The sequence below is a fragment of the Vigna unguiculata genome, chromosome 9, assembly GCF_037176805.1.
Source record: "Vigna unguiculata cultivar grain cowpea cultivar isolate G323 ecotype 2 chromosome 9, ASM3717680v1, whole genome shotgun sequence".
Lineage (NCBI taxonomy): Eukaryota > Viridiplantae > Streptophyta > Magnoliopsida > Fabales > Fabaceae > Vigna > Vigna unguiculata.
Genome location: NC_140800.1, coordinates 5,679,351 through 5,823,529, shown reverse-complemented (window position 1 = coordinate 5,823,529; position 144,179 = coordinate 5,679,351). Strand labels below are relative to the sequence as shown.

General features: G+C 31.1%; 11 protein-coding genes across 20 annotated transcripts in view; 4 read left to right on the top strand and 7 right to left on the bottom strand.

The window, feature by feature from the left end:
• The window catches only part of LOC114196057 (protein PHLOEM PROTEIN 2-LIKE A9-like), a 2,852-nt gene extending 1,841 nt beyond the window's left edge, over positions 1 to 1,011 (bottom strand). For both annotated transcript variants that reach the window (XM_028086556.2, XM_028086557.2), the window contains exon 1: positions 874 to 1,011. In XM_028086556.2, coding sequence (XP_027942357.1) covers positions 874 to 927 — 54 coding nt within the window. In that variant the 5' untranslated portion in view covers positions 928 to 1,011. The remainder of the gene's footprint in view (positions 1 to 873) is intronic.
• Positions 1,012 to 11,065: 10,054 nt separating this feature from the next.
• On the bottom strand, positions 11,066 to 29,193 carry IMPL1 (myo-inositol monophosphatase like 1). Of its 2 annotated transcripts, XM_028047356.2 has the most exons (10): positions 28,814 to 29,191; positions 27,325 to 27,392; positions 22,373 to 22,506; positions 21,864 to 21,952; positions 20,933 to 20,990; positions 20,574 to 20,626; positions 20,326 to 20,424; positions 20,134 to 20,247; positions 14,178 to 14,279; positions 11,066 to 11,376 (listed from the first exon to the last, which is right to left on the bottom strand). In XM_028047356.2, the coding sequence occupies exons 1-10, from the start codon at positions 29,045 to 29,047 to the stop codon at positions 11,278 to 11,280; spliced, it is 1,050 nt and encodes a 349-aa protein (XP_027903157.1). In that variant the 5' UTR covers positions 29,048 to 29,191; the 3' UTR covers positions 11,066 to 11,277. The 2 variants fall into 2 exon arrangements, with proteins under 2 accessions (XP_027903157.1, XP_027903158.1); XM_028047357.2 differs by lacking the exons at positions 11,066 to 11,376; positions 14,178 to 14,279 and adding an exon at positions 14,293 to 15,600 and having other exon boundaries at positions 28,814 to 29,193.
• A 1,659-nt stretch (positions 29,194 to 30,852) lies between these two features.
• LOC114162449 (UDP-N-acetylglucosamine transporter UGNT1-like) lies at positions 30,853 to 38,115 on the bottom strand. The gene is made up of 10 exons (XM_028046349.2): positions 37,893 to 38,115; positions 34,257 to 34,333; positions 33,989 to 34,150; positions 33,780 to 33,913; positions 32,947 to 33,077; positions 32,809 to 32,853; positions 32,619 to 32,716; positions 32,307 to 32,414; positions 31,851 to 31,907; positions 30,853 to 31,761 (listed from the first exon to the last, which is right to left on the bottom strand). The coding sequence occupies exons 1-10, from the start codon at positions 38,023 to 38,025 to the stop codon at positions 31,687 to 31,689; spliced, it is 1,020 nt and encodes a 339-aa protein (XP_027902150.1). The 5' UTR covers positions 38,026 to 38,115; the 3' UTR covers positions 30,853 to 31,686.
• Positions 38,116 to 52,523: 14,408 nt separating this feature from the next.
• LOC114162507 (zinc finger BED domain-containing protein DAYSLEEPER-like) lies at positions 52,524 to 56,729 on the top strand. 3 transcript variants are annotated; one of them, XM_028046424.2, is made up of 2 exons: positions 52,524 to 52,780; positions 53,241 to 56,729. In XM_028046424.2, exon 2 carries the CDS (start codon positions 53,250 to 53,252, stop codon positions 56,379 to 56,381), a length of 3,132 nt encoding a protein of 1,043 aa, XP_027902225.2. In that variant the 5' UTR covers positions 52,524 to 52,780; positions 53,241 to 53,249; the 3' UTR covers positions 56,382 to 56,729. The 3 variants fall into 3 exon arrangements, with proteins under 3 accessions (XP_027902225.2, XP_085522990.1, XP_027902226.1); XM_085666864.1 differs by having other exon boundaries at positions 52,544 to 52,780; positions 53,225 to 56,729; XM_028046425.2 differs by lacking the exon at positions 52,524 to 52,780 and having other exon boundaries at positions 53,451 to 53,708; positions 53,800 to 56,729.
• A 9,199-nt stretch (positions 56,730 to 65,928) lies between these two features.
• LOC114164785 (alpha/beta-Hydrolases superfamily protein) lies at positions 65,929 to 73,876 on the top strand. The gene is made up of 10 exons (XM_028049547.2): positions 65,929 to 66,408; positions 67,411 to 67,478; positions 67,858 to 67,928; positions 68,079 to 68,357; positions 69,615 to 69,778; positions 69,866 to 69,921; positions 70,172 to 70,224; positions 70,309 to 70,429; positions 72,648 to 72,745; positions 73,585 to 73,876. Exons 1-10 carry the CDS (start codon positions 66,098 to 66,100, stop codon positions 73,654 to 73,656), a joined length of 1,293 nt encoding a protein of 430 aa, XP_027905348.1. The 5' UTR covers positions 65,929 to 66,097; the 3' UTR covers positions 73,657 to 73,876.
• A 1,069-nt stretch (positions 73,877 to 74,945) lies between these two features.
• Positions 74,946 to 86,681, bottom strand: LOC114164617 (diacylglycerol kinase 4-like). 2 transcript variants are annotated; one of them, XM_028049347.2, is made up of 12 exons: positions 86,101 to 86,681; positions 84,573 to 84,695; positions 84,235 to 84,372; positions 84,058 to 84,143; positions 83,470 to 83,557; positions 83,273 to 83,348; positions 80,944 to 81,026; positions 77,764 to 77,834; positions 76,568 to 76,645; positions 76,150 to 76,237; positions 75,397 to 75,513; positions 74,946 to 75,318 (listed from the first exon to the last, which is right to left on the bottom strand). In XM_028049347.2, exons 1-12 carry the CDS (start codon positions 86,413 to 86,415, stop codon positions 75,160 to 75,162), a joined length of 1,422 nt encoding a protein of 473 aa, XP_027905148.1. In that variant the 5' UTR covers positions 86,416 to 86,681; the 3' UTR covers positions 74,946 to 75,159. The 2 variants fall into 2 exon arrangements, with proteins under 2 accessions (XP_027905148.1, XP_085522556.1); XM_085666430.1 differs by having other exon boundaries at positions 74,946 to 75,311.
• Positions 86,682 to 87,985: 1,304 nt separating this feature from the next.
• Positions 87,986 to 91,756, top strand: LOC114164538 (Tetratricopeptide repeat (TPR)-like superfamily protein). The gene is made up of 2 exons (XM_028049249.2): positions 87,986 to 88,294; positions 88,383 to 91,756. Exons 1-2 carry the CDS (start codon positions 88,212 to 88,214, stop codon positions 90,484 to 90,486), a joined length of 2,187 nt encoding a protein of 728 aa, XP_027905050.2. The 5' UTR covers positions 87,986 to 88,211; the 3' UTR covers positions 90,487 to 91,756.
• Positions 91,757 to 92,270: 514 nt separating this feature from the next.
• Positions 92,271 to 95,390, bottom strand: LOC114162831 (uncharacterized). Of its 3 annotated transcripts, none has more exons than XM_085666992.1 (2): positions 95,143 to 95,390; positions 92,271 to 94,689 (listed from the first exon to the last, which is right to left on the bottom strand). In XM_085666992.1, the coding sequence occupies exon 2, from the start codon at positions 94,652 to 94,654 to the stop codon at positions 92,750 to 92,752; it is 1,905 nt and encodes a 634-aa protein (XP_085523118.1). In that variant the 5' UTR covers positions 94,655 to 94,689; positions 95,143 to 95,390; the 3' UTR covers positions 92,271 to 92,749. The 3 variants fall into 3 exon arrangements, with proteins under 3 accessions (XP_085523118.1, XP_085523119.1, XP_027902610.2); XM_085666993.1 differs by lacking the exon at positions 95,143 to 95,390 and adding an exon at positions 94,799 to 94,936; XM_028046809.2 differs by having other exon boundaries at positions 92,272 to 94,689; positions 95,163 to 95,390.
• A 16,593-nt stretch (positions 95,391 to 111,983) lies between these two features.
• LOC114164405 (AP2-like ethylene-responsive transcription factor At1g16060) lies at positions 111,984 to 117,372 on the bottom strand. Its single transcript, XM_028049073.2, has 8 exons — positions 117,200 to 117,372; positions 116,688 to 116,770; positions 116,564 to 116,572; positions 116,376 to 116,464; positions 115,035 to 115,108; positions 114,708 to 114,758; positions 112,976 to 113,052; positions 111,984 to 112,771 (listed from the first exon to the last, which is right to left on the bottom strand). Exons 1-8 carry the CDS (start codon positions 117,355 to 117,357, stop codon positions 112,272 to 112,274), a joined length of 1,041 nt encoding a protein of 346 aa, XP_027904874.2. The 5' UTR covers positions 117,358 to 117,372; the 3' UTR covers positions 111,984 to 112,271.
• A 3,661-nt stretch (positions 117,373 to 121,033) lies between these two features.
• Positions 121,034 to 127,949, top strand: LOC114164763 (cyclic nucleotide-gated ion channel 17). 2 transcript variants are annotated; one of them, XM_028049521.2, is made up of 7 exons: positions 121,034 to 121,316; positions 121,565 to 122,090; positions 122,673 to 122,885; positions 123,085 to 123,386; positions 125,943 to 126,054; positions 126,342 to 126,578; positions 126,955 to 127,949. In XM_028049521.2, exons 1-7 carry the CDS (start codon positions 121,288 to 121,290, stop codon positions 127,669 to 127,671), a joined length of 2,136 nt encoding a protein of 711 aa, XP_027905322.2. In that variant the 5' UTR covers positions 121,034 to 121,287; the 3' UTR covers positions 127,672 to 127,949. The 2 variants fall into 2 exon arrangements, with proteins under 2 accessions (XP_027905322.2, XP_027905323.2); XM_028049522.2 differs by having other exon boundaries at positions 121,039 to 121,316; positions 121,527 to 122,090.
• Positions 127,950 to 128,067: 118 nt separating this feature from the next.
• SCY1 (SECY homolog 1) lies at positions 128,068 to 131,722 on the bottom strand. Of its 2 annotated transcripts, none has more exons than XM_028049523.2 (8): positions 131,487 to 131,722; positions 130,836 to 130,993; positions 130,351 to 130,736; positions 129,880 to 130,179; positions 129,711 to 129,800; positions 129,445 to 129,568; positions 128,806 to 128,969; positions 128,068 to 128,556 (listed from the first exon to the last, which is right to left on the bottom strand). In XM_028049523.2, the coding sequence occupies exons 1-8, from the start codon at positions 131,651 to 131,653 to the stop codon at positions 128,332 to 128,334; spliced, it is 1,614 nt and encodes a 537-aa protein (XP_027905324.2). In that variant the 5' UTR covers positions 131,654 to 131,722; the 3' UTR covers positions 128,068 to 128,331. The 2 variants fall into 2 exon arrangements, with proteins under 2 accessions (XP_027905324.2, XP_027905325.2); XM_028049524.2 differs by having other exon boundaries at positions 130,836 to 130,990; positions 131,487 to 131,707.
• Positions 131,723 to 144,179: the final 12,457 nt, after the last annotated feature.

The following is a 144,179-nucleotide window of genomic DNA, read 5'->3' as shown; positions in this document are numbered from 1 at the left end:
TAGGAGGAAAAAAAATAATTTTAATTTTGTATACATAAATTCATTTCAGTTTTAGTACTTGTATTAATTAAAATAAAAAAATGTTCCTTGTGTTTTAACAAAATTTTAAAAATAGAAAATAGCAATAAAATGGTTACCTTTATAACTCAAGGAAAAAACCCGGTCTGAGTAAATTGATCGCTAAACACTTTTAGGACAAAAATAAAAAAATAAAAGGAAAAAATATACTAAACAAAGTTTTATACAATAAAAAAATAATGGTTTTGTAAATAAAAAAAAAGTTGTCAGAAAGAAATTATACTAAAGAGAATTAGAGAGATTTCTGAAGGAAGATTAATTATTGATATAGTTGATAGATATCCCGTGATAATAATATAATTATAAAAAATAATTAAACTAGTCTATTTACAAATAAAGGAATTGATTTTGGAAAAAAATGCTATAAAAAAGTTTCTATAAATAAATTTAGACATAAACTAATTTTAATTTATAAAAAGACTATTCTTTCTTATTATCGTCTTGAGAATTGCACATATATAAAAGTTTATTTTCCTGAAGCAAATTGTTTTTTTTTTTTGAAATAAAAGTTATAAGAACCTATTTTAAAATGGAAAAATGTTTAATTAAACTAAGAAACAATGAATAAAAATAATAGTCCCTAGAAAGAAAAACTAACTTCTTAAGAAACTTTTTTACTATTGTACATATAAACTCTCGTTTGAAAAAAAAAACATCTTGTGTTGTTGATCCTAAATTCTTAGTTGGTAAACAAAAAAACAATACACACATATACACACACACATATATATATATATATATATATATATATATATATATATATATGAGTATGGAAAAGAAAAGATATATACTTGCCTTTATCATTATGTAGCTCTTGTCAGAGGTGTGATGAGGCTTCTTGAAAGGCATTGTAGAAAAACTGCAAAAAAAATTGAAAAAGTTGTATCTTTCTTCTCTTTTCTTTGTTGTGTACTTTCTGTGAGCGAAGAAGAAGTGAGGGAGTTTATATAGATAAGAAGGAAGAGAAAGAGAATAAATTAATATTATTGAAATTGAGGAGAAGAAGAATAAAGTTGAATTCTATGGAGAAAAAAAAGGGAAGGAATAATAGAACAAGTTGAACACAAGAAAGAAAATGGCATCAACTTTTTAAAAGAGGATCACCAAGCCTATCAATAACACCTTTTTTTTAGAATAAAAGAATAATAAATTGTACGTACGATGCATGATAATAAGTTTTTATTTATTTATATTTTGACAAAGCTCCTAAATAACTTTCAATTAAGTTCTTAAAGTTTTTATAAATTTAAAGAAACATCACGGAATCTGAATAACCTTAGTTTATAGTTTTCATTGAATAGTACAGGAGAGTGTGAAAACAGCTGAAGAATAGAGACTAACATTATGTATTAAAATGATTTGACAGTTTTCACAAAGTTTCGTTTAATGATGTGTAGGAAAGCATTTTGAAAAATTATCATTCATGTACTTTCTATCAAATGATGCAAACGAAAAATTGAAAATTTTTTAAAACATAATTTAATCATCTATTTTTTATTAATTATTTTGTTTTTCATAAGTTTTCATCTTTAAGCTTGTGTATGTTGACTTGGAGAAGTAAAGATGCTTTAAGTATGTTTAATGCAATATTAAATGTTTTATAATTTGTTACCAAAAACACTTAATTTGTAAAGATACATGATTTGTTGTGTATATAAATCATTGTCATCATATAAAACATATTTGTTATGAATTAATGATTGTGTATTGATTTGATACATCTAGTCATATGATTGATATTTATATGATTCAATACTCTTTATGTAAATATTTGTATCAACTAAATTTGTTTCCTTCATGGATTACATATTGCATATATAAATAGGATTCTTCATATCAATAATAACAAACAAATGAGTTGCTCATTCTTCTCTCATTCTCTATTATCCTCTATTGTTTATTCTTCCTCTCCTCCTTCTCTCTCTTATTAGTTTTGTTTTATAACACGTTATCACAATGCTCTAATCAATTGAGGACTAGTGGAAGTTTTTTCTCTCTAACGACAGTGTTCTGCGTGTCTCAATCCAAGTTCTTTCTAATTCTTTCTCATTTTATAATTTTACCTTATATTCTTTCTCTTGATAAGAATTGTTTGACTTTATCAATTTTCATCTTCGTCTTATTATTTTTATTTTTATTATTTTGATGATTCTTATTATTATTTTGATGATGATGATGATGATAATTATTATTATTATTATTATTATTATTATTATTATTATTATTATTTTATGTGCTAGTTCTAAACACGTGAAAACATTGTAAAATTTGGATTTGTGACCCTTGATATTACAAGGAATAATTCTTTATATTGGATTTTAAATATTGAAATACATTTAGATGCAATGGATATTGGAATACCATTAAATAAAGAAATAAAGCATCTAAGCAACTAATTTGCTCATGCGACAAAAATATTGTGAAAAGAAATTTCACAAATATTATGAATTTATTTCATACCTATGTATGACTGACTCGACAAAGCCATAAAGCTTTTGATGAAAAATTATGAGATCCACCTAATCTGCTTCATTCCCATAAGTGAATGTCGTAATCAATATTATTAATTTATTTCATGCCTTTGTATGGTTGAACAAAACAATGAGCTTTTGATAGAAAATCATGAAACCTGTCCAAATTGGTTCTGCTCCATTCCTAGAAGTGAATGTAGCAACATTTGATTTATATTTTCATGATCGTGATATTGATTATGAGCATGGTTATAAAAAAAATTTCAAAGACACATTTTGTCACCAGAAGTGGCACAATAATGTGAAAAAGGAAAAAAAATGTGAAAATATTGACAAAAAGATGAAAGTATATATTATCATTACGGTGGTAAAGTTCATTTGAGTTGTACTTATTGTACACCAAAGCATCTTAAAAATAATGAGAAGAACATAGAAACACACTTTGCTTATGAAGATGGTGATTATGATTATGGCCATATGGGTGCTACTCATCTTGATATTATTATTTTCTTTGCTAAAGAAAATGGAAGCATTGATCACCTCATTGATTATGAAAGTGTTAAAAAAAATCTCATATTAATATTTATGTCTATATGAAAAACGAATGTTTGCACTAGTACCAAAGGATATGTGTCTTATTGATAGTGCAACAACTTATACAATTCTCAAGAGTATTATTTATAATACTACAAATATATTTGAAGACTCTATAAGAGCTATTATATTTCTACCAAGAAGTTGAATAGAAACTTATTAAGTTTCAAGGATAAATAATTTGAGATGAATGCTCTTTGAAGGGCAAAGTCTTATTTGAAATTAGAAATTGAGTATTTAAATAAAGGTATTTTTATACGTCAAGAGACTTATATAATTAAGGTGCTTAAAATATTCTAAATGGACAAGTCATTTCCATTATGCACTCCAATAGTTGTGAGGTCTTTAGATGTTGATAAAGACTCTTCTTAGACTTCAAGAAAATGATAAAGACCTTTTTGGTCCAGAAACACCATATCTTAGTGTCATAGAAACACTAATGTATCTTGCTAATTATACTCGATCTAATATTGTATTTGTTGTAAATTTGTTAAGCAAGATATAGTTCTTCAACTACAAGAAGAAAATGGTTTGGAGTAAAACATAAGGGTACTGCAAATATGAGCTTATTCCATCCAAATGATTCAGATTCAGACCAATGGATTATGTATATGCATGTTATTTTACATATTCTCACAATGTCACAATGGTTGATCATAAACAAGATGTTTGTTCACATGTGGTAGCACAATGGTTTCATGAAGGTATATGAAACAAATCATAGAAGCAACATCGTCTAATCGTACAGAATTACGAGGAAAGTTGTGAATATGTTTGGTTAAGGTCTATAATTCAACATGTGCAAGAAACTTGTGACTATCCCCGACAAAGATGGAATCAACAACCATATATGAAGACAATAGTGTATTGTTCAATTGAAAGGATGATATAGATATCCAAAAATTCATTCATGTGAAAATATGGCAAGTCTATTTATGAAGTTTTTGCCAAGAAGAACTTTTGTGCAAATGATTCACAAGTTCGGACTCTGTCACCTTAATGATGTAAGTTTACATAACGGGGAGAAATAGAATATGTGATGAACAATATTGTATTAAAGAATACAGAACGTTGTACTCTTTTTCCTTCACTAGGTTTTTTTTATCCCAAAGAATTTTTTCTAGTAAGGTTTTAACGAGACACATTCTTTTATCAATGGACATTCAAGGGGGAGTGTTATGAATTAATGATTGTCCATTGATTTGATACATTTACTCATATGATTGATACTCATATGATTCATAACTCTTTATGTAAATATTTGTATTAACTAAGTTGATTTGTTTCCTTTATGGATTACGTACATATTGTATCTATAAATAGGACTCTTCATATCAATAATAACAGACAAATGAGTTGCTCTCTATTCTCTCATTCTCTATTCTCTATTGTTTATTCTCTTTTCCATTATCTATTATTCTTACTGTTATTCGCTTTATTTCATAACAATATTCATATTTTATAGGTTGTTGTCAAATACTTAATTAATACTAGAGTTGTTGGACTTTTTCTAACAAAACTTCTCTAAGAGAAGACACAAGGCTCAACTCAAGATGAAGCTTATAACAAGACATAAATTCAAAAAATTAATTTTCTAGACTATCATAAATAAAGTCATCAACAATTGATATGCAAATTTCAATAAAGATTCTAATACAACAAACCAATTTTTCTACTATTTTTTGTTAACATTAGTGTTTTAAATACCATAGATATTCGATATAAAAGGTATTTCGTGCGTACACACACACACACACATTCGATATAAAAGGTATTTCGCGCGCGTGCACATACACACGCACACGCACACACACACGCACACACGCACGCACACACACACACGCGCACACACACACACACACACACACACACACACACACACACACACACACACACACACACACACACACACACACACACATATATATATATATATATATATATATATATATATATATATATATATCACCTAAAAAGCTACAACACCTATTATAACTCTAACACAATAATGAAAGATCAACATGCAAGTCTCAATGGTCCTACTCACGACACTTGTAAATAAAAGTCTTGGTATGCTAAACTATAACTAAGGATCCTACTTATAACTTATATTCAAAATAAAATTTTCTACTTAAGAAGTATGTAATGTGTAATAAGTTGATTTGTGACTTGACCTACCTAATCTTTGTCATGGAATAATTCATGCGACTCGCAACACGTCTTATAAATAAGAGAGAGATATATATGTAAATCCTCCACTTCGTGAACATAGTCTGAACAAGGAGTATTCATTTGATATCTCTCCTTGGAGTTTTCTTTCTAACCTTTCAACAAATGAGTGGTGGTAACATAATATTTGTGGAATCCCATAAATGAATTCATATTAAATAATACATATGCTTTACATATCAGGGAGATCAATGTGATAATCAAGGATAACTTTGTATACTCATTGCAAATCACAAGTGACAAAAACAAGACTTATACTTAGTTTGATTAGTGAAACTTTTTATGAGTTCTTAAAGTGAACAAATATAAAAAACCAGTTGTCTCTTTTCTTTAACTATTACACCTGTATAAATTTATCCTATCTTTCAATTGTTATTTGCATAAACTTTCTTAAAAGTTATTTTAAACTAGTAGACTATGGACTCTCTACCCATCAACATCTTGCTAAGATCTTTAAAGTGATCTAAAGTTATTTCATCCTCTATAATTCTTTTAGGGGTTGAATAGGTGTTTGGTTTGAGTATTTTTTTTTTAATTTCCTTTGCATAATGTTTTTTTAGTCTTGTACAATATGTACCTGAGATCATCTCGGATTATATACCTAAAGTTATCTCAAGTGGATGTGATCACCTACTTGACATCATTTTGGTTTGTAATAACCAAGATCATCTATTTTCATATGTAACTGAGATAGTTTCAGTCCAAACCTACCTGAGATCACCTCAAACAACCATGAACACATGCTTGATATCATCTCTTGACCGATATTACATTAGTCTAATCACATTGTAACCGTAAGGATCAATTGTGATTAAGTAAAGATTAAGAGTTAAAACGAATTAGCAAGATCATTAAACAAATTAACCATGTTGATTATATGTGTGGTCTAGCCCAACCAGGTAAGGGTCCATAAACATAATATAAATAGCCTGGTTCATGAGGTAATTAATCATGTGTTCATTTTATTACAACATTCATTATCTAACGCACACCCCTATCTTGAGCGTCGAAGTGTATTTTTGCAGGCACACCTCCTCTTAGCTTGTAACAAACCTAGAAGCATATCGGATTGAAGTAGTGCCATGGCTCCCCAACTTTTTTTTAAAAAAAATTAAATTTATATATTAGAAATTTTTTAAGCCCAACTTTTTTAAAAAAATTTAAATTTATATATTAGAAATTTTTTAAGTTTTTGAAAATTTTAAATTATATGTAATGTATATTTGGAATTGATGAAAATTAATTAGGTATCTTCTTATTTCTTTTATAAAGCACAACATTTAATGTTAATAAATAATAAAATATAAAATCAAATATAATAAAGAATAAAACATTTATTAAGATATTTTTTTATTTTTTTCCATTATCTTTTGAGTTTCTCATATATCCTATTCATCTTCCACTTTCACTTGTTTTCCTTTTGTTTTTTAACGAAAAATGAAGTTAGAATCTTTATTAGTTTAATAGTTAACATTTTTTTTTATCTCGTGAACATTTGTATATTCATTTTTTCATGAATATAAAAGAAAACTTAATGTCTTATGTTTTTTTTCATAACCAGTTTTTTAATTGTGGCCATATTTATTATACATTTTTCTTTTAATAATTACGTCTCTGAAGTTTTTATTATGTTATGATAAATTATTTTTTAATCTTAAACATAAAAAAGGAAGATGAGTTTCTTGCCAACAATATGATTATTTACATTGAAAAATAAATAAATAAAAATTTTAATTCTGATTCACTTATTGATAGGTTTGAGATTCTAAAAGAACAAATGACAATTTTATAGATATGTGTAATTTTTTTTTTAATTTTAATTATATTAAATTATATATTAATGTTTATTATATTGGTGACCATAATTAAATATATAAGTTTTGAATGTATTATTTTGACTTTTCCAAAATTGTTGATCAAGATAAATCACTAGATAAAAGGTTGAAGAACGAAAAGAATAATTTATTATAGAATATTTGAAGTATATTTTTGGTCTTGCAAGAACTAAGTCTACTATACTTTTTACAGGAATTTGAAATTTTGTTTGGAAACTAACGTGAATATTGAGTTGAACTTGAGCATACGATAATTTGTTATTCAGGAATGAAATTAATATTATTCTTTTCCCTTATAGAGACTGAAAATTTTATAGTTTAGGTCTTTGTCTTTGACGAATAGGAACTTAAACGTTTTAAGGGTTCATTCTTTACTTTGAGATGTATATTTTGATAAAGGTGATATGCGGAATATATGATTTACTTTGATACATCAAAACATATTTTTCCTACCACCCGTTTGAGACAATTTTATTTTCTTAATTTTTTAATTTTAAAATTTATTTTTCTATCTTTTTTAGTCAAAGAAATTTATTCACACAATTATTAAAATTTTTAAATTAGTAAGGAATTAAACCGATGCTATTTTTAAGATCTTAAATCTATATCTTCTACAACTACATAGAAAGAAATTGCTTTTGATAACATTTTTTTTGGACACATTTTACTAATAATTTTACCTATATTAATATAAATTATATTATTAATCATTTTATCTTTAAATTTTGTATCTATATTTTTATAATAATTTTTTAAGAATATATATTTTTATAAATATAATAACATTTTTATTTTAATAATAATTAGAATAGTTAGTTTTTAATTTTTTTAAGATATTTATTTTTCAATTTTATCTTTAATAAATATTTTTTTAAAATATAAAAGGAATATATCTTTCTAGTGTACATATTTTTGTTTTTCAATTTTATCTTTAATATATCTTTTTTTTTCAAATTAAAATAATTATCTTACCAAATTTATTTTTAAGTGACCGTTTTTAAAATTGACTATTTTTTTATTTGACGATTTTTTAAATTTTTACCATTTTTAAACTAAAATAACTATATATGATAAAAAAAAATTGCAACAAAATAAGTAGAAACTATATTTTATTATAAAATGTATTTATACATACTTATAATTATAATTTTATTACTTTTGTTATCATATAAAAAAGTGAATAGACATACAAATATATTTCCACTGGTACTTGATAAAGGCACAAAACTTTACGCTGTAATCAATTATAAGTAAATTTTAAACTTTTGAAAAAAAAAAAATACTCTTACGTAGTTCATTACAATATTATGATAATCTATTGCTTAACGTAATTTTCTATTTCGTAGATAAATTACACAAAATCAAATCCAATTACAAAAATGAAAATAAATTTGAATGAGTGATAATAAATATTAATATATTATTTCTTTTGTTTAGCCACATATTAATTTTTTTTTACTTGAATAAGTTAGAAATAAATTTTGTTATCTTGTTCAGTTTTCTGTTTTCACAGAGTTTTATATACTATTTGTATTCTTTTGATTATTAAGTTCACTATAATTGTAGCCCAAACATCATGTAAAATTAAGCTACTCTTTGTTGCATTACATTTGCGATTAGTGATTCGTTGAAAAACACAATCATTATACATTATACAATTGATGGAAATCTAAGTACGAGTTAAATTTCACATTGAGAAAAAAAAATTGAGCATCACATAAAAATGAAGACCGATAATTATATTGCTTAATATCTTTGTGTTGGGAATCCAAGTGTGAGTTTAAGTCTTACATTTAGTAAAGATGAGAAAGTTGAACACTATATAAGGATGAAAACTCATAAAACAATCGTCTTTTTGAGTTAAAAGTGATATCAATCTCTTATATGCAAGTTGAACTTATGTTTTTGTTGTATTTTCCGGTGATTATGTATCGGAAAATTCAATACTTTGAATCCCTTATATATATAAATTGGACATATATTTTATTATATTTCATTGATGTTGTGTTTCACGGATAATCTTTCCTTGAAGGATACTGATAATTTGAAATATTTCCGCTCATATTTTGTTGGATTTATGATTCTCTCGTGGTCATTATTTAAAAGACCAATATTTTCTTAGATATAAATGTTTTTCTATATACACAAGTCCATTATTAGAAAGTGAGAGAAAAATTTCATATTCAAACAAATATTATGAAATGTGTTTTACATGTAAAAATGACGAAAACAATTTCAAAACAAAGTTCATTTTTTTAATCAAGAAAGTGTCTATGTTGATTTCTGCAGATTTAATAATTCATATTTTTACTTATAAATTCATGCTAAGAATCAATTGTTAATTGTTGGGTGTTGCAACTAAGAGGATTATATTCTTAAGATATGGTGTCTTAAAGAGTACACCATTTAGATAAGGTGTCCAAATAATTTCTTGCAGTTAGGTATCTCTTGTGAAGTCTTACTTGTTTGGTGTAAATCAAGTTGTTGTGGAATTCTACAAAGGTAAAAAGTGAACTAATAAAAAAGGGTTGTACAATTTTCTTTCTTTAATATTTTACATATTTTTAATCTTTAGTTAATAAATTGTATATTTGTTTAAATCCTTAAGGATTTCTTGGCTACTAAGTTGAAAATTTAGATAAATCCATCTCAGAAATAAAGGAGGTTTTGCAAAGTTTTTTCTCTCTCCAAAGGATCTTTGGGGAAATAGTTTTAAATTCCACCAATTAAACAATCCTTTTTAAGTAAGCATATAGTTTTAGAATAACTTCCTAATTGATAAGTATATAATTTTAGTTGATAAGTTGTATTAAATGACATTAAATATAAAGGGTCTCACTTGTTATTTTTTATCCTAATCCTACATTTATAGTATATTTGGATGAGATAATTTAAGAAAATGATTCATTTATTTATTAATGAATTTAATTATTTTTAAATAAAATTAACTGTTTGACTGAAAAAGAATTAAAATTTAAGAATTTTTAAAATTATTTTAAATAATTAAAACAGTAAAATTTGACTTTCATAGAGAAAATTGAAATTTCACTTTTAGTCATTTTTTCTTTACACACACATATATATATATATATATATATAAATTATTAAATATTAAAGGTTCAATATTTTTTTGCAGTTTAATTTTAAAATAAATATTTTTAAAGTGAAATTTTATCTTAAAAGAACAATTTAATTACTGTATCCAAACAAGAAAAGTTGAAATATAAAATATATTAATTACTATCTCCAAATAAAATATTTAAAAAAAAATCAATTAAGACCATCTTAAATATATCGTATTTCAATTTTTTTTTGAATTATAAGAATGAGTTATCCAAACTCAAAAGTTAAGGAATATGCAAGCATCATGGGTGGATTTGAGCGTATAAGTGTTCGGGAATGTAATTCAAAGTTGTTAGTGTCCAAGTTTTGGACCAATTCATTATCTTTTTTGAAATTAGATATTGAATAAGGCACTTTTCAGACGCTATCCAAAAGTTTTGAGTAGTGGAAGCATTTCAAGGATACATATGTATCACAATTGTTATATCATAGTTTTCATACATATTTCATACATATTTCAAGGACCCAATTTTAAACGACTCAATGTTGATTAATGTTTGAAAATTCATGTTCAACTCAAATCACTCTCACACTGTTCTTCCCTTTTATTTAATTACCACAAACGTCAGCTTTTCTTTTTCAATTTTTACAATGGGTAGGGTTTTATTTTGAAAGTGCACTTCTTTTTTTCTCCTTTCCATTTCCATTATGTTTTGTAGGGTTCAACAAATTAACAGTGAACAGTGTTTTTTTTCCTCACCTTTAAATATTACATTTTTCGCAAGTAGTAAACTGTTTGATAAAAAGAACAATATTTAAAGATTTATAATATAATGGAATACTAAACTTGTGTATAATAGCGAAATGACTTTGTGTACAAGTAGTAATGAAAACCTAAAGTAGTAATGGATGTTATCATACACATTTACTGTATTTTGGATTTGACGCAAAATACAAAGAACAAAAGTCTGTGGCGGTTCCAGTGAACAAAAGCAATCATTGGTACCTTAAACGTCTGCCCTGTAGTTCTCTGGTTTATACCACATTGAAAAATCAATTCCCTTGTTTTTTAATTTCTCTGTTGCAGGTCCAATTCTGTTCAAAAGCTGTGGAGCAGGCACAAAAAAATTGTATTTTCATTTGCGTTAGCAACAGTATATAAAATTCGTTCACTTCATTCCAGTTATTTATATTCTGTGCAAACTAATCCAAAAATAAGTGTGAAGAAAACTAATAATTGTCAAACTAGAAGGGATCTAGATATTATGGGATGTCTTAATCTTAGATCAATTTGTATGAGATGTTAAATGTACCTGTCTATTATATCAATCTTTGGCTTTTGCCTTAAGGGATATGGTTATATTGATCATCTTACCTAGACAGCAGCCTCAATTAATGAAAAAGATTGTCTTTGATGATGATGTTTAAGTCTGTATATTCTTAAGTCAACTATTTATCATTTTCTGAAGCAGATTTTTCGGACCCATGACACCTTTGTTGGGATTTGGGAGCAAGTCTGGTTACTATATACCAATAACATTGAACGCCTCAATGGTGTTTGCCAAAATCTTCTTGAGTATCACTGTTCCTCAACGCCTTGATAGTCCCATGGTTGAAAACATGCGCAAGGTTCATGCTATTCTCTTCAATGAACTATTCACTCATGTCGCCACTCCTGCCTAGAAACTTGAGCAATGTCAGACCTTTACGTTGATGGCATTGTATGGATTTTTCAATGGCTAATTAATCAATTTGTGATCAGATTTTGCGGTCTCCAACTGTGCCTACATTGAACTCAACTTGGTCCACTGTACTGCATGTGCAGTGCAAGTTATCACTTTTTATACCTACTTCTGTCCCTCCTAGTTATTCCTCTGTCATGGTATCTTAGCATGATGACTGCATCTGCTTGTGCAAACCCGATAGAGATCATCCCAGTGCAATCATTGTCACAAACTTTATTCCACTATTGACCAATGTTATGCCTTAGATGGTTGTCCTTCTAGGTAGGCTATTCTCGTTAGTGCTCAGGCCGCCCTCCCTGTTCCACCTGATTTTGGTGCCCATTGGTTCGGGACCGTCACTCTCTTCCATGACTCGCTAAAATGGTATGTGGAACGTCAAGCCTCCAATGTCACTGTTTCCATTGTACACAGGCATCTCATCTGCTGGTCTCCCTCACCCTGCTTCTCTTGGCTCCCGAGTCCTTGACTCTTTGCCACTAATCATATATCTGGTAATAAGTTTCTTTTCTCATCTCTTTCCACTTCTAGTATTTTATCATCTATCACTATGATTAATGGCTCCCTCACCCCTTCTTCTGGTGTTAGTGTTGTCCATCTTCTTCCTTCTCTCTCCCTTTACTATGTCCTCTATGTCCCAAGACTCCATTTGTAATTTATTACCCTTTAATCATCTTACTTGTTCTCTTGATGGTCTTATTTGCTTTACGAAAGATTTTGTTTTTCTTTTCAATATCTAAATTCAATACTAATGATTGATATCAGATGTTAGTCCCATGGCCTTTACCAGCTATGAGCACCTTGCTCAAGTCTTGGTGGTACATTCCCTTCTATCATCCATGAACAATTAGGTCATCCTAGTACTTTCAAGCTTCAACGCCTTGTACAAATCTTTGTCTAAGTTATCTACTGTGTAATGTAAGTCATGTTAATTAGGCAAACATAGTCATAGATTGTTTGCTAAGAGTATTGTTGAACGATATTTGTCTCATGTTGCTTTAATTCACTCATATTTGGAGACTGAGTCATGTTAGGACTACTTTAGTGTTTCAGTATTTTGTAACTTTACTTGATGATTAGTTCACTATTTTCCTCCAACCCCACCACCTATGTCTACTCTATGAGCTTATCATCGTTAATAGCATTTTACACCTTTCTGATAGGCCAACTTCTAACTCTACTTTGATGCCACCTCCTTTGTCCCCTCTTCTCGTCTTTGATCTCCCTTTTACATTTTCTAAAACTACATGCTCCACTTGTAATCTTCCACTCATTATGTCACTCTGATTTATCTTAGGTTGTCTCCATCTCATTATATTTGTTTTTCTTCCCTTTCCTCTGACAATTCATAAAACTACAAGTGATGCCTTATCCCACCTTGAGTGGAAACAAGTCATGCTTAATGAACTATGTGCTCTTCAAAACAGTAATAATTGGAATCTTGTTCTTTTGCCTTCTGAGAAATTTGTAGTTGGTTGTCGATGGATCTTCATAATCCAAAGTTGGCTATAGGCTAAAAACATGTTTGGAGGCCAAAGGTTATGTTCCTTCACTATATATATGACATACATGAAATCTCATATTCTGAAGCTTACAACATATTCTGACACCAATTTTGAAGATGCTAAGGAACAATGTGATGATTGTAGACAGCTTGAACCACCAACATAGAATCAAATTCAATCCATGGACTATGCCATCCCATCTCAACCATAATTTGAAGAGCTCGGATGGCATCAACAAGTTTAGCATAAATAGTTTTGTACAATGTTGGAGATTGTTGTAAATAGCACACGATTGGGATAAAAATATTATAAATATCTCCTTATTGATTAGGAAATATATTTACAACCTTCCTATTCATTTCAAGATATTTGTATTTCCTTATTTTAAAGAACTTGATTATTAACAATAGAAATGATCATAATGTTATATAAGGAACCTTTAGCAGCATTAAGCTCCGTCACTTTATGTCAACATCTGATATACCATGCATAGGCATGTGAAACTAACATGAAAATAAAAATAGATTGCTTGTTATAAACATTTGTCTTTAAATGGGATGAAACTTGTTAGGGATATTAATGTGTAAGGACAACCAGTTCATCCTATTCAAAAGGTGCAACATAATTGTCTGCCGTAAAGTAGAATCAGAAAAGACTAACCTCTGTATGGAGAAGGCCATTTGAAACCAAAACAGATCTATCAAAAACACAAAATTTTCCTCCATCCATCCTAGAAACTGTGCCACCAGCTTCCTCAACCATCTGAGTACACAATATTCTCATAATTAAACGATTCTGTTAAGGAAGTGGAGTGATAAAACTGAATTCATTAAAGGGATTACTAGTAAATAAAAAATTATATACTGAAATAGGGAGATAAAGGAAACAGCATTCAATTAATCCTATAAATTTAATACAACTGTTAATTCCTTTCATTTTGTGTGATTGTTATGCTCGAAGAGAGTAGTTAGCACACAAGCTGCCATCAAGACCATGTTTAAGAAAGGTGTGAGAAAGGAAGCACGGCAATTGCTAAGGTTTTTTACAACAGTATTATACCTTTCAATGTGACAGTGAGGAATTCAATGTAAAAGTATGGAGGAAGTAAAACATACATCACTTGCTTTACAAGCACATAAGGATGAATGGAAGAAAACAAGTGCACAATTATGACTGATGGTTAGACTGATCAGAAAAGTAGGACAACAATAAACTTTTTAGTGAATAACCCAAAAATGAATCACGTTTTTCAAGTCCATTGGTGAATTTGTAATTTCAAAAACAGCTTATAGAATTTTTGAAATGATGAATAGAATTGTAGAATAGCTTGGGGATAATGCAGCAAACAATAAAGTTGCTAGTCAATGTTCATGGCAAAGTGGAAAAAGCTATTTTGGACACCTTGTGTTGAACAATGTTGACTTAGTCTTGGAGGATTATGAGAAGGAGATCCCAATTCATGAGAAGACAATTTGAATAGATAAAAGAATTACAACCTTTATCTATTCAAGAACTTCTCTAATTTCTCTATTACAACATTTCACAAAAGGAGGAGATTCGGTGAGGCTGAGTATTACTCACTTTGCAACATCTTACTTGACATTAGAGTGTCATCATGAGAACAAGAGAATTTTAATTAAAAGATTAACTAGTAATGAATGGAAGTCTAGTAGGTTTACCAAAACAAAGGATGGAAAAAGAATTGAGGATGTGGTTTTGGATAAGAATTTTTGGAGGAATATCATAATTTATATAAAGGGTGCAATAAGTTCTTTGAGTGGTTGATTTGGATAAAAAACTAGCCATGAGATTCATTTATGAAGCAATGGACAAAGCTAAGGAGAAGATACAAAAGGCTTTTAGTGCTGTCAAAAAAAGAACATGAATACATGGATAGGACATGATAAAAGACCAAGAATGAGGCTTGATGCTAGGATAGAAATCTTGTATGTTTTTTAATTTTTTGTAAAACGGTCCAGCAATAATTCTTTTCCTTTCTTTCAAGTGTTTGCACTCTTTGCGGTGTCTTCTCTCACTGAAGGAGTTGTTCCAACTAGGCTTCCACAACACCTAAGATGCTACCCTGGAAAGAGGTGAGTTCCAAAAGAAACATTGGTTAACCAAATCACTTCCAATCAAGAATTTGAGGAATGAAAATAAAGAAAAACTCAATTAGAATTGATCAACTCAAAAGACAAGATGATGAAAATACTTCAAAGAATTCCAAGAAAAAGACAAACTAGAATTAAAGGCAAATTTTAGAAACTAGCACACGAAATGAAGTCCAAAGGGATGTTTCCAAATTTGATTAACAAAAGAAAATGCAAGTTGAATCAAAGAACAAAACGAAACACAAATTGCAAATTCAACTTGAAAGTAAACAAATTTTAAACTTTAAAATGCTTGCCACTAGACAGGAAGTCAAGCCAAAGGATTAAGCGTGAAGGTTTGTATCAAACAGTATTGTTTTGCTTTCAGTTGCTTGTTTTTCTTTTCTTTGCATCTTATATGTCTCGGTTCTTTCTATTTATTTCCTTCTTTGATTTGTTTTTCTTTCTTTTGTTTGTGAGACCATGTTTGTTTTTCTCCATTGTAACTCAAGAAGCAACTCATTGTTTTACTAATTCAATTCCAAAATTAACAAAGTAATAGTGATTTTTCATGTTCTAAGCAAAACGATCGAACAATGTTTACCAAAATTGAATGAGATTGTTTCCGACAGTTTCAACCAAAGTATAAAAAAATAGAAAATATAGAAGAGATCAGAGATGAAGAAAGCACAATATAACTTAATTGATAAGTTTGAGACGCCACAATCAAGACAAATTGATGAGTCAAAGAAGATTAGCCACTTTGAACTCAAAATTCAAAGATAAGAATCAAAATTTCATTTTAAGAACCTAGAGCGAATTTCTGTGATAATTACCTATTATTTACACTTCTTAGAACCTCTTAATTGTCTTTTATTCATGTATTTTTTGTGTTAATTCCATGAAAGAATTTAGGATTTTGTTATTTTATTTAAAAACAGGTGTACTTTGATATTTGTGGACTTTTGTAGAAAAAAAATGGAAGATTGAAGAAAAATCACTAGTAGCTGCCTGGAGTCACTCGTCCAGCTACCTAGACGTGCTCGCCCAGCAACCAAGACTTACTAGCCCAACGAGTTTCACTTTTTGCTTAAACATTAAAACTGTTAAGACTCAAACAGAAACGCAATTTTGGTTGGAGGAACACGACTGGAACTCAAGAAGAAGGTAGAGACACTTTTGGAGCTTAAAGGATTCATCTTTCTTCATTCATTCTACCATTCCAACTCCATTTGTGCTCTAGATGTATAGGAGTAGCTAAACTCCATTTCATTGAGGTTGGATGTAATGTACGTAAACTCATTGTAGTTTCATCTATGCAATAGAATCTCTTTTCACTGCTTTAGTGTTCTATCTACATTATTTTCGTGCATGATGAAATATCTATGCGTTTTTGTGGTATCTAATCATTGGAAAGTGTTTTGGAACCTTAGACATGGATAGAACAACCTAGAGGTTTGGTTCTAGACATAGACCAAAGCTTTTGGTCATTCTAGACATCGTTTTTAATGTGTCTTTTGTGTTTAAACATCTAAGGGATTAGTATTTTTACATAAAAGTTCAAAACATGCCCCTAAGGGATTAGGGCTTGAATACATTTTATGTCAATGCTTGAGTAGATGAGAGATATATATTGAGATGATTGCTTAGAATTTTGGTCATGAATTCCAACCCCAATGAGTCTTTGCCTTGGTTATTTTATCACTTTAAAGTTTGAATATATTTATGTTTTCACTTGTTTCGAATTAATCTATGGTTACATTCAATGCTTAAATTAATAAGTACGCCTAGTTAACTAAACAAACACAATTCCTCGTTGGAAAACGATACTTGGACTTACCATTTTTATTACTTGCACAACTTGGTACACTTGCCAAATTCTTAACAAGTTTTTGGCGCCGTTGTCGGGGAATTGTTTTTTGTTTAGGCAAATTGTGTGTTATTTAACGATTTAGGCTTATTCATTTCATTCATTAATTTATTAATTTTTCACTTTTGATATTATATATTCCAACTGTACATACTTACACTTTTGATGAAGTGTTGGTTAAGGAGTTCTATGCAAATGCCTACCAGCAGGTGAGGGATGGCCCACGTCAATGTAGGGTGCGGGGGAAGCTGATCAAATATGATAGGAAGACGATTAATACCTTTGTGAGGACGGCTTCAACTCCTGCAGGCCAAGTAACTCCATTAAGTGAATTCTCAAGTGCTCACAAGGACCATGATGAAATTGCCTCAGTATTGTGCACCCCGGGCCATACTTATGTGTTGGGAGTCAATGGCAACCCCATCCGCATACTCCGGAAGCATCTGACCTCATTGGCCCAAATGTGGAGTGCTTTCTCTTACACCAACCTTAGCCCAAACACTCATACTTCCGATCTTAACCTAATAAGGTCCTAGCGTCAATGGCAACCCCATCCGCATACTCCAGAAGCATCTGAACTCGTTGGCCCAAATGTGGAGTGCTTTCTCTTACACCAACCTGAGCCCAAACACTCATACTTCCGATCTTAACCTAATGAGGTCCTATCACATTTATGGGCTCGTGACAGGTATGGACATGGACGTGGGGGCCCACATTTCTCAGGATATCGCCTACACTGCTGACATGAAAAATGTCAAGTTGGGTTTTCCTGCACTGATCACAGCTCTATGCAGGGAAAAGGGAATCATTTCTGACACTCCTGTACTCCTCTTCCTTCAGCCACCCATAGATAAACAGTTCATCAAGAAGAATTGCATTAACATGGTGGAACTCAATGAACCTGCTCCAGCACCCCGTCCACCCCGAGCTGCCTCTTCCTCTCATTCCACACACGATCCTTCCTCCACTTTCGAGGCATCCTTCCAGGTAGCCATGACCAAAATTTTTGCAAGGCAGGAGGACATGTGGCTGGGTCATCAACCAATTAGGCAAGGCCAAGTCAGCATCATGGATAGCATGCACCATTTGTCTTTAGGTGTTTCGGATTTTCCAGATGATGTCATCATGACAGGAGCACAGTTTGAGGCACGCTTTCCTTGGCCTGTGGGCAGGCCCGAGTCTCAATGGGGGGAGGTATTGTTGCTGTTGATGGTGACCCTGATGCAAAAGGAGTGTAGGGAGATCAGGAGGTCAGGAGGACCCTGATGCAGGCGAGAGTACTTGACCTTGTTGATTGGTGTTTCTGTTGCTTTTCAGTGTTTTAGTTTGTGTTATTAGCTTGTTGTTGATTTAGTTTTTACTTTCAGTACTTTATTTTATGTCGGAACTCTTGCTTGATATTTGAACTAATTCTCTTTTCCTCAAATATTGTTGGCTAGCCTTGTTTTGGATGCCTAATTTTGTTGTTGGCATTGGGAGCTTTGATGTCTTTTCATGTTATCCTTGCATGATCTTGAGGAATTTGCTTGCAAATCTAAGAGTGAGAATGTGGATGCGGTTGCAATTTGATTAATTCCTTAGCCTGTGTTTGATTAAGACCAGGGGATTGAATGCTGAGAATTGTGAGAATGTGTTTGGAGTGTATGTGATAAAGTTGTTGTTGCTATGGATTTGAGTTTTGCATGATTCTTGTAAATGCATGTACACACTTGATTAGAAATGAAAAAGGCACTTCTTTGTTTTGATGTTACATAGCTACTTGGCCAAATAGCCACCCCTAATGCATGACTTTGTTCTTTTGTGAACCTTTTGAGCTTTGTTATAATTTTTGTAACCCCTGAGCCTATAAAGAGAAATACATCTTTTCCCACACCCTAGAAGAAGAGAACAAATAGTATGTGATGAGGGTATAAGTTGGAATTAAGTTTCGGGGAAAATTGTGTGCGAAAGTAAGGGGTGAATTGGTTGAGAATTTCGTGTAGTAATGTTTGAATATCCCTTTCAAAAAAAAAATGAATGAAGAAAAGAAAAAGGCAAGCAAAGAGGTTGCTACAGATAAAAATGAGATTAGAAGTATATGGGGGCCTATTTTGTATATGAAGGTAGAGGATGTTGATGAATGATTTATGCATATTTTTGTTCTCTTCTTCTCATGTGGTGTCTTTGAATCCAAGAAAAACCATGTTTCTTCTAACCAAGCCAAGCTACAACCCTTAAAGACCTTTTGATCTAAATCAAGTTGTGTGAAATGTTTTTGAGATGAAGTGCAAATTGATGAAGTAGTTTTCTGACATGCTGAATTTGAGTTGTTTAAACACTTGTCAGCCAAGTGAAACACTACCATGGTGAAAGCTGTGATGAAGTAGTCCTTGGTTGCCATCTTTGGGATATAATGTGGATATGTCCATGGGCACTCAAAAGTTTGAAAACCTGACACATTACCTTATATATACATGTTGACCTTGTTCTTACCAAAGTTTTTGTTAAAAAGATTTCCTAAACCACTATTTGATTGCTTGTTATAATAGCTACAGAAATAGTTCAAAAGAAAAATTACTCTTTCCATGCAAAACCGAGACCTGATTTAATCTCAAAGATGCAAGGCTTACTAACTTGTCAGAATAACTTTCTATTATATAAAACTTATAAAGCATACCAAAACACCAGCAGCCATATCCCATGGCTTTAGACGATATTCCCAATAAGCTTCTACAATTCCTAATGCTACATGACACATGTCCACAGCAGCTGCACCAAGCCGTCTTACACCCTGAATATCAAAGTCAAGAAATTGAAGTGGAAGGCAGAGAAATGAGGTGCAATTTAATAATAGATTTCAGATGGATACCCTGCTGACATCTGTAAATTCTTTGAATAAGTCGATGTTAGTAGCCCATGCATCGTCATGATCATACCCAAAGCCTGTCACTAGAAGAGATTTTTCCACCTAAGACAAAGGGAGAAGATTAGTTATACAACAATCATGAAGCACCATACAAACAGTATTTCAGATTGTTTCATAAAGGGTTGATATCATGTTGACCCGTGATCGTTGTTCACTTCCCGTATTCAATGTATCATTTTGTCATTAATCACCTGATTAGTTGCGCTCACTTGAATCCTTTGGCCATTACAAAATGCTCCACCACCTAGAAGAAAACTATATCAGCAGAAAAAATTAAAATCATCGAACAAAATTAGCATAACCCTTTCCATCGAAAATATGTTGGAAATTAGTAAATAAACTATATTATAATAAATATAGAATATAGGCACATTATCTCTAATTTAGAGGAAGCAGTATATCCTCCATTTATGTATTTATTTCTATATATCTACCCTGCAGTATTCAGACGTAAGGTTTCAGTCTGTGTCTCTTTTCTTTACTCTTAATAAATATAAACTATTAAACTTAATTTTATTAAAGACTGATGGAAGTTAGGAAAATTCTTCACCTGCCGTTGCAGAGAAGAGGCGAGTATTCCAACACATTGGGCCTCCAACAAACTCGACCTGAGAGCAAAAACCATCACGAGTTGGCATATCTTCTCTTGTCCAAAATTGTTAAACTCGAGTTTAGCTACTTGCTGAGTTTTCATGAACTCGGCTTATAAGCTTCACTCAAACACATAAGAGTTACTTTATAAAAAGTGATAATAATGTTAAGGTATAGACGTATATGAATGATAGGACACAAGTCTTAATCCTAATATCAAGCCTAGAACATTCATGTTTTGATAATAACAAATAATGTGTTTTGGTGTGTATGTCGACACTAAATGAACCTCCTTTTCGTGGTAACTACCTCTGCAACCATTACCCATTGTCATGTCTAAAAATAGAAATTGTGGGAATTCTGCAATCAAGAATTTAATTGAATCTGCCAATGCAATAGCCTTTTATGCAACAAACCGGCTCTATTTGTGAACTTGTGTGGCACAAATGAGTTTGTAATATGTGGGTTGAACCAATTGATAGAGTAAGAGAATTACTAAAACCAAAAATGAAAAATACTAAATTAAGATAGCAGCAGTGTCAATATCTCACAAATGGAGACCCAGAACAGTAGCTTTTCAAAGAATAGTCTCTATCTGAAAACTTGGGCGTTGCTTGAGCAGACTAACTAGTTGGTCTTTTCCAAGTTTCCCATCAACCCGGTATTAAGTGGTCTATCAGTTATTGCTTTGCCAAATACACATTTTAGCTATATCTTAATCTGCATTATATTATATACTAGTAATATGTTTACGTTAGGTATGGGCACATATCACCAATACAGAGATACAGAGACAAATTATATGAAGCCGTTATTGTTTATTTTACGCATGATCACATAAACACCTACGCATATAACATAAAGAAAAAGTAAATGTATGGTTAAATTACCACTGCGGCAGCAGCAGGATTCCCTCGATATAAAACTCCAATAGAGACAGCAAAGCTCGGATAACCATGTGCAAAGTTTGTTGTTCCGTCTGCAAATTCATCCAATTTTTGTAATTAAACTATACAAATAAAGTGCAGAAAAAGAAATGGATGAGGAACATGCAGTCTGAGAAAATCATTGAAGGAGGAAAAAAAATATTCAAGGCTTAAATTTATTTTTGGTGCCCAAAAGTATCACACTAGATAAAAAATTTATTCATTTCTTGTTCCTAAAAAGTACAAAAAAAGTACAAAAAGGAATACTTTTTGAATACCTAGTAGGGAACTTAATCCACATTATTTTGTTAAACGTAATTACTAGATAATTAGAGGTGCTATAGCATTTTTTCCTTTGATTTAAAAACAAGAAAATCTTTATAAAGACTTAAACCATAAATACTTGTGTGCTTTAAATCATAGGCATCCCTTCGAAAATTGGTTTGAAGGAAGTGTAAACTGAAATCCCAGACCTAAAGGATCAATGCACCAGAGATAATCAGATGCTGCATCTCCTATAACTCCTCCTTCTTCCCCGAGAATAAGATGATCATCAAAATTCTTTTTCACCACTTCTAATATGGCAGCTTCACTCATTTTATCAGTCCTGCAAATTATTCAAAAGCTAGTGAAAATAGGGTTAAGAAAATGGCTCGTATTTGCTTAGAGAAAGAAACAAACAAAACATTCAAACAAGTTGTTAAGAGCTATTGTCTGTTATCTCGTTAGTTCCATTATCATTCTGTAGAAGTCAAGATTATGTAATTTCCATTTGTGCAGTTCTGTAAAGAAAAAATAGTTCAATACAATACAATGAAGATCAACAACAAAAGAAACCAGGAACGTGTTTGGATCAGCCTATTGCTATAAATTTTAGTTTTGATTTACGTTTTTTTAATTTTAAGTTTTAAATTTTAAATTTTAGTTTTACTCTGAAGTTATTTTATTTTCAATTTTTTAAATTCTTTTTTCTAAAGTTTAAATTACTCGTAATTTTTAGTTCAATTAAAATAAATATTCATATAATATATACTGCTTTAGTGTGTTTGCGTGAATCAATTATTATGAAAAAATTTAATAGCAGTAAGCAATATTTATAAATATTATAACAATAAAAATCTTCTATATGAATAATACTAGCATTGATACTATACTAATCATAATTATTTTATATGTTACATTAAACATCTTATTATTAATTATGTGATACTAATTTAATTATTTGAGAATTTATATATATTACTCACAAAAACTTAATACATTTCAAACATTTATATAAGAATTGGATTGTTTAAATCAATTCAAACTACTTTTTAAATAGATTGAGTTAAATTTTAGATTTAATATTTAATATTTCATTTAAGTCATTCTTAAAGATGTTTTATTTAAATAATATAAATATATATATATATATATATATATACTGGAAATACTAATTAAATAATTAAATTTATACAGATGTGGATGTGGAGAATGGTGTGTAATATAATACGTACACCAGAACCGAACCCCCACAAATTTTATGGGTAAATCTACATCTCAATTGAGGCGGTATTTACACAACGCATTTCACTTATTTAATGTAAGGTTCCTTAAGGTCTGTAAAATTGTCATCTCTTGCTAAATGCAATACCATCATGCCATTTTTTTGTGTTAGTTTCTACGAACCATGGATAAAGAAAATTATGACAATAAAATGATAAACCAAAAACAAATCGGGACGATACAGGCGGATGCGAACACTATTAAGACTTGTGAGTGGTCAGGAACTAGGGAGGACATCTTAACTCAATGGTCCTCAGCTCTTAGGGGACGGGTAGATCAGCCGACAGCAGATTTGATTCTAATGGTAGTGGCTTTGCTAGAAAAGTTGCCAAAAGAATTTCCAGCATCAGCAGCATCAATGGCTAGAAAATTTAGTTGATGAGTGGATTTTCGTGAATGCTTGAGATAAAAAGCACTCAGTAGCTCTTATATACACACACATATATATATATATATATATATATATATATATATATATATACTTGAACTATGCAAGAAAATAAATACATCAATTACATTCTCATCATCTATATTTGTAGTAATCAAAACTTTTAAAAAAGGAAATAATAATATGCTGAAATGAATAGGAAGATTCTAAAGATATTTAACCTAATTACTAAGGAGATATTGACAATACTTCTTATCCTAATATATATTATTTACATCACTCTCCCTTAAGTTGGTAAAATCATTCCCAACTTGCCTACAAGATCCAAGAATCTACCCTAAAAAAGCCCTTTTAGTGAAAATGTACACAATCCTGTAGAGACATGAGTTGTAACAACTAACCCTTTGTCAAGATTATCTTTGATAAAGTGTCTGTCAATTTCAATATGTTTGGTCCAATCATGTTGGATTGGATTTTGGGCAATGTTCATGACTGACTTGTAATCACAATACAATTGCATAGGAATATACACCTTTATTTTAAGGTCATCAAGTATGAACTTCATCTAGAGCACTTCACACACACTTTGAGCAAGGGCTCGAAATTCAGTTTATGCTCTAGAATGAGACTCTTTCCAGTTTCCTACTTTTCCAGATCACTAGACTTTCTTCAACAAACGAACCGTACCCATATGTACATTTTCTGTCAATTACAAAACCTGCACAATTTGCATTAGTATATATCTTCAGGGTCAAAGTGCTTCTTTCTTGAACAATAATCCCTTTCTTGGACTTCACTTCAAGTGCTAAAGAATTGTGTCAACTGTTTGCATGTGTCTTTCTCTCATATCATACATAAATTGACTTATCACACTAACTGCAGAAGAAATGTTTGGTCTTTTGTATGATAACTAAATAACTTTTCCTAACAATCTCTAATATTGGGTTTTTTTTCTAGAGGAGAGCTCTCTTCAGTGCCACTTCTATGATTCTGATCAATAAGAACTCTTGAGGTTCTGCATCCCAGCTTACCTATTTCTTTAAGGAGATCAAGTACATATTTCCTTTGGAAGATGAAAATCATTTTTTTTTAATAACCAACCACTATTCGAAGATAACACTTAAGTTTTTCCAAGTCTTTCATTTCAAATTGGGCGGCCAACTTTTCCTTTAAAGTCAATTTCTCTATTTCATCATCTCCTTCAATAATCATGTCATCCACATAAACTAACAATAGTGTAAGTTTACTTGTAACAAAGTGTTTCATTAATAAAGTATGACCTCCTTGGCTTTGCTTAGATCCTAAGGAAACCATTGCTTTTGTAAATCTCCCAAATCATGTTCTTGGAGATTGTTTAAGACCATATAAGGCCTTTTTTAAAAGACATACTTTATTCCTTCTATCGTGGCTTTCAACCGAGAAAAATCTTCATGTACACTTCTTCTAAATTCCCATGAAGAAAGGCATTATTCACAGAAACAGGCAATTAAACAGCTTTCTTTCCCACCACTAACCTCAACAACGATGGTGAATAATGGCGGTGAAGATGATTAAACAAACAACAGAAACAGAGCTCCCGAGTTTGGGAGCTATGATACCAACTTCAAAAATAAAAAAACATTTCATTGATATCAATCACACATTACTTTCTCATCATCAATATTTGTAATAACCATAACCTTAAAAAAATATGTTGAAATAAATAAGATTCTGAATTCACTAATTACTATGCAGATATTCTAATGTTGACTAGGCAAGATCACCAAGCAATAGATGCTCCATTTCAAGGTATTGTGTTATTGTTAGAGGTAATTGAAAGAATAAAATGTAGTAGCAAGATCAAGTGCAAAAGCAAAATGTACGGCGATGGTACTAGTCACTTCCAAGCTCACAGGCTAAAGCAACTCCTCAAAGAGCTTAAATTTTAAAGAAAATTCTCAAAGGCACTCATATGGGACAACCAAGCAACATTACGTTGTCTTTAATCTTGTCTATTATGAAAGGACCAAACATTGAGATAGATTGTAGAAAATCTGGATTTAGGAGACATCACCACTACATTTGTCAACTCTGGTGAATAGTTGGTAGGCATATTCACCAAATCTCAAAAATGAATGAATTATCAATCATATTTGCAACAAGTTGAGCACATATGACTTATATGTTCCAGCTTGAGAAAGAATGTTATAATAATAAAAATAAAACACAAATTTTTTATAATATTTTACAATCAAGAATATCTAGGTTATATATTTATTATTACGAATTTTTTTATTTAATCCCATATCATTTCTTTATTATTAGAGGATACCATTCTATTTATTATAGTGATTCTATTTTCTTAAAACAGATAAAGCACATGTGTAGTCAGTGGAATACACGGTTTCAATGTAATAATGTCTTTCTATTTATGATACTTTAACAACTATAGACAATCAAACATATGCATTTATCGTAGAAGTGCGACAGTAGAAGATTGAATAATCTAATTAATCAAAATTTTGCAAACAAAATTGAACTTTTCAAACCAAACTTGTGGAAATTGCTTGATGCCATAAAGAGATCAATTAACTTTTCAAATCAATTTGGACTCATCAAACATAGGAGATTGCTCCAGATTTCTTCTGACAAACGAAATGGCCAATTATGGATAGCAATCGTTGCAAGAAAATGATGAATGAACTCACCTTGATTGCGGGGGAGAAAGGTGTTGTCATAACTAAGAGCATAGATTTGCATGTAGCCTTTGGCCACCAATCTAGCGTTTAAACCATGTGTGAGAGAGGAGACTATCAAAAGGGGTCACAGATGCGTAAAGGGAAGGTTTGAGGAGAGGAGAGCAAGGCAAGTTCTTTAGTGCTAACAATAGCCAGAGACAAAAACCAATCAGAAGAACTATGAACTAAAATAGAAATCTGAATTAGGGAACTAGGTAGTTGACTATGGAATATTGACAAGGCGGGTAAAGAAGGAGGGTACTACAATATCATGTTTAAATAATGGTCTTTTAGCTATTGATGGAGATAAGAGAGTAAAGACATTTTGAACAATAGAATCTTGAATATTGTAATATATATATATATATATACTATGTTCTTAAAACCTAGAGCACTAACCTTTATTAACTAAATATGAAGACAAATCATGATCCAAGGAAATATTCTAAACAGTCTCAAAGGGATAATGGAAAAAGGGAAACTAGTCATAAAGGATAATCTAAGATTTATTTTATATATCCTAATAGTTACTAAAATAGGCCTAGAATTTCAAAGATTAGAATTTAATGCACATCAAGGCCATGAAATACGCATCATATAACAAAGCTTGAAAAGAAAAGTATTGGGCAACTCAAAGGATTGCCCAAATTCTGTGTTATCCAACTATATGAGAACAACAAGAGAGATACTAGAGGGGAGAGCACATTGTTTGTTTCAATAAATTGATTTGAACATAGTAAGATAAACATCAATTATAGTTACAATGAGACCTTACTCGGTCACCAAGTCAGTTGATCCTTTATATGTAATATTTCGAGGCTTATTGACTGCTTCCATCACAACCTGTAAATAAGGTGTAATATCCATATTAAGAAGGTGGTATGCCAAAACCATATTTAACTATAAAAACAATCTAAAAGCTCTGTAATTAACTGAAACACTTCAAATTTTTAGAAAAAAAACTGGTGTATCTAGATACACTATCTACACATTTCTAGATATAGTACCTATTATATTTCAAGAGTGTTTAAAAAGGACTTGTATCCCAAAACTAAGATATGAAAGAAATGCTCACTAACCAATCATTTGACTTTGCTTACAAAAGAAACTCGCTACCTAGTAAATACAAAAGATATAGAATAAATAAGAACCATAACAAAATTATCTTATCAGAATTTTATTAAGGATTAGGTTAATGAACTAAGCAATAATGATAAACTAATAAAGTGGCAAAGACTTACCTTCAGAGGAATAAAGTAGCATGCGGACGGACAGTGATGTTTTATTAGTAAATTTTTATCTTTAAAACAAGTTTACTAATCATTTTAAGTTATCTAGTCCAAGTTATAGCAATGAAAATGCATCTCTAATAGTTCAACATTTTCTACAATGTGTGCTTACTTTCTCATTTTGTGTTCAAACATGAGTCTCCTATGCATGCAAAGATTTTATGGAAACATGTCAAATATGTTGCAACCTAGCCCATGTGTTTCATCAAATATCTTATTTTAGTCATGGGAGTATCGCCTACTACTATGATAGCAAAGTACTTTGAAAATTGTGAGGACCTAAGTAAACATAGTTTTAACCAATCATCCTTTTGACCATAATGGAAAAATCAGCCGTATTTCTCCATCTGTGCCTTTACTAAATGCCCTAATCACGCCCTGGCTTTTATGGAATGTGTGTGAATTATTAAAATTTAATCCTAGTGGGAAAAGGCTTTTGCTGTTCAGCTGTTGTAACATTGTCGTTGTCATAAATCCCCAATATCTCATTGCAATTTATAGATTTCTGACCAACAATACGTCAAAGTCAAGCAAATGCATAAACATTTACCATGTTCATGTCACTTGAATAATCCACAACCACCGTTTACATTTTTCCGGTTAGCTACTACTAATAAATAAAGGTGATTATGTGACGTCTAAATTAAGCCTTCAACTTAAAGCAAAGCTTCCATACAAAACAATCTAAATAACAAAATAGATGTTCAGCATCACATTTTTACAAGTTACAAACAACACAGTGACAGCACAGAGGCAAATCAAAATGAGAGAGTCTCATCCAATCCAAGTTGCACAGAAATATATTAGCATTTCGAAAATCGAGTCCGAAAAGAAATATTGACCCCTTTTTAAAAAAGGGAAATAAATTAAACACGCAGAGAGTTACCGTGAAATCCTAAACTCGATGCACAACCAAACCGCAGAGAATAACAAATGTGAGTGAAAACAACAATGCAAAAGTGGAAATCGGAAAACCTGAGCGCCAGTATTTGCTGCAGTTTTAACCACTTCGATGAGATGAGACGGAGGAATAGGTCCCGTTGATGGGGCAGCCACCGTTGGAAACTTATCAGAAAGCAAAGAGTTGGCAATAAGGGAGTGTGACCTGGATTTGGAGAGAATTGGAAGGAACCCATTTGGATGAAAATTGAGTGTAGAGGATAACGAGCGTAGAGGGGAAAGGGTTCCAGCTGAGAAGAGAGTTGACATGATTAGTTGTCAATTGTAGAATGTATTGTTGTTCTCTTTTGATTATACGTTTTCTCTGCAAGCGTTTATGACTGGAAGGCCAAACCGATGTATCGAACTCCACTAATTTCAGCAGAGCTATGGATAGTTGGATACCGGAAGGAAGGGAAGGAAAAAAAACAATTTTATAGCGAAAATACCTGAAAGGAAAATAATATTATATATATATATATATATATATATATATATATATATATATATAAAATTGTGTAATTTACTAGTTTTATGAATAAATTATTAAAAAATATAAAAACATATAATAAGAAAATTGTGTATATAAATATATATAATTTTGTGAAAATAGAATTAAAAAACAATATAATCTTGAATTTTAGAAAGAAAATCATTTAATTATATACATAACTGTAAAATTTTTGTAATTTTATTATTTATATAATTTTACTGTTTTATGATTAATTAATTAAAAAATATAAAATTGATATAATTATATATATATATATATATGTGTGTGTGTGTGTGTGTGTTAGTTATTAGTTTTTTAAGAATAATATTAATAAAATTATGTGACGTTATTATAAAAACAAATTACTTAATTATTTTGAATTAAAAAAGTTACTCAATTATTTGTTTTATTAAATAAAAAATATATTAATTATATATTGAAGGGTGAAATTATCCAATAAAAAATACCTCTAGAAAAAAGCTACCAAGTGGTGTATTTTCATTAACAAAGGAATATAACTTCCGCATGAGAAACCATGCTTAAATAGATCAATATTTTTTTATGGTTAATATTTTTCTTCTTCTAGGTGTCTTTATTTTTGTATGCAACTTATAATACTTTTTTTAATATCGTTTGTTTTCTTTTTAGCTAATTTCTGTCAACAAAAGTAAATGTTGTTCACGATAGTAAATTTTACATGTGATATAAATGTAAATTCTTTTAATAAATTAAATATTTACAAACATCTTCATAAATTACATTATTATTTTCTGAAACCAAGTCATACAAGAGTAAAAATCAGTGTTATTTAACAAAACGATCACTCTTGATTTTTTGACCACACATATACTTTTGATTAAAACTACCAATTATTCTTTTGCATGTAATCACCTATTGCTAAAATTCAATATTCTTTGCAATGCAAACATTTTAATAGATCTTTGATGTAAACAATGTTGAGAATCTACATTATCTAATCTCTATATAATTCGTCTAGACTGTCTAATCCAAGTGGACTATTTATGAGAGTTTTAATTATAACAAAAATACTATGACTAAAATTATCATTATGTGAGTATTTCAATGTGTGTTTTGTGTTGGTCGAAGGACTAGTGTTATTGGATTTCAGTTAAGAAAAGTATATTTCTTTCAATTAAATGAAAAATATGGTTGAATAGAAAAATATCTTGAAGTTACTTTGAAATTAACCAATATTTTAGACTAAATGAAACATAAAAAAATATATCAAACGTTTGGTACCATGCATAATAAACAGGGATTTGAGCTCCCAAACGGGGAAATAAACACACCCGTCATTCTTATATTTGCTATGCATATTCAAAACTTTATCTTGCGTAAACAAGACGTAACCACAAATGTTTCTATAAGGTCTATATTACATGAAAGTTTTTTCAAATATCAAATTCAACAATAAAATCAAGTATAGAAAGTTTTTATATCCTTATCCTACGGTCATAAGATAAATTTTATATGAAAATAATATATTACGTATGTTTAACAACATTTAATATTATATATTCAATATGTTTATAAACTGATTTCATATTATTAAGATCGAACATTTACTATTAAACCAAAAGCTATTTTTTATTTAAAAGTGTAACAGCTTCAAATGTTACAATTTGATTATATCTCGACCCACTTGACCTCCGTCACAAGACAATTGATGTCACATGCAACGATCTCTCCCTCACCAATTGTCTTACTAGAAATCCATTTGGATTGTGACTTGACCTATCTGACCTCCGCCATGGAACAATTGTACAACCCTCAACAATTGTTGAAAATCCAAATGTGAGTCTAAGTCCCACATTGAGTAAAAATGAGACAATTAAACACCATATAAGACGGAATACATAAACCTATCACCTTAAGATTTTTCCCAACACTTATCAAGAAAAGTCAGAAGCACAAAATCGATACAAGATCAAGACTTTCAATATCAAACTCTTAATTAAAAATACATCGAGTAATGCATAGAAGACTCCATTCTAACGAGAAATATCAAGCAAAGATCAGTTATTAGCTAAAGAGTTCTTGCAAATGTCAAGGTGAAAAACACACACATCAATTACATACAACTCTTTCTATCTATAATGCTCAAATAGTGTTAATAGTTCTTTGTGGGTGAGTAAATCTATTGTAATTATAAATAAGTGTTGATTCTAATTTCTAATGTACATTTAGTTCATTTTCGATTTTCATTCCCTAAGGTATACTATTGCAGACAAGAACACTTTATACTGTAAATCGTTATCAAGATGGTTTGATAGACTTTTCTTCCTTTCCACTATGTAAAATCTACAAAACTTGTGGGGTCACAATACGATGCTTTCTGGTTTTCTGATCTTTCTATCCATTTAGCCAACCCCTGTTAAACTATGAAAGTTCGTCCTTATTTCCCTTGCAGTTTACAATAGGCATACAAACAAGACCCCAAGAAGCCAAGAACTTGTCCAAGAATATTGAACTGTGAACAAATAAAGCATAAGAAGAAAAAGTTTAGTGAAATGGGACACCGATAAAGAAATTCAAGAATCCAAAGGAATTTGTTCTTACCAAATCATATGGAAGTCCTCCGAATAGTAACCAACCAAGGCCACTTGTGAAAACATCCTGGACCAGAGGTACAGATCAGGAAACAACACCAAACTTAGGAATCATGAGAAGCACCGATATGGATTTTTCAAAACTAAATTGGTATATATATACATAGCATCTACAATGCATGCATTACATCAAACATTTTGTGTACCTTGTTATGAACTAATGCTGCTTGTGTAAGCAGAAAAACAAACAGCTCATATGCTTAAACAGTGAATATTTTTAAAAGCAAATTTTCTTATTAATCAACCTCCCATCAGAGATAGAACAAGAGTCCCTGGCTATGAAAAGAAAGAAAAATGATTTTCATGTTTAAACTAACGATTTGTGCTGACAGAAAAATCTTAAGGTAATTTTGATACATAATTTAAGCATGGAAAATGGGTAACGACAAAACTACACATAACTGACCTTTAAATTACCACAAATTGCCTGTGTAAGTGCCGAGTTGATAGTTGTATTCAACACTACGATGTAGTTTATAAAGAAAGTGAAAGCACAAGAAAGAAGCATCACAACCTGCACAGATTCAAATTTCATATAATGCCTCCAAAAACTATCATAGAAAGACATAATGACAGTGACATTAAATAACAGGAAATGCATGACACAAACACAAGCTGTAGTTCTAATAAAAACCTATGAAAATCAGATTACAAAGAAGTTTGTAATGGAAGTATCAGAATTCAATTTGTAGAGGAAGTTGAGAAAAGAAAGAAGCACCTGAAATCCAGGGTAGAAGAAGTATGGGAAATTTAATGTTGTTTGGAGGTCTCCTCTGAGTAAGGACCAGAGAAACAAAATTGGTCCACAAATCACCACTAAATAGAAAATAAGAATCGAGAAAACAGCAATGGTTATGCTAAGAACAAAAAGGCATTGAAGATTAAAGAACAAGATCAATAAATGTTACCGTTGCACCATACAATGCCAAAAATGTTAAGACCGCTGGATTTACCTATGAAAAATTGTGAATTTGTCAATATTCAATGAAGAAATTGGTAAAATAACAAAGAGAATTGGGTAAAAGAAGAAAATGATGAAATCTTACCAAGACGAGAAACAGAAGCAAGGTACACTGCCTTACACATGTTTTCTATGAATACAACTGAATAGGAATAAGAATCAAATGTGAAGTCGCGAGCGCCGGCAACAAAAGCCCCAGCTATGATTATCCCAACGCTGATAAATTCCTTAGTTCGTTAGGCAAAGTAACCCAAAATTCTAAGTATGTTATGTGATTGCAACTAGTCTTATCTTTTCACTTTAGAAAAAGATTAATATTGTTACTGGATATAGAGTGTTGTAGTGTGAAAGAGCATACCACTCTTTCGCGGAGACCAACTTGGTGCATAGGTTCATGGTCTATCGTTATTGTTCTAATAAACAATATTTTTCATAGCGAAAAGTGCATAAGCTAGTTTTGAAGACATGACAACAAAATAGAAAATAGAAAAGTTCAATGTGAAATAATTTATAAGAGTAAAACTAAAGATATTGTTTTCCTTCATGGAGAGCTTGAAGAGGAAATATATATGCTCCAACCGTAAGGCTTTAAACAACAACAAAATTTGGTTTGCATGTTGATCCAACAAAGCTCGAATCCAATAATTGAAGGCACGAGAACTTCTTCTTTTATGTGGATGACATAAAAGGTGGTAGGCCCCGAAAGTTCAAAATTGTTTTATGCTTAACATCAAGGATTTGGGACCAACAAAAAAGATTTTGGGATGTAAATTCATTGAAACAAAAAAGATAGAAATATTTGGCTTTCTCAAAAAGAATTACTTAGTGAAAATCTTACAATGCTTTAACATGAAAGATTAGAAAGCAATTTTTATCCCATTTCGTCCTCAATTATGAACCCTAACCATTGTGACATACCTTCCAACAACAACTCTTGAATGTATATGCCCTGACAGAAAATACTCCATAACCATTGTGAAGGCCACTACAGTTCGCCTCAGGGTCGTGTACATCGGAATGTTTATACCTCGCACTGCTTCCATTGTCACTACCTATTATCACAACACAAACCCTATAAACAATGCTTGAAAAAAACTCCTGCTTCAAAACTTTGAAAAACTTCTTACCATAAAAAGCAAATAAGTTAAAGCAAGAGGAAGTGTTTGGGCCAATGTCCTAAAGGAAACAAATACTGCTGAATTGCTACAACCGCTCAGCGACTCACTGGTTGTGAAAGAAATCATCTTCAAGGATTTCATCACATACAGAATCATAAATGCGAAAACCATCTGAAACCAACAAGTACCATAACTTTTCAACAGGGTTAACAGTAACAAGATAATAAAAAAAAAAGCTCAAAGAAATTGTTAAAAATCGTCTTGAAAAAAGAGCAACCTGAGAAAGTGTGATGACATTTGCGAATGGGAAATTGTAAGAGGAGAGGGCTGCTTTGTTGAACATGACCAAGAGAACTGTTGAAGAATCAATCGTTACAATTGCACATTATATCTATGCAGCAAAATTCTAATTTTATTCCAGGGTTAAATTTCTTTTCCTACAACTAATTTTACTTTACTCACTTTATTCTAAAAATATAAATACCAAAAATCATTAATAATGGATAGTGATATCTGCAAGTTAAATATATGCATTCCACTAACAAGTACATGAACTTTTAATATTGTCATGTATTGTGTTTGAATAATATAATTCATCACAATAAAAACATTAAATTAACTTATAAATAATAGCACTGGCCAAAATACAACATTCTTATCAGTTATCAGTTATTTTTAAATCATGTAAAATGTCTTTGTCATTTAAGTCGATTATTCACTAAAAAAAAATAGATTAGTTTAGTTATCTCTAAGTCTGTGCTAACATAATAAATAAAAGTTAAGTAATCGTGTTAGTATTAGATCAAGGAAAATGATTTGTTAACAACTTTTTCTTTATTACCAGAAGTAGTATTTATTAATTAACTTTTCATTTTTTATTTTTTATTTCTTTATTTTTTTTTATTTTAAAATTATTTAAAAGATGTTACTTTATATTATAAAAAAAATCAAAATATATTCTTTATTAAATTAATATTCAATTGTTGATGTTAATATTTGAGCTCACTTATTAGTCGATTATGTGTTAGTGACATTATATTAATATCGACTTACCTTATATTAACGTAAAGCAATATTAAAAATGAATAAAATTAATATTAGGAAAGTCAACAATAATATTATTTATTTTAATAATTAATTTTATTTAAGTTAATGTTTACAAAACTAACACTTACTTTATTTATTATATTATTTATTTAAGTTAATACTTATATCTTTAATATTTGTTTAAGTTATCATATGTTCAGTTGACATTAATTTATACACGAGAATGATAAGGAATCAGTAGTCGTAATTTTATGATTTGTTAACTAGTTAACTTGTTAAAATTCGCTTTTAACCAACGCCAAATATATATTATATTTTTAGTAATTATCGTGGGAATTAGTTTTTAATTGAAGTTACATATTTTTGGAAGTACTTTTTCATAAGTCATAATTTGTGTAAGAGGACATGTTTAAAAAGAGTTTCTATACTACGCTTTTAGAAAAAGATAAAAAAAAGGAAATAAGAAAAATAAATATAATGAATGGAAAAACTTGGTCAAAAGAGACAACAAAGAAACACCTGAACCTGCAATTGGGTCACTTAACAACCAACACAGCGTAGCACTGCCTCAGAATCATTTCATCCTTACAAAAGCCAAAACTATATATATTCCAAGTAATAGGTCCCACGTCGTCCGAAAATTTCCATAAAATATAAAAATGGATCAAACATAAGTTTTACGTAACCGAAAAGTAAAATTTGAAATTAGTTTCTCTTCAAAAATTTTGACTAATTTAGTTTTTTATTTTTTAAGAATACGTAAATTTAGTCATTTTAATTAAATTTTATTAAGTTTATCTAACATTTTAAGTGCATTTCATGATAGTATTTGAATTATTTATACTGTTTGACACATTTTCACTTTAATGTTAACTCAAATATTATCATAAAATGTATTTAAAATGTCAAATAAACTTAACAAAATTTGGTAAGAAGGACTAAATCTACACATTTCTAAAAATGAATGACTAAATTAGTATAAAGTTTTGAAAAGAGACTAATTCCAAAATTTACTAAAACTTAAAAGACAAAAAACATATTTAATCATATAAAAATTAATTACAGTAGGTTTGAATTTTACTAAGAAAATTCAGATGAAATGAATTTAACTGAAGTGAAAAGAAAATTAACTTATTAGTTCTAAAAATTTATGTTAAAAATATTAATGAAAACTGAAAATTGATTTGAATATTCTAATTAAAATTCAATCACACAAATAAATTTGATCAGAGTAGAACAAATTATTCTGGGGTTGAGAGACAGAGCAGTGAGATGATATTAAAAATATATAAATTTGAGCTTAGTGGGAACATTGGGCTTCGAAACAAATTTATCTCTAATAATGTGAAGTGTGTATTCAATAATGGCTTCAATTTTACGTTCCTGAAGTTGACACATGTAAGTTTTATTTAATGGAGCACTGATACCATGATATGGACCTCATTCCTCTCACTCATAACAACAACTACCACCATTGCTTCATTTGTCAATCCTACAATGTTTCACATGAAATATGTCCCCACCCACCACCTTAATTTCAATGAGTTAATATTTGGAAAATAATATTTTAATAATTAAATTTTGATAATTTTACAATTTGACATGACATTTTTTCAATAATTTTTCATCTTCTCATTTTATTATTTTTTTATATTCTAAAATTCCTTAAAGAATATTATCTCAGGTTCATGTTATAAAAAAAAATCAAAATTTAGTTGTGAATATATATTTTTTTTAATATTTACTTGATCCTCATAAAATAACAACTTATTATTTGCTTCTTAAAAATATACATGTTAATTTTAAAATTTAGATTTTTATTTTAATAAATTTTACTATGGTGATTATCTGTTGTATTTTTAAGATGGCCAATGATTTTTTAAAAATTTAAAACATATTAAAAAAATCAAAATATAGATATAATATATTTTTAATGTTAAATATAGGGTTAAATATATTTTTGTTTCCTTCTCGGTGGAAATTGGTAATAGTCCCTTCTAGAAACTTTAGACTAATTTAATTCCTCAACTTTGAAATGAGTGTATTTAATCTTTTTAGCCAAATTTTTTTAAGTTTTTTTATGTTTTAAACGCATTTGATGATAGTATTTGAGTTATTTACATCATTTAACTCATTTTCATTTCGATGTTTACTTAGAAATACATTTTAAACGTCAAATAAACTTAACAAAATTTGGTTAAAATTACTAAATTCACCCATTTATTAAATATGAGAGACTAAATTAGTTTAAAATTTCAAAAAATGAACTAATTTTAATTTTTATTAAAAATTAAGGGACAAAAACATATTTAACCCTGAATATAAAACTACCCTACAAAATCTAATAAAAAATTTGAACTTGTATTAGTTGAACAGAGAAATCGAAAAGATTAAACACCATCTCAATGTGAATAAAGTGTATAAAAAACGTTGAGTTTTAGAGTCAGTCAAAATTATCTGGCTATCACATTAAATAAAAATAAAAAGATTAAACCCTTATAAGATTGTCCTCCACAGGTTCAACTGATAGAATTTATCAAATTTAACTCAAGATAAAAACCTATGAAATTTGAATTCTGAGTCACTTGAAACTGAAACTATTTTGAATAACTTATATTTTTCACGTTCAAAACATGAAAAGATTACAAAGACTAAAACAAACATGAACATGATCATTATCTTCATTCTCTGTCATCTCATCTCGCATGTTCAGCTATTTTAGAAACAAAGAACATGCCCAGACGATGAGAACGCAGTTAAAAAACTAAAAGATTTGTGCAATATACGCTGAAAAATAGTAGATAGTAATGTAAATAATGAAGAATATATAGTTAGTTTAAAAGTGGTAAGAAAAAGAAACACAAACCAGAAGAGGCCATATAAGATAGAGCAACGAAGACTCCTTTTTTTGTCATGGCTGAAACTTTTCGCTGTCTCTCTTCATTTTGTTTAGAATCTTCATGAGAGAGTGGCAACATCAAATTCTTCTCAGACTCCATTGATGCTGCCACTAATTCCTTTTTATCTGTTTTTGTATGAGAAACTTATTTTGTAAAGAGTGGATATAGAGAGAAAGAAAGAGAGGGGAGAGGGTGATGGAGCGAAGTGAGGGGAGATGAATTTATATACAATGACATGATCTTCGGTTCAGATTTTTTACTGCTTTTTTAATATTATTTTTTACTTAACATAAAAAGTATACTGTCATTTTAAATATATTTTAAAATGTCAAAATTAAAAATTAATAATAAACGGTATATTATAAGGAGGTATAATAAAAAAAATAGTACAAAAAAACTTCAGCAAAAATTTAAAAATCTCTATTTTTTTATCCTTATTCTGTGACAAACAAAATTTTTCTCATAAATGGCTTCTTGGTCAAGGTTGGGTCCAAAACGTTAATTTTTAAATTACATTACATAAGATTTTCTCCTCTCTTTTCATATTTTCTTTAAGCATCCTCTGGAACAACAAAAGAATCTTGCTTATAAAACAACAGTGAAAATATATTAATTGTTTTGTAGACATTAATTAGCTCTTTTGACGGTGTTTTTTATTTTCGGAAAGGGGTCTTGTTTCAACATGATAAAACCTAAAATGTTTTTTTGAAAATTTACAATAACCATATATTTAGTAATATTATAAGGTGTCATCAGCATGAATCTTGATTAATATTTTTTCGAAAAAAAATAATATATTTAAAATTTATATATTTAATCATCGTTATTAAAATAATAAAATAAACTCATAATTTAACATAATTAATTATGAAAAAAAAAATCATGAACATTGTCTTTCGTTTATTCAAATTTTTTAACCTATTATTAGTTAAATTAAAATTAAAATTTTAACTATTTCTTTTTATATGTTTTTTATTAGAAAAAAATAATCTTTGATATGAATTATATTTTAAATAAATTATTTTAATTTCATCTACTTATTTAATATTCCATATTTAAGAATATATTTTTTATCACTTTCTAAAAAATTAATATGAAATTTCTCACTTGTAATTCATTAAATATAAAGAAGTGACTCATCTAATTGAACAATCTCATTATGTTCCAAAATAGATGAAAAAGTTAAATTTGTTATGTTTTTATTTTCACATGTAACTTCCTTTTTATCGCTGTTAGAAAATAGGTTTAATTATTCATTTTGTCATTGTTTTTGTTGAAAAGTGTCAAGTTTATCTTCCAAATATTTTTTCCTTTCATTTTGGTACTAACTTTTTTAAAAATGATTCAATTTAGTATTTTTGGTAGTACAATACAAATAATATTAAAGTTAATATCATATGTCAATTTGTGATTTTTTTTGAATTTTTTTGCCATGTGTCACTCAAAGTTGTGCCATATGATATTGTTAAGGTTACGTGGGAGAGTTCTAAATTAATCCTAATTTTTGTAAAAATTGAACAATGTTGTTACCATTCAAATCGAGGCCAATTTTATTTTTATATAAATATTATATTGATAATTTTATTAAAATTAACATTTTTATTAAATATTTCTAAAAAAAATAACTTTAAAATCTATATTGAAATTGAAAAAAAAAATTGAATGGGACAAAAATTAAAAAATCATATTATATATATATATATATATAAACATATAAATAAGTATGTGGAGTTAAAATTTGAATTTTAAGAAATTATAGTGTTCAACTTATTAATATATTTTTTTCATATTATTTTGGTTACCCAATTTATGTTTCATTTCACATTAAATAAATTTATATAAATTTTAAAGTTAGTTTAAAAATATTTTCAAAAACATTTGACAAAAATTTAGCTTTAATAAAAATAGCAGTATAAGATTTATAAAAAAGAAATTGTCCCTATTTGGAAAGTATAACATTATTTAATTTTTACAAAATTTGTGATTAATAAATTGAATAAAAAAATAAATATATAAACTAAATTTAGACCCTATCACATAACACTATCATGTCACATTAATTCTGTCATATCATACTAACAGTGCCATGCGATACAATTTTGACACATAAAAAAAGTTTTCAAAATATTAATTCAAAACTTTTTTAAAAATCACAAATTAATATGTGATATTGACTTGAACACTTTTTTTCTTTCTCTACATTTTAATATATTCAAATATCTCATCCAATGAAACAGGTTTTCCCATATTTATGTTAAGCTTAGAAGCAACCTAAAAAAATTCATAGATAAATAATGACCCAGAAATAAATCTTTGACCCTTAAAAAAATAAAAATATATCGTGAGAATAAATATTAAAATATAGAAAATCAATACACTATTTATACAATAAAATGTTCTTGTGAGAGACAGCAAATAACAAATTTCGTTAAGATAAACTCTTATATAATTCTAGTATCATATTATAAAATAGATTTTTGATATCTTATATAATTCTAGTATCATATTAGCGTTACTTATATACTACAATTTAATATTATCTCTATACATTATGAGATATCTAACATAATACAAAAGTAAGTATGAGAGAGTAAAATGGAAGGAAATTTAGGATAAGTATTTAGGGTTGATAGATTAAAGATATGTTTGTTGTGAGGAAGTGAGGCATGTGATATAGCAGTGCATGTCGACCCATGCCTGTGAAGGAAAAACAAAGGCACAGTGGTGACTTACCCAATTATGCACGCGCGACAACAATAGACCCGTGTGGGGTCATTTCAAAAAGGGAAAGCATGGAAGCAAGCAATATGAAATTTTGCATTCCTGAAGTTGACACTTGTAAATTTTATTCAATGGAGCACTACTTACCATGATATCGACTTCATTCCTTCCACTCTTAACTTTTTCTCCTGTTATCACAACAACACTGTTTCATACCAATGTTTCGAGTTTTTTTTTATTCAGGGTTCTTTTATATTTAAATTTGTAAAAATAGATATGTTGAATTCTTTTTTTGCAAAATAGAGTTAAGTCATAAGGTAAAGTCGTCTTCCACCATGCCAGTTTCCTTATTTTTTTTCAAAAAGCAAAACCGTGCTTTAAGAAGCCGGTTTCCATTCATTTTAAAAATGAAGTCGTCCTTGACCATGACGACTTGACTTCACTTTTTGTTTTTTTTTTAACGTTCATCTTTATGTACATTTTTTAAATATATATTATTAGTTTTTTTTAAAATATTTGTCTACAGTAAAAGTTAAAAAAAAAATAGTTTTAAAAAATTTGAAAATACTTAATCTTTAAATCTTAATACAAAATTAAAAAAATAAAATGATACAAATTAAAAAATATTAAAAAATCCTTCAATAATTATATTTGAATATTTAATTTGTTTAGGTTTATTTTATTTGTGTTTTAGTTAGTCTACTGACTATCAAATAAAAAGTATCATTTAATAAAATACTAAATTTGTAAAATCAAACGGAGAAGCATGGCGTTTTGACCAAATCGGAAGAAACTGGTGGAAAAATCGCCATTAGATGAAAGGAGGATGTCACTTTGTTTCTCTACTATAAACAAATATTTAAAAAAAAAACTAAATAATATATATTTAAAAAAAGTTACATAAAGCTGAACGTAAAAAAAAAAAAAAAGTGAAGTTGTCCTACCCAAGGACGACTTCACTTTTAAAGTGAATGAAAATCGGCTTCCTAGAGCACGATTTTGCTTTTTGAAAAAAAAAAGGAAATCGGCGCGGTGGAGGACGACTTCACCTGTAATGTCGTCCTCCACCATGACGACTTGACCCTATTTTGCAAAAGAAATTTCAAGGGACCCATTTTTATAAATTTGAATTTAAAAGAACCCCTAAATACAAAAAAGCCCAATGTTTCACATGAGATGTGGTCTCCACCCACAATAAGATTTTTCAATATTTAGTATAGATACAATAAGATGGAATAGGTCTATAATTTAACGTGTTTAATATGATTAAAATGATATTTTAACTGATTTTGATTAACTTGGATCGATCTTTAATCAGGATTGACTGATTTTCAGACCTGATCGACTAAGGTCGACGTTTGGTTGGGACTGACAATGGTTGATCGATCAAGATCGACTTGAACCAATCTTTGATTAGGGCCACTCAAGTTAATTTTTGGTCAAGATCGACTCAAACCGATCTTCGATCGGGACTGACTTGATTAACCTTAGATCTGGGACTTGACTCATGGTGACCTTTGACTTGGTTTTTAGTTTGTCTTGACTCGACTTTAACACACCTTAATTTTAGATTTTCAAAATCCAATCCAATTTAAATCAAATCCAAATTTAATAAAATAGATTAAGGTTTGAATTTTCAAAATAAAAAAAAAATCAAATCCAATTAAATAAATTGAATTTTAAATTTAAATATATGAACTTAATTAAAACCAATACGAATTTAAATTATTATAAATTAAATCTCTTAAATTTTTTATCCACCCTTAACCCACCACCTTATTTTCAACCGGTTCATCCTTCAATAGCTGACAATTTTATTTTATCCCATTTCATCTTTTACGATCAAAGTGCTATGTTAATTAGTTCTATTTGAGTCATTGATCAGTTTAAACTGAAACTATTTTGAATAATTTCTAATTTTTACCTTCAAAACAAGAAAAGATTCTCTAAAATAAACATGAACATAATATTTTCATTCTATGCCCAAATGATCAAACATGTTTAGCAAATTTAGAAACAAAGAAAAAATTAGAAAAAAATATGATATAAACATCAAGTTAAATTAAAATAGAGCGGGGAATTATGTTTCAGAGGATGAGGGAGAATACTTACAAAACTAAAAGATTTATGTGATATACGCCAAAAGTACTAAATAGTAATAATGCATATAAACGAAGAAAACTTAGTTAAAGTGGTAAAAAACGAACCTGAAGATGCCATGTAAGATAAAGAGACGAAGACTCCTTTTCTTGTCATGGTAGATATTTTAAGTTAAGAAAATAATATTTTAACCCACTTTTCTTTGACTCACTTTTAACCTATTACTTCAATTACTATTAGATTATTATTTTAATTTTTTTTAATGATGTGATGTGATTATCTAATGTTGATTGAAGGTGTAGGTTAAAAGTGGGTAAAATAAAGATTAAAATATCATTCTCTAGTTCGGGTTAAAGGGTTATCTCTTTTTATTTTGTTTGGGTCATCATTATTCATGAGAGAGTGCAACCTCAATTTCTTCTCCAACTCCCTTGTTCTTTCTGTACTTCGTATTAATTATCGTTTTTTTGAGAAGTGAATAGAGAGAGATGAATTTATATAATATGATCTTAGCTTAATTGTTACCTTATGCTTTGACAACTAAAATCGCCAACATGTGAATGACTAAAATGACTTTTGGTCAAGGTTGAGTTCAAAATGTTAATTGCTAATTAAAATACATACATTTTTCCTTTTATATATATTGTTGAAAAAAAGACATGACGAGTCCCTTAAAATACATGTATAGAGTAATGCATTTATAATAAAAATCATATAGAAAATATAGATTAAGCAAATTTCATGATGAATCCCTTAAAATACATGTATAGAGTAATGTATTTATAATAAAAAACATATAGATAATATAGGTTAAGCAAATTTCATGATTAATAGAAATGACATTATATTTAGTATATATCTCATAATATAATAATATTTAGCATTCTTCCTTAAGTTGGTGCATATTAATTGCATGTATCAAGTGTTTAACCCCAAGTTTATTAAGATAACATCCTACCGTCAATCACTACATCTCAGGTATTGTCTATTTTGAAGTCTAAAACTCTTGTCAAGGTTTTGTCCTTAAAAGATATCTTAGAGAGTTGAGGAAGAAATGTGTATTTAAACTGTCCTTGGTCTCGATTCCTAAGTTATGCGGGACTATTTGGCGTATCCAAATAAGCATCATAGTCGAAGGTTACGGAGAATGTGGTTTTGAAACCTCATTTTAATTCCTACAAATAACACCAATGTTCTGATCTCAAGTTTATTGAATTAACATTGTTAGAGTCAATCATCACATCTAAGGTATTGTATGCTTTGGAGACTACAACTTTTGTCATTGTTTTGTCCTTAAAAGATGTCTTATAGGGTTGAAGGAGGAATGCCATTTAAATTGTCCCTAGCCTCGAATTGTAAGCAATGCAAAACTATTGGGAAGAACAACTTCTTTAGTTAAGGGCTAAGAAGAATAAGGATTTTGGAACCTCATTTTCAATTCTATAGACAATATCAATGTTCCAAACTCAATTTTGATGAGATAAAATTAGTAGGGATCAACCAATTGTTGACTTGATGAAAATAATACTAATACATCTTGAAAAGTCTCACATTGCCGAAGATAAGCAATGGAGAGGATGATAATGGCTATATAATGGACTCTAATTTATGGATTTAGAGGCCCTAATCAAAAGCAATTTAATCTTGTATTTGATTTTTCTTAATTTTCTTATACTCTTGTAACAGAGTGTTACGTAGGGATGGTAAGGGGACAAGACGTGAACAAGTCTCAATATCCTATACCCATTTCCAATAAAATTTAAAAATATTTTAAAAAACAAAAGAAAAGTAATCGGATTAAAATTAATTTAAATTTCTCTTTACTTCCATTATTTAAATTCTAATGAAATATTTTTTTATGCATTAGTAAGATTTAAAATACACCACTTGAACAAAATCATATAAAAAACAAAGGTTATACTAATAATAATTTAAATTTAAAATATAACTATCATCTTTTGAACATCAATATATGTTAGATAGTGATAAAAAGATTTATGACAATCACATTAAATTATTATATTATAGTAAAACTTTATCTATACAATTACAGTTGTAAAGATATATTTATGATAATGAATTAGAAAATAAAAATAATTATATAAAAAATACAAATATAATATTCTACATGATAAAAATAGATAAAAAGTAAAAATATTAAAAATAATCAAATATGTGTCTTATAAACAATTCGATAGAGTATAAATGAAATCGCACAAAGAAAAGTTAATGTATAATTGAAGGTATAATAAAATGAAAAATAAGAAACTTTTCAAATATAAAATTAGTTGAATTGTTGAGGGATAATGAATTTTTTTAGTAAAAACAAAAGAGTTACCCATAAAATGAAAGGTCTATCAAATATTAGTTATGATATATAATATTTTAATTATATTTTTTAAATTATATTAAATATTTCTAACAATCCTCACATAATTTAAAAAATAAAATAAAACAAAATATATCATCTTTTAAAACAAAATATTATAAATAGTAAGAAACCTTACAAGTTTGAGCATTACACATGGTACTTATAAACTTTCACATGAGAAAATGTAGAGACTTAATTGTATTGAGCTACATTCTCTATGACCGAGTTTTAGTATATTATACAATATCAGTGTTCATTTCAGGTTCTAATCAATGGTTGCACATTAGGCTTTCTGCACGTATCTTGTTTCATGAATGTCATTTAGAGACTTACCCATGTCACAATTTATAGTACACCTTCCCATTGAATGAGACATAACATTTATTGAAATAAGTTGGTATACTTTAGTCAACAACAACTTCTTTATTATCCATTGAACTACTTTCCATGGGACCACCATTCACTTGGACATAGATATTCATTCTTCCAACTAATTTATGGGCTTAACTCTCATTCTCTTCGACAACTCAAATATTTGTTGATACATCAACCCTTTGTAAGACACCTCACATTTTTAAATATTTTAGACGTGGTTCTCCTTTTTTTATAACTCGTAAGAATTTACAACCTTTGTAAGTAACTTTATTTGAGAATATAACAAACAAAATATAAAGTTCCACCCTATATAATTTAAGACAAGTTAGAACTTGTAGAATATCATTTACCATATAAAACCATTTTATTTTATTTTTCTTTTGCTACATCACTAGATTAGCACTATATGAAGATATTACTTAATGAATAATACCATGATTTTCACACAAAACACTCATCTATAAAGACATGTATCATCACTTCCCTATTTAATTCATTTTGTACCTCAAAATCTTATAATTTGAGTGGTCTCTAACCAAACTTCTCAACAATTACAATAATAGCATGTCATATACCACAACTTTCAATATTGTAATAATGAAAGAAAAACTACTAAATATTTTATTACAAGATAAAGTACTTAACTCAAACAAACCATCACAAATATATCATTTATTAACCAAAATACATGTCTAGAAATAATAATCTTATTGCACTGAAAAACCACTTCATAACCTTGTTAAGCAGCAAGGAAGTTTATAAATCTATAAACATGAAAAAAATCCTTTTAAAAATAAGATAATTTATAGAAGACAAGTTTAATTTTACTTGACCATCTTCTCAATTTTTGATTTATGATGAGGATTTTTTTTATCAGCACACACATGATCAAAAGCATAATGTTAAATAAAATAATTCATTTTAATTTCATGTCATAAACAATATTTTTAAATTCATAAATATGATAAAAAAATAGATTTATTATTAGTCTTTTTTTTCATATAAATATCAAGATAAAACTTTTTCTTGTAAATGCATAGTTTAGTTCAAGTGGTTTTCATAACTCAATAGTAATTTTAGTATGACAAATTATTTTATAATTCTTTTCATATAAAACACTTAAAATATATACATGATATATAACATCTTTATGCTATCAGAATAGAAGATGTTAGAACGTAAATTAATATAATAGAAAAAACATTAGCTTTAGAAATCACACAAAAATATTAAGCGAACCAAAAGTTTCGTTTATCTATAATTTCATTTATTGTTAGTAATAGAAAGAAAAAAACAATTATACTCATAAATTTTTAGGCTTAGGTTTAATAATTATAACCATAACAAACACATTGATTCATGAAAAATGTTTTCAGTCTTCTATTCTTTAATGTTAGAAATGAATAACAGATGAGTAATGTAAAAGCTTTGTCTCTCTAAAAAGTTTAGATTATGATTAATCAAATAATACAACTATTAATAAAAATATAAATAATATAATAATAATTATTAGAGCAATAATAATACTAAGACATAGATGTGAACCAAAAAATATTAATCAGACCTAACAATTCATATAACAATAAGAGATACAAAGTAAATAAGAAAAATAGTAAAAATATCTTAGGTTGAGGCACTGTCCTTATAGAGAAAACACTTGTACTGCATAAACAAAACAAAATCATATGCGCTTCTCTTCTAAGATACAACAACCCGTAATATTAATCGAGTGCAACAAAGTATTTCTGTAACTTTTAAACACCACTTCTTTAAAAGATAGAGTATAGAAAAGAACACAAAACACTTCTATATGAGCTATAACGTTTGTTGTCTATTCTCACACAGAGAGAAGATATTGATAAAAAATAAAGAGAGATTTAAGAGTTTAATTATACTTTTTTAAAATTATATTAAATATTAGGAAACATTTATATATCACTTTGTGATAATATAATTTTTTTATTTGTTTGTGAAAAAATATAAATCTCCTTAAAATCATTTTCGATTTTATACCTTAGTTTTGTAATATCACCTACTTATTACGATAAATAAGAAGATTTTTGCCTTGAGAAGATTTAGAGTCATAAAGCATATCACTTTGGTAAAAATTAGGGATGGCAACGGGGCGGGACGGGTACGGGTATCATGATCCCATCCCCATCCCCATAATAAAAATTCATCCCCATCCCCATCCCCAAACCCAACGGGTATACAACTTTTGACCCATCCCCATCCCCACCGGGTAACGGGTATTTTCTTATACCCATACCCATACCCATTTTTTTATTGTTCCATATATCAATTAAATATTTTTTATAAAAAAAATTTAAAAATCACACCAACGGAATCATGATACTATCAAAATATTCAATATTAAAATAACATACTCTTTTTGATTTTCATGATGTCAAATATTAAGAAAAATATTATAATAGTATAAATCTCAAATTAAAGTATCAAATAACAACTAAATAAAATTCAAATAATTATATAAAAGCTAAAAAATTACACATTACTAAAATTTTATAATAACCAAAATATTTATTAATTTTACAAATGATCAGTGGTTTCATTTGCATTCGATCCACCTACACATAGAAAAAAAATGAAAAATTAGATATGATATAATAATTGAAATTGAAAATTTTAATTACTAGAATATAATGTACCTTCTTCATCAGATTCATTATCATAAAGGAGTAAAGATAATTAAATGTGTGACCCAAATTTGAGAATATCCATTTGAACATAACATAACGGAAAAAAAAAATGTATAATTAAGATTATGATAAAAGGAAAAGTACCTTGAAGATCTGCTTAAACCTTAAAGAACAAGCCAAACAATTAAAAGAGAGTAAAAAAGTGTATAACCAAAGTAACAAAAAGAAGAGCTACAAAATAAGAGTCAAACATTTTCATGAAAATAAATAAATAAATAAAGATAATCAAATGTGTAACCTAAAAATTATTTCATAGAATGAAATTGAGGAACACCTATTTGAACATAACCATGTACAGAGAGTAAAAATTATGTAATAAGAAGAAGAAAAATTACCTTCAAAATTAAATCTTGAAAAACAAACCAGACAATTGAGAGAGTAAACAAAGTGTATAACAAAAAACAAAGAGAATGAGAAATATGTTATATATATATATATATATATATTATATTATATTATATATTATATATTATATTATTATGTATATATATATTATATGTGTGGATATCTTATGTTTATATATATATATATATAATTATTTATATATATTATATTATATTATATATTATATTATTATTACTATGTATATATATATATTATATGTGTGGATATCTTATGTTTATATATATATATATATATATATTTTTATAGATATATATTTATTTTAAGTATATATTATATTATATTATATAATAATATAAATATAATAATATATATTATATTATTATGTATATATATTATATGTATATGCGTAGATATTTTATGCTTTTATATATATATATATATATATATATATATATATATATATATATATATATTTCTTTTAAATTTTTATAAATTTGTAATGTTATAAATTTGTTTATAAAAGATCTCACTAGTTAAATGATTAATTTGTTTTATACGTATATATTATATATATTATATTATATTATTATGTATATATATTATATGTATATTATATTATATTGTATTATATTATATTATATTACATGTATATGTGTAAATATATATATATATATATATATATAAGTATATTTTATTTATATGTATATATACTATATTATATTATATTATATTATATTATATTATATTATATTATATTTTATGTGTAAATATATTATTTATTTATATATATTTTTTAGATTATTTAATAAATTATAAATAGTTTAGTAATTTAAGCGGGGACGGGTATTTGGGCGGGTATATATATATCCCCATTCCCATCCCCATCCCAGTTGAAAATTTCGGGTATTACCCATACCCATACCCATACCCAGTCAAAGCGGGGATTCCCCGTCAAAACGGGGACGGGTTCGGGTGATACCCACGGGCACGGGTTTATTTGCCATCTCTAGTAAAAATAATACTTTACACCTAGTAAAAAAAATGTTTTTACATCTTTGAGCAAAAAGTTACTTAACAATTTATTTTAATGATAAATTATATATATTAATACTTTAACTTAAAAGATAAAAGAAATTAACATATTAAAATTAGGTTATCAAATAATTTTTTTGTCAATATCAATCCTCTCATTAAAAATATACAATACCAATACTCTTAAAAAAATATTGCTTCTGTTTAGGGATGGCAACGGGGTGGGACGGGCACGGGTTTCGCTATCACATACCCATCCCCGTAAAAAAAATTCATCTTCATCCCCATACTCAAACCTAACGGGTATTAAACTTTTGACCCATTCCCATCCCCACCGGGTAACAGGTATAATCTCGTACCCATACCCATACCCATTTTCTTACTACTTCAATATTAATTTTAATTAATTTTTATAAAATAATAAAATTTTTATGATAAAGGAAACATAATATTATAAAATATTCAATATTAGAATGATGATTGTTTCTTCCATATTAAATACTTTAAAATAAATTATAATTGTTTACATTTTATATAATAATACCAAATAAAATTTCATGAGAACTAAAACAATTATTAAATTTGCAAATATTAATGAAACATAATTGATAAAATTTAAAAATATTTTTTTAAAAATATAAAAGAAAAACAAATATTCAAATTAAAATATATTTTAAATGTTTGTTTACTTCAATCTTTTAAATTCTAATAAATCTTTTTTTATAAACTAATAAAAGTTATAATACATCATTTGATCAAAATGATACAAAGAACATAATTGATATTTTAAATGTTTGTTTACTTCAATATTTTAAATTCTAATAAATATCTTTTTTATACACTAATAAAAGTTATAATACATCATTTGATCAAAATGATACAAAGAACAAATAATAATCATAATAAAAGTTTAAAATAAATTATAATTATTTACATTTTAGATTATAATACGAAATAAAGTTTCATGAGAGCCAACACATTTATTAAATTTACAAACATTAATGAAACCTAGTTGATAATATTTAAAAAGATTTTTTTAAAAGTATAAGCGAAAAACAAATATTCAAATTAAAATATATTTTAAATGTTTGTTTACTTCAATATTTTAAATTCTAATGAATCTTTTTTTTATACACTAATAAAAGTTATAATACATTACTTAATCAAAATGATACAAAGAACAAATAATAATCATAATAATAAAATTTTAACATAGATCTTGTATCTTTTGAACTTCAATTATGTTGGATGGTGATAAAAAAATATTAATGACAATTACATTAAATTTGTATATTGTAGTAAATAAAAGTTATTTATTAATTATAGTGAAAAAATTACAGTATGATTGATAATAAGTTAAAAAGTAAAAAATAATTAAATAAAATATATTGAAATAGTATTATACATAATGAAAATAAACAAGAAATAAAAATATTAAAAAATTAACAAATGTTTACAAACAATTTGAGAGAGACTATTGAAAGAAATCGCATAAAAGAAAACAAATGTATAATTAAGGGTATGATAAGTTGAAAAATATCTTAGAGATCTAAGAAAACTTTTCAAATATTAACATATATACTCAGTAGTTGAAACATAACAAAAAATGTTTTAGTGAAATAAAAAAGTTATTCAAATGAAACAAAAACTAATAATAAGAATAATAAGTAAATGATTTTTTTCATATTACCTAGTAAACGAAATGTTTGTGCTATTAAATACTTAAATTGAGAGTATTAAACATTTTCATGTGAAAGAAAAATATACATTAAATAAAAATATTAAAAAATAATAGAAATATTCAAATGTGAGACATACATTTTTTTAATTAACATACATATTTTGAACATAATTACATAAAAATTATGATAAGATGAAAAATATAATTGAAATGCAAATGAGTTTCATGACAAACCAAATAATTAGAATAAAAAAAACAATAATATATATATATGGTTATTTAATTAATTAGGAATATTTTAATAATTTAAATGGAAACGGGTAATATGGCGGGAATATGTACATCTCCATACCCATCCCCATACCCAATTGAAAAAGTCGGAGATTCCCCATACCCATACCCATACCCATACCCATACCCATACCCATACCCATACCCAGTCAATACGGGAATTCCCCGTCAAAACGGAAACAGATTCGGACAATACCCACGGAGACGGATTTATTTGCCATCTCTACTTCTGTTAGCGTATGAGTATAAAAAAGGAAAACAAGAAACGTATGAATTAATCCTATTATAGGAAAGAGATAAAAAAAAAAACTCTTTAATTACAAAATAATCTATTTCCACCGGATTATTTATAATAAAATAAAAATATTTACGATAAATGGAGAGATAAAAAGGAGACTTTCAACATTACGATATATATTTTGAGTGTTAATCTATCGGCCGTAATCTATTCAAAAATTAAGCAATACAATTTGAACGGTTTTAAAAAATTACCTTGAGTTTTAAATAAAAATTACTTTCTCAATAAAACGAAGTAATTAACCATAAGTTTTTACAATTATTGGGCTAGAGAACTAATATTTTTGAGTCTCACGTGTTTGAAAAACGATAATTAAATAATATTTATAATAGTTAAAAGAGGTATAATAATAATAATTATTATTTATTATATTTATTATTTAGTAGAGAAAAGCAAATAAGCACGCTATCCACAAATGCAGTGGGCCATCATTAGAACCATTCAGTGGGCTATTTCACGAATGCTGGCCCACTACTTCTAAAGTTCTAAAAATATAATTAAATAAAATAAGGGACAATGACTCTCTCTGGGGTGGGCTAAGACTTAGAAAAAAGGAATCGCAAACATAGACCTAAAAATTCAACCTTAATATTTCTTAGAAATAAAATAAATTGAAATAATAAGAAAATAATAAGAATGGACCTGGGAGTCCAAATACCAATCCAAAATTGAAAACCCTACTTTAAAATCTTTCAGAACCCTATTTCGCAAAGCAGTCCCAACCGAACCCTCGTCTCGCTCAAAAATCTTATCCAAGGTCCAATTACCTTCTCGGGTTGGTTCCCAAGCCCAAATCTCTCTCCCTCTCTCTGCAAAACCCAAGATCTCACTCCTTCCAGCCCTGAAGCTCGGTTTCCGGGCTTCCGCTTCCAACGCCGTCCATCGGCGTCATCACCGTTAGTTTCCCACTCTAAAACCTGGTAAATTTCCTTTCTCCGAATCTTTTTCTTTGGATTTACATGGTTCCGTTGTTGCTGTTATACACAGGCTATGAGAATTTTGGGATCATCGCTAGATCGATCCTGGTGTTGCGCTTATTGATATATAATTTATGTTTGTTATATTTTTATTTTTATTTTGAGTTTTGTGCTATCGCTTCAAGTGAATTGTTGGGTGAATAACGTCGCTGGCAATTCGCATTCTTCGTACTTCATTATTCGTTTAATTTGATATTTCAAAAGTAAAAACATAGGGTAGGGAGAAAAGACAAGTGAAAATAGGTTTTAATGTAATAATAGGGAAAAAAATATTAATTCATTGTTTGTATAGAAATCATATGTGTAAGTGTTTTTTTTCTCTAATTTATAGTAATGTAATTGGATATCTGGAAAATTATGCTTGATTTGTAATTCACCGTGAATTAGTATCTTTATCTTCCAGGTGTTAGGCATGATGGTTGGTACCCTAGAAGAAGACCAAGTGGTGATTCCTCATATTAAAGCTGATCCAGTTGTTGGTGCTGATTCTCTGCCCAGCAATGATCTAGCAGAGTCTGAAACACTGCTAGATAGTAGTGTGGAAAAGTCTGATTGTGAGCCGAACAAAGATCTGTCCAATTTGGAAACACAGCCTCACACTGCTTCTGAAACACTGACTGCTAATGATGGAGCAGTGGCATTGCCCAATCAGCATTTGGGTAACTCTGAAGAACCTGTGGTTGACCATTCCAACAATGAGGCCTCACATAACAGTCAGACAGTTAACTCTGAGGTGCCACCAACCAACGCGAACTCCGAAGTTTTATTTGACTGCCAGTTGGTTAGTTCTGAAGAACGAGCAGCGCTTGATAAGAAGGCTTCGCAATGCAGTAACCAGCAGGTGCATTCTGAGGCATTGCTAAACCATAATGTGGGTAATTCTGAAACATATACTAGTAATAGTAATGGTGAGCTTGTATATGAAATACAGCACAGTGATGAGGTGGTTATGTCTGAAACAGTGCAAGCCCACGAGGGGATCATGCCCGAGACTCAGCAAAGCAATGAGGTGATCATGTTTGAGACACAGTTCAACGATGATACCAACATGCCTAAAAGTCAGACAGGCAATGATGTGGTCATGTTGGAAGCTCTGCCTGAAAATGAGTTGGCTTCTGCAGCAGATCCAATCAATCAGCCCTCCCATTCTGAAACTAGTCCTGATAATCAGTTCACGAATCTCCATATGATTCCTGAAGATCAGCTGCCTCAACCTGAATCGCTGCCTCACTCACAACTGCTACCCAATTCTGAACCACTGGTAGATGATCATCTCACAGACATCAAAGTATTATATCACAATCATCTGACCCATTATGAAACACTGCCTAACCATCATTCTAACCATTCTGAGGATTTATCCCACCATCAACTATCTAACAATGATGTATTCTCCCATGATCAGCTGGTCAATTCCCAAATGCTGTCTCATTATGAGCTGGAAAATAGTGAGGCAATGCACCACAATCAGTTAGTCAATTCTCAAGAAAACTATGAAATAGCCATTTCTGATGCCATACCGAGCTATGAGATAATAAGTGCCGAGACACCACTGAACAGTGAGGTTTATATCTCAGAAACCCAGCCTACTAAGCGGAGGAAAAAAAAGTCTATAGTCTGGGAGCACTTCACAATAGAAACAGTAAATCCTGGATGTAGAAGGGCACGGTGCAAGCAATGCGCTCAAACTTTTGCGTATAGTACAGGTTCAAAAGTTGCTGGCACCAGCCATCTCAAACGCCACATTGCCAAGGGGACCTGCTCAGCTCTTCTACGCAACCATGACCATAATCAATTGACCCCATATACTGTACGAAATAGGGGAAGTGGGGCTGGAAATGCTAGCAATACACCTAAAAAACGATATAGATCCCCCAGTACCCCTTATGTCATTTTTGATCAAGATAAATGCCGCCATGAAATTGCTAGAATGATTATTATGCATGATTACCCTCTTCACATGGTTGAGCATCCAGGATTTGTTGCATTTGTTCAAAACCTGCAGCCACAGTTCAACATGGTGACCTTTAACTCTATTCAAGGAGATTGTGTAGCAACTTACCTGATTGAAAAGCATCATCTTTTGAAGTATATTATGGGATTACCTGGACGTGTTTGCTTGACACTGGACGTCTGGACATCAAGTCAATCATTAGGTTATGTATTTATCACAGGGCATTTTGTGGATCATGATTGGAAGTTGCAAAGGCGAATTCTCAATGTTGTATTGGAACCATATCCTTATTCAGATTCTGCACTTACCCATGCTGTTTCTGTTTGCCTTTCTGATTGGGGTTTGGAGGGTAGGCTATTTTCTGTCACTTGTAATCAGGCTCTGAGTAATGTTGCCCTAGAAAATCTCAGACCATTACTCTCTGTGAAGAATCCACACATCCTCAATGGTCAGTTACTAGTTGGTAATTGCATTGCTCAGACTTTAAGTAGTGTTGCGAAGGATTTGTTGGGTTCAGCTCAAGACTTGATCAATAAAATCCGTGATAGTGTTAAGTATGTGAAGACCTCAGAATCACATGAAGAAAAATTCTTGGAGCTGAAACAGCATCTTCAGGTTCCTAGCGAAAGGAGCCTTTTTATTGATGACCAAATTCATTGGAATACATCATATCAAATGCTTGTGGCAGCTTCTGAGCTAAAAGAAGTTTTTTCTTGTTTGGACACTTCTGATCCCGATTACAAGGGAGCCCCATCAATGCTGGACTGGAAGCTGGTTGAAACCCTCTGTAGCTACCTGAAGCCACTTTTTGATGCAGCAAACATTCTTACTTCAACAACTCATCCCACTGTTATCACCTTTTTTCACGAAGTTTGGAAATTGCAATTAGACGCAGCTCGTGCAGTTACGAGTGAAGATCCCTTCATTAGCAGCCTTAATAAAATTATGCATGAAAAGATTGATATTTACTGGAGAGAGTGTAGTCTGGTTTTGGCGCTTGCAGTAGTTTTGGATCCCCGTTTTAAGATGAAGCTTGTTGAGTTCAGTTTCACAAAAATCTATGGCGATGATGCTCATTTATATATCAAGACTGTGGAAGATGGGATTCATGAGATGTTTCATGAGTATGTAGCCCTTCCATTGCCACTAACACCTGCTTATACTGAAGATGGAAGTTCGGGAAACCGTAGTAAGATGGAGGAATGCCCAGGAGATGCTATGTTGTCTGATAATGGTCTGACAGATTTCGATGCCTACATCATGGAAACTACTAGCCAACAGACGAAATCTGAGCTAGATCAGTACCTTGAAGAATCACTGTTACCGCGTGTTCCAGACTTTGATGTATTAGGTTGGTGGAAGCTAAACAAACTCAAGTACCCTACTCTTTCCAAGATGGCCCGGGATATATTATCTGTTCCGGTTTGTACTGTTGCTCCCGATTCTGTGTTCTATTCAAAAAGCAAAGAGATGGATCAGTATCGGAGTTCCTTGAGGCCAGAGACAGTGGAGGCCATTGTATGTTCTAAGGACTGGATGCAGTATGGAACAGCTGAAGCTTCTAATGCGCTTGTGAAAATGGTATTCTAGTATTCTAGAGTTTTTTAGTAGGTTATACCCCGTACTATATGTAGTATCTGGTGAAATTTTTATGAGTTCATAATTCTACATTATTAAATGTTAATTTGGATAATTGGACGCAAATATGCAGTTTCTAGCATAGCTTCAGTTTTAGACTATAACTCTAGTGACTGCCCATTTGGTTAATACATGTATCTATAATTTTAGTCTCTTAAGTTGTAGCAACAATTTCTTCCTTCGTAGATCGTGCCTTTTGGTGCTCAACTTGACATTAAACTGTGAAGATCTATATCAGGTGAATTGATTTGAAATTTTAGTTTAATGAAATCTAATTTGGATGAAACTATTTTTGATTGATTCAGTTATTAGATCTGTAATTTATATATTTTTAATGAACAGAACAGAATTATGTATTGTTTTTTTTTATAATATTCTTCTAATTATTTAATTTATTTGAATGTTGTTTGGTTAAATATTATTTTTTTCAAATCTTGTACACTTGAGAAGCAGCCATATCCTAATATACTAAATACTAAATATATTACAATTGTAGTCATTTATCCATCTAATTTATCCATAACCATATCTAAATTTATTCATCCTTCGCAATTACTTTTGTTTTCATCCATTGGGGTGTTGAAAAGGTATATAATGTCCATGTTTTAGATTCTTGGATTTTGGAATTTGAAGACATGTTTCTAAAATCTAGAATGTATTTTGCTAGTTCTTAATGTTGGTAATCGAGAATGTAATTTAAGTGATCCGAAATGTATTTTGTATTTGTATATACGGATTGGTAATTTTGAAATGTATTATGAACTGTATACTTTGAAATGTTTCTCGATTTTTTTTAATAAACCAGATTTAAAATGTTACATGGATTATATAATGGATTATATGATTGAGAATGTATTTTTTTATTAAGTAATTTGGAGATTGAGATTATGAAATTTGAAATGTATTTTTAGATTTTACAATCATTTTGGATTATATAACCTACAAATATATTTCCAATTTTACAATTTTAAATATATTTTTAGATTTAAAAAGTCTAAATATATATTTCGGATAGTATAATTTAAAATTAACACATTTTTATGTAATTTAGAATAGATTTTAAAATCCATAGATGATTTTGTATTGTATTTTGCAAGTCAAAATATATTTTAAAATTGAATAATCTAAAATGTTTCGATAATTTGAACTTTTTTCAGACATTATGAACATAGAAGATATTTTTGACAAAAGAAAAAGATTGACATATTGTTTTAATAACAAGTTTAGTTGTTGAAGGTTTTGTAATGTGTGTATCTTATTTAAAATAGTTAAATTAGTAAGTTATAAGTTGAAAATGCAAAACCCAAATCGAGAGAGTATTATTCTTTTGCAAAACTCACTAGAATAGTCGTGAGTACTTAAGAACTCTATGTGTAAAAACTTTGAAAAATTTAGTGTGCATAGAACGATAACTTTCATAAAGTGAGTTTTGTGTTATTGAGTATTGTTGCTCTTGTTAGGATAAATTGTTCGTCATTTGTGTAATTCAAATAAGGTGTTCATTTCTTGTGAATTCAAGAAAGACGTTCCTTCATCTCTCTTGTATGATTCAAAAGAGGTGTCTTTATCCTTTGTGAGTTTCAAATAAGGTGTTCACCCTTTGTAGATTTCAAGAGAGGTGTCTTCACCTTATAAAGATTGACAATTGAACATAGGGTCTTATAATCTTAATCAGTATAAAATATCTTATGCAATCTTTTCTTTCGTTCCTCTTACTTTATTGTGATTATTAAAATAAAGAAAAATGATTATTAAAAGAAAAAAAATTAAAAACACATTTTTTATTAATAAATCAATTCACTTCACTCTCTTGGATTTTGTCCAAATATTAACATTTCGCTTCACCCTCTGAAATAAAATTTTTAATATAAAATTTTCACTAAAACATTCTAGAACTATTTTTTTAAATTAGGATTTTCATAACAAACTTTTTATAAATATATATATATATATATATATATATATATATATATATTATACTTTTTAAAACGGGCCTTTCTAGAATTTTTCTAGAACAAGATCTAAATACATATTTTAAAACGAGTTTTCTTCAATATCAAGATATTTTTTTTTGCTCTTCTTCTTTGAAATAGAGATTAGCACCAAGGTATTTTAGTATTTGCATAGTGGTATAGTGAGTAACAATGAAGGGGTAGGAAGAAAAACCCCATAAATATAAAGTATAAACAAACCACTTCTTTTTTATCCAAGCCCAGCTTCCTCTTTTTGCACTCGATCTTACTTTTGAATAAAATATATTAAAATTATAATTTGTTTCCTCTTTCTTCACACAAACGTTCCTCTTACCCTTTAGATTGCCATTTCTATCATCTTTCTCACCCATCACCAATTTCATCTTCACATAACTATTTATGAATCGGCCAATCCGGAATGCTCTCCGAAATCTGGTAATGCATACCGAATTGACAAATCTGATATGTAAATATACATACCAGATTGGGTAATTCGATATACACTTCCAAATCTGGTAATCCATGCCAGATTGACCAATATGAGAGTGCATGCTTTTTTGCAACGTCACTTCCTTTCCTTCTTCCTTGCAATGTCCTGCTCAACCACCAAATTTAGGAGAAGGGTCTGTGCTACTTCGTGCTTAAGTACCTAATTATTGTGCTGATGGAGACAAACCATTCAAAGTTTCAAACTTTAAATGAATTTGTAACTCCACGCCATCATCCACATGAGTTTGTCAATTTATGTTTTTTTTTTGGAGTTTGAAATTATATTCTAAGTTCCCTATCATGCTAAAATGGTTGTATTGTTATTCCATTATATTATGTGCAATGAACAACAATCGCTCGACGATTGAGCGGACACGTTGTAGTGCTAGCAATTGGATTGTCCCCAGGATTCCAACTTGGTGTCCTTTATACAAATTATGAGCGAAGTCGTTTGGATAGTTGTGCCAAACGACGTTTGAATAAACTAACTAATTTTGTAATTAGCGTAAAAAGGTCAGTAACTAGGATTATAAAACAATTGGGCCATGATTAGGTCGATCCTAATCATTGGTCCATGTAAGAAACTATAAATACATGTCAAATGTATGATTGTTGTGAATTTTCTCTAACATTAATTACAATATTTATTACTTTCACCGATCGAACCATCGCTGACTTTAGCATCAGAGTCCCTTTAGCAAATATCCCCGACCAACAGATGAAGAGGAGCATCGAACAGACAACTAGAGTGGAGGTTTCAAAACCTGACTATTTGTTTAAGTGAACATTTGACCCTGCACCGGAAACAAATTTCTTCAAAATTTTTATCCCTTTTGAAAACATATGCTCCTTAGAAAATATTACTTAGAATATTCTTTGTCAATCTTTGGAATCCTTTCATATTTATTTCTATTTTTATCTTTCTTACCATACATTAACTATTTGTTATAATTACACTATTTGACATGATTTGTAGTTCTCATAAATCAACTTTTGATATTTTTTAAAATCATAGATAAAAACAACTCTAATTAAAGAAATATATATTTTATTTAAACAAGTTAAGATATTATATTATGGTATCAATCCCTTATTTTTCACCATATTTGCTGCTTACATAAACTTATACATATATTTAAGATAATAACTCTTTCACCAGACTTCTTTGTTGAGTATTGTTCTTTTCTCTCTTGCATTCTTATGCCTTCAAGTTTTTGCTATTAATTGTGTTTGTATTTGTAGGATTCATTACCTACCAATGGCTACTCCTGCCCTCAATAATATTGTTCCCCTCCCTAATTGCTAAGACAAAACTACTGGACTTTGAATGAATTTTTCCCACTCTTAGGCTAGAATTTTTATATCCTAGTCTTGGATTCAAGCTTAGGGAAGAACACTTAAAGTTAATTAGTTGTACTTTTGATTTGTTTGTTTTTGCATTGAAAATGTAACAGAACAGGCTATAAAGTCTAGTTACAAGATTAAAGTTATTTTTGTCTTTTCAAACACTCTATAATATGTACTTAATTGATTAAAGATCATTTCTTGATGATATGATCCGAATAATGAAAATTTAGTGACATTGAAAAGTTTGACAACCCATCAAACTTTGTGATATTTCATCCGAAAGTTTGTTGGTGTAAAAAGTATTTATAAAAACATGATATATTGTTGTCTCTTTATGAAAATCTCATGCTTATACTTTAATCTTTTAAACATTATAAAAAAGCGAGAAATTTTTATAGCAAAAAGTCAAACATTACCATGATTTCAATTAAGCGCTTGTCATAACAAAGTGAAAAACATGAAGAATCGTGGTTTAGAAAACATTGAATTATGAAATTGAGCATATCATGTAAGATACAAGTGCTTCTTATGACAAATAATACAATACTTTTCAATTTTGACTTTCTCTTGTAAGTGAAATATTCATAAGATGTAATGAGTGCACGTATATTTTAATTTTACATACCCAAAAAAAATAATTTGTAAGCTTATTATCGTATTGCAAGGAATGTCTTCATTTTCTATTTACTAAGATAATCTACACAAAGCAAAAGTTTGTATCAAGATTATTCAGGATACAAGCTAAAGCTATTTTGTTTCAATAGCTTCCTTGAAACAAGCTTATTTTAACTTTGGTCTAACTATGTATTTTGTACCATCTTTGTTTTTACTTCATTTTAAGTAAAAATATATTTATTCTAACATTAATAGATAAATATTGCTTCTCGTCATAATGTTGCTCAGAAGGAGATTGATTTTTAATTATGCATGAAGCATATTTAATTCACCCTTATCCATGCTTCAGAGGCAAAAGTACACAATGTTATTTGAGTTCAAAAACTTCTCACAGTCAAAAAGTGATTTGCAATAAATCTTTCTTCCAAACTCTATATAAAGTTATCCTTTAATGAAGAAGATGGAGAAATACTTGATTAAGTGTAAAAACACTATCAAAATCTTTATGTAACCTTATAAATTTTGTAAAAGAACATTGTTGTGTTGATATAACAAATTAAGAAAGAATGTATATATTTGTATACTTCTTAAGACGCGACACTTTTTAATGAACAAACTCTTCTAATCTTTGTGGTCACATCTTTATACAATTTTTTTTTTTATTTAGTAAGGAGTTATTATTTTTCGAAAAATACTTAGTTTCTTAGACATGATTGGTTGGTAGCCAAACAATAATCTTTATTGGTTAAGAGTGGATGTAGTTCAATTAATACTCAGTGAGTTAATCAAGAGTGACTGATGTTCAAATAATATTTAATACTTAACTAGAAATGATAGTGTTCCAAACAATATTTTAAGTTTTGAGTAAAATGCTAATATTCAAATAATAATTAAATTTTTAGTCAAAAATATTAAATGTGTTTTAAATAATACTTAATCTACAGTAATATGCTGAATAAAATATAATCGGTTAATTGAGGACCGAGGATAATCTATACCATCAACTTAAACAATATAAAAAATAAAAGTAATTTTTTTTCTTATCCTTATTCATTACATACTATTACAATATAAAAATAAAATGTAATTTTTTTCCTTATCCTTATTTATTACATACTATTACACCGAAGTATCCTTGTTATTTAGAAAATACTTTTTGTATAGATCTGTCAAACTAATACTACCATCTTTTTACTTAATATTAGACAATATATTACAAAAAGGAATATTGCACACCACTGTCCATACACAACTGCCACTCATCAATTCAAATGATGGGTTATGTAACATCCCTAAGGAATATTATTTCGAAAAGAACATAAATAATTCAATAAAATAAATTAAAACGCGTTAATATTGATAATACTTCATTTATAATCACATGTTCCCAAAATACGGGAAAATTAAAATCGCAAAGTTGCATACATTATAAATGTTCGCAATCCAAAGTTATTACAACCATAAAAGTCCAAAATAGCTAATGTTCAAAACATAAACATAAAAAAAATATCAAAAACTCAAGTCTTCAAAAGCTCATGTAATCCCGCTCTCCAATCTCAAGCGTCTCCTGGCTCACCTGTCAAAACATCCGCTCCCGGATAATAAATTATCCGATCATCGCCACACACAAATAGATAGGGTGAGCTATGCACACATGAATATAAAATAAGTATGACACCCATCCCAAGATATAAATTTTACTGACATGTGTTATCTGCAAATTTCTCATCCCTGATCTCATATTTCTTCATGAGTCATATGCATGAAACTAGGTCTTGGGACTTTACTGTGCCCCCACGAACTATCCCTTTCGTGGTCCAACCCTACGAGCCAATCCTGCTCATAGTCCAACCCCACAGACTCCTCGTCTGTGGTAAAACATCCAAGCCTTCCTAGCTTGGACCCTGGCACGCACGCAATCACCATACTATGGACTCCTCGCCCAACAGCAGCCGACGAGAATAAAACTATTCCTTGCCCATCGTGCGTCCGACACATGTAATCACCATACTAAGGACTCCTCACCCAATAGTAGCCGACGGGAACTAACCAGTTCCATGCCCACCATGCGTCCCACTACCAAGCACATCCCAGACCCCTATTGGACTTAGTCCATCAAGCCCAAGCATAAAAGTAAGTGAACTTAGTCCTTCAAGTCCATTAATCAACGGACAACCAATTTCACAGCAACCAAAATCGCTTGATGCTGCCTAGACACCGCTAGGCGAAAACTAGCAGTACACCGCCCGACGACCAACACCCTACCGCCAGGCGCCAGAGGCCAAACGTAAGCCACCCAGCTTCGTCACCGCCTGGCGGACACAACCCTACCGCCAGGCGCCTCCTGCAAACAGTGGCCACTGCCACTGATTTAGAACTCTACCGCCTGGCGGCTCGCCCCGCACCGCCAGGCACCATACCAGTAGCGCACTGCTACTGGTTTTTGGCACTGTTTACAAATCTTAAGGCCTCCCGCTTCCAATACCAATTTCACACATTAATCCTAGTAATTAATATGTATACAATCAATTCATGTCCAACACAAAAATTTATCATGTTCCCATACTTCCCCAAAAAACCTGTCATGATCATGCAACACTCGGTCATAGTGATATCATCAATGGTAGCATTTTTCACACACTTATAACATCATACATTTGAGCTAACATATATAAGTTTATATATTCATCATGTCTTAGCAAGCACTACCAAAAACATACTCATCAATCACACATCTATATATTTATATATATACATTCACCAATCAAGGCCATATCAGCACTTGAGAACACTTAATCATCCATTAGTAATCATACTATTAGAGAATTCAAACAACTAATCATGCGTCACGTATATCTCTAGCTACTGTCCTCCAAATCAAATCTCCACCGTTCACAGTGAAGAAATACATGTTATAGATCTCCTGTCAAAATTTCATCCAAATCGGACGGTTAACGAACCGGGAAATGCAGTTTTACGAAAACTGCGCAAACTAGAAAAAGTGGTGGCGCCTGGCGCCCAGAAGTGGAAGGTGGCGCTTGGCGGGACTGTACTACCACCAAGCGGTTCCTGTTGCGCGAAAAGTATGAAAAATAGCATTTTTTCGTGAATCAGAGCACCCCTCACATCTCTGGTATGGCGCCTGGCGGTAACCAATGTCCCGCCAGGCGGTTCTTGTTGTTCCAAGAACCCTAACCTTCTTCTTTGCACCCGCGAGCTTTAACCAATCCCCAACTACTCTGTTTTCCATTGATTTTTTGATTCAAAGGCTACACTCACAGGTTTAAGATCATGGTTCGTTCCTATGGCTCCCAATATACGAAAACCCCTTACCTTATTCCGCTTAACTTAGTGTCACAAAAATATTCTCAACCCCAAATAATATTAATTCGATTTTCGTCCAATTTGACCATCACTCACATGTAATTAAATTATGTATGATGCCCAAACACTTAGAACCAATAAGAACTTCCCATTTCCTCAATCAGACTCACTCCAGAACGCGTAAAAATATCAAAATCAAATGAACAGGTTCACGTCGCCTGGCGGGTGTTCATCACCGCCAGGCACTTCATAAAAAAAACCCAGAGAATGGATTACGAGCTTGCATCGCCTTACGGTCCGCAACATGCCGCCAAGTGATTCCTATCAGGAACCCAAAAACAACCCATAAAAGTATGTGGCGCCTGGCGGCTACGAATAGCCCGCCAGGCGGTTTCTAAAAAATTTCCAGAAACGCGAATTTTAATAGAACAGATGGAGGTTCATGCATAATCATCACATACTTATTATACAATTCGTGCGTAAATATAAAAACTAACGTGTAGAACTCCCCTAACCTGGATTCCTTAGCTTATTTTTGGACTTGTTGTGAGTTCCCTCTTGATCACCAACGATGTTCCTTTGACTTTATCTCAATGCAGCTCCTTGCTTCCCTCACTTCTCACCTTACACTCTCCATTTCATATACCTAAGGCTATGCAACAATAACAGTCCCTAAACCACTCTTTCTTTCTCTTAATTGGTCCCTAATAATGGTCTTAATGAGAGGTAAATGGTATAAAATGAAAATACCATTAAACTTGAGTTTAATTGCTAATCATTGGCAATTCTATAACGGTTATTTCATCAAGGTTCAAACCTATACCATGCCAAATGTCAAATTAATGCATAACCATTCAACTAATTCATGTTTCATGATAATTTATATAATTCTATAATTATATTATCACTCATCATGATCTCGCACATATTTAAAATAATAATAAATTAAATAGCACATAAATGGCGTATATAGAACTTAACTCAAGTCCTCTCATACAATCAAGTACTCTTAATTATTTGAACTAATACTTTTTCATATCACAACATTCTGCATTAAATGTTTTAAAGACTCCTACTATCCGCATTTATTAAATAATTATTTAATTAATTATTTAAATTTATCGGGTGTTATAGGTTACATTGTTCATCACTATCTAACAAATAGTTTTCAAAGAGTTTTTATGGAAATCGTTATCTACATCTTTCAATTTTTGTACTTCTTTCTAACACCTAATAAAAAAAAATATTTTTATCACTTCTTTAGTCGATTAATTTTAAATTGTTTTAAAGAAAAAAATATTAATTTGTAGGTGTTGAACATATATTGAATAAAAAATAAAATGTGTATGTATCATCATCCTTGTATTATATGAGTCACTATTATGTTATTTTCAACACATTTCACCACCCAGTTATGTCATCGTAAAATAACACCTATAAATGATTTTCATAATATATATATATATATATATATATATATATATTATTTGATTCCTAAAAAAGTTCAATCATTTTATTTTTGATAATATAAAATTTTAACATGATATATGAACATATCACATATTTTAACATCAAAATTGATATTTTGATAACTAAATTTTAAAGTAGCATATGAAAAGAAGATAATTAGGGTAAATAATTTTTGATATATTTGACTGTATATTATCTAGAGAGAGAGAGAGTTGAAATGGTCATGTAATAATTTATGCACATGTGGAGGGTTGAAGTTGCAATAAAAGAATGCTGTCAACATTGACCAATGAAGCAGAAGGTGAGGTGAAGAGAGGGAACCATTCAACTAACTGCTGAAGGTCCCTTCAAGCTCAAGCCAAAGCCATAGCCACAGAGCACCATCAAATCATTTCTCAACTAACTTTGTGTTTCTTGCGGCACTCACGCAACCAACATTAAACCTCTTTCATGCTGGCCTCAGACTCCGGCTCTGTGCTCCGACCCAAACCCCCCATACCCACTCCCTACCCGACCCGCTCACTCTTCCGCCCTTTCTGCTTCGATCCAGGATCCAGACCCGCCGCCCCCAATCTCACCCTTAAAATGGAACTGCTCCGCCGAATGGGCCGCGGTTGCTTCAAGCCTGACGCCGCCGATGCTGGAGCCCGTGACTTATTCGAAGACACTCGCAGACGTGACTTATTCGATGCCACCGTGGCAGCCTCGCCCAACTCCGCCCCTCATCACCTTGTTATTATGGTTAACGGAATCATTGGGAGGTAACGAACTTTTATCTCTTCCTCTGAAATTTCATAATTTCATTTCCACTATAACATGCTTGCTTACAATTTAGCATGGGAATGTTTTTTTTTTTGAATTATGAAAAAACGTGAGTGAGTGAGTGAGGGACCCAAGTTACTAATTAGGTTCTGTTATAGTCAGTCAGTTCTAAGAGCATAACAGCAGTGGTGGACATTAACCAAGTTTTAAATTTAAGACCTATGTCTTGTTAAGGAAGTGCCAAAAGTCTAAAATTTGGTTCTTGTATAAGAATACTAACTTTAGGAATAAAAGATTTAATTGTGTAATTAAATTAATTTTTTAGTTGGTAAAAAAATTGAAATATAAATAAAATAGTATGAAAGTATAAGTTTTGTGAGGTCTAACAGTTGGGACATGATTTTAAGGAGTGTTCAAATGATATAACATGCTTGTATTTTTTTTTTTTTGTTTGGCAAATAGTTTCTAGTATTTCCATTGGAATGAACTCAAAGTCAAACTTGAGGATGACTGAATCTATTTAGCCGGGCTTAGGAAAATATTTCTGAAACTTGTAACAAACCTTTCCAACTTCTTATAGTCAAAGTTTGAAATACATACACCTTATACTTAATTGAATATTTTCATCTGTGTTGCCCTGTGTTTAATTTTTCTACTTTCAGACTTGCTATGTTATGTGTCCCATATTTTTATATGCTAACAAGGCTATAGAGATGAATGGAAAGTAAGTGTAATTAGTCTATAGAGTATGATAGAAGTATAGTTAAAGCTGAAAGGTCAATGCGCTGTTTTCTTTTTCTTTTCCAAAATAGGAATCCATAATAATTGTTGTATTTTTTAGTCTCAAACTTCACTCTTAGATCAGTAATTGATTGATCCAGCAGATTTCTATCTCTCTACTTATTGTGAGTTAATTGGATTCTGTGCCTATTAGATATAATTCAATTCAGTTTCATTGTTTGTTTTCTGTGCATGGACGTTCTTTATCCTTGATATTTCAGTGCCGCTGATTGGAGATATGCAGCAGAGCAGTTCGTGAAGAAGCTTCCAGATAAAGTAATTGTACACCGTAAGCATTCAGTCTCCTGTCAAAATTTAACCCTTCTTTTTTCAGAGAACATCTGAAGATTTAACTTGGAAATTGAAATGCTACTGGATTGCAAATCTTCTAGTTAGGTTTTTGATCAATTTGAAAATCACTGGTTGTTGGACGACAAATGAATGGTTTCCCTTTGATCTAGGTCTAAAACATCTTTCCAAAAAAAGATGCTTGGTTGAGGAAATTTGTCAACTTCTTTTTCTTATTTTCTTAAACTTTAAAACATCATGCTTATTCTTTTGATTCTATCCCCGACGTTGCCAAGCTCCCCAATCGTTTACTTTTATTATGTTTTGCATTGTTTATAAAGAAAAACATTAATCGCATTTACTTAATAATTTGTGGACAGGCAGTGAATGCAATTCTTCAAAATTGACATTTGATGGTGTTGATACAATGGGTGAGAGGCTAGCTGAAGAGGTACTTTGGTAATAATAAAATGATGATTTTTGCTGTCTTTACACAATTTAATCTCACATTTTCATACTTCACTCAATTTTCATCTGCAGTGATGGCTTTGCAATGAATCAGTCATTTATAAACTTTTGGTCTTAATTCATATTTTTGCAGGTATTATCTGTTGTTAGACGTTGGCCAGAGGTGCAGAAGATATCTTTTGTGGCACATTCTCTAGGAGGCTTGGTGGCAAGATATGCTATTGGGAGACTTTATGATTATTCTTCAACATTGACACTTGTTGGTAACAGCAAAGACTGTTTCAGTGAAGAGAAGTCAGAATATTCAAAGCAATGCCTTGAACAGAGTTATGAAGCCAAAATTGCTGGTTTAGAGCCCATGAATTTTATAACATTTGCAACACCACATCTTGGTTCAAGAGGAAACAAACAGGTAGCTTAAGTTTGTTCTGAAACTGTAGCTGTAATGTTCGATGTATCTTGCTTTACGTAGGTACTTAAAATCTTTTGGCATTTCAAAATAGAAATTGTCAAAGTTAAAGGCAGTTCAACTTTCTTACAAAATAGGTGTACGTAGATGGTATTTGAGTACAATTAGTGAAATCACTGCACTAAGTTTCTTCTTATTTCGTGAAAGCCACATAATTTAAACTCCTAAAGTGACTTGGTCCATGTGATTTCAGTGCTTCAAACTGGAGATTAGTATTAATTATCCTAGGTATGCAATTTGCATTTATTGTCAGTTTATAACTGATGTGTGGCAAGAAAAATATTTTTCCACTGAATTTTTATTGGTTGTAATTGGATATATTTTCCATTAGAAATTGATGAGCACTCAAGCATTCATGGACCCTCCCTTAAAAGCCAGCTGTCAAGAAGGGAGAACCATGCAAACCACTTAAATATTCAATTGAACATCCTTTACTACTCTATATGGGATTTAATACCTTGAAGTACCCAAGTTTCTATCATAGCATCGCTACTAAGAGCCAACATCCTGGCGGCTTCACTCTACAACACTGTACTCAACCTTTGAGTCAACACCTTTGTAGGTAACTCTTTATTAAACACCAGCAACCATTTATGATACCAATTGATGAGCTCCCAAGCACTTAGAGAGCACTCCTTCAAGTGTTCTACTAATGAAGGAGAGCCAAGCCATTTAACTATTTTACTGAGCAACCTCTTATTTTTTTGATGAGGGACCACCCGATAATATCCATTTCCTTATTAACTATCTTCAAATATCTATGTGGAAGGGTGTTGAATATGGATATTTGGACACATACTAAAGGCCAATTACTTGCTTTTGGCAATTGATGTAGAATCTTGTGCAAACCAGTGTGTTTTTTTATTTTGTTTATTGCCTTTTCCATATAGGAGTGTTCAAAATGTAAAAATATTGAATTAGCAATGTAAGAGAAAAAAAGGTTTTCATATTTTTCCATAACGCACTTGCCTTAGATTACTGGTGCTATAAATTGTCCTGAATATTTGTGTGTGAACAATCATAAAACATTGAGTTGCATTGGATCTTTTTAATTTTCTGTGAACAATAGCTGTTGTAAAACACAAATTTTGTTGTTATTGGTTTTGTTAGTTATATTATATCATTGATTCAATGTTGGACATGAAGTGCTTACTGGGCTTGCAATATGGTCTCTTACTGCTTTATCGTTTATTCTTGTAGCTTCCTTTTCTTTGCGGTCTTTCTTTCCTTGAGAGAAGAGCATCCGAAACTGCACATTTAGTTGCTGGGAGATCTGGGAAACATCTCTTCCTAATGGACAATGATGATGGAAAACGACCTCTGCTCCTGCGAATGGTTAATGACTCTGGCGATCTAAAGTTTATGTTAGTATTAAAGTATTGATTAAACTTATCAAAATGCTAATATTTGTTTCTATGTTATTTACAATCTAATTGTTTGTGATGGTGTAGGTCAGCTTTACGTGCCTTTAAGCGTCGAGTGGCATATGCAAATGCAAACTATGACCGTATCCTCTTTAAAATTTAGGTTTTGACTAACAATTCATCTTTGACAATAGATGATTATGCCTAATGGATCTATAGTCAGCCCTTATGAAGAAGTTAGCAGTCTGCATGCTGTTATAAAGAACTTGTAGACAGCGACTCTCCATTAATTAGTAATTTACCTGAAACTGTATATTGGCACAATGTTGCAGATAATTGTCTAGGATAAAGAAATGGTTTTCTTGTTCAGTTATTTCTTGACTTGTCTTTAAGATATGGTAGGATGGCGTACCTCATCAATTCGCCGTCAACATGAACTTCCAAAGGTATAGAAAAACCATTTGATAATAGTTTACTTTAATACTTTAACTGGTGTCAGAGACTAATTCTTGTTCCTTGTGTTGTGCTAGTCTAATCTTCTTGTCATTGATGAGAGATACCCACACATTGTTTATGTTGAAGGAGAGACTGCTGATGACATTGGCAATAAAATATCTTCTAATATTGGAAGCCAAATAATTGACTTAGAAGGTTATTCCTCCATCTTAAAAAGGCTTTATCAATTTCATAATATAGCGTTGATGTTGATTTATGTTGTCTTTCTATATTGCTCCTAATATCATATAGTTAGGAAGATAATGATATTTTTCCTTAAAGTTGATGTTTAGGATGGTATGTGTTGTTCTGATTTATATATAGTAATAGTGTTGATAAAAAACTTTGGAAGAACCACACCACAAAAGCTAGCATTTGTGGTTGGAACTTGGAAAGTGTTACTCGTGACAAATCCCACACTTAAATCCCATACTTCCACATGGGACCCAAGTCTTATACATTTCAATTGAATCCTAACATTCACCCACATGCTCTATTGCCCTAGTGCTCACCCAGGATGGGTGTGCAATTAGCCCTTTCATTAGTCCCGGACAAATACTGCCATGCTAGTGTCACTATCAGAGCTGCTCATTAGCAGTTGAGAAACATTGGGAAAAAGGCTCTAATATCAGTTGATAATAAATAACCTTGGAAAACTACATGATAAAGTTAGCCAATGAAGTTGAGAGCCAAAACACTCAAACCCCACACTAGAATGCCATGACTGAAGTCATGTATCTTGAAATTAATGTTTTCATTCTACATTTGTCTCGGTTGTTACACTCGTTTTAGTTGCACCAATTATGCCATAGTAATAAATGTCGTTGGGCCGTCAACCCACATGAATACGAGGCCCAACCGTGGTCATATTTTCGGCCTAACCGGCACTACCCTTATTGATACTGAAGCTCCCATAACATCCTTCAATTGCCACCCATCTCTACCTTTCCACCATACCCGCTAAATCCTTCTCCGTGATGGTTGGTAAATGGTGCCCGCATTATGTGCTCTGTGTTCTGTCCCAAAGTGCACCCCCAACCTACAACAAAGCTCGCTATCCCTTGTTTCCACTACCTATTGAAGGTGTTGGCAGTGTGTTGGGATTGGAGTGTTGCTCGAAGGGTTGTCCTTATTTCTTATTCTTTAGCTTATCATTGGCGGTGCTTTGTTGTAACTCCCAAGTTCTGAAAGTAGAAAATGTTCTTTCTTAGAGTTTCTTGTCTTGTGAGCTAGGTTACAAGTGGTGATTCTCCATACTTGTTTATCTCATGGGGTTGAGTTCGGTCACAAGGTTCTTCGTATTACAAAGTAATGATGAACGAATAGGCAAGTATATAATCATCTAACTAGAGTTCTTGCATTATTAGTGCACTTTGTTGGAATGCTAACATCTCACCCATATATACAGTACAGAGAACTTGGGGACAAAGAGTTAGTTAGAATAGAAACAAAAGATTAACTAACAAACTAAACAATGATTGTGGCGCTAGGCAATGTACTGGTTTGTCAAACCTTCTACATATAGACACTCCTCCTCCAGATGGTCTACACTGCCCACATAACAGATGCTACAAGGGTGGTCAATCGGATCATGCATGATCGAAGAGACCGCACTTACAAGTTATGAATACTTCTAAAATTTAAGAAAAGTCTATGAAGGGGTTGTTGTTCTAGAAGTATGGAAATTAAATACGGAGATGTATACTGATACAAAATATGTAGGGCTTAAGTGATAGGAGGTCCACCTCCAAATTTGCATGTTCATGAGTGAAAACTTTGTGACTTGAAGAACTAAAACAATATTATTGCAAAGTCCAATACTAAGGCTGAGTTTCGAGCTATGGATCAAGGAATGTGTGAATTGTTATAGACGAAAATTATTTTGAGTGATATTTAAAGTGAGGCTTGAAGAACCTATAACCCTTTATTGTGATGATAAATTAGTTATTAGTATTACTTGCAATATACTTAAGCATGATATGGCTAAACACACTAACACTATATTTGTTCACAAAGGATCTTTCCACATAATGGTTTCACGATACATGCAAGCTAGGAGTGATAGATATTAACTCATTTATCAGTTTGAAGGGGAGTGATGAGTTATGAAAAGATATTATTGACTTACAAGGAGATGTTATCAATCATTGTAATTATGACAATTAAGATACGGTAATCATTTTTCCAGGGCGGTTAGAACTCCATATGTACCCTTTGCTAATTTACTATCAATTCAAATTGAATGAGATCTTTCCTCTTCAAATATCTAAGTATTATTTTTTCAAGTCTTAGATTCAGTGCCTGTTATATTTAATCCTTAGGCTACTGTGTAATTCCTATTGTTCTGACTTTGTTTTATACTTTCCTTATATAGAGGAGATGATAAGGGGGCTCACTCAAGTATCTTGGGAGCGTGTGGATGTTAGCTTTCAAAAAAGTAAACAGCGCTACATTGCTCACAGTACAATTCAGGTAACACTGATGGTTACTCGTTACATCCAAATATACATGCTTACTTAAACTTATTGAAATTATCATGTCTTGAGCATATTTCAATTTTATTTTTGTTTTAAATAATAAACAAAACACATAAAATAGAATATGAAAAACTTGATTGCATAAAACTAAAGCAGAAAACTAGCAACACATCCTCTACTATGAATTGAAACTTATTGAGACTTAAATCATGTAGGTCTAATCCCTATTTAATGAGTCTCGTATGTGATTTATGCGTTATTAATTTCAGCAAGTAGTTAAAAGTGTCTTCTCAATTTCAAATATAAATCATGAGGGCATATGAACTGGGAAAGCAAATGATTTGATCTCTGGACCAAAACTGAATCTTAAATAATAATGGTTTGGTTAAGCCCATGGAATTCTTGTTTGGTAAAGCCTATGAAATATGGAAATAGCACTCTGGTTTTTATGATATCACTGCTTTCCTTGCGAGGGGAGTTTCTCAGTTTCTGGACTCTTGCCTGTGCCACCTGTTCACATGCCAGAGGCATGGGGAACAATTGTTGGTTACGAAAATGTTAACCATTGCATTAATAATCTGATCATAACAAGACTCCAGTTTTATGAGTCTGCACGGTTGTGTATATCATTGATATTTTTCTTCTTGAAACATGTAAATCACTTTTGGCTTTACATATTAGTTTTTCTGTAACAGATTTTAAAATCTTCTGTCACAGCAATTCGTTTTGAGAACAGTCCTTTGGACCTAGAAGTCATTATGTATGACGATTCCTGGAGCTTGATGTTCCTTGTTTCTTTTTCTAACTTTTCTAGTGTTTTTGCCTTGGTCCCAGGTGAAAACATATTGGTTGAATTCTGATGGTGCTGATGTGGTTTACCATATGATAGATAACTTCCTTCTTTAGCCTTTTTGGTGAGTAAATCAATGTTGTGAGCAATAGTTGTAATCTAATCATATATCCCCTATATTATGTCTTGCAACGTAATGGATGAAAATTTTCTGTACATCGTATTGTGGTGTTGGAAGTCGATAGCTTCGTTTGAGAGCACCATTATGTACATGAGGACTCTTCTTATTAAGTAATTTTTGTTTATATATTGAAGTTATTGATAATGTTTTATCAACACGATACTATATTCTGTTCTCTTCATAGTCTATAATTTCTGTTTGATATCTAAACCCATAACTGTGATTTCATTTTAAAAACTCTAACAGCAGGCTTGGAGTTTGTAACTTGAACAAGCTGTTAGATTTCATAACTGTTGCTTTTTAATTCTGGGATGGTATTTTCAACTCATTAAACTTGTACACATTAATGTACCACATGCCTGTATTTATATATTTTTAAATTTATTTTTATAACGATATGATTAAGATTAAAATTAAAATCACTCACAATATTTCATTTAACTAATAATTAAATATATAAGTTAGTCTTAAATTCATTTTTGGTACCTATTGTTTTGGGAATGTGTACCTTGGTTCCAATAAAAAAAAATTGGTCCTTTAGCCTTTTTAAATTATGCAGTTCTACTATACTATTGTTACCATTTCCAATTTATATTAAAAAATGCCGAAATTTCTTTAAGTGATGATAAGTGATGACAATATCAATCGTGCTTTTAAATTCCATGTTAATAATGAAGAATTTCAATATTGTTATCACATGTAACATTCTTTTAGCAATTAGATTAATTGTTTAAGAAAATGGTAGATTATGCTTGTTGGAAACATATTGCTTAAAGAGTACCCAAATCTATATCATTAAATGGTTATGGGATGACGAAAGTTACCTAAATTTGAACTTCCTATGTAAGGTATAAATATGATGAGTTTATGGGAGAAAGACATTTCTTAGAATGTTTAAGCTCAATATTAAACTAACAAGGCAAAACATTAAAAGTTTAAAAGATTTTGGAGAGAAACACACACTATTATTTTATGACTGAAAATCAGTTATTTACTTTCAATTGAAACATTTTTTTTTATTACTTTGAAACACTAAGTTATGAACCGTTAGTCACTAGCTAAATTAATCTCTCAGAATTATATATTTAAGAAAAATCGATCTAGAAGTAATTTATGCAATTTAAAATAAAAAATAAATTGTAAAATTTTAATATAACTTTTTAAATTAGTTGGTTTTCTTTTGAAATTTGATGTAAATAGAGTAAAACAATTGCAAATGTCTCTTTGTAAACCTTACTATTCAATGTATCACTTAAAAAAATAATTACATGATTGGTGATGAGCATGGTTTTAAAATCCACCCAAACCATGAGTGTTGAAATCTTCATTTGTTCCATGATTTTGCTCTGAAACCTAAAACACTTATGTGGGTATATTGTTTGTGGTTACTAATGTACAGAAACCTAATTATTATGAAAAAGAAAAAAGAGAGGAAGGTTTAGTCTCCACTAAGCATGAGTGATTGAAAAGGTTCTCTCTTAATTTCTACAAATGTTGAGAAGTCTTTGCTCATAGGTTGTTTCCATGGCTCTCCATCCATTTGCATGAATGCATCTTTCCATTCTCCTCCTCTCACTTCCAATCGAATTGCTGAAGCCTAAAACTCTCAATTTTAAATTTATTGAAATTATAGGTTTTGAGTTTATGAGAAGTTAAGATGATAAAGTAGAAATACCTGTGCTATATGCTTTGCAGAAATCAATTCAACCATCACAAATGATGCATGCCATCCTTGTTTCAGACCAAATATTTCTAGAAGTCCATCATCAACTTTTGCTTCTACGAAACCTCTCTGCAACACACACATTCAAAACTGCTAAATATTTGTAGCTTTAATGTATTTTTTAAGTATATTTATTATAATTCAACCTTATTCTTAGTAAATATAATACTTTCAACAAAGTTATCCAGTAAATAAATTAGCAGGGAATATCAAATGAAATTAAAACTTAAGCATGAGAACAAAAAAGGCAGAGTAGAGTTTGGAGTGCAAAGAGGTGACATGTTTTTAAGAGTTATAATTAACAAATAATTCGTTTGTGAGATAATTATTTCTCATAAAATTTGTAATTATTTTTACAAAATTTTCTTTCAAATTTTTTTTTATACAAAATATTTTGAAAAAAAAATTAGTAACAATATTTTACAAATTATTTTTAATAATAAAATTTATAAGTATGTTTTACAAAAAAATAAATTCAAAATAAAATTGACATATTATTAACAATATTAACATCACAGTACAGAAAAAAAAAACGTTTACTTGTTTAGTATCTCTTTGTTAAAATAGGATAAACAATTATTTAGTTATATCTAGGAATAAAAAGATGGTACTTAATTTAATTTCCCTTTTATCCCTCTCTAAGATAAAGCAATTATAGTTTCAACATGAAATTCAACATTATCAAAGGAAAGTGCAGGTCAATACCTTTTCTAAATACTCTGGTGTGAGATTACCCCATGGATTTCTCCCACTTCCATAACTATGGAGATTTAGAGCAACTATTGCCCTTACACTGAAACCAAATGAGATAAATATCCAAAATAAAACAGTAAATAGATTATTATCACACTAAAAATAAACTAGAAGACCTTTGAATTCAAAAAACAGAAAAGAAAATAAGTTTGAAGTCTTGAATGTGGAAAGCTTAAGTGTTTATATATATATATATATATATATATATATATATATATATATATATATATATATATATATATATATATATATATATATTATTCAGGCTCATTTTAATTAAATGAAATCAAACTAACATTTGAAATCTTAACAAAAAACTTTTTTTATACTAATTAATATGCAATAGTAAAATTTATTTAATGAGATATACCTTGTTGGAACTAGAACCTGCTCCCACTCTGAGCTATTGATCTTTTTGACATGCATCCGCAAAATGTTTTTTAGTCCCCTATTGTAAGATATTGTTGAATAATTTATTATTAGGAAATTCATAAATAGTTATTTTTGGTAATTTCACTACTATAAAAAAAACATTTTAGTCACTGAGAAAATCGATCGTTAAATGCGTAAAATCGATCGTAAACGCTTTTAGTCACCAAATTAGTCACCAAAATTAAATAGTGACGAAAATCCTAGTCACAAAATAATTAACCACCAATATTTAAATTGGTGACTAAATAACCATCGAAATTGTGGTCGATAATAAATTAGTTAAATGGTCACCTTGAAGTCTTAGCACTAAAAACAATTCAAGACTTTAATACTTTAACCTAAATTTGAAATAAAAAACTATCAAGTAAACATTATAAATATAAATGAACTCTAGGTTAAGCAAGAAAATGGATGTTAATGACTATATAATGAACTCTAAGTTGATGATTTTTAGTTGTCTTAAATCAAAGACACTTTACACTTATATTTAATTTTTCTTATACTTTTGTAATATAATGTTGTTAAGTTTGAGTTAAATTCTTACTTTGGAGTGTTTGGAGAGAAAAAAAAAACATAAAAGAGTTGTCTACATATTGTAAAATATTCTTTATGATGATTTTTTTTTCATATTATATATATATATATATATATATAATGAAAAAGTAACGACTATTTAACTAAAATAATGTAAATATTAGTATGACTTTTACCTTTTTTACCTTTAGTATAACTTTTACTTTTAGTATTAAACTAATTATTATTAATAGTAAGAACTAAGTAGTGATAACAATAATAAGAAGAAGAAAATGTTGGAAATATATAAGTAACAACAAATTTTGTTGAGAACTAAAGATAGATGAAAACATTGCAAATACTCATTTAAGAAAACTATCCACCTAAATCTTAAAGGACGTATAGACGAAATATTTTAAACTTTCTAATTCTTTTATATGAATACAAAATTGTTGTGAATTTTCTGTTACATATATGTCATATAATGTTTCTCTTATAAAAAAAATGCATTTTAGATAATATTATATATAAAAAGAAGATGATAAGCAACAAAAGCTATAAGTTGTTAATTTTTTCTAACTTACCTAATGAAAAGAGTAAATTAGGTGAGATATATCTGACCTTAATTTTGGATCACTAGTGCATGGTGTGAAGAACCATCCTTGAGTACATGAGTAACCAGAGTATATAATCTACAACCAAAACAAAACAAAACACATTTGTTGTAATCCATATTTATTACTATTATTCAATCCATTTTATCAAAATACAAATTAATGGTGAAAGTTGGACAGGGAAACATGAATGCATCATATAAAAGGATTTTTAAACTGTGTTTATAAAAAAAAAAAGAAAAACTAAAACACATAGTCCCTAAACAATGGTGCCACAAAATTATGAAAGTTATTGAAAAATAATATAAATAAAAAACTAAATCACATGAGTTCAACATTTTGAATATGTAATATTCTTCGAGTTAATTGCATAAAGTTTATATAATAGAGTTTCCTTTGTACTAAGACTCATTTCTTCTCATTTTCCTTTCTCACGACATATGTGCAACATACATATGTACAAAATTTTTATTTGGGTTATATTATAATGCGTAAACTAAAAGTGATTTATTAGTTTATTTATAATCATTAAAATTCCATTAAAAATGTTTAATCCATTCATGATCTATTAATTATATTCATTTACTAAATATTTTTATATGGAGAGACATATGGATGTTCAATCCATCCATAGAGACTATTCTAATATTTTTTTTTAAAATTTTCCACAAGAATACTTTTAATTCAATATTAGTTAATGTATTTTAAGTAAAACTACAATTAGAGTATTTAAATTTATTTTGGTGAAGATATCTTTAACTCAATCACAATCAAGATATTTATTTTTGGATTAAGATTGAGTCTTTTTCAACAAGTTTTCCACACTCAATCTTAACTAATAGATCTTTACCTAATCTATACTTGATTGAGTCTTTTTCAATATCTTTTGCTTAATAAATTTTGACTAATAGATCTTTCACCCAATCTAAACTAGAGTGTTATGTTTATCTTCCACAAAAATAAATTCAACTACTTTAATATGATAACGGATTTTCGATTTAGTCCTAACTTATATTATCTTAAACTTGATTAATTTCAAAGCTAATACGAAATAACTCAAATCCATTTGGGCACATCAGAAAGACATTATTTCTATGGCAAATGTGATTAATAGGAGGAAGAAGATCCTAATCATGATACCTTATAAAGGGTGTTTGTGACATTTCAAAAGAAAAAGATTTGTGTTGATATACCTAAAGAAATGTTAAGTATGAAGCATGACATTTAGAGGAAATTAAAAAGGGAGATAATTAGTATTGGGAGGATAGGTATGGATCCTATTCTTTATATTGATAATGTTCTTCAACAAGAAAATGAGGATGAGAAGAAGGAACAAAGAAAAAAGAGTCTGTTTAAGAAACAAACAAAATCCACAACACTAAATAAAGTTTTAACAATAAGGAACTTAATATATTTGCAAATTCCTATCATTTTAGATTGGTGTTTCATTATTTTTCCTTTCATTTAGATTTGAAGAATTTTTGGAGAAAATTTGGAATGGAGATTGATCTACCAAAACAAGGAATCAAAGTACCTCATGGCTTCTTGAACTCTCCATGACATAATTGATGCAAGGATTGGAAGAGCTTCATGAAATATATAGTCTTCAAACAAAAGAATAATTCTTTGTCACTTAAGCTTTCCAAAAATTACTTACCATATTTGATAAACCATGTGATTCAATTACTTCTAAGTGTATACTTCATATTTACAATTATTCCATTAGTCATTTTATGCAAATTTTGAAATAAAATTTTATGAAACATAATTTGTAAAATATTTTAAATCTAGAAACTTGAGATTTGAGCATTAATTTCATATATGATAAAGACATCATAAGTAAATTAAGTTTGAATGTGACTATAACTTATTAATGGTTAGAAAATTCATATTTGATCTTTGAAAATGGATAAATAAAATTAATTTAATGCTTCTTTTTATACGTGTGTAGACATGTATGTGAATTTGTGGTCGAATTTTCATCATGAGAGAAAGATGATGAGGACCTCAAAAGAATTCTAGTCGTAATAGAATCTTTGATGACAAAAGAAGAACAAGACAATAAGATTTATCAATAAAGGATGCCAAGAGAAATATTAAAAGAATTAGAGAATGAATTTGGAAAGTAAAGAATATAAAATAAATATATTATTTGTAAAATGGAAACTTTTCTTTGTTTTAAAATATACTAGACTTAATTCTTAAAAACATTCTTAAACATTATAAATAAATTATTTTATAGAAATATTGCTTTCAAGAAGTTCTTGATTCTTCTAGTATATTTTATAATAATGTAACTAAATGTCATTAACTAAGTCCAACTATTTGGTAGCTAGAACTTGTTCTTCTATCTATTTACCTTAGAATTAATATTTATGAAGTAGTTAATTCTCATAAGTTAATTGTTATCTTCTTTTGTATACTTGGCTAATTTCTTCTAATTTGAGTGTGTTGTCTGCACACTTTGTGTAATCAATGTATTTTGTTCTTGTATGTTTTCGCTCTATCTTTAAATCTTTTTTTACATATTTTGTTTAATGTTCACCGGTCCATTTATTGTTCTTACATGTTTTTGTGTGAATTTTTTGATTGGATACTCAAAAAATTGGTATTAGAGCTTAGGTTCTAATATGTTCTATATTTATAGGTGATTGATCCTTGATTAAGCTCAATCCCCTTTGTTTACATTTACAACATAAAGAAATATCTTCAAAAAGATGTTCAAGAAGATGGCTAGCTTGGTCAAGATTGAGAAGTTTATTAGAAAGAACTATTTCAATTTGTAGTGCATTAAGATGTGTGATGTGTGATAACCCTAAACATTTTGAAATATGAACAAATATGAATGAATGATCTAATAATTACACCCCTTACAATAATAAATAAACAATTAAAGTATAATAAATATGAGGGGTCCAATAAAAGAGTTAAGATACATTGCAATACTGTCTTAAAATGTTAGCTTAGAATCTCACATAATTCAAAGAAAAATTGACTTCTACAAGGAGGATTTTTAAATCTTATCAAAACTACATTGATTAAATATTGTTTAAGTAGAATCACAACAATAAGCTAGCTGCACACAATTATACATTTAGATTTCATGATATGTCTCTTTTTTTTTTTTAATCTTGTATATTTTTAAAAAGAAACTTTATCCATTAAACATAGTTTTAATAGTCAATACCTTATTTGCAATTGGACCTTGTGCAAGGTAAGGTTTTTCATTTCGTAAATTATGAAAACCATAAGCCACTTGGGCATCCATTCCTAAAAATAGAAAAGACTATAATTAATATTCATAAATACAAATTAGAGATATTAAAAAATTACATAAAAATAGTACTCATTCTCAATCAATATTGAAGTCATGAATAGTTGAATTTGTTTGTAGGAATATAAGAATTTTTTCTTGTAATAGATATTTTCTTGTTTATTATTCACTATTTTATTTATTAGTAACATAAAAATTAATTTGGATGAAGTTTTTTTGTTATAGAATATCTATCTATCTCTCTATCTTTTCTCTCTCTCTATATATAACTTTTTTTTCATATTGTCGCACTCACTCTTATCCATTCATTTCATTTCTTGCTTTTATTATCTTTTATTATTAATATGTTTTCATCTCCTTTATTGACCACCACCTAAGCTAGCCAAGTCACACCAAAATCCAAGAGAAACATTAGGCCAAACCTACCCTAGTAACCATCAAGAAAAACCAAAAACTCCCTCTAGAAAACACCAAGAAAAAAAAATTAACCACCATCATATATAACCTTCTAAGATTCTACAAGATCCCTTACCTACCCATCTAGGATAATTTTTCTACTATTTGCGAGCTATAGTTGAACCATACCCTACCTAAAGGCAACCTATATCCACCCAAGAAACCAGGTGTTGGAAGCATAGTTTGTCATTTATCTCTTTTCACTTGTAGCTTATTTTGGATGATCCTTGAAATTCTTATGAACCTCTAAACAACCTCAAAAAAATATTATCTATAAGAAAAGTAATATCATTAAAACAACAACATTTGAAAAAACACACACATATATATTGAAACACTATTACAAATTCTCATATTACATGAGAATTTTCTTGCAAATTTGTTAAAAAAATTTGTAAGAAAATGTTTTTTCCTGCTATTTTTTCTAAGAATTTTAATTGGCAGGTAATTTCTTCGTGGGTAATTATTTCTTACAAAATTATAAAATTCGCAAGTATTTCTTACAAAATTTGTTGCGAAAAGTGTTTTATACAAAATATTTTACAAAAAAATTGGCAGCAATTATTTGCAAATCTTTTTTTCATAACAAAATTTATAAGTATTTCCTACAAAAAATTTTAAAACAAAATTGGTAGGAAATATGAGTTTTTTTAGTAGTGAAAAGTACGCTGAACATGTTTAAAAATATATTGAAATATGTTCGCAAAGAAAAAGTATAGTTTAAACTATCAAATACAAATGGCCATATTGCAATTAGAAGATAGGAAATGTGATCTAAAACATTATACTCCAGATGTAATAGAAAAGATAAAAAAATTAGTCAAACACAATTGTGTGAATCATAACTATTCTTTAATCGTTTAAACTTAGAGAGGGTATTTAAGTATTTATATTTAATTATTTATTCATTCATTGTTACAAATAGAAAAAGGTCATGTGTTGTTATTGAGAGAAAAGAAATCTAGTGATTCATCAAACGAATTGATTTAAAGGTTTTAAAAGGTGATTTTACAACTTAGTTTTGGTTGGAACAACTACTTAGTAGTGTTGCACAGAGGTTTGAGGAACGATATGTTTGTAAATACTTGTGAAAGAAAACTAAGGTAAGAATGGCATGCAACCCACGAATTTAAGGGTGAATTGATGTAAAAAACAAAACTACAATCATGAATGACAATTGTTACATGTACATTTTAGGATCTCATAATGGATTTTCATGACACAAGGGACAGGCTAATAATAGAGTTTCTAAAATCGTATAGCTTCCATTTTGCATTTGTTGCTATGTCTACTTTTTCTGACAAAATTAAACTACGGTGTGTAGGGTAATTGTCATGCCATTTTTGTTAATCAGAGTTGAATTTCTTATCTATTTGAGAGTGTTCTTTCTTTTTTTAAGACTTTTGAGCCATTTAGGTATTCAAAACTTGGTTCTGAATTTTCATGGAGTTTCAGTGAAAAGGGTGTCAAAATTCGGTCTCAATAGAAACTTTTCAAGACGGTCATTGCAACAATCCTCCAAAACTCAACCTAATTCGCTATATTTTTCAGAATTACATATTTACTACAAAATTATGTATTGACTCCTATATTTTTGAAAATTAATATTTTACCCCGTAAATATTTCAAAATTATGAAAACAATTTAAAAATATTTTCTCAATTTTATTAAGAAATATGTAGGCATATATTCTCGTAGAACATGCACAAGGACTGAAACGATTTAGTTATTTATAAAAGTCCATTTGGGTATAGTCACATACTACAAACATAAAAGGCGAAAGTACCTATACTGAAGTAATTGTAGAACACGCCTTCGTAATATATAATATTTTCGGACAATTCTCCCTCAATTTCTAAATCCTTCAATCACAAGAAACTTTATATATTAGACAACCAAATTATATCGATATATTATGTTGATAGAATTTGAAATACGAATTTGCTTAGTTGATATAAAAAAATGACATACAAAAATCCAAACCTCATCAAATGTGAACTCTGTTGTATGCTTCAAACAATGTGGTGGTTCTATCACTGTGCCTTCTGGCATTGAAATAGAAAATCGCCAGCTGCACAAAAGAAATTTTATGGCAAAGCTATTCGATCGTGTAAATTATATTCGTTGTTTTAAATTATCATATTTCAACTATAGTTAGGCTGAAATAACAATTTAAAAACACAATTCACGTATGCGATATTTAGAGAAAACAAATTATTAAAATATGCAAAAAATATTGAGGAAAATTAAACATTATAAAAGTCACCAATGTTAACATTCGTGATGGAATATGAACTTTTAATTTATTTTCGTCATGCTTACCACAAGCATGAAGGTCAAACACTCATAAACCAGTGATACTAACAAAATTAAGTTGGTATACATAAAACAGGAGAATTTGGAGAATTTTCTAAGAAAACAAGTTTGATCATCTAACATCAAATCACTAAACAATTCAATATTTATAATCAACAAATTAGATTTTGATTTTGAAAAGAACTACTAATTTGCAAAGATCCACTTGAAGGAGTATCAGACACTTGAAAATGAAAAATTGAGAGTTATATATACCTATCCAAAAGACAAAGTGGAGCAACAGTAGCTTTGTTAAGACTTCTCTTAATAGCTGCCTTCCATGAAAAAGGAAAGGAACCACCCTGGTAATCATAATAGATTAAAAGCAAACATTATTCAGCACAGTAATTAATCAAAACTTTTAGCAAACAGTTTGAAGGCATAGGAATTTACCCAACCAAAACTCCTAGACAGGTCATTCCCGGTACCAAGAGGTATGATCCCTACCGGAGGAACCGGCACCCGACCTTGTGCGTGAAGTTCTGAGAGACATCCTAATACCCACCCAACACTACCATCTCCTCCGGCTACCTATCAAATCAAAACACATATTTCAGAGATATAAGGTGGGTTGATGAGTTTAAAAGGGAGAGTAAAAGAAATTGTGGGTTCAACTTTATCGATAACTTACTCATTATTTTTAAATTTTGTGTTGGGAGTGATTTGGATCCATGTAATGTGTTCCTAATGTTTTAATGTTTTAGAGTACTTATGATGAGAATAAAACATACCATAATCCTCAATCTTTCACGAGTTTCGTCAGCACATGAATCTCCAAGGGCAGCCAGCATCTCCAGGCAACCTAACCCATACCGGATAAACTCATGAGGCTTCACTTCTAAGATGTCTAAAACCTGCGGTCAACTTCAATTCACATCAATCATAATAACATCATTGCGTAAAATAAAGCAACACGATGGATATATTGATGCATTGTTTCAACTTGTGATACTGTGATCTTAAATACATCTAATCCAAAATATTATGTTTGTTTAACTTTTGATATTTACTGAAAAATAAAATACGCCCAGAGATATTTTTTGACAACATCTTAACAAGCACCTAATTAGACATTCTCACTTTCATATTCATAAGAATACAAAAAAGATTTCATGAAACTAATATGTATATAAATTTGTTTAAACTTCAATGGCACTTATAAGTGGGTCAATAAAACATTCACGTATTCACTTCTAACATTCCGAACCAAAGTTATATAAATTCCCAATAACTTTTTGCTCTAGAATGCAAAGTTTATATATAAAATATATGATCAAGATAGAGGCTTTTCTAAGTAGATTTTCTAATAACATATATTTACAAAAGAAGAGTATATTTTCAAAGTTAGTTGTAAAGATAGGAGACATTCTTAAGAAGTGAGACTACTATGACTTTAAGGTAGTGCGTACAAATATGATGTTAACTCTAAATTAAAAATAAGAAAAGTGAATTAATTTCTTAGTCTCTATGTCCAAATCATCAAAAACTTATTGCAATTGAAGATTTTTTTGACTAGATATTATATATGTGGGTAGATTAAGTAGGTGCTCTTAAAAAAAAGTCTAACTCAATCTTGAGTTAAATAACTCGTTACACAATAAATTTAACAAACTTGACTAAGATAACTCTAGATAGATATGATATTATCTAAAAAAGACACCATATTATTCAAGTATATAAGATCAAAATAACATAATATAAGATAGAATGATCACGAGCATCCCTTAACTAAAATTGTACATTGTTGGGAAAGTAGTTATCAATTATATATATATATATATATATATATATATATATATATATATATATATATATATATATATATATATATATGTGTGTGTGTGTGTGTCCAACTTAAAAGCTACCAAAGGATTCGTTCTTCCTGAATTGTTTTGGAATGTATTAACTTTCTCACTTCCAAAATAGTGGAAACTTATCTAGGATTGAAATTTTTAACATAAATAAAAAAAGGCATATATATTACATAATTGTATTAAAATAGTGTAATACTTTTAATAAATATATTAAAAAGTTAAATAATTATAATTATAATGGTTAAAGAATTAACATAACAATTTAGGTGAGAATAGATTAAAAATAATAATATGTTATAAAATAACAATAACAATATTATTAATTTTGACACAAATTTAAAAGATTAAAACTGCAGATAACTAAGAACTATAATTAATAAATAAATAAATAAAAAACACTTAATCCTGCTTGAATTTTATGCAAACAATGTCAGAAATCAATAACCTGCTCTTCACTGATGAGATGTTGGAGTCTCTCCTTGAGTAAGGGGCCGCAGCGACCACCACTGCGAGGGTTGATGAAAACCACGATCGGCACCAACGGTGCCGCTTCGTCGGAGTCATCGTCGCCACCAACGCGACGACTCTCCCCGGCGGCTGCGTCGTTGTACCTGATGGAATCCCGCATCGCCAACCGAAGGTATTGTGGCATCGTAAACTTTTTCCTCAGCTCCTCTTTACCCAAGCGAGCGCTACTCGAAATGCCACAGCCCCGCAAGGACTCCACAATTGCCGATGACGATGACGATAGTGAATCCATCGTTTTCGCTTCGATCCAATGTCAGAAGAAACAAACAAACTATTGGATCTGCTGCATTCGCTAATTTATTTCCTGCATTTGATGAATAATGTTGCATATGATCTTGAGATCTTCTAACGGCAAGAAATGGAAACGTTTCGTGATGGTGTGGTGATCGTCATCGCCCTATGCCAAAAAGAACGTAAAATGAAACTTTTTCTTGTTAGAAATGTTGTCGTTCTTTTTGTCTTTGCGGTTTTCATACAACCGTTTCTACAAACAGAAGAAACAAAATAAACATAATCTCTCTCTTAGAATGAAAAAACAAATTTTAAACCAATATCCACGTCAATACCAAAAGTAGATTTTTAAGAAACAAATCCTTTTGGCCGGCTCGGAGAAAAGTAGAATTGTCAAAATGGGTGGAACTCGTGAGTCAACTTGGTTCATTACGAGTTTGGTTGGATTGAAATTTTTTTATAAATTTTAATATGGGTTAATTTTTGACTGGACTCATTTAGAACTCGGCTCATCCGGGTTGAATTCGTGGTGAACCGGGTTGACTCACCAACCCGCAGATAGAAGAGTCACACAAGTGTTTTATATTATTTTTATTAAATTGAGTTTTATATTTGGATTATGTTAGGTTATTTTTTTATCTAACACATAAATAATTTGTATTTTTTTTATTTTGATTTTTATTTAGATTGTATTGAAATTTATTTAAATTTTAATTAGAATTACAATTTAGTTTTGACCGAAAAAAAAAATATTTTTTTTAATTAAGTGAACCCGCAAGTCAACTCGTTTAACCCGCCAACCCGTGGTGGATCAGACTAGATTCGAATTTTGTTGGCTCGCTAACAAGTGAATCGGATTGGATTGGCTCACTAAATCATCAACTCATAATGGATCAAGCCGGATTAGACCGGATTATCTGTTTTAAAAAAGTATCAAAATGCAGAAATAAATATATAACGATTGATAATAAAATTGAATCTGTAACTTTATTTAGGTGTATAGTTTTGTTTTCCTTTTTTTAATCTTTTATATATTTTTATATTTATCGATCAACTTTTTTCTATAATCTAAAAAATTACCGACAAAAGTTAAAATTATTTTTATTGTAATTATAATCATGAAATTTTAAATAAAAATAAAAATATTTTCAAATTATTTTTTTACATATATTTTATTATAATTTCACTTTTGTTTTGATAAAATTTACAAGTATTCTTATTATATAATCATAACATTAAAAATTAATAATTTCTTATAATTCTCTGTTATGGTCAGTTTTGTATGGATAGTAAAGTTAATAAAATAAAGTTAATTTTTTTTAAAGAGAAAAACAAAAAGGTACATAAATGATAATTCTAATAATATAAAAGTAAAATTATATTGAATTATGTATTAAGAAAGCACTTATAAACACCTTTATTCAATATATATATATATATATATATATATATATATATAGGTAATTAAATTTTTAATTATAATTTGTTTTATCATAAAAAAAGGTTTAGACCAACGTCATTATACTGGTAATGATATAAATAAATAAATCACCTTTAGGTCATGAAACCTAATCTATTTTGTTTCTCTTTTAATTCTTTTCGTTTTCTTGTGGAAAGAACGAAGAACATAGATTCTTACCAATTGCAGAAGAACAGAAGAACGGAGAACATGGAAGAAGAAAGTTTCAGTTGCCACATCCGCAAGTAGAAATAGGGACTCGCACAAAAGTAAACCACCTGATTCATCGATTTTAGAAGGGACTTTCAACAATGTAATACTGAGTTCACACCTTCAACATGGTTCTTCCTAGTCTCTCGTCACAACAACTATTTTCAAATTTTCGTTTCATTTCTCTCTCTACCTTCAATTCTCATCATAGGTGCATTTCTTGAAACTCTTGTCTTTTCTTGTATTGTGCCTCCTTCTTGTGTTTTCTTTTTCTTGTGTAACAGATTCTTTAAATTCAGATACCTTTGTTCTCACCACCCAGAATCTGAGAAAGCAAGACTCAGATCACGAAATGCAAGCAAAACGGCCAAAACCATGGCCGATCTTATCAATTCCCAACCATGGTCAAATACGTTGGTCTCTCTTCTGCCCACCCCTCTCTCCAAAACGACGGTGTTCCGAACCCTTCGCCTCATCAAGGACCCTTCCAAAGCTCTTCGCTTTTTCAAGTGGGCTCAGCAAAGTGGGTTTCCCCACACAGCTCAGTCCTACTTCATCATGCTACAAATTCTGGGTCGCGATAGGAACCTCAACGTGGCCCGAAACTTGCTTTTTTCCATCGAGAAAAAGTCTAACGGAACGGTCAAGCTTGAGGACAGGTTCTTCAATACCCTCATCAGAAGCTACGCCGAAGCAGGCCTCTTCAAAGAGTCCTTGAAGCTTTTTCAGACCATGAAGTCCGTTGCTGTGTCCCCCTCCGTGGTTACCTTCAACTCTGTTTTGTCTATTTTGCTTAAAAGGGGTCGCACCAATATGGCCAAAGAGGTGTATGATGAAATGCTTCACACGTATGGTGTTAGTCCAGACACTTGTACATACAATGTTTTGATCAGAGGGTTTTGCAAAAACTCAATGGTCGATGAAGGGTTTCGGTTCTTTAAAGAGATGGCTAGTTTTAATTGTGATCCGGATGTTGTCACATATAACACTCTTGTTGATGGTTTATGTAGAGCGGGGAAGGTTAGAATTGCTCGGAATTTAGTAAATGCTATGAGCAGGAAATGTGAGGGTTTGAATCCTAATGTTGTTACTTATACAACTTTGATCCGAGGGTATTGTATGAAGCAAGAAGTTGACGAGGCATTGGTTGTTCTTGAAGAGATGAGTGGCCGAGGCATTGAACCGAACATGGTTACCTATAATACTTTGATAAAAGGGCTTTGTGAGGTACACAAGTTGGACAAGATGAAAGATGTTTTGGAATGGATGAAAGATAATGGGGGCTTTAGCCCTGATACATTTACCTTTAATACAATTATTCATTCACATTGTTGTGCAGGAAATCTGGATGAAGCATTGAAGGTGTTTGAAAGCATGAAGAAATTTCAGGTCCGCATGGATTCAGCCTCGTACAGCACTATGATACGTAGTTTGTGTCAGAAAGGGGACTATGATATGGCAGAGGTGCTATTTGATGAGTTATTGGAGAAGGAAATCCTATTGAGTAATTTTGGCTCCAAGCCACTTGCTGCTGCTTATAGTCCTCTTATTCAGTATTTGTGTGAACATGGGAAGAGTAAGAAGGCCGAGAGGGTGATGAGACAGTTAATGAAAAGGGGCACACAAGATGGCCAATTATACAACACATTGATTATGGGGCACTGTAAAGAAGGTGCATATGAAAGTGGATATGAGCTTTTAGTGTGGATGCTGAGAAGAGACTTTCTTCCTGATGTTGATATATATGATTACTTGATTGAGGGTTTTCTTTTAAAGAATAAGCCTCTGCTTGCAAAGGAGACACTAGAGAAAATGCTTAAGAGCTCCTATCAACCTAAAACAGTCACCTGGCATTCGATTCTGGCAAAACTTTTGGAAAAGGGTTGTGCTCATGAGTCTGCCGGTGTTATTTTGATGATGCTGGAGAAAAATGTTAGACAGAATATAAACCTGTCAACTGAGAGTTTAAAGCTACTTTTCAGATGTGGACAGCAAGAAAGAGCATTTGAGATTATTGATTTGGTTTATAAGAATGGATACCGTGTTACAGTAGAAGAAGTGATTCAATTTCTTTTTGAGAGAGGAAAGCTATCAGAAGCATGCAAAATGTTGCTTTTTAGTTTGAAAAATCATCAGAATGTCAATATTAATTTGTGTAATGCAATTATTCTGAATCTTTGTAAAATTAACAAGGTCTCAGAAGCATTTAAATTATGCTATGAATTGGTGGAGATCGGTTTATGTCAGGAATTGACATGTCTAAATGATCTACTGGCTGCTTTAGAGGAAGGGGGAAGAAGAGAGGAAGCTATATTTATATCAAAGAGATTACCAAGACTGGAGAATTTAGATGAATCTAAGGGAAATCGTAGCTCTAAGAAGTTCAGGCCTATTAAAGTGTGAATCGTGTTTCCTGCTGTTTCAATGTTATGTTTTCATCTTTTCTGCTTTGACGGTTGAAAGTTAAAATCATTAGCTTCTACTGCTTGAAGATGATCTTTATTTGATGAAGTTAAAATCATCAGCTTCTGCAGCTTGAAGATTATCTTTATTTGATAAAGTAAATAGTTTGATGTCATATGGTGGTATTAAGATGACCGACCTTTTGCTGCAGTAGCCAGTGAGCAAACCAGAAGGTGATACAATAAGCCAATCCTTCCCGGTTAACAGGTATGCCCCCTTGAAAGCCATCCTTGAAAATATGGCCAGCCTTTTACCTTAAAGACTCATTGCCACTGATTCACAGTTTCTCCACTCAGTCTACAAGAAGAGACAGAATGCAAACAATATTACCTAGATGAAGGACCCAGAGATAACTACTAAGGTGTACAAAGTAAAAAGAAAAAAATAAGAATGCTTATGAGTCTTGACTAGAAATGCACGCTACATTCTTTGTCAAGAGCCTATTCGTTAGTTTTCAAAAGCTGTTTCAGAGTTTTTCGGGTGTCTTTGACTCTTTTTTTTTTTTTGGTATAATTACTAATTTGGTATTCCAACTTTTTGGGATTGTTCAATTTGGTATCCGAACTTTAGGAACGTTCAATTTGGTATCCAAATTTTTTAAACAGGTTTATCTTAGTATCTTCTGTTAAACACTACTTAATGTCGTTGGGCTTTTATTGAGGTGGCACTGTGCAACAAAGACGTGACGGAAATAAGGGTTGTGCACGTGAATTTACTGTTAAAAAAATTGCAAAGTAAATAATAAAAACGAAAATGCGTTATTATCGAAATTGGGGAAAAAAATTAGGGCGGAGTGATCCACGTGCAGAAGGAAAAATTAGGGCAGAATTGTGTAAAATCTGAAAGGTGGATTTGGAAATTAGGGTTTGTGTCGGACATGGGTGATATGCGTTTTTGTTTTTATTATTTACTTTGCAATTTTTTTAATAGTAAACTCACGTGCACAACCCTTATAAATGGCGTTAAGTAGTGCTTAACGGAAGGTATTAAAATAAACTTGTTTAAAAAATTTAGGTATCAAATTGAACGTTCCTAAAGTTTGGATACCAAATTGAACAATCCCAAAAAGTTGAGATATCAAATCAGTAATTATACTTTTTTTTTTTTTATAAAGTTGATGTTAAGCATCATTGCCCATCACATGAAAGTATATTAATTAAAAAGAAAAACGAAATCGGTGAGTTTTCAATAATACTGGTTATTTTGACTAGGTCACTTGTCTACATTCAATAATACTGGTGCAGGAAAAAAATTCTCGAAATAACAAAAACTATTATTCCTTCGTTCAGAGCATGTTGATATCAAGTATTAGTTAGTTATAGATGAAATTCAAAATTCTCACTTGGATTTAGTACATTAACGCCAAGGAGATGTTTGCATAAGGTCCTAACCTGAAGCTTTTCTAAACATGCAGGTGATGAGTTTGGCTATGAATTTTGGAATGCTTAGTTAGTGGAAGTCTGACTTTGTACATATTTTAGGAGATATTTTTTAGATGATGTCAATTTCACCATGTTTCTTATTATCATTTTCAAATGCTTGGACCATTTTAGTGTTGCATTTTTCATTGTAAGAAATAAGATTAGCTATTGCACAAGATATATATCCATCGCGAATGTTATTTGTTGCTCAAAATTATCATTGTTGTTTGACACATGATTTGGTTGTTATTGTGATTCTAGCTTAATGATCCATATTTTGATTGTTAACAAATGCTATCTAAATGGGAGAATGGTAAATTGATTATGGATTAGTATTAATTAATAGTTAAATTATTATCTTTGCTGTTATCTGACAATTGGAGATATGATCTATGTATTATGTCTTTTGCAAATTCATCACTTCCATTAAACAAATTTACACAAATAATCTCTCAATAATTTCCTAGAAGGTGGGTGAAAACCCCTTATAAGAAAGAAAGGTTGAGTGGTGCTGATAATGATAATACTCTATCCTTCACAGGCATGCACTACCAGTTATTCTGTAATTGCATTGTTTTCACATACTATATATGCTCGGTATCTATGAATATTGATTTCTAAAATTCCATCGCACAGTACATTAGAATATTCTAAAATTGTCCCTGAAAAACCAGAATGCGTACAAATAGTGTTACAAACCGTAAACCGGAAGCAAAGAGAAGAATGTAAACCTCAAAATATAGATCCACTTTCACAAGAAACCAAACCAGGTAAATGTATTACTAGTCACTGATGTGATATTTATCAGTCTTGTGAGCTAAAAGAATCCAAACATGTGTTACCAAACCTCCACCTCTCCTTATTTGTTCAGAATGATAATCTGTTGAGCAATTAGCTGCAGCATAACACAACATCTCCACCCACACACTGCATATGATCTGCCATCTGTTCTCCCTTAGCATCAAATTCCTACCCAGTCTCTGAGCATCCCTAAGCATGTTCCATTTTGATGTCACAACAGTTTCTGATTTCCTCTCAGAATTTAAATCCTGGGGAACTCTTTCCGTTCTCAAAATCCTACATGCTTCTTTTTCATCTTTCACACATTGTTCTTTGTCTACCGTCAAACCCTTCAATTTATCACAGGCGTGTTGAAATATTATCTTAGCAGTGGTGGTGGACAGCATGTGAGGGCGCATAGCTAGGAGGTACATCATGTAATTGGACAATAATCTGGCCATTTTGATTTTGGGGCTTGAGGCATTGGCATGAGCATCTGAATAGTAGCATATGTCTGTTGCAATGTGCCATATAGCAATGCTCTTGTCGAAGTCTCGTTTAACACTCCATTTGATGTCGTTGAGCGAGCCATACCTGCCGAGTGACCATTCTCCCCGTTGGTTGAAGTGCTTCAGTCTTCTGACTCCATCAATCTCTTTCATTTCTTGAACCATCAGAGCTTTCAGTTCTGGGGGAAATTCTATGCGTGTCCTGCACCTGTTCTTTTTCAACTCCATGTCAATGCCACGGAATTTTAGAATTTTTCCACACCTTATTGGTTTGTCATGAATGCAAAAGCTTAACAAGTTGAACTGTGGCAATGAGTTTGACCACCTTTTCCAACTCCTGGCTCTCGGTCCGAGAATTCTCAGGCATGGAATCATGAATGGAAGATCTTTGTGCTTGATCATTTGAATTATGGCCCAATCTGAGAAGGGTAATTGTGCAATCTGGTATGCCTCCATGAGAACTGCTCCACCTAACACCCCAACTATAAAACATGCTTTCCAATGGCGTGAAAATTCTTGCCTAAATAAGACTGAGAATCCACACAACGTTAGAACTAAATTGAAAAAGCTTAGGACACGAAGAATACAACCTGCTTTGGTATAGATTATAGGTGACTTGGTGTACAACACATCGTACATGAAGCTCAGTTCTGCATCTGTGATGTGGAAGATGTCTTCTGGAGCATATTCATCTATAGACATATGGGGTAGTGATTCGTATAGAGGCTGGTAGAGCCAGTGCTCACGATGAGGCTTCAATGAGATAAAGCGGTAATAAGCCTTTAGAATCAACTCTATGTTTGGAATATCCTCAGGAAGGCATCTGAATAAAGCAGGCATGTTGGCTTCTTGGTCAATCTCTTGAATGGTGATTATGCCTGATCCTTTAGTAAGTGCTGACTTTAGAGCCCAAACAACTTCTCCATGCTTGATTAGTCCAGATACAAGTAATGGCAAGTACAGAAAAGAGAGTTGTGAATGTGTCCAACTCTTTATGATTATCCAAATCACCACAGCTACTTGGAGAACAAGGGTGAGCAACTGCCTCAGCCCCAATCTGTTATCTTCAATTGAGTATGCAGTTATGGCATCTGGATTTCCAATTTGCACCAGAAGCAATGGTGCAAACAGTGCCTTCACTTCACGTCCTATGTTGCGTTCGTTTGGATCACTTTCAGGTATTACTGTAAGCTTGCCTGTGATGATTTTTTGAAGGGAAGCAGACAGCAAATAGGTGAACCAAACTGTGAACCTTGTCCTCAAACCTGGGATGTCCTTTCTGCGGCTTCCATACACTGTGAGGATCACTTGCATGGTGAAACTCAATAGCACAAGCATTTCCAGACCCCAATTATCCCATAAATCTTGTATTTCTCCTGGAACGAAAGTTACGTGCATGTTTTCTTCTTCAGTTTCTATCAATCGATCAAATGCTGCAAAAGAAGAGATTTATCCCCAGTTAACTTTTCTGCAACGATCAGAAAACAATTAAATGAGAGAGCCAAAATGCACAAAACATGTAAGGAGTTAAAGTTGCACGACCTGATCAACTCCTCATAGATTGAATTCAAAGAGATCAAAGAAATATATAGTTTGGTGTTTCGCTAACCATGAGAAGATGAAGTCACAGAAGGGTGAAATGAACTCATCCAACGTTTATAACATTATGCCACAGGGAATTTTTGAACGTGAGTTTTACTACAGAATTAGTTTTAGTTTAATGTTAATTCTTCAACCAATGCACTCAGTGTCAAAAGAATGAGCAGACAACAAACAGGAGACCAAATTTGATGCTCAGCTAAATTGTCGGAACCCTTTTCTTAAATTGTAAGATTATGTGTCTCTGTGTGCATAGTTACTTGCATAAAACACCTAGGATATAGCACCTGGATGATCCTTAACTTGCCTTGTTTCTGCTCTTTCATGTGCTGCAATGGTGGATGCTTGCCTTAGTTGTTGGCTAATAGCGCATTACCAATCATTCTGGGTTTGCGTTCTTCTAGCTGAATGATTTTTTCTTACTCTATATTTCACACGGATCATGAGAAGCTGAGCACTTTTTTAAAGAAAAAAACTGATGGACTGTGTTACTCAAAGAAACTTTTACAGTATTGTAGATCAGAACCAAAGTAAGGTATTCTTGTACTGAAGGTTCTATAATACAAATATTTTCTTATTATGTTGCTTAGTCATAACAGGGACAGAAGTAATCACAATTAAGAAACAGATTAAGAAAAACCATGAAGCTGAAAATTGTTTGCCTGTTGCATAAGGCATGTCTGCTTTTAATCTTTTATTGATAGAAACCACTGATAAAACTGCAGCCGCTGGAGTCACGTGATCATGGCATAAAAACAAGTGGTTCTTGAGGTTGTGTTTGTCGCACCAGTCATGAGGAGTTGAGATTAAAGTATGATGTGTAATTCACTCAATTTCAGCAATTATAAAAGAAAATTCCTTCTTAGCCACATTAAGTTATTAGCTTTTATATTTATTTTTAACTTTGTATATTTTTAATTTTCTGTCTCATTTAATTCATCAATCATCTTTTAATTTGATCTCAAAAAAGTGTAATAACCTAAATTCTCCACATTGAGTTTACAATTAACTTTTTTTTAATATATTTTTTAATCAATTTAAAGGCTAAAGAACGGTCAAACGTTTGGGTGCTGGAAGAAGCCCCCATTAGAGGAGTAATTCAACAAAACCCTTCAAGGCTAAAAGAACTGACAAACGAGCCCTCAAAAGATGATGTAGACTTGGGCAAAGAAAAAGAGATATCCTTCATCTCGAGAAAAATCTGTTGGATATTGAGCTTCCTTCTTATATGGAGAAAAGACACAAAACTTGAGAAGTTCATATCTTACTTAACCTAATGGAGAGGGGGCTACAAAATAAATAGAGAGAGGCATATAGTCAGAATACACTGAAAACCCTAGCACATAGAAGGAGAGACAGAGGAAAAATTCTGTTCACGTTTTTCACATAGCTGCCACCGTAAAATCGGCACTGCAGATTCGTTCATCGTTGGATTGGGCGGAAATTTTTACAGCAGGTTCGAAACTCATTGTTCTTCATTCTGACCAGCGGATCGTTGATATGAGGTCTGAGTTGGGAGATATTAATTTCGCACTACAGTAGTGATTTTATAGGTTTTCTTTCTTGTTCTTCTCTATTTGAAAGCTTTGTTGCTTTGCTATTTGGTTGGGTGTTGACACTAATTTGTGCAATTGATTGAGACTCTTTTGTACTCTTGTTGATCATAGTGGAGCTATTTCTTTGGTCTGGACGACTCGTAATTTTTACCTTTGATTTAAGGGGTTTTCCATGTTAAAAATCTAAGTGCCTTTATTTGTGATTGTGGTGATTTATTATTGCTTCTCTTTGATTGTTTCTCCTCATAGATTCTTGTAAGTTAGGGGAAATTATATTCGCTGCATTTTCTGGTATATTGTTTGTGTTGTTGTTTTTCCCATCAGAGTGACATCAGAGCTCTTGGTTGGGCTATATTTACTTGCTTGAATGATGGAGGCAAATGCAAAGATGGTTGCATTGAATGGTTCAAATTATCACTTGTGGAAGGGCAAGATGAAAGACTTGTTATTTGTGAAGAAGTTGCATCTTCCCATATTTGCTACACAAAAGCCAGATTCTATGTCTAATGAAGAATGGGACTTTGAGCACCAACATGTATGTGATTTTATTCGGCAATATGTTAAAGATAATGTTTATAATCACATTGTTAATAAGATACATGCCAGAACTTTGTGAGAGAAGATTGAGTCTTTGTATGCTTCTAAGTCAGGCAATAATAAACTATATTTGTTAAATTGCTTGATGAATTTGAGGTACATGGAGAATTCTTCAATTTCTGATCATTTAAACGAGTTTCAAGGGCTCCTAGATCAACTATCAAGAATGAGTATAAACTTTGATGATGAAGTCTTGGGACTATGGCTATTGAATACTCTACCAGAGTCTTGGGAGATATTTCGGGTTTCAATTACAAACTCTGCCCCAAATGACATTGTTTCTTTACATATGACAAAGAGCGGTGCTCTTGACGAAGAGATGAGAAGGAAGGCACATGGTTCTTCATCTCAATCTGATATGTTTGTTACAAAAATTAGGGGGAGAAGTCAGAAAAAGGAACCGAAAGGTGGTAAAGAGAAAAGCAGGAGCAACTCCAAGTCAAGATACAAGAATATAAAGTGTCATTATTGTAATAAAACAGGGCACATTCAAAAATACTGTTTTAAGTGGAAAAAAGACAATGCAGACAAGAAGGGCAAGCAGAAAGAGAATGATCGTGTCACTACTACAAGTGGTGATCTTGTTCTTCTTCGTGACTTTGAGTCCGTTAATCTTGTATTTGATGAGAGCATGTGGATTATTGATAGTGGTGCTACATTGCATGTTACACATAGGAAGGAGTTCTTCACATCTTACACTTCTGGTGATTTTGGAGTGTTGAAGATGGGTAATGATGGTGAGTCTAAAGTGATTGGTGTTGGTGATGTTTGCCTGCAAACCAACATGGGAGTGCAATTGTTGCTTAAAGGAGTCAAACATGCTCTAGATGTCCGTTTTAATTTAATCTCTGTGCAGATGCTTGATGATGCTGGTTATGATAGTCACTTTGGTTCTGGAAAGTGGAAACTCACTAAAGGTAACTTGGTTGTGGCTAAAGGAGAAAAATCAATCAAACTATATTGGACAAAAGCTTTGGTTGCTAAAAACACTATGAATGCCATGGATATGGAGGCATCTTTGTGGTATCAAAGGCTTAGTCATATAAATGAAAAATGGTTGAACTGTTTAGCTAAAAAAGATGTTCTTCAAGGGCTAAAAAGTTTAGAATTGGAGAGATGTTTTCATTGCATGGATGACAAGCAAACCAGAGTTTCCTTCAAGAAGCATCCTACCTCAAGGAAGTCAGAGTTGTTACAATAGGTGCATTCTGATGTTTGTGGCCCGTTGAAGGTAAAGTCATTTAGTGGTGCACTTTACTTTGTTACCTTTATTGATGATTGTTCTAGGAAGCTATGGGTTTATGCACTTCAGCGAAAGGATCAAGTACTTGATAAGTTCAAGGAATTTCATGCCTTGGTTGAGAGGCAATCAGGGAAGAAGCTGAAATGTATTCGTTCTGACAATGGTGGTGAGTACCATGGACCTTTCGATGCTTATTGCAAACAACATGGTATTGCACATGAGAAGACTCCTCCTAAAACTCCTCATTTGAATGGTTTAGTTGAGAGGATGAATAGGACATTACTTGAGGAGGTGAGATGTATGCTCTCAGATGCTAAATTACCCAAGCATTTTTGGGGTGAGGCATTATACAAAAAAATGCACGTTATTAATCTCACTCCTACTGTGATTTTGGACAGTGAAGTGCCAAATAAAATTTGGTTTGGCAAGAATGTAAGTTATGATCATTTGCATGTCTTCGGTTGCAAGGCATTTGTTCATATTCCAAGGGATGATAGATCCAAGTTAGATGCGAAGACAAGGCAATGCATCTTTATTGGCTATGGTGAGGATGAATTTGGCTACAAGTTTTATGATCCTGTTGAGAAAAAGCTTGTTAGAAGCCGTGATGTACAATTCATGAAAGACCAGACCATTGAAGACATTGATGAGGTGGAGAAGACCACACCCGAGAAAGATAGTAATCTCACTGATGGTAATCCGATGAGGTTGCTCGCTCACAATGTGGAGAATGCTGAAACATGGTGATGTTGATGATCAACAGGTTGGAAGTGGAGTAGAGGTTCCAATTGATGATGCTCAAGAGGAACATGATGATGATAATCTTGGTGATATACCTGAATCACCTAAATTCCAACTCAGGAGGTCTAATAGACAGAAACAACCTTCTACAATGTATTCTTGTGATGAGTACATAACCTTGACTGACGATGGAGAACTTGAGTGTTTTAAATAAGCTTTGGAGAGTGAAGAAAAACAAAAGTGGTTGGATGCAATGCAAGATGAAATGAAATCTTTGCATGATAATCACACTTGGTGACATTGCCTAAGGGAAAAAGGGCTTTAGAAAACAGGTGGATCTTCAAGATGAAACAAGATGCTAATTCTACATTTCCAAAGTACAAGGCCAGATTGGTGGTGAAAGGTTTCAGACAGAAAAAGGGTGTTGATTTCAATGAGATTTTCTCACCTCGGGTGAAAATGTCATCCATCAGAACTGTGTTAAGTTTAGCTGCTACTCTGAACTTGGAGGTTGAGCAGATGGATGTGAAGACAACTTTCCTTCATGGTAAATTGGAGGAAGAGATATACATGAAGCAACCTGATGATTTTCTTGTTGAAGACAAGGAAGATTATGTGTGTAGGCTAAGGAAAAGTTTATACAATTTGAAGCAGGCTCCAAGGTAGTGGTATAAGAAGTTTGAGTCTTTTATGTGTGAGCAAGGTTACAAGAAGATTACTTTTGATCATTGTGTCTTTGTTAAAAGTTTTTCTAAGGATGACTTTATTATCATGTTATTATATGTTAATGACATGCTTATTGTTGGGAAAGATGTTTCCAAAATTATGAGGTTGAAGAAGCAATTGGACGAGTCATTTGTTATGAAGGACTTAAGAGCTGCTAAACAGATTCTTGGAATAAGAATCATTCGAGAAAGAAAAGAAAGGAAGCTTTGGCTGTCACAGGAACACTATATTAAAAGGGTTTTGCAGAGATTCCAGATGGAAAATGTGAAAGCCGTAAGCACTCCTCTTGCTACTCATTTTAAATTGAGTGTTAAATAGAGTCCTTCAAATGAAGCTGAGAAGGCATACATGAGCAGAGTTCCTTATGCGTCTGTGGTGGGCAATTTGATGTATGCAATGGTGTGCACGAGACCAAATATTGCATATATTGTTGGTACAGTTAGTCGATTTTTTTCAAACCCAGGTAGAGAGCATTGGAATGCTATGAAATAGATTTTAAGATATATTCATGGTATTGTTGATATGAAGCTTTGTTTTAGAGGTGATAAGCCTAATTTGTGGGATACTCAGATTCAGATATGGCTGGAGACATTAATTCCAGGAAGTCCACCTCGGGCTCTTTGATTAATTTTGTAGGGGGAGTTGTGGCTTGGCAATCAAGATTACAAAGGTGCGTAACATTGTCTACTACAGAGGCAGAGTTCATTGTCATTACTGAAGCATGCAAGGAGTTGTTATGGTTGAAGAAATTCTTGCAAGAGCTTAGTTTTAGGCAAGATAACTATTCATTGTTCGTTGATAGCCAGAGTGTTATCCATCTTGGTAAAAATCCAACTTTCCATTATAGATCCAAACATGTTGATGTGAGGTATCGTTGGATACATGATGCTTTGGATGCTAAGCTGTTGGCGTTGGAAAAAGTTCATACATATGATAATGGTGTTGATATGATGACAAAAGCATTGCCAAGAGGGAAGTTTGAAGTTTATTGTGAGATCGTTAGTTTGGTGGTTATCTCCACATAATTATGAAGGGGATATTTGTTGGGTATTGGGTTCCCTTCCTATGTGAAGAAAAGGCCTAAAAATTGAGAAGCTCATATCCCACTTAACCTAATGCAGAGGGGGCTATAAAATAAATAGAGAGAGGGAGAACAATAGAGTCAAAACACACTAAAAACCCTAGCACATAGAGGGAGAGGTAGAGGGAAAATTCTATTCACGTTTTTCACAGAGCTGCCACCGTAAAATTGGCATTGCGGATTTGTTCACCGTTGGATCAGGCTGAAATTTTTACAGCGGGTTCGGAACTCATTGTTCTTCATTCTGATAGGTAGGATCGTTGATACGAGGTCTGAGTTGGGAGATATTAATTTTGCACTGTAGCAGTGATTTTATAGGTTTTCTTCTCTTGTTTTTCTCTATTTGAAAGCTTTGTTGCTTTGCTATTTGGTTGGGTGTTGTCACTAATTTGTGTTGTTAAGAGGAGTTTTCCACGTTAAAAATCTTGGTGCCTTTATTTGTGATTGTGGTGATTTATTATTGTTGCTCTTTGATTGCTGCTCCTCATAGATTCTTTACATCTGATTCGACCAAGCTGATCACATATGTTTATCGACAACTTGGGTTGGTATCTAACAATCGACCACGGACAACACACAACCCTCCAACCCTTAGTCGGAAATAGCACGACCAAAGGTTGCAACTTGCTGTCAATCTCATTGGAATTATCACCAACCACACTACACCATTTGGCCACGTGTCAAACTTTCATTCAACGATTTGAAAGGGCAGTCTACGTGGGTCATCATTACCTTCTACCTACTTCTCCACGTGTCCAACATCGAGTGTGGCAGTTTGTTTGATCCTATGACCTTGATTAAAACCCTTAATAATCGTTTTTCATCCTTTGCTCAGAAAATTGTTTAATCGCAAATTGCTCAGAAACATAATTTCTTACTACCATCACTACCTTCTGTAGGACTCTTCGTGTTCTTCAGCTTCATGTATGTTTCCCCTTTAGTTTTCCATTTGTTGTATTAGTGTTTGTCTAGTTCGTTCAGATTCGCTTGGATTGTATTTCTTGTATGCTTTCTTTTGTTTTGCACCTACAATTGCGAAGTGACCAATTTAGGGGATTGAGGGTTCCTGGAACAACCAAAATGAGTGGGTTATAACATAGTGAACACGATGTTTGATTGCATGTAAGGTGTTTGGAAGAATTTCTAGGGAAGGGAAGAAATGGTGTTTTGCTAGGGATTTTAGTATCTGGCTTGGTAGCGATTTAGCTATTTCTTTGGTGTGTATGAATATCCTTGGCTGCTATGCTTAAGTTGAACGAAAGTTTAGACATTTTCCTTTTCTAGGTTTTTACAGATTTGCCATCCCGCCTGAATCTCGAGGTTTAGAAGTTCAAGATAGGAATACTAACTAGGATACGCTTGCTTTCCGACCATACTAGATTACTTCCTATGACCCTCACTACCCTTGGCTCCCCTTAACTTGAAGAGGGAGACTACATGCATGTGTATCGACAAGAGAGTGAAAGCCTTTAGAAGAGGGTGGGCCTTGTGTAGGAATGACTAAAAGGACGTGATCATTGGTACGTGTGAGTTAGACGAACATGTGTGTAGGGACGACACCTTTCTCCCTCTGCAAAAGTTCACCTACATGTATGCCACTATTTTTTAGAAACTTGGCTTCCGCCTTCCTTTCAACGTCTTTGAGGAAGAGTTGTTAACCATACTCAATGTGGCCACTGCCCAACTTCATCCCAACAATTGGGCCTTCATTCGGGCCTTCTACATATTATGCAGCCTTGGTATAAAACCCACTGCCAACATGTTTCTTTACTTTTTTGAGTTGAAGAATAGCTCTTCCAGACAACTTATGGCTTCCCTAAGTGGAGTTAGCGGTTGTGGCCTCTTTACCTTATACCAATTGTCATATAAGGGTTTCAAAGGTGTTTTTGTGAAGCTCTTAACACTTTCCTATAATTCGACTTTGCTGGAGGGATTCCCTTTATATTGGACGAGGTACTCGACTAATCAAAGTGCTCGGCAAATAGAAGACATGAGGCCTGGCGAGTAGAAAAGTTGTCAAGTACTAGAAGGTTTAGATGTTGTTTTTGTCGGATCAAACAAAAGGAGGATGCTAAAGTCGGGGCAAGACAAAAAACCCAGAAGTCGTCGTTAAAGGTGATCCTAGAGAGCGATCATGAGACCACTCAAAGCAATCCAAAGCTAAAGAAACGCAAGGTGGATCAAAAGAAATGTAGTAGGGCCGCCTTGAAGGTATCAGAATCTAACAATTGACCCTCTTCTATAGAAGTGATTCATGCTTAGAGGAGTTTCTGGGACACGAGCTTCGGGCACTCAGCTCATGGTCGGGCAAACAACTACTCTGTTACAGATTCTGAGTCCCTAGCTAAGTAGAGTTATTCCTCTGTACATCAAGGGCTCTTGTGTTGCCTACACCAAGTGGAAACCTCCTCATTTTGGCTCGCAAATCATCTAATGGCCTCAAATCAACAGGAGATCCTCCAACTCCGATCTAATTTGGCTAAGCTCCCCAAAGTTCGACAGTCATTGATGGATAAAGAGGAAGAGCTTATAAGAGCCAAAACTAAATTGGACGAGTTGATTCCCAAAGTTTAAGCTTACGAGGTCTAGGGGAAGGATATGACAGCTCAGTGCCTTCTACCGAAGAATGAGAAAGAAGAACTTGCAGACCAACTCTGCTCCACTCTTAAGTATTCCAACTGGCTTTGGGCCTACCTGACTAGTCGACTTGTCTGGTCAATTTAGGGAGAGTTAACTCAGCCACGAAATTGACCAAGACTTGGGCCTTGACGAGACCTCGGGGCTCGTATGTGATATCGTACTCTACGAGCTCCATCGCCCATTTCACTAAAGGTCCCCGCCATATCCAGATTCTTGAGGACCTGCTTCACTTGAGGTTAGTTTTTACTGTAATAATGAAGCTCTGAAAATATGACATGAGCTTTCAAGCCAAGGTAACTATCGCATGGGCTGCCTTTTCCAAAACAGGGTATCTCTTCCCAGTCCATGCAACAATTGACTCATGTAGTACATTGAATATTCTGTTTTGACCCTCTCTTGTACCAAAATCGAGCTTATAGCATGCTTTGTTACCATCATGTACAACTGTAAAGGATGACCTGCCTCTGTTTGTTATGCACGAGTGGTCGACATAGGTATTCCTTCAGCTGAAGGAAGACCTGTTCGCATGCACTTGTCGTGGTTCATTTCTATCTTTCTTTTAGTCAACATGAAGCCTAAGAATTTTTTGGCTCTGATACTGAAGACGCACTTTTCAGGGTTCAACCTTAATTGGTACTTATTGATAGTATCAAACAACTCCTGAAGATCCTACGCGTTCCCTTTATTGCTAGCCTAGGTGACCACCATATCATCAACATAGGCTTCTACGTTCCAACCTAACATTGGTTGCAGTATCTTGTCCATCATCCTCTGATACGTAACCCCTGCATTTTTGAGACCAAAGGGCATCAATCGGTAACAAAAGTTAGCCTTTACCCCCATAAAAGCGGTTTTGTCCTCATCTTTTTAATGCATCCTGATATGGTTGTAACCAAAGTAGGTGTCCATGAAACTCAATAATTTGTACCTGAAAACTCTATCCACTAAAGTGTTTATGTTTGACAACGTGTAAGAATCTTTGGGGCATGTCACGTTCAGATCCGTGAAATCAACACACATCCTCCATTTTCCGCTAGCCTTACTCATCATAACCACATTGGCGATAGAGATGGCAAATAAACCCGTGCCCGTGGGTATCACCTGAACCCGTCCCCGTTTTGACGGGGAATCCCCGCTTTGACTGGGTATGGGTATGGGTATGGGTAATACCCGAAATTTTCAACTGGGGATGGGGATGGGGATGGGGATATATATATACCCGCCCAAATACCCGTCCCCGCTTAAATTACTAAACTATTTATAATTTATTAAATAATCTAAAAAATATATATAAATAAATAATATATTTACACATAAAATATAATATAATATAATATAATATAGTATATATACATATAAATAAAATATACTTTTATATATATATATATATATATATATATATATATATTTACACATATACATGTAATATAATATAATATAATATAATATAATATACATATAATATATATACATAATAATATAATATAATATAATATAATATATATAATATATACGTATAAAACAAATTAATCATTTAACTAGTGAGATCTTTTATAAACAAATTTATAACATTACAAATTTATAAAAATTTAAAAGAAATATATATATATATATATATATATATATATATATATATAAAAGCATAAAATATCTACGCATATACATATAATATATATACATAATAATATAATATATATTATTATATTTATATTATTATATAATATAATATAATATATACTTAAAATAAATATATATCTATAAATATATATATATATATATATATATATATATATATATATATAAAAACATAAGATATCCACACATATAATATATATACATAGTAATAATAATATAATATATAATATAATATAATATATATAAATAATTATATATATATATAAACATAAGATATCCACACATATAATATATATATATATATACATAGTAATATAATATATAATATAATATAATATAATATAATATATATATATATATATATATATAACATATTTCTCATTCTCTTTGTTTTTTGTTATACACTTTGTTTACTCTCTCAATTGTCTGGTTTGTTTTTCAAGATTTAATTTTGAAGGTAATTTTTCTTCTTCTTATTACATAATTTTTACTCTCTGTACATGGTTATGTTCAAATAGGTGTTCCTCAATTTCATTCTATGAAATAATTTTTAGGTTACACATTTGATTATCTTTATTTATTTATTTATTTTTATGAAAATGTTTGACTCTTATTTTGTAGCTCTTCTTTTTGTTACTTTGGTTATACACTTTTTTACTCTCTTTTAATTGTTTGGCTTGTTCTTTAAGGTTTAAGCAGATCTTCAAGGTACTTTTCCTTTTATCATAATCTTAATTATACATTTTTTTTCCGTTATGTTATGTTCAAATGGATATTCTCAAATTTGGGTCACACATTTAATTATCTTTACTCCTTTATGATAATGAATCTGATGAAGAAGGTACATTATATTCTAGTAATTAAAATTTTCAATTTCAATTATTATATCATATCTAATTTTTCATTTTTTTTCTATGTGTAGGTGGATCGAATGCAAATGAAACCACTGATCATTTGTAAAATTAATAAATATTTTGGTTATTATAAAATTTTAGTAATGTGTAATTTTTTAGCTTTTATATAATTATTTGAATTTTATTTAGTTGTTATTTGATACTTTAATTTGAGATTTATACTATTATAATATTTTTCTTAATATTTGACATCATGAAAATCAAAAAGAGTATGTTATTTTAATATTGAATATTTTGATAGTATCATGATTCCGTTGGTGTGATTTTTAAATTTTTTTTATAAAAAATATTTAATTGATATATGGAACAATAAAAAAATGGGTATGGGTATGGGTATAAGAAAATACCCGTTACCCGGTGGGGATGGGGATGGGTCAAAAGTTGTATACCCGTTGGGTTTGGGGATGGGGATGGGGATGAATTTTTATTATGGGGATGGGGATGGGATCATGATACCCGTACCCGCCCCGTTGCCATCCCTAATTGGCGAGCCACTCCAGGTACGATATCTCTCTGATATTACCTGTTTCACTCAATTTCCTTATTTCCTCGGTTGTGGCCCTCGCCTTCTTGTCATTGAGTCTCTTCTGCCTCTATATTTTTGCTTTGACCTAGGGGTTAACATTCAAACAATGACAGATCATGTCAAGATTAATTACCAACATGTCTTTCGTGGTCCAAGCGAAAGATACGGGATTAGACCGGAGTACTTGGCATAGCTCAAACTTTGGTTGTTCGTCGAGATCGGCCTCGATTTTTATCTTCCTTCCGAAGGCGATCTCTATCTCCTTCAACTCTCATAAGCTTCAGTCCTTGATGATCGTCAAGGGTCTTGGGATCTAGTTCGGCCTCTTTTGCTCCCTTGGTTGGAGAGTAAGTTTGAGCTATGTTGTTGGCACTTCTCCGCGTACGCAAACTGTTCGTGTAGCATTTGTTGGCATCCTCTTGGTCAAACTTCATGGTAATGACTGAGTCTTCCACTGGAAAATTCATTTTTAGGTGAATGGTGGAGACTACTGCTCTTATCTTGTTGAGGGACGACCTTCTAAAATGTAGGTTATATATAGGGTTGTGTTTACTACTATGTACCTGACCACGATTATTTTTGTTGCCTACTCGTCCGTGAAGGTAGTTCGCAGATCCACGTGGCCTCAGACTTCTACTTGTTCGCCTGAAAACCCTACAAGTACCTTGTTACATGGTTGAAATTGGTCCTTAGGAATTTGTAATCCTACAAACGTGTTCTAGAACATGACGTCGTCAAGCTTCCTTGATCAATCAATACTCGATGCATATTTCTTCTCATCATAACCACTTATAGGAACACTAGGTCATCCTCCTGTGGACTTACGTCTCTCAAGTCTTCTCCCGAGAAGATCAGGTTTGGTTTTAGAAGTGTTGGCTCTATTGTGATTGTCATAATGCTCAAAGCATAGCATTTCTTGGCTGACCTTTTAATGCCTCCTCCTACAAACCCCCCTGATATCGTGTTGAAGTCCCCTAGGATTGGGGTCTCATGGGGACCTCCGACTATCCTTTGCGACTCGAGACGTTATTCTTTGTCCTTTGGATAGTCTGCCTTCATATACCTTCGTAGCAGGCTCCTCTGAGCTAGACTAGTTAATTGGCCCGTTAGGGGAAAACAACTCTCTCTATGTCATGACCATGAGTCTTGTGGAACTTGCACCATGTCGTTGTTTCCTTTCCAAGGAGCTTGTTAATCTCCACGGGAAAGCATAAGTATCTCGCCAACTCTTCATCTTTGAGTAGGCGAGCTTTTAGCTTTGTGAAGAGGGGCAAATGGATCTCACCATCCGCTTCTCGGGTGTTCGTTGGGCGACATAGGGGGCGAACTTATGGTCGACTCACTTATGGGGTGAGGATGCTTCCATTACCTGGTATTACGACTGTCTGCCTTTGTGTTCTAGGGGTGGTCGTCTCTCCTTCCCTCTTTTTCGCTACATTGTTTCATCTGTCTCAATATGGATCGTTGTAACATCCCTACTAGAAATTACTTAATTAAATTAAATAAATAAAACTGGAAATTCAAACGTCGTAATTTATTATTCCCAAAACATGGGAAAATTTAAAATATTTTTCAACACACCATAATTTAAACATAACTAAATTAAGGATATCATTATAAGTTTCAAAATGCCTTCTTCATAACATAATTAAGATAAAAATAGAAATCTCTAGATAAAAGCCTCGTTTAGCCCTATCTCCGTCTTTATTCATCACTAACATCACTTGTAATATCATATGCTTCCGTGTAACGAATCACACTATCATCACCAAACACAAACAGAAAGGGTGAGGTCATAATAAATAACACGCTAGTAAATAATATAAAAGTACACCCAACTATTTGATTGTAATTAGTTTTTGGCCAAGACCTTAAAACCCCAAGGCTTTTCAACCTTCAAGTCACACAAATAGTTAACCTTAGATTAAGATTTATGATGTTCACACGAACCTGCCCGCTCGTGGTCCTGCCTTTACGAACCTCCCCGCTCAAGTCCAGATCTACGAATCTCCCCGCTAGAGTCCTATTCTACAGACATACCCTCTTGTAGTCCAACACATGTGATCCACCAGCTATTTATTTAATTATTTTATTTTTCTAGGGTCTTACATTCCCCCCCACCTTAAAAGATTTTTGTCCTCGAAAATTAGACTTACCAGGAAACAAATGCAGATAGGATTGTCTCATGTGATCCTCCATCTCCCAGGTCATCTCTGAGTGGCCTCATCCCAAAGCACCTTCACCGTCCAGATTTCCTTTCCTCGTAGTTTCTTCACTTGGGAGCTTAGTATCCTCACCAGTCCTATGTTCACCATTAGATCATCCTTAATCTGAATGTCATCTAACTCCAGCACATGTGAATGGCTTGTTATGTATTTCCTCAACTGCGAAACATGAAATACATTGTGCAAATTCGTCAAGTGTGGTGGCAGGGTAATCTCATAAGTTGCGGTGTCAATCCTCCTCAATATCTGATATGGCCCAACAAATCTCGGAGTTAACTGCCTTGATTTGATAGCCTCTCAATGTCAACAGTCGGTGTGACTCTAAGGAAAACATGATCCCTTGCCTCCAATTCCAAAGGTTGCCTCCTCTTATCTGCATAGGACTTCTGTCTACTCTGAGTCGCTCTCATTCGGTCCTGAATGGCTTTGACTTTATCACAAGTTTGTTGTAAGAACTCTAGGCCCAATACTAATGACTCGCCATCCTGATTTCAACATAGTGGTGTCCTACATTGTTGCCCATATAAGGCCTCATATGGCGCCATACCAATATTGGAGTGATAGTTGTTGTTGTACGTGAATTCCACCAATGGAAGCATTTCACTCCAACTTCCCATATGATCCAATACACATGCTCGCAGCAGATCCTCCAATGACTGGATCATCCTCTTAGACTGATCATCTGTTTGAGTGTGATACGCAGAACTCATCCGTAACTGGGTCCCCAAAGCCGCGTGTAGAGACTGCAAAAAATGAGAAGTGAATCTCGGATCCCTGTCTGATACGATGCTAATTGGCTCCCCATGGAGTATGACTATTTCTCTAACATTTAATTCTGTCAGTTTATCCATCAACAACTTCAGATTAATGGCTAAGAAATGGGCGCATTTAGTCAACTTGTCCACTATCACCCAGATTGAATCATGCCCTTTTGCAGCTCTCGGCAAATGAGTCACGAAGTCCATGGCGATGTTATCCCATTTCCACTACGGGATATCTAGCGGCTGTAATGTACCACTTGGTCTCTAGTGTTCAATCTTTGCCTTTTGACACACCAAACATGATGCCACAAAGTCAGGGACATCGATTTTCATTTTGTTCCACCATAAGGACTATTTTATATCCTTTATACATCTTAGTCATACCTGGATGTATGCTAAGGCGATTTTTGTGACTCTCAACCACTTGAGCAAGTACTTATCCACATTACCAAAATTCGCATTAAATGTCATAAAGGCTCCTACTACCCGCATCTATTAAATAATTATTTATTTAATTATTTAATTTTTCTCGGGTCTTACAATCGTCGCTCGACTTCTTATTTTTGTTAACATAACATCGGGTGACCTTATTAGAGACTTGCTAAAAGGCTTGGCACGTAGGCCTTTGACAAATGTTCCTACTAGCATTTCTTCACTTGGGTTGACGAGTTCCATACTTATATAAAAAAACTTGTTGAGGAACTATTTTAGGGTTTCTTTCTGTCGCTGCTTTACGTCAAACCTGTCTACAATCTATAGTTGCTTTGGTTGGTTCACGGCACACCACTCTAAAAAGATTGTGGAGAAAGCAGTGAATGAAGTGATAAAGGCACTGAGAATTTTACTAAACCACTTCAGAACCATGTTGGCCAATGTCCCCACGAACTTCTTGCATCGAACGACGTCATTCCTTTGGATATCAACATTTTTGCCCGAAAAGCCTTGATGTGAGCTTCTGGGTCACATTCTCCTATGAATGGAGACACTTTCGAGATCAGGAAGTGGGGCGATATCAACTCCTCCATGATTCTCCTAGCGAAAGGATGACCTTCCTCCTGCTTTGTATCTCCTCTCGAGCGTTACGATCCCAGAAGTTGTTGTGCTTCCTCAACCAGGTGTGTAGCTCCTTATTGCATTTTTGCAATTGTTCTTGTCGACGTAACGATTCTTCAAGGCGTTGGCGTGACTCCCAGACTCTTTTTGCAACCTTTCACATTTGGCTTCCATCTCTAGTTGGAGTCTCTCATCATCAGCCTGCCACCAAGCTTGTTCTCCTTCCACATGCTTTCGTATTGCTCCATTCCTTGCCTTAAGCTCTCGATGTGTTGCACGACTCGCTCTATAGTGGATGGGTCGCTGCCATTATTCCCGGTTTTCATTGTTGTCATTGTCACGTAATTCTACTACAAGTTGTTTCGGCTTCTCGTTTTACCAGACCCCACGGTGGGCGCCAATGTTCCAATCTCAACTTTACAGTCAACCGACCAGAACCAAAAAATGAATCATACCTCTCTTGAGCTACTACTATCCCTTATAAAGGAGTTTCCTCCATCTCCCTTTCGATCTTCTCGGTCACGGATTATGCACGGACTACCCATCATAACGTCTTTTGACAACCACTTTCCCTATCTCTTTGGGCCGACCTTTTAGGTCACACTTCCATGTATATTGGTAATAATGTAACCAACCTCTTCATGTTGGGTCATGTTCAGCCATATATTGTATTGGCTAAACTTATCATAGGCGAGCTTGTTGGTGTTCTACGACCCATCTTTGAATCTCGATCCGACCAAGTTGATAACAAATGTTTATAAACAACTTGGGTATGTATGGACCACAGACAGCATAGGTTTTATATGCTTAAACTTTCTGGAGATATTCCATGTCTATCAAAAGGGATAAGAGGATAAATCTTCTAATAAAATCATCTTAAAAATCCCTTGAAAAATATGGATTAGGCTACAAAGAAGGCAAAGTTCCTAAGAACTATTATTATGGATCTTCTTAACCTCTACATGAGGTGTTGTTAAGCCCCTAAATACTTAAAAATATAAAAAAATTAAAAAGATATGCAAACTTACTTAACAATAGGACGAAAATCTATGCTTTCGTACCTAAATAGTGAATGTTCACAACACATAATAGGTGAAAGGCTTATGTTTCAAAGAACTGAGGAAGAATAATAAGTCACATTTGAAGGAGTTAATAAGGAAAGATAGCCAATACTGGACTGTATTCATAACATTCTTTTAGTAGAAATTCTTAAACATAATCAATTGAGCATCATTTGCATAATGGAAAATCTTTTTCTGTAAACGACAAGGAAACTTGTACAAAATATTAACTTACAAAATTATAAATAATCAATATTTCGTAAGATTAAAGTTGCTCAAAATTTAACTTACAAATCATAATCAATATCCACCGGGCTAGCTTTATAAATAAGAAACATTTGATTCCTGTTTGTAAAGGGAAAAAAAAAAAAAAAGTGGTAAAATGTGTTTATTTTGCATCTTTCTTGCGATGCTTATTTTCTTTTCAGCTACAACAAATAAAGAACTTGTCATGCATCCTCCTCTGACCATGATCACTAATCCAAGTTCAGTTTCCCAAATAATGCAATGCTCTTCTTGTTCTCTTCTCCGATCAGTGTCTCACTATCAACAAATTACTGTTCCATATTCACAAACTGAGAAATAAGCCTAATGAAAAAACTAAATCAACAAAGCAACCACAAACAATCTTCTACTTCCAGGGTGCATTTTCAAGACTCAAAACTCATCACAATGGAACATATGGGGCACAAACCCGTTGAGCTTGCTGAACATGTTATCATCCCCTTCTCCATATCTGTTGGAATCTTCGCACTCGAAATAGGTCTGAATGTCATCGGGAAACGTGCACGGCACCAACTCAGACTCCGACGCCGCCGTCGATAAATCGGCGGCGGAAGTCATCTCCATCATCTCCTTGAACTTGGACGACTGCAGCAAAAGTCCTAGGGCTGACGTGGCGCCAGAAGATCGAGGCTGAGTCGCCGTCGATTCTTGACTCTGGAAAAAATTGAATCCTTGTTGTTGATTAGAATTTGGGGTAAAGTTGGTCTCAGAATTAGGGTTAGCGTCAAGAACATTAGGGTTCACAGTGTTGTCGTTGTTGTTTGGCTTAAGCCACTTTATGTAGCGGCTAAGGTCGAAATTGGTCACAGCGTTGAGTCCTCGATATTCAATAGCTGCCATGTCGTATGCTGTTGCAGCTTCTTCTTGTGTGGCTGTAAAATTGAAACTTTTTCAATATGATATGAATACTTTGTGTCTACTAAAATTTTATTTAATGTTAATTTATTTTTTTAATATTATAAAGTTCAAATAAAGCATTTTTATATGTAAAAAAAATGACAGAAATTCTTGAAAGAAGGAAAGAAAATAATATTAAGTTATATTAAAATAGTAAAAGAAGAATTGTGAAGTGTTACCGTAAGTTCCGAGGTAAAGATATTTGTTGCCGAAAACCCTGCCAATCCGAGCCTCCCATCTTCCATTATGATGGTGTCTGAATTTCGAAAAAACAATATATTAAAAGTAGGAAAAACAATTTAATAATAAAAAATAAATATAACTATTTTTTTCAATTAAAAAACGATAGCTTTAAAATAATTTTGGATATTAACACCCTTAAAATCTCATTCCCACTGATAAATAAATATAGTTTTAATTCTAATAAAATATTAGGGTTTTGTTCATTTACAATGGTCTTTTTATAAATTAGTAGTAATCTTTAGAGAACAAATTGTTTTTTTTTGTCAATGCTTTTTAAATTTCAAGAAATATAACATTTTTAATTATTTCTTTATTTCTATTGTTATTTGAAAATGGTTTAAAGTTTAAATAATTGTTTAGTGGATACATATGACAGAGAAAAGTTCTCACAAGTGATGACAAAGAAAATTTATATTCATATTTGGTTGAATCTAAAATCAAAAGAAAAAACCATAAAATGACACGAGAAAAGAACAAAACTGACGAAAGATAAAGAAAAATACTGTAACATTATATATTGTAACAAATTTTTTAACGGATTCTGACTTTTTATTTTAGGAAAAATCAGGTAATTCTAGTTATTTTTTTATTGAATTATCAACTTTAATTTTTCAAGAAAAAAAAATAAATGGACTTGAAGTCTACAAGTAATGTTTTTACTTATTTATATGTGAAATCTTCTTATTTCTGATCGATATGTAAATGTTCAAAGTCAATTGTCTAAAGAACGGAACTATGGTTCGTCCAAAGTATTAAATATCGTTCTTTAGATAAATACAAGGTGTTAATAATATTTGAGTTTAGATATTACACTTAGATTCCATTTAGAACAATAAACCCCTCATTTGAGTTTTTCTCTGTAAAAATCCACTACACTATCACTAAAAGGACAAACACATTAAATATTTCTTACCTAAGTCTCATAATAGATTTAGCATGAACTAATATAATATACACTTATATAAAATTACATCGAAAATATAAAAAATAAATGTCGTGAAGAAAAAAATAATAAGAGACTTGTTATTATATTTATATATAGTATTGTATTCCCTCCGTCATTGTTTTCAATAAAGAATTACAGTATTTTTTATGTTTTAATTAACATTTACAAGACATTATTCTTTATTCTACTCATATCTCTATCACAATATATAAAAAAGTTAAAAAAAATAGGTAAAATAATTATAAAAGGACAGAAAAGCAATTACTTTTGTTTTAAATTTTAAAAATTTCCATAAAATAATTTTTTTTTTAAATTGAACACTTAAAAAATAGGTGGAAGAAGATTTTACTTTTATCCCTTTTTTCATAATTTTTTAATTAAAAACGGTTTAGATAATGTTTTAAAAGAAATATAAAAGAAAAGTTTAGAGATAAAAAATAAAGTTTGATCATTTAAAAGAGACAAATAATATTTAATCATAAATGTTAATGCAATAACTTCTTCTATTCATTTTCATCTATTTCTTATTTTGTTTTGTAAATAAAAGTTAAGGAATAAAATAAAATAAAATAATTTAAATCTAATAAAGAAGTGAAGCAGTAAACTGTATCTATCACAATAAACACATTTACAAATTTGTGATATACAACTTCATAAATAACAATAAATAGAAAAATAATTCCCTTAAAATCGCATATTAAATAAATTGGAGGGAATACTACCTTGCAACACCTCTGTATTTAGACACTCCACGAGAAAAGCCGCTGCTTTTCCTGCAATATTTTAATTTTTTTTCTTAAAAAGACCAAAATAAAGGTTTGCTTTTTGCAACAATTAATCGTAAAAGCATAAAAGAAATACGAGTTCAGATTCTTTTTTATTGATTTTTTTTATTATTTTTTGTTGAATATTAAAAATATATTACGTTAATATTTTAAATATTTTTTAATACATTTAAAAATGTGAAAATGAACAGTAATTAATATATTATAAAGATACAATAAAAAATAACACAAAAAAGAACTAGCAGATTGCAAAATAGCTTTTACCTTCTTAATGATCCAATATACTCTTCTCGAGATTGACCCTCCATTTCTTTCACTTCATTCTGGTACGTACATAACTGCAATTTGGTAACAAATATGTTATTTTTTTAATTTTTCTTTTTCTACATTAACACCCCTTAGTCACATTTTTTTTTTAAGTATACTTTTTCTTAAGTGCAAAAAGAAATTTTTCCTCAATTTATTCACTAAACTAAATTATTTTATTATTTCTGATTTTTTTCTCTAAGAATTTCTGCACCCATCATTTTCAACATCCTTCTAACACGTCTAATGATATTTTGGATTCTTTTACAAAAATGGGTCATTTTGACTCATTATTTACAAAAATTGTCAGTTTACTAATTAATTACATGATAGAGTCTATTTATTAATGATTTGACTTTTCTCTATTTATTTTTAACTTTTATATAACTTTTAAAGTTTTATATATATTTCTTTTAATTTTTTTAATAATTTGATTAAAAACATTTTAAATAAAATTTTATTAAAATTTTGATATTTTAAAACTTAATATTTTAAATTTTATTATTACATTTTATTATAAAATTTGATTAAAAATATTAAAAAAAAGTTATTAAAATTTTGATATTTTAAAACTTAATATTTTAGATTTTATTATTATAGTTTATTATAAAATTTACAATAATAAAATTTGATTAAAAATATTTTAAATAAAATTTTATTAATATTTTGATATTTTAAAACTTATATTTTAAATTTTATTGTTTCATTTTATTATAAAATTTACATTAATAAAATTTTATTTAAAATAATTTTAATCAAATTATTAAAAATTTATTTTAAAAAAAATATATAAAACTTTAAAAATTATTATAAAAGTTAAAGAAAAAATAGAGAGGAATCAAATTGTGAGTCAAATTTGCGATGTAATTAATTAGTAAACTGACTCATCTTTATAATAAATAAATCAATACGACCCAATTTTGTAAAAAAACTAGTAAAATCATTAGCAAAGTGACCCGACCATGTAATTAATTAGTAAACTGACATATTTTTGTAATAAATGAATCAAAGGCACCCATTTTTGTAAAAGAACCGATATTTTAACTACTAAATTTTGATAACTTTTCTTTATAATATGAAGTACCATCTTTTAAATGATTTTAAAATATTAAAAATAAAAAAATGACATCAAAAGTTATTAAAAAAAAAATTGTCAAACTTTAATATTTAAAAAATCATTTTTCTTCGACCACTCCGTCTTTAATCCATAGTGCAAAAGTCTTTCCAAAACTGGAAATCACAGTAGAAAACCAACATCAAAATGAAATAGAGAGTGGTGTTTTAAGAGAGAGAGTATACTGGAAAATTAAGTATGGTATCTTGACCCCAGTATTTCAATGCTGCTAAATCGTAAGCGTGTGCTGCAGCCTCTTCATCGTCATAAGCACCTTCAACAACAACAGATTATACTCCATTAATTCTTCACTTTTTCTCCTCCATCATAAGCATCAAATCATGTAATACACACTATTATTATATACACATACCGAGGTACACTAACGTAGGATATGTGAAGAACCATTGCCAAATCCAAAAGGAAACACGTTAGTAACTTCATCAACATAATTACTGCATTAAAAAATATACAAAAAAAAAAAAATCGCATGAAACCTTGTCGTCCTTTCTTGTTCTGCGACTCATTCCAGCAATTCTTGTCCCACAAATGAGCTTCATATCGGCCTGTCCATCGGTGCCTGATCTCGATCAAATAACAGACATTCATAATTAAGAAGTGAATTTTAAAATTAATTTAATAAATCGTATAAAATTGATAAAATGAGATTTACATTCTTTTGTATATTATAAAATCAATTTATCTTTAGTTAACGTAGAACTTCCAACCACCGTTAAATTATAACATGCATTTTATGAAATTATAATATGTGTTAATTATTGTTAGATTTTATAGAGGGGTTTATATACAACATCAATGAGACCTAAGCCCAATCACATAAAGCATTAACATCACTCTCAACTCAAAACATTAAAACAATATATTGATAGGTATTCACTCTTATATGAACTCCACTTTCTCATTTCTATCCAATGTAAAACTTAGACTCACACATCAATTTCTAATCATTATGAATGTCGAGGATTGAAATTAATGAAAGGGAGCTAACCTAGTGACTCCTCTGTATATTGAGCTGCGTTGAGGAGGGGAATCTCTGGGGACACTTCTTCTTGTTCGTTTAACCTTGGTGGTGACGGTGTTGGTGGAGTTAAGGTTGTTGTTGTTGTTAGTGGTTGCATTGGTTTTGTGTCTTGGGTGTTTCCCCATGGAAAGAAAAAGAGAGAGCAGGGAGAAGAAGTGTTTTTGACGGAAGAGAAAAATATGACTAAGTCGTGAAACTGAGAGGGTTTTAAAGTGAGGGAAAAGGGAAAAGGGTTAGAATAGATTGTGCTGGCAATCACAGGGAATAGCCGGCTGTACGGATCGTTGTTTCTGGCCGTCTCCTTAACCGGCTACACTGCTTTGTCTTTACTTCACCTTCGTCTCTCTTCATCAACTTTTTTTTTCCTTTGTTTTCTTCCCAAATAAACAATTATTCTTATTCTTTCTATTCTTTAATATATGTTTATTACTAGATTTCTATATAGTAAAAGAATTTTATCTAACCTCAGAGATGACAGCTTGGTTGGATTATTAGTTAGTTTTTTTAAATTCTAGGGTTTCTGTATGCGTGCCATTTGAATGACTTTAGAAGCATTACAGGATAAATAGTCATTTTGTTTTCAATATTTGTAAAATTTTAGATTTAATTTTAATTTAGTCTTTATTTTAATTAAAATAATCTAATGGGTACTTTTTATTAAATTTACATTGCAAAAATTATCTTCCCAAATAGAAACGATGGTAAATGAACGCAACACAATATTGAAAAACTCTATAATGGTAAATTAATGCAATATGGAAACTCCTTCTTCTTATTAGTCATGAGAGGAATTATACTGATTTTCTAATCCGCACATTCTATGGGTTGTGAAGTTTTTAATATATCTAATAAATTCACGTTAGGTATTACTATTATTTAATGAAGATATTGTTAAAAGAGAAGAAAGAAAAAAATATCAGAGACCGCACTAAACTCATGATAAAATTACATTATATATATATTGACTTTAAGTAAAAATTAAAAATACTTCATTTTCAAAATGTTGAACTAATTTAGTCCCCAATTTTAGAAATGTGTGTATTTAGTCTTTTCAACCAAATTCTTTTAAGTTTAAATGACGTTTCAAACGCATTTCATGACAATATTTGGATTATTTACATCGTTTAACTCATTTTTGCTTCAATGTTAACTGAGAAACGCATTTTAAACGTTAAATAAACTTAACAAAATTTTATAAATTTTGTTAGAAAGACTAAATTTACCCTATTTTGAAATATGAGAGACTAAATTGATCTAAAATTTATAAGAGAAACCAATTTGCAATAATTTTCACTAGAAGTTAAGAGACAAAAAATATATTTAACTCAAGAATGAAAGATAGATAGAAAAAAAAAAAAGAAGTAGAAGAAGAGAACTACAAACTACAAAAAGTTACAAACATGACACATATACTCAAAATGGTTAAATATGTTTTTAGTCCCTAAAATTTAATACAAAAGTGGAATTCACTCTTGTCTTAAATGCTAACACGAGACGTGTTTGACACAAACAAAATTTAACATATATTCATTCATTTTTTAAAGTTTGAGAACCAAAATATATCAAATTTCTAATAAGAATGAATTTCAATTTCACGTAAAATTTCAAGAACTAAAGATATATTTAACTCCATGTTCTGACTCATGCGTTGTAACGTGAGCGGCATTATGGTTTTGTCCGTAAAAAGTGTCTCGAAGGATAGTAAGAAGAATGAGTATTTAAATTGTATTTGACTTCAATATAAAACTATTAGGTAAGATCACATTTACATCAAGTTTATTTATGCTTTTATGATAAACAAGTTATATTAGAAACTAATTGATTGATGAAATACAAAATTTGCTTATAAAATTGCTTAACAAATTTTATTCATCATAATAATGATAATTAGTATTGTTTGTTTGTATTGTGAACAAGAAGACAGATAGTCACGATAAAAAGACGTAACTATTGTTTAAAGGAATTACGTCATGAAAAAAAAATCAACATGCATAATAACTATTGATCGAGTTTGGATTGAGGCTCAGTTAATGGGATGCAACTAAAAGTATATTTTTATTGTATCATGATTCTTAAATATACTTTTTATAGTCGAGCTGCAACTAAAAATTAATTAGCATATGTAATTAATAAATTTTATGTAAAGGTAAATCAGACAATAAATAAGTAAGCCATATTCCTTATAAATTATGAAATAGTAACATAAACTAACACACGTACAAAATTAAGCATTGTAAGTTTTAAAACAAATATAATGTAATACACACGTGACATTTTTTTTAAGAATCACAAAACTTACATGTATTATTAGTGTTGATTTCTAATTAAATTAATAATCTTTTTAATTGATTGATGGGATTTAAGGTATTGATCTAATTGAATGTTAAAGTTTTATAGTGATGCTATGTGAATTTTACTTTAATTATAATTTTATTTTTATAATATGCATCATGCATTGTATGTTATCAAGATGAAACTTTAAATTGGATAAGTGCAATGATGCTTTATCCTTTTTCATCCCACTGAAGACATTTCCTACTTTTTGTCATATTTATAGTTAAAAAAGACATATTTTATTGTGTTAGGATTACATAAGGGATTTTACTGGGGAGATACAACACCAATGAGACCTAAGCTCAACCACATAAGGCATTAACATCACTCTCAACCCAAAATCTTAAGGCGATGAATTTATGGGTCTTTATTCTTATATAGTGCTTCACTCTCTCATTTCTAGCCAATGTGGGACTTAGAATCACACTTGGATTCCTAACAATCTGCTCCTCAAGGATGAGTTCCTTCAACCACATTGGTACATTTCCCCTCCAGCGGAAGCATCCCCAACCACTGAGTACTCCTTGTATTTACTCAAATTTTGGGATGACAAATAAATTTGCTTTTGTGGATATTTTTTGACCTGTTTTTGTGTTGATGGAAAATTCTCACATTAATTAGATATAGGAATGTATATATCTCTTGTCCTCGTCTTTGTACATTATATACCTTTCTCCGTCATAATATCTATTCCCACCATATTTTTATATTCGTTTATATATAAAACTGATATATATATAAAAAAAAAAAGTTGAAGTTGGCTCTTAAGTGAAAATTTTATTAAAAAAGGAATTAAAGCTGCTATTGTGATTAAGATTTTTTTGCACGGTGAATTTGTTACTCCATTAACTATTTACCAAAATTTATAATGTTTTTAATACCGAGCTTAAATTAGTTATATGTGCTTAATATATTACTTAATTTTGTTTTGAGTGCTTAATGAATTATTTTTCTGAATTGTAAAATTTTAGTTTAAGTCCCTAAAGAAGTATATACATTATATATATATATATATATATATATATATATATATATATATACTTTTTCCAAATATTAATCTTTTAATTTATTTCTGAAATATTTTTAAATCCATCTTTTATCTCTGAACTTGTTTTATTTTTATAGTAACAATGAAATATGGTTTTATCATGTAATGGTATGAGCTGTGAATACAAATAATATAAATATTTTAATGCATATATTTCAATAATTAAGATCATGTTTTAATTTGACAAACACAACAATAAGAAAAAAAAGACTAAAAATAATATATTCCATTTTTTAAATGCCCAACTTAATAATTAAAATAACAAATATTCATATATTAATCACCTTATACTTATTTAAGCTATAAAATTATCCATTTTAATAGCTATTATTTATGAACCAAAATTGCACCACATGGTTCAAAATTCACTTAAAGGCGACTTCACCTTAGACAAAGCCTATTTTACCGGGTCGGGTTTGTCGACGGAATTCAGTGGATGTGACTGTTTGGACTAACTTATCAGTGACAACTACTACGACGACGTTTGGTCTCCGCATTATTAATACGTTTCTTTACCAACGTTAAAGCTCTAGTCAACAATTGTTGACTAAAATTGTCGATTGAAGTCTGAATTTGCGGTTTCAGTGAAAGATCCCACTCTGTTGAACCTCTGATTCTGATTCTGATTCCATGTTAGGGCTTTAAAGGATACAATTGCAGCTTCTTCTTTTCCATGGAATTGAAAAAGGGAAAGCTTGTCAGGTATCTTAATTTGTTACGACTCCATCGATTGATTGCTAGAGCTTCAAGCTTCCTCCACGAATTCCTTTCTAATGCGTGAATTTTAACTGAAGATTTTCATTTCTTTTTACTTATTCATTTGGCCCCTGCTCCGTACTGTTCAAATTCATTCATTCACTGCAAATGAATCAATTTTGTTTCTTAAACAGTTTTATTTTCCTTTCATTTGAGAACATTGTGATGTGTGTTCTAAGAGTTTACAATTTTAGGTTCTACTCGGATGGCAAAAAGCATAAAAAGCCAGTGTGGGGAGCTGCTGAGCCTCCAGCGCTTAAACCTAGCAATTTGCTGCCATTGGGGAAAAATAGAATTGTTGAAACATTTAGAATTAGCGGATCGAAGGTATTCCCGGAGGACCACGAGCCGTGGCGTAAAAGAATTCTTGACCCTGGTAGTGAGATTGTGTTGAAATGGAACCGGGTCTTCATAGTTTCATGCTTGGTGGCTCTTTTTGTTGATCCACTGTACTTTTATTTGCCTAGTGTGACAGAAAGTACAGGGTCTTCATGTGTAAGGACAGACCTAACATTGCGCATTGTTGTGACCTTTCTGCGCACTATTGCGGACCTCTTTTATCTGTTGCACCTGATAATTAAGTTCAGGACCGCATATGTGGCTCCAAGCTCACGGGTATTTGGCAGGGGAGAACTTGTCATGGACCCAAAGAAGATTGCAAGAAGATATTTCAGATCTGATTTCTTCATTGATTTTATTGCTACACTCCCTCTACCCCAGGTGTGTTGTTCTAGTGTGGCACTACTTGATCTTTTACACCGTATAACTTTGTTGCAAACTTCTCTCGCTGTTGATTTTGATTTGTGCCATAGAAATGGAGATAGAGATAATCGAGGAAAATATCTAGTCGAAAAATTATCTTTACGGTAAATGTACTAGTTTCTCGGTTCATTGTAAATTTCTAATTCTGGGCATGCTACGATGTCCACTATATTACAATAATGTAATGAATAAAGCTAACTGTATCGGAGATACTCCCTTTTCCATTCTGGACCAATGTACAAAACTAATGTCATGAATCATTGAGCAGGTTGGTCACTGAAAGGCTTCTTTCTGATCTTCCATCACTTGACCACTTTAGGTGGCCCATTTTTTGTAAACTAAGATCTAGATCTTATATTGTTACTTAAATTGATGGATGCATATACGCCTCTAAAATGAACTTTAATGGAAAGAGTCTAAAACAAGGTATACTAAGATGATGTGTGCAATTTGAGGCCAGTGTGTGATATTGCAAATACTTTACATAATCAGAGCAGTTTAGTTGGTTTAAATAGCTTATTGAACTTTTTTCTCTTTCAGATGGTCATCTGGTTTATTATCCCAGCAACCAGAAGCCCTCAGACTGATCACAAGAATAATGCGCTTGCATTGATTGTTTTGCTCCAATATGTTCCAAGATTATATTTGATTTTTCCATTAAGTTCTCAAATAATCAAAGCAACAGGAGTGGTTACGAAGACTGCTTGGGCAGGAGCTGCATATAACTTGCTGCTGTATATGTTAGCTAGCCACGTATGAAGTTTTGATTGGTTTGATGATTCAATTTTTAAATTCTTTCTCTCTCTCTCTCTCTCTCTCTCTCTCTCACACACACACACACACACACAGCTACACCACATCTGAACTCTTTGAAGATTGAGTCATATTGACTTAAGTCTAGTTTTCTGCTATATGAAATTAACAGTATATGTTTCCATTTTTGTTGTTGCAGGTTTTAGGGGCATCTTGGTATCTTCTATCTGTGGACCGATACACTACTTGTTTGAAATCCTTTTGCAAAAAGGAACAAAATCCTGAAAATTGCTTTGGCTACCTGGACTGCAGTTCTTTGAATGTTGATCTGCGCAAGTTATGGGCAAATAGTACAAATGTGTTTAGCAGCTGTGATCCCAGTAATAAGGATATTAATTTCAAGTTTGGAATATTTGAAAATGCAGTAAAGAGACATGTTGTTTCTTCAGCCTTTATTCCAAAATACCTTTATTGTTTATGGTGGGGACTGCAACAATTAAGGTATGACTTGTATATCCATGAGTACCAAAAATTAATTTTATAATTGGTGCATCTGATTAATTAATGTTTTGTTGAATTAGTTCACCTTGAGATTTACTTTATTTCAAGATGATGCTGACTGCAATGCTAGCGTAAAACTTATAAGGTTTAAGATGGAGAAGAAGAGGAAAGAGATTATCAGTACTCTAAACAATGTGAAATTATTTCATATTCATGTTAAATTAAATGTGATAGATGTGTTTTATGATCCAAAGCTCTACTTTAGGGATTGATGTAGCCCCTTGATATGGTTCTGGGCCAATTGGTAAAGGATATACTGAAGGAATAGATCCAGATACTGGACTTGTAACTAAAAGTGCTCACAATATGGAATGTCCATTCTGTGAAGAAGTAAGAATTGCAGTTGACTAGCAGGGTAAGTGGCACATGATAGCAATTGGGTATTTAAGAGGTGGGCATGGGAGTTGGGTAAATGAACATTGTGGTTTGTTTGGCATATAGCTGGGTATGGATTATTTTTATTTTTTTTGGAGTTGCTCAGGCTCTGATCTTTCTTTCATCACTGTAAAAGCTCATTGAGCTCTCCTTTTAGTCTAATAGACCCTTTGAAACTGAATTCAATGTGAATTTTTGTCACACCACCAATGTTGTCAAACTTGAGAATCATACGAGAAAAGGGAGATAAAAAATAGAAGCTTGAAGATTGTAACTTGACTCTTAAGAGTTATGAGTATACAAAAAATTATATTCATATACATGTGCATGCATTAAGAATAATATATATGACAAAAATAGCTCATAATAAGTCTCAAGTAGTAAGATCCAATGCATAACACAACTAAGAATAGATTGACAATTCATAGAACTAGTCATAAATAAAACGACTAATAAATTCATAGATGTTTAATGCAAACAAACTATCCAAGGTATTCATATTAAAAGTAGGATAGTCAGCCTGCTCCACTTATCTTCATTTTCATTATTAGCAATTGGAGGAACCTCCAAATCATCCATAGGTGCAGCAGTACCACCACCACTAGCATCTTCATCTACTCCAACTTCAACTGAGATGTCTTCATTTGAAGCATCTAAAGTTAAATTTGCTACATTCTCCTCTATAGTCCATTCATCATCAAAAGCAAGATCACCAATGCTATAGTAATTAGTTATCCTAACTTCCTTCTTGTTCAATCTTGAATTGGCCATCACAAATGCCATATCATTCATGGTCTTTTGCTGTAAATGATTTCTTTTCTTGGTGTGAACCAAATAATCATAAAATTAATTAACACATCATACTAGCCTACTAGATGGTATAGGTAAATAATTATAAATCAATTTATAATCTGAATTCTTACCCTCTCAAAAGCACTCCAATTACACTCACAACCGGATGATCTACAAGTCAAACTCAATACTCTAATAGCAAACCTTTGTAATTTTTTATGTTGATCACCATATGATTCCCACCATTCTGCTGGAGTTTTGGTTGAGTGCATGTTGACCAAAAAAAAAATCCAAATATGCACTTGAAACTTTTAATCAGCATCATTCTTACTAAACTCATTAGTCTCTCCCACCAACCTGTCTAAACAATCATATATTCCACGCTTCACAGAATAGAGAACTCCAGCAAGAATGGAAAGTACAACAACAGAAGTGAGTGGAATAGCAAGAGAAGTGATCAGAACAGGCAGTGAGTGTGAGTGGAACAGAGAGCAGCCAAAACAGCATTGTGAAGGTGATGCCAGCAATCGTGAAGGAAATACTGATGACGGTGGTTGTGACTCACGAGTGTTGGGATGCTATTGACAATGAAGGTTAGCGTTAGCGCTTCAATGGTTGTCGGTGATGGCAGTGATGGATGCTCAACAGCAGCAATGTCAAGAGGCGCATGCACCGTTGACTCATGGGTCTCCTTCATTTCTGATTTGTGATGGGAACCCTAGCGGAGCATAAAGGTCATGAGTGTTGAGCTTTGTTTTTGGGTCTGGTCAGGTCAATTTTTAGACAACAATGGGCTGTCAAACCCTAGCTTCACAAGATGGGAAGGATTCACGCAGTGCAAATCCCTCAACTTGACAAGTATCATCACAATGTGGCAGTGATTCGTGCCTCATCCACGTCAGCTCGTGAAGTTTTCCGTACTTGCAGGATTGACACTATTAATAGTTAATATTATGGGACTTAGTTTTTTCTCAATACTAATGATTGAGGCCTGACTCATCCTTACAAATCTGGCATATAAAGTGATAGAAGCCTAAGCTTTATAAGCTCTTATAAGACGCTATCTCTTTACAAGCCTAAACTGTCTTGATAAGATCATGTAAGATCTTATCAGATCCATCTAGGTCTAACAATTAAGTTGGTAATGCGATGAGAAATGCACTTATACGTAATGGATAAGCATAAAATAACTATAAGATGTGCTAAACTTGAGTAGAGTCTGAAATTGTATGTAGCACTGGCAGGGAGTTTGTTATGTCTTAATTTTAATATTGTAGAGATAAATGATAGTTTTTTGGTGCTCATTTTCTTATTCTTTTTTTGTTGCAGTTCTTATGGGCAAAACCTAGAAACTAGCACGTTTATTGGGGAAACATCATTCGCCATTGTCATTGCCATCTTAGGCCTTGTACTATTTTCCCATTTGATTGGGAACATGCAGGTATTTGCATATAATTTGTTTTCAGTGTACAAATAATTAAAATCTAAATTATCAAGAATTTAAACAAACGTCACTTGTTACCTATTTCAGGTATAGAGTGGAGAATTAAATTTTCTAGAATTTTTTGAACATGATTTTTTATCAAAGGGATATATGTGCTAAACAAGGCCAAATGAGCTGTTAGACTTGATCAGAATAATTAGCAATCTACTATACTAATATAATACAGTGTTTAGTTTTTTTTTTTTTTTAATTTGATTCTGCATTGAGGTTTTTTCTTTGGCTAGACATATTTGCAATCTATCACTATAAGGCTTGAGGAGTGGAGGCTTAAGCGAAGAGACACAGAAGAGTGGATGAAGCATCGCCAACTCCCTGAAGATTTGAGAAGTCGTGTTAGACGATTTGTTCAATATAAATGGCTTGCTACTCGTGGAGTTGATGAGGAAACCATTCTACGTGCATTACCTGCTGATCTTCGCCGTGATATTCAAAGGCACCTTTGCTTAGACCTTGTTAGAAGAGTACGATTTCTGCTGACTGTTTCAGTTCTCTACAAATCTTTCTGTGCTCATGTCCACAATTTGAAACTTAATATAGACCATACTTCCAGTTCTATCACAACATCGTATTTTTGGATTTCCTTTAGTAGGAGATGTAATGCCTAAATTTTCACAAAATGCTTTACTGTATTGAAGATTTACGCATTGGGTACATCTTTACTGTATCTTCTTGTGTCTGGGTTTGACATTAGCAAGTGGGGCTTCTTTTTGTAGGATAAAATAGAAGTTGGATTGGGAGATTGATTCTCATTGATGCCAATGAACGTAGAATGTTAATAAGCATAAACATTTATACGCTATTATACGTATTTAAACAAATTCCTTTCTTCGTTCTCAGGTTCCCTTCTTCTCACAGATGGATGATCAGCTTCTGGATGCAATATGTGAGCGGCTGGTATCGTCTCTGAGCACTCAAGGCACTTACATTGTTCGTGAGGGTGACCCCGTGACTGAAATGCTTTTTATCATTAGAGGTAGATTGGATAGTTGTACTACCAATGGTGGCCGTACTGGTTTCTTCAACTCAATCATATTGAGACCTGGAGATTTTTGTGGCGAGGAGCTACTTTCTTGGGCTTTACTACCAAAATCAACTATTAATTTACCTTCGTCAACCAGGACAGTTAAAGCCATAAGTGAGGTCGAGGCTTTTGCTCTTCGAGCTGAAGACCTCAAGTTTGTTGCCAATCAATTTAGGCGCCTTCACAGTAAGAAGCTGCAGCACACTTTTCGATTTTATTCCCACCATTGGAGGACTTGGGCAGCCTGCTTTATACAGGCTGCTTGGCGGCGATATAAGAAAAGGATATCTATGAAAGACCTCGGTTTGAGGGAATCCATTCCTTCAGATGAGACAGTAGCTAGTGAGAGAGAACAGGAGGACTATTCTGCCAGTTCAAATTCAACTCAGGCGAAATTGAACCTTGGGGCAACAATTCTTGCTTCGAGATTTGCTGCTAATACACGAAGAGGAGCCTTGAAGATTAAGGATGACATGCCCAAGTTACCAAAGCCCGAAGAACCCGACTTTTCCGCTGAAGCCGATGATGATTAGTTACACTTAGTCAAATGACATTTGTTTTCAGATTCAGTTGCAACCTACATATTTCAGTGTGGATAATGAATCAGTAGGTTACAAATCCGGCATATCCCTCTGCATAAAGACCCTTGCTGCTAGTTGATGATGTATTTTAGTGAGAAAGATACAAAGGTGGGGGTGGGTTTATACTCAGCGAATGGCTGTAATGTAATGTATATTACTCAGTTCTGTGTAATCTGACATGTAATTTTCATCTGAGTAAGCTGATTAATATTGTGCAAGTATGCATCAAACTCTGTTTGATGTTCCTAATAGTTAAAAGGGTGAAAAAAGGGGCACAGTGAAATCGTTCTCTTGCATTTTGAATGATACTCGTTGCCCTTAATTTGTCGACCTGATTGCGTGGTAATGGAATGCCAATAATAACGTTAATAAAATTGCAACAAATGATGACCGGTTGCTACATGTTACACAGAACCACCAAACCGGATTAATTTTTCGAGCAATCATTCTAACTATAAATAAAGCAAATGGCTGCTCTACAGCATTATTTACAGGCCGATATAAAATGTAAAGTTACACACTGTTGTACGACGGGTGGCTTTTAGCAGCATTTCCTCTGGGGAGAATCATGTGGCAGAATTTTTTTAGTTTTGTAAATAATCCTTTTAGCTGTCAATATTTATCAAAATCATAGAACTCTATGTTCTTGTACTTTTGAGATATAATCTCAGCTTGAACTTTTCTTGCCGTGTCTGTTGCACAACCAACAAGAATAAGAACAGAAGTTCCTGCAAATCCCCGAAATGCAGTCAAGTGAGTGATCTGTTCTACAACTGCTGGACCAGCAGCCAAGATAGCCAAAAATGTTGAACCCAGAACTGATATTCTACTAAGAACCTGCACCAAGGAGAAAGCCAATGGTCACTTGATTTGAGTTCAATGTAGAATGTTCATTGAATTTTCAAAACCTAAAAACTGTTTCACTCGTTTACAAAAAGATATCACAATCCTGACAGTTTTGAACTTTCATCAAATCAGCCAGCATACTAGCGTTTATTGGTATATAATATATATTTTAAGAGAACAAAGACAGGTTATAATCAAAAGGAAATCGTATAATGCAAAACTAGAAAAGGAAGAAATTACTGTTTTGATAAATGTAGCTGTACTTCTGCCTGGTCTGACAAGTGGAATTGAAGCACCTTGTCGTTTCAGTTGTTCACTCACATCATCAGGGTCCAATTGTAGGAAAGTGTAATAATAGTTGAAGAAGGCTATCAAAAGTATGTTGAACGGAAGATAGAAGGAACCTACAAATATCCAGTTAAGTAAAAAACATCAATTTATAAAGAAACAACTTTTAACGACAATAAAGCATAAATGAAATTCATTTCAACAGTGTATGGCAACAACAATGCCAGTGTTTGCATTATATATTGTCAAATACACAAGATCAACACGGAATGTCAGCGGAAGGCATTTCATGAACCATTACTAATATTATATAGTGTAGTGACAAGAGAACAGTGATTGAGAGAGTCTATAGAGGGGAAACACAGCTGTAAGTGAATATCTTATAAATAGGAGCAAAAGGGGTGGTGGTACTTAGACAATTAAGAACTGACTCAGAAGTTGCTAGGAGAGGAGAGGTCTCTCCAATACCTCATTTATTTCATGGTTGCACCGACCAATAGACACTTTACAATAAAGACTCATTGCCTTATTTTTTCTTCAAATCTTTCCATCATATCAGTTGAAACCTATCATGAAGAAACAACCAGTTACCTCCTGGATTTAGTGCCACCGCAGCCTTCTTTAAAGCAGTTAAACCAGTGAAGCGTGCTAAAGTACCGGGAAGAGCTAATGACGACGTAGAGAAGATGATAGGCATTACTCCAGAGCTATTTACCTGACAGTAGAAGATTTACATACTCAAATTTGATGTTGGATGAAACAAATTCCATGAATAGTTAAAATACATGAAATGAATGGATGGAAGAGACAACTTTAACAAAAGATAAAACTAGAAATTGGTGAAATGGAGAGAGAACCTTAAAGGGTAGGTAAGCAGACTTTTCAAGTCCAGTACTTTTGCTGGCGTATCTAGAAGCATAGTTAATAGGGATTTTTCTCTCTGCTTCCTGAAAGCCATTGTTTGAGATCAACTTCTCTTCACTGATTCAAATAGATCTCTATTATATCTATGAGAATGGTATTTACCTGAACATAAACGATACCAACCACCAAAAACACGAAAGACACGATAATGGTAGCAAGTCCAACATAGTTAGCATCATTAAATGCTTGTGCAATTGTCCTACCAAAAGAAGCTGGCAAGTAGGATATAATGTTTGTGAATATCAAAAGAGAGGTACCACTCCCAAGTTTTAGGTCTGTAATTCGTTCCCCAATATATGTTGTAAACACAGAGCCAAGAGTCAATAAGATTACAGAAGAAATAACCCACTCCACAGAAAAGTCATTGACATAGGGACGTAGGTAAAGAACTTGGCCGATTGCCTGTAGTGAAAAAGAGAAACAAACACAAAAATTCAGAGAAAACTCAATTAGCAATAAGCACTTCCAACATACACTTACATTCCTTTTTCATTTTGCAAAAAAGTTAGTGCACAACATAAGTAACTTTTTTGCAAAAGAAATTGCCCAAACAAAACTTCACAAATTGCTGACCTGCACAATGGCAAATCCGACTGAAGCATATCGAGTGTACTGCAGAATTTTCTTTCTTCCAGCCTCACCTTCTCTCTTTTGAAGATCTTGCAATTTAGGATATATTTGTGCAAGAAGCTGGAAAACAATCTGTGCATTGATGAAGGGAACAATACCAAGGGAGCATACCCCAAGTCTACCAATACCACCACCAGAAAACGAGTCCAAAGTGCTTAGCAAACTGTTCTGATCTAAATTTCCAACAAAAGCATCCCTATTAACTCCACCTAGGGGTATGTAAACTCCGAGCCGTGACAAGGCAAGAAGCCCTAAAAGTTTGAGAAACTTCCCTGGAAGTGGACCTTTAAAAAAGTCACCAAAGTCTATTGAACTATCCTCTATTGCAGCTGCAATGCCAAAATAAATAATCAATTGAACAATCCTCTATTGCTCAGAGATAAAAAAAACATAATTCAGGTTCAATAAGATACAGAGAAAAATGTCACCTGCCACCCCTTGTGAGTTGTTAGGTTTTCCCTTTTCTGTACTTGAAGTACTCTCAAACGGTTGTGTAAACAAGCACAACAGATTTTCCCAGGTAGAATTCAAAGCAGAAGGTAAATCTGAGTTGATACCCAAGGGATCAAAATGTGCTTCATCACTGCTGCAGAGTTTGAAACAAAATAATTACAACCAACAACAAGGCGGAAGAAAGGCAAATGATTGTAGATTTCTCTAAAACTGAGTAGAACTAGAAGACACAATTGAATTGACCAATGATCACATTCACAATCACTACAGTCTTTGGTCCAAGAAACATCAAATGCCTAATTCATTGAGTGGAGCGGAAAGTTCACACGTGCTAGTAACATCCCCCACCACTGGCTTTCTCTACTCCAAAAGTTACAATAACGAAGAAGCATGTTGATAGAGGTATAAACAACTAGTGTACTTCTGAACCAAAAACAGATAATGACGCAATTCTATCAAAAAGGAAACAAATTAAGGAGCCCTATTGTTAAAGTTTGTGTTTTGAAGAGTTCCCATTGTAGAAGAAATAATTGGAATGAAAATTTGGTGAAGGGATTCAAACCCATTATCAGTGTTTGAGCATAAAAACAAATAAGAATGAAAAGTGGGTAGAAGCAGTTGTGTACCTTGTTGAGAGATGAGGAGTTTTCCATGAATGAGTGGGTGTTCTTTGGACAGAGAAACTGGCTTGGCAAATGGATGTTTTCAATGGTTTAAAAGGTTTTGGTTTGAAACGATTAAGCCAGAAATTGAGGGGAGAAGAACATGAAGCTTCCCTAACAGTTATCAACATTATTATCCACAAACTCTCTTCACTTCGCCAACGCTACAAAACTAACCGAATCTCGTAACAAAAATAAATATCAACACCCCTATTAAAAAATTAAATAAAAATAAATAATCAATTTCCTTCCATCAATTTATTCCTACAAACAATGAAAGATCTTATTTAATCCCTAAATATTTAAAATAAAAAAGTCTTTTAATGTCTTATTCTTAAATTTGGTAGGATTATTTTGCTGTAAAAATAATTCTAAAAATTCATTTGACACTAAATCAATAATTGTTTTATTATTAAGCTATAGTATTTAGGGATGAATTTTGTACTTTTTACAGATTTAGGAATTAAATTAAACATTTTGTTTTTGTTAGGGATTAAATTAACAATTTTCAGACATTCAAGAACTAAATTGATTATTTACCTTAAAAAACCAAAATTATACTTTTGTTTCAGTAAGCAATCGTTTTAATGGATTGTGATGGGAACCCGCCCGTATTTCTCATCATGGGAAATATAAGTTTGTCCATTTGATATACTTTTTCTGTATCTTTTTTAAATTTTATTTCTTGTTACTATAGAAAAATTATAAAATATAATAGTTTATTTAATTTAATAGAATATTTATAATATTTTCTATTTTAACCTTTTTATCTCTATATATATCACAATAAATACCTACAGGTAAACTAAGTGAAGATTAAGAAAATAATAATAATAGTAATATAAATGAAAAAATAAGTAAAGTAAGTGAAGATTAAGCAAATAATAATATAAATGAAAAAAGGTGTCATCTTAAAAATTTAAAAATGATAATAAAAAAGAATCAATTTTTCGTTAAAAATACAAAAGAGAAAATTGAATTATGTTTTAATTTTTTTTAAAACATTGTTACAGTTTCATGTAATACGTGTTTATAGATACAGTTTATATTTGAGAAATGATAATTTTCGTAAATGAGAAATACCTTTATATTTGACAGATACACTGTCAAAAACTCTGTTCAAAATTTGCTTTTCTCAAAACTTTTTCCTCTTAAGTCAAACGAAGATTAATAATATGTAAGTTTGAGAAGATAAATGATGAGTCAATCCATACTATTAACTATCTTGGTTAGCTAATAAAAGTGTATTATTGTTAGTTTGGAAAATAAGCTCTTGGTATCTAATTTTTTTATTAAGATTTATTTGTATTACATTTTCTTAAAGAGCCTACTTAAAAAATAATCATGTGAATAATAAATTATAGATAAATAATGTTAAATATATATATATATATATATATATATATATTTTTTTTAAAAATAGTATAAATATTGTTAAAATGCATGAACATTTTATTTTGTATAACCTTTTTTTATATGGGTGGTAATTTTAATTCTACCTACTAATTATTTTTTGTACATTTTTTTTTGGGCGCAATGGTTCCTGATACACCAATGAAATAAAAGAGAATCAACCGCGTGTAACAACTATTAATTTGTATCTATATATTTATATTTAATGTTAGGTACAATATTACTTTTACTTTATTTTTAAGAGAAAAATTTGTGTTTGAATTTATAGTATAACGTTTGAACATAGAACCATTAGTTTGGTTTTATATTTTTATTTTTACTGTTGCGTATAAGTGTACTTTTACATCATTATGGATTTGAAGTTATATTTAGGATATTTAATAGATGTTTGAATTGCATCTTTAACTATATTATGTCCTTTTTAGCTACTCATACTAAATTTTATTCATCAATGTTGTGTTTTATAATTCATGCATAAAGGGAAAAATTCACATTCGTATATATTGAATTAAATTGAGAAATTATTTTATCAAAAACAAGTTTTCTCTTTCATTATTATAAATTATGAAATTACTAACTTTTCAAGCATTTTTAATTAAAAAATAAAATTACATCATAATAAAAAACCTTTAACAGAAGCATAGCAATAATCAATAACGACACATATTATAGCCTCATACATCTCTACATTAAATACTTTAAAAACTTGTAGTAAAATACTTTAAAACAACCTTTACCAATAACATAGGTACTACATATCTTCAAAGAATACCGATACTTGCGGTTTTTGAATTTATTTTTGTAATTATCAGAGGGGTGCAAAAATTTTAAAAATTTTAGCAAAGAATAAGTCGTATCAAAATGATACGATTTAATAATAAAAAAGTTGTGCCAATATAAGACAATTTTAATTAAAATGATCTGAAGTAGTGTCAGTAACGAAAAACTTCCTTATTATTAAGAAGTCATGCCAAATCGAAATGACTTTAATTATTTGTCTAAGTAAAGTTGTGTTAATATAGGAAGACTTCAGTATTAAATTTTTAATGAAGAAGTCGTGTCATATTAGAGAGACTTCAGTATTATATTGGTAATGAAGAAGTCGTATCATATTCGAACGACTTTAGTTGGGCAGAATAAAAATTAAATAGTTTTTAGTGATATTAATTAGTTAAATAATAATGCATATAAGTAGTTAAAAAGTTCATGATGATTTTTTTCATTATAATAGGACGTGAAAGTTATGAGAGTCTGTGCCACAAGGAGGTATTTTTCGTTGTCGTCTAGGTCTTATTTGAGGTCTTATTCCAACCTGTTCAAAATGAAAACTATTGGTCTACTTATACTAATCCAAATTTAACTGACCCTCACATGCGACATAACAAACCAGGGAGACGAACTACAACTCGTATTCACAACAAAATGAACCAATCACTACAAAATAAACCAAAGAAATGTTCCTTTTGCAGAAGTATTGGTCATAACAGAACCAACTACCCAAATAGACATTGAAATTTTATTTTATGAAACTCTCGTAACTTCAATTTAACGACTTTGTTATTCACTTTTATTTTAATATATATCATCCAAAAAGTTATTTGATTTCATATATTTGTTATTAAAAACACTTTTTCTTTTCCTTACATTTTTATATCTATTTTATTCTTCTATAATTTATTATATACAATAAAATTTTAACTTCTTTATTCAATTTAATATTATCAGAACCAAATAATTTCTTTTACAATAATATGATTGAACTAAAGTCTTGCCATTATGGAAAGACTTTGCTACGAATTCACGCTGAAGTCGTACCATTATGACAAGACTTCTCTTACAGCCCACACTGAAGTTGTGTCATTATGGCAAGACTTCTCTTACATCTCAATACAGTGAAGTTGTGCCATTATGGCAAGACTTTCTTTGTAAATGAAGTCATCTATTTTGGCAAGACTTTGCTCCTCCGAATTCATATCATTCAAGCACGACTTTGATTATTTTCGTAATTAACTTAAGTGAAGTCGTCTCAATCTATGATGACTTCTACCAAATATATTAAAGTCCCTTTAATTTGGCATAACTTCAGTCTCACTTAATTGAAGTCGTCCCATCTTCGCACAACTTTTTCAGGATGAAGTCGTCCCATTTTCACACGATTTACCTCTATTCGCAAAGTGCACCAGTTTAGAAAATAAGTTTTCAAATTGGACTGTTCGGGAAAAAAAACCAATAATTACTTGTGACGAATCTAATTGCAAAATTTTCAAAACCTCTAACATAGTGAAAGTTAAAAATCACCATTGAATTAAACAAACCCTCCTTTACTTGACTAACTTTATGTAGTTATAGGATTTTATTTTAATAAGAGAACAAATTTAAAAGCAAAATCTTATAATAGAATAAACAAATATAGATTGAAAGAAGAGGAATTTTTTTTTGAAAGAATATATAGTCAAATAAGAATTAATGGTGTTTGTAACAAAATAGTAGACTATTTAAAGGATTTGAACTTCACAAATAATAAAAATAAAGATATATGAGAATGAGGTGATAACAAGTTGTGGATGATTAATTTTACTGTCAGTTTTTCATGTGACTTTCTTTTCCAACAAGTTCAATCCCTAATTAGTTAATGAAATTTATCTAACATGATATTTCTCAGAAGAAAAAAAACTATATTTCTTAAGAGTGCATCCAATTTCTCCACAAGCAACATTAAACGAACAACATTAAGGATAAGGATTTATAGGTAACTTGATAGTTCTTAGATCCATTTTCCACGTGTATAGGTTGTATCACAATTTTTATGAAGATCTTAATTTATAAAAGAGTTTACGAATCACAATTAAAATTATAAATCATGAATTGGATAGATCGACCAAACAAACATTAAGAACACAGTAAAAAATAATTATTTGAACAACCAAATAATGTTGAAAAGAAAATGATAAATTACATAATTTGTGTAGCTAAGTCAACATCTAAAAAGATGTTTAGCCACCCGTGGTTTTACATCGACTCAAAAACAAAAGAAAAGAAAACGCAAAGTACAAAAATATTCTCATGTGTGTGTCTTTCCTATTATCATTAGGGTATTATCTTTATGGTATAAAGTTGTGTTTCGGGGGACTCAGTGGCGGACCTTTTTCAATATTTGTGGGGTGCCAAAATATACTTAAAATTTATATATTTAATTATGGATCCGTAAAATTGTTGAACTCAATAATAATTGAATCAATATTAAAAATTTTAGTTATATTTTGTTTTTAATGTAAATAATCATATCGTCAGCAAAAAAATTCATCTTCCGTTTTATTTTGCAATCTTATTTTGATAATTTTCATTGTAGATTGTAGAAAATTATCTTTCTGATATAGTTGTAGAAACAAGAAGAGTTAAAATAAGACGAGACAGATTAAAAAATCAATCAAGTAGATGTAATTAACTTCCTACTTTTGTCAAAGATTGATTTTTTCTATTTTCTCCTCACGGTAGCTTCCATTTTATCACTTTTAAATAATTAATTTATTCTTTTATTTTTTTTATCAATATACTTATGTTTTAAAAAAAAATACTAAAAGATAATTTATCATAATCTAAATAAAAATTGCGATACATAATTAATAAAAGAAAAATATATGATAATCAATACACAATTAAAAACTAGTTATTACAAAACACTTAGTGCATAACATTTTCTCCTATATTTATAAAAATGAATATACCAAATGCTCGTGAGATAAAAAATAATATTAATTATTAAACTAATATTTCACTATCAATTGAGAAGAAAAATTACATTTTTCTTCAATAATAGAAGAAAGCATACAAAAATGAGAGCACAAAATAATGAATTTGTGTTCAACTTTCTTTTTTTCTTCATAAACAAAAGAAAACAAAACAAGTAAAAGTCTAAAATGGGTACAATATGTGAGAAACTCAAAAAATAGTGAGAGAGAAAATAAAAAATATCTTAATAAATTTGTTTATTTTTTATTAAATTTAACTTTATACTTTATTATTTATTAGCATTAAATATTATATTTTATAAAATAAATAAAAAGATACCTATTTTAATTCTTATCAATTTCCAATATATATTTTTATTATTTAAAAAATTCTAAAAAATCAAATTTCTTATACATAATTTAAAAATAAAAAACAAAATAATTTTCATATAACATAAATAAAAAAATTTGAAAAAAAGTTGGGGGGGCCACGGCTCCCCACCTTCCCTTCATAGGTTTGTCATTGGGGGGACTGAACACCTATTTAAAACACTTGAAATCTCATTTTCTTTTGTTGTCACGGTTTCTCCTTTGGTCCTCATGTTCAGTGTTCTTTTTCTTTCTCCCGTTCGGTTATCCAGACGATCGGGGTACTTATCAATTAGGCTCTGATACTTAAGTCAGTTCAAGTTCGTTCGGGATGAACAATTAATGTTGTAATAAATGCCAAGTAAAAGTTCTCACCAACTTACCTTGGGCTCCTATTTATAGTTTTTTATATAGGCCCGTGATTAAGGTTTTCTTAGTCAAGGCTCAATTGCTTTTTAAACTTGATTACCGACCTATTTTACTTTAACTTGATTAAGATCTTATCCTTTAGGATTCGCTCGACTGATGTTGTCGAGCGTTCGTGCTCCGACCGGCTATGTCCTTGCACCCAAATAGTCGGATGAGAATGACAAGTCATGGTCGGTGTCGTCGACGTTAACATTAAGAAAAGTCTCAGTGTGATTTTCAATTACTTATTGCTAGAGTCGTCCGACCATTGTGGGCGGCGGCCTTCGACCGCTTATCTTGGGGTTGTTCGATTGTTGAGCCCTTAAAATTACTCCAAAAAAATTGTCACATCAACGAGTCACGACTTAGGCTGATCGCCTGTAACGGGCGGCCTTCGACCGTTTGTCCTTGGGCCGCCCGGTTAGGGACGTGGATCGGCCCTACAATACAAGTTGTATGTTGTCTAACCCTATATTTATAATATTTTGAGTTGAGTTTTCTCTTTACAAATCACTTTCATAGTATCACCTTAGGTCAAACAAAAATAGTAACAATGATGGCAACGTACAAGTTACACTAACTTTTTAGAATCTTTAAGAGTCTAAGCCACATGTCTTTCACTTAAGCAAGAATATTACTAACATGTTATGGTGATATATATATATATATATATATATATATATATATATATATATATATATATGCATCGAAGTTGACACCTCACACAACGTTTATTAAGTATCATTCTAATAACTTTGGTTTGTATCATAGATTTGAGTTGAAAAAGTAATCAACCTTCTTTTAATCATATTAGTTAGACAACATGTTACTTCACAACGAAACAACTTGAAGAAGTTTCCTTCATAGCATCGATGTATTTGCATGGAGTGTGACTAACATAGTAGGAATTGATCTCAACTTCATATGTCACAAATTGGTTATCTAGTGTTGTAGTGTACATCAAATATTTTGTGGTATAGATTAGGTGGATTAATTCTTAATCAAATCATGATATTTGAATTGTTATGCTCTTAAATAGAAAAAGTTACATTTTAATTATTAGTTATAACTTTTAACTTAACGGAAAATGAATTAAAATTATAAGTTCAGTTTTTAGTGGAATAATTATTAAAGAAAAAATTGTTTTTCTTTGATTTTTATTTCTCTTTTCAACAAAAACATCTTAATTGTTTTAATTATCATAAATATTTTGTAATAAATTTTAAAGAGGTACATAGAATATTACCGTAAAAATTATCGTACTTAGATAATAAATATAACAACATATAACATACAATCATTATAAACTAGAAATTAAATATCATTATTTAATTTTCAAATAGAAGTATTACATATGTAATTTAAAATTGTAAAAGTAATTATTGGATGAAGTCCACTATCTTAAATTATGGTACATTAAAATGAATTTATTGTTTAATTTATTTTTACAAAATAAGTTAAAGGAAGACTTGTCCCAACTTTTATATATATATATATATATATATATATATATATATATATATATATATATATATTTTGAAGTGGTAAAGAGGAAGATAAAGATATTAACTTTTAGTGGTTTTGTAAAGTTTCTAATCATTCCCACTCTCTACAACATAAGAATGGACTTGTATGAATATAAAATCGAATACATCTTTTTGGAGAATGGTTGTTTCACTTCAACCATGTATCGAAACAAAAAATATCAAAATATATACAAATATTTTACTACATTTTAATTCTTGGTACATTTCATGTTTTAAAATTTATTTCTTATTGACATAAACCTAGTTGCAACCTTCAAGGATTGGAAAAGAACAACGAACATGTGTAGATCTCAAGTAATTGTCAACAAATAATTTAAATTGAAAATATACAAAACAACATATGCACAATAATTACATGATGAGAAAACCAACTACAATGGAAGTACACAAAATTGAGGTGACTTTGTACACAAATATTGTACTATGATTCGTGAAAGATTTGTCCTTTTTTTTTTCTTTTTCTCTTTCTTTTTTTTTTCTCTTCTTTTTCCTTTGAGTCTGAACTTGCAAGCTTTCTATGGTGATGGAAAGAGTCGAGATCTTCCAATAGCTTCTTTTCTATGAGAGGAGAGTGTTGATGGCTAACATGTTTTTTTGTTTCTACGTTCAAAGCTCTCTCATCAGCTGAAGTAGGGGGCCATTGGAACATTAGAAAGAATGTGATGAGGTAGACATAAACCATGTATCTTGTTCCTGTCATACGTGAGAATCTTATCTTCTAAGAAAAGCATAAACGATATGGTGATTGAAGAAGGCCCCTATGCATGTAAATTGTTAGAGATTTATACCACACATGTTAGATTTCTCGTATGATTCTCCTTTGACTTTGCACTGACAACAACAACCATGATATTTTTGTATTATATCATGTCCTCTAATTGAATAGTATAAGGATTTTTGTTAGTTTCTTCATGTTTATTCATTTATTATTATTACAAGTTACGAGAAATTAAATATGACAATTTTCCCAAGGTAACAAAATAATTACTAATTATTGGTTGCTCTAATATATACACACCTTCACTTTTATAATATGTTTTCATTGTAATTCTTGAGTACCATATATCTCTCTCCTTCAATTAAAGTAATACAAAATAAACATTTCATGTTTCACAATTACATTCACTAATAGGAAAAAAATATGGAGAATTGATGGATCTTTCGAAGAGATTCATAGAGGAGGCACAATACCAATAAGATACTCAGCTAACTCCCATCTCTTATATTCTTCTTCTATTTATAAGTAAACCCCACCCCTATATGCTAAGGGTAGACATATGAATGTAGACTTTGACCAGTCTTAGTCTGTGTTTGGGCATTCATATAAGGAATTGACAACATCTTCAACCAAAAATCTTGAGACAATGAGTTTATGGTCTTTTTCTTTATAAGATATTTGACTTTCTTGACTTAGATTTACACTTGAATTTCCATAAAAAATACATTGTATTGCATTGTCAATATTTTTGTTGATATAATTAAATATGTTAAAATACATTTTTGGTCCCAATTTTTGTCAAATTTTGTCTAATAAGTCCTTGGTTTTGTGTTCAAATAGGTCCCAATTTTCACCAATTTTGTTCAACTGGGTCCTTTTTTGCTAACACCGTTTAAATCATTAACAACCATGAACAGTGACTACCATGTGTCACTTTGTGGCTTTTTTGGATTATTTTTATTATTTTTTTATTTTTTTAAATGTCCACATGTCAACCCAATAGAGTGTCACATGTCAAAGTCATTGTTCTATATTCAATTTGGTCCATATATTTGTTATTTCTTTTCAATTTAGTCCCAATTTTGTTTAAAATTGACCAATTTTGTCCCTCTCCAAATTGAAACCAAATTTAATTTTTATATTAAAATTCACATTTTTATTAAATATTTTTATATAATATATTAAATATTTTTTATTACTTCATATGTCACAAATTGGTTATTTAGTATTGTAAGGTGCACCAAATCTCTTGTGACATAGATCACGTGAATTAATTTTTAATTAAATTGTGACATTTGAGTTGTTATACTATTAATTTGAAAGAATTGTGTTTCGATTATGAGTTATGACTTTTAACTTAATGAGAAGCAAATCAAAATCACAACTTTAGTTTTTAGTGAAACAATTACCAAAGGAAAGATTGTTTTCTTTATTTTTATTTCTCTTTCCAACAAAAATATCTCAATTGTTTTAATTATCATAAATATTTTATAATAAATTTAGAATAAAAGTATATAGAATGTTACCTTAAAAAATATCATTACTTAGATAATATATATAACAATATATTATATAGAATCACTATAAATTAAAAACTAAATATCAATATTTAATTTCCAAGTAGAAATATTACATATGTAATTTAAAATTGTAAAAATAATTATGGGATGAAGTTCACTGTCTTAAAGCATGGTTCGTTAAAATTAGTTTAAAGTTTTATTTTTTATTTTTTTACAAAATAAGTTAAAAAAATTGTCCCAACTTATTAATTAAATAAAAAATTGAGTAAAATGTAAAAATTACTAAATATATGCTTTATATATATATATATATATATATATATATATATATATATATATATATATATATATATATATATATATATATGAAGTGGTAAAAAAGAAGATAAAGATATTATGTGATTTTGTATGTTTCTAATCATTTTTACTCTCTACGACATAAAAATGGATTCATACAAATAAGAATTTGAATACATTTTGTTGGAGAATGGTTGTTTCACTTTAACCATGTACACAAATAGAAATATCAAAAAAATATATATATTTATATATGTAATACATTATAATTTTTAGTACATTACATGTTTTGAAATTTAGACTTTATTACCATAAACCTAGTTGTAACCTCTAAGGATTGGAAGAGAACAACGAACATATATGGATCTCATCCCATGTAATTGTCAACAAACAATTTAACTTGAGAAATATACAAAACAACATGCATACCAATTACATGAGAAGAAAACCAAGTAAAATGGATGTACAAAAAAATGAGGTGGCTTTTGATACAGATATTGTACTTTGCTTCGCTGAAGATTCGTCATCGTCATCGTCATCGTCATCATCATCATCGTCCTTGCCCTTTTTCTTCTTCTTCTTTTTCTTCTTGTCTTTCTTCTTCTTGTCGTCTTTATCTGAACCTGCAAGTTGTCTATGGTGGTGGGAAAAGTCAAGATCTTCCAACAGCTCCCTTTCTATGACTGGAACATCTTGGTGGCTAACATGTTTTTTTGTTTCTGTATCCAATGTGCATTCCTCAGCAACAGTAAGGTGCCATTGTAACATTACAAAGAATGTGATGAGGCAGACATAAACCATGTATCTTGTGTCTGCCATACCTGAGAATCTTATCTTCTTAGAAAAGCATAAACAATATGTTGATTGAGGAAGGTCCATTGTGCATGTAAATTGTTAGAAATTTATATCACATATGTTCAATTTCTCGTATGATTCTCCTTTGACTTCGTACTCAACAACAACAATCATGCTATTTTTGTATTATAACATGTCCTCTGATTAAATAGTATAAGGTTTGTTATTATGGTTTCTTTATGTTTATTGTTTTACTATTTTTACAACTATTGAGGAACCAAATATGGCAGTTTTTCATAGGTAACAAAATAATTACTAATTATTGGTTGTTTTAATATATACTCCTCCACTTTTATAATGTGCGTTCAGTGTAATTCTTGAGTATATCTCTCCTTTAGTTAAAGTAATACAAAATAAGAATTTCACAAAAACATTCACCAATTGAAAAAAAAAAGTGTAGAAAATATAATGGATCTTTTGAGAAAATTTATAGAAGAGATACAATATCAATGAAATATGACCTCGATTCATATATATAATTGACAACATTTCCGACCAAACTCAAAACAATGAGTTTATAAATCTTGTTCACTATCACTTAATATAAAACTTAAACGCACATTTGAATTCTCGTTAAATATTTACATATATTGAAACATTTTATTATAACGATGTATAATAATAAAATATTATTAAACCGTTAAAAATAGTAACAAATAAAAAAATAAATTTGAATAGGTTTATTGAGTACTCCAAATTTTAAAGATGTCACATCTCATCAATTTAGATTTTACCTTGATAAATTTGGTCACATATTTTTAATATTTTTTTAATGTACTTTTAAACATTTTATCTTAATACAACTTCGTTGGTAGTCATCATCCAGATTACGACAAAATCGAGCATGATTAAAAATTTATTTCCTTAAATAAGCTTCAATACTTATAAGTTTTGTATTCCCTTTTGAATAATATTAAAGTTAATGAATCAATATTTGTATCAAATGAAAAGGGATTGAATAAAAGGAAAAAGCCCGAGACAAATTGTTATTGATCAAGAAATAATTGACAAAGAAGTAGTAATTAATGATGGTTGATTGTTTGAAAGAGAAAAATTTATTAAGGTGATAGAAGATAAAGGTTGGTGAATTATGATTTGAAGGAAATGATGAAGAATATTTTATGGAGGTATTGGACAAAATTGACTAAATTCAAAGAAGATTCTATTTGGGAACTTATAGAAAAGAAGAAATTAACTTAAAAGACCTTAATTAATGGTAGAAGAAAAAATTTAGAAAACAATTACAAAACACAATGAAGATTTAGATAGTTATTAAAAATCATAAATCTCCTCTTAAAAACACATATTATCCTCCACTACTAAAAACAGTAACCGTAAATAAGTATAAAAAATATTTTTTTAGGTTAATTTTAAGGGTGAAAAACATTTATTACATTGTTAACTCAGTAACATCTCTATATATGACTAATGGAAGGGTAATTACTGTGTGTGTATTCTCACCTCTTGAATCTCTTTGTTCTTCTTTACTAATATTTTGTTTCTTATTCTTAGGATATTCTTATTTTCTTGTTGCTAGAGTCTAAATTTAAATTTATTTCCTGTTTTTTATGTTTGAATCATTTTATAAGCCAACTATTCTCTGCAAATGTGTACTTTAAATATTCCTTTTGATTATTATTTTTTCCTTCTCAAAGTTGATTTAATATTGTCAAATGGTAATTTTTCGAAAATATAATTGAAAATCCATAAAGGTGATACAATTTAAATACTGTATATTTTGTTATTAAAAAATATATTAAATAGTTATTAAAAAAGTTTAATCCTTTAAATAATGCATTACA

Excerpts from the sequence above, each read along its gene's own strand:
- IMPL1 (XM_028047356.2), bottom strand. The coding sequence starts at position 29,047 with ATGTCAACTCTCTTCTCAGCTGGAACCCTTTCCCCTCTACGCTCGTTA. Across the intron at positions 20,248-20,325 it reads AATTTACAGATGTCAGCAGG|GGTGTAAGACGGCTTGGTGC; the intron begins GTATCCATCTGA and ends TTTGATATTCAG. Across the intron at positions 14,280-20,133 it reads ATATGGCTGCTGGTGTTTTG|ATGGTTGAGGAAGCTGGTGG; the intron begins GTATGCTTTATA and ends TTGTGTACTCAG.
- LOC114162449 (XM_028046349.2), bottom strand. The coding sequence starts at position 38,025 with ATGGAGTCTGAGAAGAATTTGATGTTGCCACTCTCTCATGAAGATTCT. Across the intron at positions 34,151-34,256 it reads ATGTCATCACACTTTCTCAG|ATGGTTTTCGCATTTATGAT; the intron begins GTTGCTCTTTTT and ends TGTTGGTTTCAG. Across the intron at positions 31,908-32,306 it reads CAATTTGTGGTAATTTAAAG|GATGTTTTCACAAGTGGCCT; the intron begins GTCAGTTATGTG and ends CCTCTGGTCCAG.
- LOC114162507 (XM_028046424.2), top strand. The coding sequence starts at position 53,250 with ATGATGGTTGGTACCCTAGAAGAAGACCAAGTGGTGATTCCTCATATT.
- LOC114164785 (XM_028049547.2), top strand. The coding sequence starts at position 66,098 with ATGCTGGCCTCAGACTCCGGCTCTGTGCTCCGACCCAAACCCCCCATA. Across the intron at positions 67,929-68,078 it reads GTGAGAGGCTAGCTGAAGAG|GTATTATCTGTTGTTAGACG; the intron begins GTACTTTGGTAA and ends ATATTTTTGCAG. Across the intron at positions 70,430-72,647 it reads CCAAATAATTGACTTAGAAG|AGGAGATGATAAGGGGGCTC; the intron begins GTTATTCCTCCA and ends TTCCTTATATAG.
- LOC114164617 (XM_028049347.2), bottom strand. The coding sequence starts at position 86,415 with ATGGATTCACTATCGTCATCGTCATCGGCAATTGTGGAGTCCTTGCGG. Across the intron at positions 83,558-84,057 it reads CCACTTTGTCTTTTGGATAG|CTGGCGATTTTCTATTTCAA; the intron begins GTATATATAACT and ends TCTTTTGTGCAG. Across the intron at positions 81,027-83,272 it reads CTACAATTACTTCAGTATAG|GAATGGATGCCCAAGTGGCT; the intron begins GTACTTTCGCCT and ends TTCTATTTTTAG.
- LOC114164538 (XM_028049249.2), top strand. The coding sequence starts at position 88,212 with ATGGTTCTTCCTAGTCTCTCGTCACAACAACTATTTTCAAATTTTCGT. Across the intron at positions 88,295-88,382 it reads ACCTTCAATTCTCATCATAG|ATACCTTTGTTCTCACCACC; the intron begins GTGCATTTCTTG and ends CTTTAAATTCAG.
- LOC114164405 (XM_028049073.2), bottom strand. The coding sequence starts at position 117,357 with ATGGGGAAACACCCAAGACACAAAACCAATGCAACCACTAACAACAAC. Across the intron at positions 113,053-114,707 it reads AAATACAGAGGTGTTGCAAG|ACACCATCATAATGGAAGAT; the intron begins GTAGTATTCCCT and ends TTCGAAATTCAG. Across the intron at positions 112,772-112,975 it reads TCTTTACCTCGGAACTTACG|CCACACAAGAAGAAGCTGCA; the intron begins GTAACACTTCAC and ends TCAATTTTACAG.
- LOC114164763 (XM_028049521.2), top strand. The coding sequence starts at position 121,288 with ATGGAATTGAAAAAGGGAAAGCTTGTCAG. Across the intron at positions 122,091-122,672 it reads CTACACTCCCTCTACCCCAG|ATGGTCATCTGGTTTATTAT; the intron begins GTGTGTTGTTCT and ends TTTCTCTTTCAG. Across the intron at positions 126,579-126,954 it reads GCTTAGACCTTGTTAGAAGA|GTTCCCTTCTTCTCACAGAT; the intron begins GTACGATTTCTG and ends CTTCGTTCTCAG.
- SCY1 (XM_028049523.2), bottom strand. The coding sequence starts at position 131,653 with ATGTTGATAACTGTTAGGGAAGCTTCATGTTCTTCTCCCCTCAATTTC. Across the intron at positions 130,994-131,486 it reads ACTCCTCATCTCTCAACAAG|CAGTGATGAAGCACATTTTG; the intron begins GTACACAACTGC and ends CAAACTCTGCAG. Across the intron at positions 129,801-129,879 it reads TTGGTATCGTTTATGTTCAG|GAAGCAGAGAGAAAAATCCC; the intron begins GTAAATACCATT and ends AATGGCTTTCAG.